Source organism: Haliotis cracherodii, unplaced genomic scaffold (assembly GCF_022045235.1).
Source record: "Haliotis cracherodii isolate W230 unplaced genomic scaffold, xgHalCrac1.p SCAF_1, whole genome shotgun sequence".
In the NCBI taxonomy this organism is placed as follows: domain Eukaryota; kingdom Metazoa; phylum Mollusca; class Gastropoda; order Lepetellida; family Haliotidae; genus Haliotis; species Haliotis cracherodii.
In genome coordinates, this window is record NW_027266264.1 from 35415446 (window position 1) to 35520716 (window position 105271).

Genomic DNA, 105271 nt, shown 5'->3' on the forward strand with positions numbered 1-105271 from the left:
TTCAATGTTCAGAGATAGAATTATGTATAGCATGGGTTATATGGATACCTCCTTTTTTTCATCGCCCTAAAACATTTCATGTAGTAAATTTTGCGTTAGGAGAGAAGCAATAAACGAAAAATAATATGTAAATTGAAAGAAAACCAAATTACAACTTGGGTAGTTTCCATTTGCAGTTTCAAATCAACAAGTAAACAAATCTCAACACGGCCACAATATATGTGACGTCATCAATGGCGTGACGTCATAATCAGTCGACTCTCCAAAATGCAAGCACGTCAAAGCTGTCCGCTCTTTATTGACGACTGCTAGCGCTATGGGCTGTAACCAGTCCGTTTTTATCAGCACCCAGCAAGGGAAGAAGGGTTGGGGTCGTAAGAAGAGGCAGACATTGGTGGAGAAGTGGGTCGCGTTCCAAGCATGGATTAGTCGCTTCAGGAAGACGAGAGTAATTCCCATCACAATCAAACCATCTTCACCTGGACCCATGTCTGTTACAGGTAAACAGGAATTTGCTGTTTCAGGATGAAGTGACAGATCGTCTTTGGTTTCTATTTGGCTTTTTAAGCTCATGTGTATAATGTGTTTAGAAATTTAGAAAAGTTGTCTTCATGTGGCAAAAACTACATTGATTGTAAGAGGCTACAAACGGGATTGGGTGGTCAGGATCGCTGACTTGGATGATGCATGTCATCGTATCCCAATTGAATAGATCGATGCTCATGGTGTCAATCACTCGATTTTTTACAGACCGCTGTCATATAGCTGGAATATTGCTAAGTGCATCAAACAGTCAAACAAACATAAACTCAAAGGTATTCTAAAGATGTGATGTCGGCGATAGTCCGTCGTTACGGTAACACTGTTAGAGTATGGACAAATCAGTGAGTGGGTATGGTTTTACGCCGCTTTGCAATATTCCAGCAGTTTGAGGGCGGGGGACACCAGAATGGGCTTCAGGCATTGTATCCATGTGGGGAATGGAACCCGGGCCATCGGCGTGACGAGCGTACGATTTAACCACAAGGCTACCCCACCGCCCGTTTGGACAAGAACAATATTACTGTTTATTATTTGTTAATTGAGAGGAATACCAAATTCAAGTTTATAGTCAACTTTTGTTTATAATATTGAGGAATATAAGTTGGAGACTTGTGTGATAATGGCTTTAAAATACCGTTTTGTAGACACGACAGTATTAAGAGCGTCAAACATGATGATGGCTATTACATGTGAGCACAATCCGAAAGGATTACGGACAGCGCTTACATATAATTTAAGGAAAAGAGTACATATTATACGTAATTTACCTTTAGATGCCTGTTCTTTTACTGTCAGATATGTAAATTATATTTGTCAATAGTTACATTTAAGGAAGATTATTTATGTACGTCAACTTCTTTGTTATGAGGAACACAAATTTCGGAGTATATATACTACTCAAAAGAAGTTAAAGAACACCTGATTCTTTCATATAACTATAGTTAATTTGTCTTGGCATGTGAGATTTACTATAGTAATATGAAAGAACTGGGCGTTCTTTAACTTCTTTTGAGTAGTATACGTAGTCCTTCATCAATTCACCAGATGAAGGTGTCTGTATATACTCCGAAACGTTGTGTTCCTCAAGCTGACATCCATAAATTCTCTTCCTGGTGTGTATGACTTCTAAATATCATTCTAAGACTTAATATTTACACATGTTACAAAACGAGACAAGTGTTGGTGTGCGGGACCTGCCAATTTGATTGTTATACGTGTCTCAGCTCCAGAATTTTAAACGAGGTGAGGTGAGGTGAGGTGAAATGGGGTTAAACGTCGCGTCCAAGGTTGCACTTATATAGCGACGTGCATGTACGTGTGTGTGTTTGTGTGGCTGCTTGTACTAGTCCGGACTAATGCCGATTTATAGTGCTAGCTCACTGAGATACCATGCCGCAGTTTAACATGGATATCCCACTCAGACACAGTATACTGACTCCGAGCCGACCAGTCCTTGTTTTAGCCCCTTAATGCCGAGCGCCAGACAGGGTAACAACAAGTACCATTTTTCAACGTCTTTTGGTATGACGCGGCCGGGTATCGAAGCCCGGACCTTCCGCTCTCCGGGCGGACGCTCTACCACAAGACCACGGAGGCGGTCGCATTTTAAACGAAAGTGACAGAATAAATGTACATTTATCAGAACATGCTATTGAGGTGTGATACACCTTCGGATTGAATATAAACAGAATTTCAGTCTATTGCCTATCTTCACTGTGACAGGACTTAGTAGAACAGTTAATTACAACTATACCAACACAACCACTATAGTCGTACCCGTAACAAATTATACCCAAGCGTAACGCTGATCAACATATATATCTGAATCTATGTCTTCTTACAGGCGAGATAGGATCTATCCATAGCATCCACCGCTCTGGGCAATGCGATGACGTTGATGAATGTTCAAGTCCGATAGCTCAGTATGACCTTCCAGTGTCGACGGTCGCTCAGTGGCTCGTGCAGCACGAGGACACCATGGAAACCAGGAGTTACTCTCCTGACCCCGGCAATCCGGACAAAAGGGTGCGTCCAAAGGCTGCCAAAGGAAGACGAACCGTCAGACCACCTCTGGAATACGAGAAGGTAACTCTCTTTGGGGCTGTTGAGGAGGTTGATGACCAACAACTCCAATTGGCGAACAACGTTCAGCGCAGACGACACATCAGCACGTCTCCAAGGAAATTAGAATCGACCAATCTGATGACAGCATCATCCAAGACACCTACGGCTCAGGAATGTTTGGAGAAATGGAAGAACAGGAAGCTGAATGAGGAGATGGGGAAGGGGGAGATCTGAACCAGTAACCAAGCGATGGGGTTGGGGAGGGGGAACTGAGCTGAGAGGAGGCAGTCAACATCCTGGAGCTCTCAATGTTTTGGAATGCAGCTAACTGGTTCTAAGATGCGATCAATGAACAGGTAGCTGATGATGTCCCAACATAGAAGTACTTCCTTCCCTATCCGAATCATGTTATAGAGCATGTGCGTATATGTAATGTATATTGAAAACAGTCATTGTGGTTTTCAGTGACATTGAGCACTTCGCCTGAAGTTTAACGAAAGCATAGACTCCAATGAATGTGTTCACAACCAAAACCGTTTCATCGCATTTATTGATATTGGACCTGGGTTACCCCTGATATCGGATGTGTTATCCCTGATATTGGACGTGGGCTACCTGTGATATCGGATGTGTGTTATCCATGATATTGGACATGGGCTACCTGTGATACCGGATGTGTTATCCATGATACTGGACATGGGTTATTTGTGATACCGGATGTGTGTTTTCCATGATATTGGACGTCTGCTACCTGTGATATCGGATGTATGTTATCCATGATTTTGGACGTGGGCTACCTGTGATATCGGATGTGTGTTACCCATGACATTGGACATGGTTTACCAGTGATACCGGATGTGTGTTATCCATGATATTGGACATGGGTTATTTGTGATAAGGGCTTGTGTGTTATCCATGATATTGGACATGGGATACCTGTAATACTGGATGTGTGTTATCCATGATATTGGACATGGATTACCTGTGATACTGGATGAGTGTTATCTATGATATTGGACGTGTTATCCATGACATTGGACATGGTTGATTTGCGATACAGGATGTGCTATCCATGATATTGGACGTGGGTTACCTGTAATACCGGATGTGTATCATCCATGATAATGGACATGGGTTACCAGTGATACCGGATGTGTGCTATCCATGCATGACACCGGATGTGTGCTATCCATGATATTGGACATTGGTTACCAGTGATAACGGATGTGTGCTATCCATGATATTGGACATGGGTTATTTGTGATACCGGATGTGTGTTATCCATGATATTGGACATGGGTTATTTGTGATACCGGATGTGTGTTATCCATGATATTGGACATGGATTATTTGTGATACCGGATGTGTGTGATCCATGATATTGGACATGGGTTATTTGTGATACCGGATGTGTGTTATCCATGATATTGGACATGGATTATTTGTGATACCGGATGTGTGTGATCCATGATATTGGACATGGGTTACCTGTGATACCGGATGTGCTATCCATGATACTGGACATATGTGATTTGCAGTACAGGATGTGTGCTATCCATGATATTAGACATGGGTTACCAGTGATAACGGATGTGTGCTATCCATGATATTGGACATTGGTTACATGTGATACCAGATGTGTGCTATCCATGATATTAAACATGGGTTACCAGTGATACCGGATGTGTGCTATCCATGATATTGGACATGGGTTACCAGTGATACCGGATGTGTGCTATTCATGATATTGGACATTGGTTATTTGTGACACCGGATGTGTGCTATCCATGATATTGGACATGGGTTATTTGTGATACCGGATGTGTGCTATCCATGATATTGGACATGGGTTATTTGTGATACCGGATGTGTGTGATCCATGATATTGGACATTGGTTATTTGTGACACCGGATGTGTGCTATCCATGATATTGGACATGGGTTATTTGTGATACCGGATGTGTGTGATCCATGATATTGGACATTGGTTATTTGTGACACCGGATGTGTGCTATCCATGATATTGGACATGGGTTATTTGTGATACCGGATGTGTGCTATCCATGATATTGGACATGGGTTATTTGTGATACCGGATGTGTGTGATCCATGATATTGGACATGGGTTACCTGTGATACCGGATGTGCTATCCATGATACTGGACATATGTGATTTGCAGTACAGGATGTGTGCTATCCATGATATTAGACATGGGTTACCAGTGATAACGGATGTGTGCTATCCATGATATTGGACATTGGTTACATGTGATACCAGATGTGTGCTATCCATGATATTAAACATGGGTTACCAGTGAAACCGGATGTGTGCTATCCATGCATGACACCGGATGTGTGCTATCCATGATATTGGACATTGGTTACCAGTGATAACGGATGTGTGCTATCCATGATATTGGACATGGGTTATTTGTGATACCGGATGTGTGTTATCCATGATATTGGACATGGGTTATTTGTGATACCGGATGTGTGCTATCCATGATATTGGACATTGGTTACATGTGATACCAGATGTGTGCTATCCATGATATTAAACATGGGTTACCAGTGAAACCGGATGTGTGCTATCCATGCATGACACCGGATGTGTGCTATCCATGATATTGGACATTGGTTACCAGTGATAACGGATGTGTGCTATCCATGATATTGGACATGGGTTATTTGTGATACCGGATGTGTGTTATCCATGATATTGGACATGGGTTATTTGTGATACCGGATGTGTGTTATCCATGATATTGGACATGGATTATTTGTGATACCGGATGTGTGTGATCCATGATATTGGACATGGGTTATTTGTGATACCGGATGTGTGTTATCCATGATATTGGACATGGATTATTTGTGATACCGGATGTGTGTGATCCATGATATTGGACATGGGTTACCTGTGATACCGGATGTGCTATCCATGATACTGGACATATGTGATTTGCAGTACAGGATGTGTGCTATCCATGATATTAGACATGGGTTACCAGTGATAACGGATGTGTGCTATCCATGATATTGGACATTGGTTACATGTGATACCAGATGTGTGCTATCCATGATATTAAACATGGGTTACCAGTGAAACCGGATGTGTGCTATCCATGATACTGGACATGTTATCCATGACATTGGACATGGTTGATTTGCAATACAGGATGTGTTATCCATGATATTGGACATGGGTTACCAGTGATACCGGATATGTGCTATCCATGATATTGGACATGGGTTACCAGTGATACCGGATGTGTGCTATTCATGATATTGGACATTGGTTATTTGTGACACCGGATGTGTGCTATCCATGATATTGGACATGGGTTATTTGTGATACCGGATGTGTGCTATCCATGATATTGGACATGGGTTATTTGTGATACCGGATGTGTGTGATCCATGATATTGGACATTGGTTATTTGTGACACCGGATGTGTGCTATCCATGATATTGGACATGGGTTATTTGTGATACCGGATGTGTGTGATCCATGATATTGGACATTGGTTATTTGTGACACCGGATGTGTGCTATCCATGATATTGGACATGGGTTATTTGTGATACCGGATGTGTGCTATCCATGATATTGGACATGGGTTATTTGTGATACCGGATGTGTGTGATCCATGATATTAGACATGGGTTACCTGTGATACCGGATGTGCTATCCATGATACTGGACATATGTGATTTGCAGTACAGGATGTGTGCTATCCATGATATTAGACATGGGTTACCAGTGATAACGGATGTGTGCTATCCATGATATTGGACATTGGTTACATGTGATACCAGATGTGTGCTATCCATGATATTAAACATGGGTTACCAGTGAAACCGGATGTGTGCTATCCATGATATTGGACATGGGTTACCAGTGATACCGGATGTGTGCTATCCATGATATTGGACATTGGTTATTTGTGACACCGGATGTGTGCTATCCATGATATTGGACATGGGTTATTTGTGATACCGGATGTGTGCTATCCATGATATTGGACATGGGTTATTTGTGATACCAGATGTGTGCTATCCATGATATTGGACATGGGTTATATGTGATACCAGATGTGTGCTATCCATGATATTAGACATAATGTTTGGTTATATAACAGACACAGCTGCTTAACATATTTCATGTGTATTTTGAAGCAGGGCTATAAGATTAGAATTTTTTATATATGTGTGTGTGTTTAATAACGAATAGAAATATTCATGTTTTTGTGTGCCAAAATGCTGACGATTGAAATAAATTCATGGAAACAAACATACCTATTTGAAGATCTATGAATAAGGTTTCTATCGAAGTACAATATGATACACTTAAAGTACACAAAACAGGGCAAAGTAAAAAAGTGTAAGTGCCTCGTATTGTTGTACAATGGAACAGATGGTCGAGGTTTCAAATATGAAAAACGCTTAAATATTGTATCGCTGAAAAATGATGGCCCTTTTCCCCAGATGTATAAAGTCTAATACAGGTATCATTTCAACACAACTTAAATGATTAAATCGTATAACCATCAATGACACACATAAATGATTAAATCATATAGCCATCAATGATACACATAAATGATTAAATTGTATTGCCATCAATGACACAAGTTATTAAACTGTATAGCCATCAATGACACAAGTTATTAAACTGTATAGCAATCAATGACACAAGTTATTAAACTGTATAGCCATCAATGACACACTCTTCAAGATCTATGATGCCCGTAATTAATGCTTCCCTGTTGGTGATGAAAGAGATTATTATCTGAAATTCTTAACATAGTGGCCAGTGAACCAGAACACACGTTCTCAATGAAGGCTGTCCTGCCAAGACCCTAGTCTTCAGCATTTGGGTCCCGTCTTTTCATTATTGTGAAAATCTTTCATTATGTCCACTATATCATTCTGGTTGAATAGTGTAAGTGTCAATGAGAATTGGTTGTAATTGATCGGAAACTGATACATCACTGTCGATGAGTTAAAATCATTGATTACTGTTGTAACGATTAGTTGTGCGGAAGCTTTTGCTACATGCTTAATTTACACTACCACCAGGACACTATGAAGCAAACGACGCTTTGCATACTGATATACCTGTACATGAAATCATATAGTCAGTTCATGTAGACACAACCTAGTGATAATAACAAGTGAATACTTTATGCTGAGTGGTGATGAGAAGTGACTGTTCACTGCAGGTCTTACAGTGGAAACGTGTTTCCAGTTTGTTTGTTTGTTTGTTTGTTGTTTAACGCCGCATTCAGCAATATTCCAGCAATATGAGTGAGTGAGTGAGTGAGTATGGTTTTACGCCGCTTTTAGCAATGTTCCAGCAACATCACGGCGGGGGACACCAGAAATGGGCTTCACACATTGTACCCATGTCGGGAATCGAACCCGGGTCTTAGGCGTGACGAGCGAACGCTTTAACCACCAGGCTACCCGACCGCCCCTCCAGCAATATGATGGCGGTCTGTAAATAATCAAGTCTGGACCAGACAATCCAGTGATTGACATCATGAGCATTGATCCACACAATTGGGATACAATGACATGCATCAATCAAGTCAAAGAGCCTGACCACCCGATCCTGTTAGTCATGTCTTATAGTTGCTTTTTACGGTAGGCATGGATTGGTGAAGACCTGTTCTACCCCATGTTCCCAGTAGGATAACAAGGGTGACTTCAGTAACACACCTACAGTCTCAAACAATGAGTGTACTTTTCCAAAAAAGTTGTAGCAGTTGCATTCTGACCTTCCCCATTCAGGTGTCACTGGATAATATCTATGAACAAGATCTATGATCCCATCATGGCTGCAGAGTGGGGTGGATTTTAGCGTCTTCCACATGGAACATGAAGACATGCTCCCATATAGTTGAAGAAAGCCTAGAACTATTAAAACAATTGAATATTGGAGGGCGCTGATGGTGATCTGGTCAATAGTGTGAAAATAAGCCTACCTGAGAGTCAATATATTAATGTGATGATATGTATGAACTAAAAGTGTTTATTTTTTTCCTTACTTGATCAAGTGGACAATATATTCTTTTTGGCAATTCTTTAGTCTGGTTAAATAAATATCTACTAAATTATCATGTAATAACTTTGTGGGGATGATAGAAGCAAGTCTGTGTTAATCTTTATTGCATCATAGTGAGTGAGTATGGTTTTACGCCGCTTTTAGCAACATTCCAGTAATATCAAGGCAGGGGACTCCAGAAATGAGCTTCACACATTGTACCCATGTGGGGAATCAAACCCGGGTGATGTGCGTGATGCGCGAACGCTTTATCCACTAGGCTACCCCACTGCCCCTTACTGCATTATACAGATATTACATATAAAATTGTAATGTTGTTTGTTTATACCATTACTTGGAATCAACTTAAACTGACAAACATATGTACTTAATCAACAACATTAGAACTCCAACAAAGAGTCATTGTTTTATACATTTATTTATCATACAAATTATTGTTTGGTAATGCATGTCTAACAGTAAATGCATTGGTTTTGTCATAAAACTCGTCACTTGTCTGAAACATCTCTTTTGCCAGACATCTTTGAAAATAAACATACATACAAACAAATTCCAACCATGACAATTTACAACACTGCGCTTGTTCCCTCTTTCCCCTGCTACAGGCACAACAACAGGCTGGTAGGATGCAACTGTGTACCATCTCACATCAGCGTCAACAGCAGCACACTCCCACTGACATACATTCCTCCACATACACACAGCTCAGCAAACCATCTTGAGGAAGAGAAACTTCACACCAGCATGATGCTGAAACACATCTTATGACCATCATTTAGCTAATCTGATAAACACACTTCCAGGTCTCTTCTGCTCTAAATAATTAGTAGTCTTTACCTTAAGTAAATAAACAATTGTATTCTGATATGATACATCATTAGTATAGGCAGAAATGTTGTCAAGGAGCAAATGAATGATCAGTTTGCCATAGCTATATCACAGTGGCCTGCAAAGTGAGTTTGGGCCAAACCAGTGGTTGATAGTGTGAGCATGAATCACATCTATTCAATGACACACTAACCAGTCTGGTCACTGCAGCAGTGTCTCTCTTAATGAGCATCCTTGGGCCATATACTCTAGCCACCCAATGCCTGCTACACAGATAAAGGAGGGATTATTCTAAGCTTTGAACACTGGCATTGTGAGAGTCGTCCCAGGGGTGTACATGAAGTACTCCAAGTACCAGAACAAGCACCAATGCCAGTACAGCAGGGTTCTTCCCTTACCAATGTAGCACAGTTCCATGCATGTCCTGGCAAATCACATAGAGAGATCCCATAGCAAGCTGGTAGCACCGTCAATAAATCAACATTCACAACACTAGCTTTCACAGATATATGTTGGCAGCCTCTCTTTACATATATCTAAGGTACATCTGCATGGTCTGATGACCATGTTCCAGGGAGGGCATATCATAAGAGTACAGATGCTAAAAGCACATCATTTCTTTTGGTATTCATCTACAAATGCTGCTGTTCCAAGAGCAGGTTTCTCATAACAAGAAATGTTCACTTCACATGATCTCCATAAAAACCTTCAGACATTGGCTGAAATGCTCTCACATCACATGGGAATGATATTTTACATCAAAAAAGAAATTAGATTTCTGAAAGACGATCTTTGTATAAACATACACCTTGATTAGTGCTTCATTCACAGGAATCAACGTCCTCATTCTACCATACACACATCACACAAATACACTCACAAGCCCTTTGACTTTTGTTATAAAACTGTATACAATCAGAACACTGAAAACATCATTAAATGCAAAGAATTCATTATGGTACTGAATATCCCCTTCGTTCTTTACAGTGACGGTATTGCTTGATCTTGAACACCCTGCTACAACCCTGGCTCAACACTGTTGTCAAGGGTCTCATATCATTTGGGCTGCAGGACAACTGAAACACACTGTGCATATAGGCATCTTTGCAAAGCCACAAACACCAACACAAATGGCTCTTCAGATCCATGTGAATTAGCAATTTGGGGAAAAGAGATTGAACAATATACATGTAAGACACAACACTGATAATTATATGCCTCTTTGCACTTAGTACAAAAGTGATAAAGCCAATATTAGACAGTCCTTGAGCTAAATCAGCTGCACTTCTGTTTTTTGTTGAAGTTGGTAGTTGTAGGGCTTCGGCGTGCATCCTTGATAGTCAGACATATCAGCGTGGTTGACGTATCTGGATCTATTCATGAAGAAGCAGTTGTTTCCTCCAGCCTCCCAGTCATTAATGCAGGGAACTTCGTTCAGGCACTTCCCAATTATTGTATTGCCCTTGTTAGACATAGACATTATAAATATGATAAAGTTTGGTCTCACCAGATTGATCAAGAGTTTGTTCCATGACTATCCATGACTTCAAACATGGCAAACCAGTTCAGTCTGTCAAGAAAATTAATATTGGCACAAATTCACAGAGTTCACCTTGCAATGACCTTGAACCATGTGATCTAGGTCACAAAATCATCCATGTTTGCAACACAAGGTTACCTCCCTTTACCATCCTCTCCTCCCCTGGAGCCATCCAAATTCCATGACAGCATTTGACATGTGTGCTTCCAGCCTTTTTAATACAGGTTTTGAAGCCACTTGCACAATCTTGTTGCTAATACACTTAGATCCAATGATCAGACGAACCCAAATGCTTTTGTCTTGATGGCCATCAGGAGCTTGGCTCTGAGAATGACTTTGGTTGAGTAGAGGGGGATATATAGCCGGGAGATGCAGGTGTTGGCTGTTGGGAGATGGTCATCATCAGCAGGTCGGATGGTGATGCTGGGCATGGGCTGGAAGCCCTCCTCACTGGCCGGCAGGGCAGGGCTGGATGTCCAGAAGTAGACCAGGTCCTGCCGCTCTTGGTTGGTCATCTTCTCCACCACTGACCACAACCACCTCTTGAAACGCTGGACCCGTTCAGCACTTTCACCTAAACAGGATGGATACTGTTAGTTTGCCTTCATCTATTGTTTACCTTCATGTTTCATTTCACATGCAAGATTGATAATGATATAAGCAACATCATCGGGGTACAATGACACACAATCAACAAATCCACCAAGTCTGACCACTTGATCCATTTAGTTGCCTCTTATAACCTGCATAGGTTGCTAGGGACCTATTCTAACCCCAGAATCCATATAGAAATTGTTATGAATTCACAACTTCCGACACAATATATTTTTCTGAGCAGTGCCAGGATTTGAAATAAACTCAAAAGCTTTACTAGTCCGGGTAATGTCCTTGTAATGTTAAAACAATGTTTTTTACCTACAGTAATTTGTACTAGCCCTGGGGTAGTGTGCTAGTGTTAAGTTCTAACCCGTAACTGTGCACAATTCTACAAGTTCACATCCATTCTTCCTTTGTTAAAGTGAAGTAACTCACCACTCTCATCGTTAAAGCTGGTGTATCCGATGAGAGTTTGTACATCGATATCACCAACACCATTGAGGAGCAGCCGTAGGTCTTCCGAAGTTAGACCTTCCAGTGAGTTCTGTGGTATCACATCAAACACGCCTGCTTTGATGTGCTAGGAAACATACAATGTACAGTTTAGTCACTCAGGCATCTAACGGTAGCAATGCCTACTACCTGGTATGATGAATTAACTAGACAAGAACCACGCAGCTACAAGGAATTAATGATTACCTGTACAGAGTGAAGGAATGTTTGACCCTTAGGTTTGGTGAGGGACAGCACTCATCCACAAGCAACAGATAATCTGTAATTCTGAGTTTAGTGTAGGTTATGCTATATATTACTCATTGTCTTTCAAAGAAAGAAAACAAAGAACAAGAGTCATCAGGAGATGACATATCCCCCCAGTCTGGTGTAGTTCGAAAATAAACTTTGGCTACTTATATGCCACTTTTGGTTCATTGACATTGAAAACCTTCCGTTCAGGGAGAAAAACAAGAGTAATTTCTATGCTTATCACTACATCAGCAGGGGGATAAACATATATCTTAGCCTCAAATCAGTCTGTAAAATTCACCACTATAAAGAATCTTCAGTGTACAGTTCAAAGAAATAAAATTTCAAGATCAACATTCTATATATACACTTCCAGAGGAAGGCAAATGGCATCTACTACTTTCTGTACTACTCACCCGAAGACTTTTCTCGGCAACTTTGACCATTCTATACTCGGCATACTTGCGAACATAGTCATGGACATTCTGTGCGTTTACTTCAATGTCAGCACCTCCTGATATCAACTCCAGTTGTTCCCCGCCCTGATCACAACAGAATCATGTTAGGGTTTTCTCTTGCATTTTCTTAGATTGGATTATAGATTCTATAACAGCTAGGAGTGAAATAACACGTTTGTTTGTTGTTTAACGCCGCATTCGGCAATATTCCAGCTTTCTGACACTGGTCTCTAAATAATCCACTTATCACTTCATACACAATTTCCCAGAAATTAATGTGAACAATATTGAATGAAATTTTGAATAAATTCATTCCAGATATACAATGAGCACTTTTTATAACCACAGTGTAATTACACGATTAATTTGCGTACTTCAGTATGGGTTTGTTGACATGGTATTTTCGGTGTCGTGTGCTTATGGTAATGTCTTTGTAGTGTGGGAAAACATCAACCCAAACTCTTCTACCCTGTGTAGTGGGCGACCCCCCTTAAAATCCCTCCAATTCTATGAACGAAAAAATTGCCTTATACACGACAAAATATGGTCTGCCTCTTCCGACAATATTTCAATCATTTTAGGCAGTCCACCCAAAGTGAGGTAGGTTGTAATTGTTGAAGACTTTGAATGAAGGTCAGGGCCATAGAAGTGACAGACTGGCACATCCTGTCAGGGACTTAACACACCTAAAAGCAGTATCTTACTACAAGTATCCTACACCCTGTAAAGTTTCCAAAATGTTAGATACAAATAACTCTTACCTCTTCAGCACAGAGCTCCACACAGAAGTTCAGGTCAAGAGTTGTGAACATGAGCGAGGCATCCTTGGTTTCTGAATCTTCCAGCAGTGTACGCAGGCTCTCGTAGATCTCAGGGTCAAAGAAGGCCAGGTCATGCCAGCCAATCTTCCTGCCTAGCACATACTTAAGGACATGGCGATTGAAAAATATGGGGCAGATCTCATTCTGTAGCAGGCACAGACCGATGACTCTGTAACAAAAAGTGATCAAATTGAAAATATACAGTGACTTTACAATATCTTTTTAGATGACTAAGAATTTTCTTATTTACATAGTGTTCTTTCTCAAGCAACATACAAGTTTGTTCATAGAGATTATGACTGAGAATTATGAAAAGAATTCCAAACATTGATGCTACCAAAATGTTTCAAAATGGGCTTACCCCACCTTGAACAGTATTTCAACCATATCAAGATGTGTCAGCTTAATAAGGGAAGGAAGCCTTTAGAGGTGCCTGTTTGCAGAAGATTACCATTTGGTGAAACCATCAGCATGGGTATGGTCCTGACATATCAAAGAACATTTTCAGGGATAATCTTGGATTCAAACAAAATACCAGCATATCCTGGCACATCTAAGGGATGCAACTCTGACTTCCAGATAACTGCACCAGAATGATGCATGAAGTAATGAAGGTCCACTTGCCTGCCAATATTCCTAAATGCATTCAGCCTCTCTGGAGTGTTCTTTCCAGGTCGAGGTGAATAATAGCCATGTTTTCCAGGTTGCCATAGCAACGGCGCATTATCCTCCAAGTCTTCCTCTTCCTCTCCATCACTCCGGCGGTCTGATCCACTTCCTCCTTTCTTTGCCTTGTCAGAGGACAAGTTGAAGATGTCCAGGTCCAGCAGCGTCTCAGCACTCATCTCCCTGTGCACCCCAAACTCATACTAACATCACTGGATACAAGCACAACCATGGAACACTTTAGTATATTCACAATTACCCAACGACACTGAGGCAATGTCTCAATTTCACATAATATCATTACGACAACTAGGTCTGGAATGGAGATGGACCATGGTGAGATGGTGACTCTACCCGCAAACACTCCTTAATCAGTCAATTAACATTGTTTTTTATGAGTAACAAATGCTGTCCGGCTTTGGACTAGGGGCTAAAGCCATAGACTAGATTCAGATTCTGATAGTTTCAACTTTCCATTTTAATCCTGTTAAAGCACAGTGACTCACCTGCCATGTGACATTATGATGTCGACAGCTTCGTCAACACGTTGCCGCAGGGACTCCTCCGACGCCAACAGCAGCAACAGCTGTGCTGGGGACAGCTCCAGCAACATGCCAGTGATCTTGGCAGCCAGTGACTGCAGGGAAGAATGTCATCATATTCACTGCTTATTTAGGCTCTCCATAGTTACTATTGTTAGATTGACACAGTCCACATTCTTTTCAACGATTAATACATCAATGAATTTATAGTGAATGATCAAATAGGTTCCCAAAAAGTTTTAAGACTCCACCAATCTGGCAACCCATCACACTTTTGGCAGTGCAGGTGACATACTCTGCCTGGAATCTATATTGGAGTCTAACCAAGTGAAAATGAACACTATGATAATCAACCATAGGATAGGACTTATGACAAGTGAAGCCCTAAGCTTGCTTTGTGGAACAACACTTTTGTAACCCTCTGAACTATATACTAAAAAAGTGATTTTCAGGTGTGCACTGTAACACTCCAAAGTGAATTGAGCTGCTGCAGATGACCCCCTCCCCTCTGTGCCCCTGCTCACCATTAGAAGTGCCTATTACTCATTAAGAGCCTTCCTGCAGCATCCTACTCACCGGTTGCAGCAACCTGACCTTGGGGTACAGCCTCTCCCCCAGCTGCCTCCTGTACTGTGAGATGGTGTCTCCACCCTCTGCCGGGGGGTCACTGCTGCCAGCACTGCCGCTGCTTCCCCCACTGGCACTGGAGCTACCCCCTCCAGCACTGCTCCCCACCCCACTTGTGCTGCCACCACCTGACCCACTGCTGGCAGCATCGGTGGGCATGTAGAAGGGCGGGGCATCGTATGACAAGGTTCTACGTGGTTCACGGTCTCTACTTCTCTGTCGCTGCATGGCCGACCTCTGTCGTTCTCTTTCACGCTCTCGGGATCTTAATCGTTGTATAAGATCTGGACAAACATCACATAAATCAGGTTATTCAAAGATTTTGTTAAAAACAAAGTTTCAAAAACAATCACTGATTCTGTTCATTAACATTAAAAATTGGCACTAGTCACATAGTCCTTGCCTAACTGCCCAATAGACTAGTATAAATTTGACCTTTTTAAGGGTTTTGCTATAAGTTATCATGACAAGGACTAGTGGACTAAAGCTGTTAGTTTCTATCGCTGATTAAGTGCCCTACTATACCATGAATGAATTTCAGGTATATCTATCAATGAAACAACAAAGTTTTACTCACTGTACTGGAAGCTCTTCCCTCCTCCAACAAGGATCCCATCCAAGGCAGGCAGCTTCTCCTGGGACAACACGGCCTGGAACATACAGTACCATCACCAGGTCACAAGCGGCCCCCTGGGAGCATCTTACTTCTATATACAGCGTCTGTGCCAAAATTGTTTTAGTCTACTCGTCCGAACATGTCCCTTGACATCATTTTCAGAGCTCTAAGTGTTAATACAAATGTACTTATATTAGCTAATTAGCCCATTTGTCTTTACCAGACCCAGGCTATGAACGAGTGACTGCATACACGGTGTCTCTTAAGATAAAAAGGTTTATGAACAAATCAAATAATCTTCCTAACGCTAATGTGTTAATCTGTAAAATACCATTTCATGTGAAAATCCAGATATGTAGGCAATATTGATTGTGCCTCAGGACCACTGCCTTCTAATACAAGCTGTCTCTGAGTTATTTCTCCTGGCACTTCTTCACTTTAGATCATACAGTTTCTATGCTGGCACAGCCCAGCGGGTCACACTTTTTTGATGCTATGGTTTTCAAATATTTTGCCAATTACCTTTGCATAGGTAAATATTCTCAAAATTTAATTTGGTATTAAATCAGTTGCCAATCCTTTTCAACATGTTTATAATGTTTTACTCTTTATATAAGATGTTGGAAATGTCCAGGGACAATATACAATGCATTTCAACAGGTACTTTTTAATTCATCAACAGTAAACTTGTTAGGTCTTTTAATAAATATAAATTCAAACAATTGTCATTTCTTTCTGATTGTGGCTTTGGTCACCATTAAAAATGTTTCCCCAGGATGAGTCCTCTTCCATGTCATTTCCACTTTGCCATACATCGGTCTCCCTTCTCAAACTGCGAGAAGACAGACATATATATGTCTTTCACCTCATCATAACACAGGTGTGTTCACTCACATGGGCTATTGCTGTATAGAAGCTCCTGGCAACCCCTGACCCTTCACCGGGCTCATCCTTGAATGTGACCTTGACCCTGTGAACAGCCAAGGGCGGCCCAGTGGTGCTGGTACGCCGGTTGAAGTGAGTATTCAGCTGTTTGAAAGTGGTCTGTAGCAAGGAGTTCCTGTCTCGCTCAACCTAGTCAAATGAAACAAGAGTCATCAGAAGATGATGACAAATCCCCTCGGCCCCAACAAATTCGTGAGAACAAATCATCTGACTGTTACTTGAAGTCCAACTTGATGAGAGAATTTCTATGAAAAATGTCTGTCTGTATACACAAAAGTAGTTATTGAGCTATCAAAACAATACATTGAAATTGGATTCAGAATTTTGTATTACTATGTCACACACCACTATGAACAGTCAAAATCAAACTCGTTGCCATGGAAACAGAAAAAATATAAATTCTAAAATTCCCTAAACAGCAAACGGCACCAGTAGACAACCTACTATTTGTGTGTGTAAAGTGTCAAGAAAGGGTACCAATTAGTTTTAGAGATATGGTCTGGACAAACACACCACTATTAACAGAGTCAAAGTCAAACTTGTTGCCATCGAAACAGGATGTATATTTTTTTTTAAATTCCTAAAAATGGCAAAAGGCACCACTTCAACCCCTGATTAATACATGTACCAAGTTTGGATGAAAAATGTTGAATAGTTTTTGAGTTCTGCTCCGGAAATGACACCAACCTCCGTTTCAGCCAAGTCTAAACTTGCTATACTTACATCTAGGGTAAGATCTCTTTGCTGGGAGTTCCTCAGTTTCTCCATCTCACGGCGGAAGCGGCTCTCCTTCACGGGGAAGCCACCAAGCTCACTGATCACAGACCCCACCTCGGCCCCAACATCCTCACAGAACACACGACCAAACAGATCTAAAGTCAGTCGCCATCGCCCCAACAACACATCATGTGACACCTGCTGTCCAATCACACTTTGTTGTCTGAAATAAACCAAAAATAACTTTGTACTTGTGCTTTTTCTTAGCCACGTAAAATCATTGGACTTTATCAGTGATTAAGAACATGTACATATTTAAGGCAGGAATCACTGTAGTAACTTCAGAGTTACATAACTATGTATAGAAGAACTATGTCTGATAACAAACTTCTGTTACCTGGCTCTGAGTGACATGGACGCTGATGTTGATGAAGTCTCAATGTCGACAGTGTTGGATACGTTCTCATTGGCCCCAACCAGATCCACCGGGCTCTCCACAGGCGGTGCTGGGTCAGCACTGAGCAACATAATGAAGATTGTACTCCAACAATACATCCACATGTCATTACACTGCTATCATCTTACAGTCATTAGACGATCAACACTTGAAAGTCACCCATCACTCTATGAAAGAGTAAACTATGATTAACAATCTCCTGGTTAATACCCCCTAAATTTCAGAAGCCAGGAAAGAGCAGACAGAACTATTCAAATAACCATAAGTATGATTAGTGCAGTTTGTATGTGGCTAAGTAGGGATGTAACTGTTCTCCGAATATTGTTGAATGGTGATATGAAGTGCCACTTTACATGTATCGTGAAGACATATACCAATACAACCCGATACATGCATATATAAGGAGTGAGTATGGTTTAATGCCACTTCACCAATGCTCCAGCTACATCACAGCTGTGGATGCCAAGAAGGGCGTCACACATGTGGGCAATCACACTCACACGAGTCAACACTTCAACCAGTAGGTTACCCCACTCCCCCATAATAATATATAATAAGGAGTTGATACAATAATATAGATGGTATGAAGAGTACTTGATGTAGTTTGTGTTGAAAACACAAATTTCCTGATTGCCTTTGTGGCAAGGAAGTTAGGCTCTAATCAAAATTAATTTATACAATATTTTCTGTCTTTTATCTTTTCAACAAACAGCACTGACAGACATTGACATGCATAACAGGACTAAGATGCCACCAGAGACAAAGATAATTCTCTTTGCATTTAAGAGATCCTTTGATTGCTTTGACCGCTTCCTATGACCCCCTTTACAACAAATGATAGGTCTAGATGATCCCAAGATTTGGAGACTGGGGTAGACTGCAGCCCAAGCACAAAACTATCAAATCTGTAAATTTACTGAGGACAACTCCATCTTGACTCACCTGAACGAAGGCAGTGTAGAGGGTTCTGTGGTTGAACTGGAGGCAACATCCATGGGCACAGGCATCATCTCCTGACTCTGTTCATCCGACATGGATCCCGCTGGAGGGGGAGGCGGCAACACCTGTGTCGATCCCGCATGTACAATCACACTCGCTTGCTGCAGGTCAGACCTCATCAGGCTCACATTGGGACTGAGAGGAGCTGGGGAGGAAGTCTCCATCGATGACACTGGTGGCATTTCCGTGGTCAAGGTAGAGGAGGTTGAAGGTATGCTGGGAATGTTAGGTCGTACAATGACCCCAGTGCTGATGGGAGCGTCTGAAGGTGCTGGTGCTGGTGTGTCGATCCGAGTGTCAGCAGTTGGACTGCTGCCACTGACCGGAGGCTGAGCAGTCTGGGTGGCAATGGAACATGTATTGGCCGAGCTGTCATCCATGGGATTAGAGAGGGAAAGATGGATTGGCAACTTCTCAAATCTGTTTGCTGTACTTGTGGAGCTTGCGTTGGCATCTACTGTGTGTTTTGGCTGTAATATTGTTGGTCTTGCCATACCAAATAAATCTTCACGACGAGAATTTGGCTGAAGTAGATGTGGCTGATCTGCCAGAGGAAGAGCCTGAATGAGGGGTGTTTTGAACGGATCTGGAGGGGGACATCCGAGGAATATAGTGGAGTCCGAGCGTTGGAAAAACGGATGCTTCCGACCTAGTTTTGAAGTGGTGTCACTGTCACCATCACAGCTCTCAGAGTCCATGGCAATGTTGCTGTTGGAGATATCGTCATCATGGTCATCATTTTCTGTTTCCTCATGGTCCTGCCATGAGTTCACAGAGATGCCATCCTTTCCTCCATCCAGGTCAGACTCGGGACCTGACCTCATGTAGTAGATCAGAGCATCAAAAACATATGCCACATGCTTGAGTGCTGACATGTCCATGACCGGCAGGTTATCAAGATGCTCATCGCTATGGGAACGCATCAGAGATAGGGCATAGTTTAGAAAGTCCCTTCTGGCCGAGTTTCCATCAGTGCCAGCTGAAACGGAACCACACTCACTCCATTAGATACATAACCCTAAAAAATGTCAACAATAAGAGAATATATATCGTTTTATGGCATGTATGGCAATGTTTCAGTTATATCATGTCAGTCTGTAAATACTTAAATCTGACCTTTCACACAAGTGCCCTGATCCACGTAGTGTTTTATGCTCTAGAAGAAACTCTACAGTTTGACATAGACAGATGCTACAAATCTTTGTGGATCGGCTCCCTTGAGTGGATAGCACAAACAATGATCACTGCCACAAGAGTTTGATGACTGGAAACCATGACCTTCATTCAAATAGATCTAATGACAAGTTTGGGGTTTGGGGTACTTATTCTACCCCGAGTACTCACAGGAAGGATGTCATCAGGTGGCTAAGAAAGACTTAATGTCAGAACTGGATCAAACAAACCAGTGACCAACAATATGAGCACAGAACTTTTGTGACATCTCAGATGGTCTGTTCAACCAGTAACATCTCTCAACAGATTTGACATAATCTTTGTCACTGGGTACTAGGTGGCAGTTTTACACCAGAATCTCAGCCTTTCCTCAAATAAAAAACATGGTGATATTTAAGCCTTCAAGATCAGTTTTATCAACCATGGGGAATCTTGGTCAAAGGATGTTCTTCACAACCTCTGTTATTCATAACAGGCACCTTCATGGATCAGGTGGTAAAGCATGGTGACTTGGTTGATTGTTGCTCATAATATCAAGCACTAGATTGTCTGGTCAAGATTATTTACAGACTGCCATCATAAAGCCGGAATATTTCTGAAATCTAGAGCTAACATTGGAGGGCGTCTTTCTCGAACTATTCTCTACATAAAACAGCTAGAAACTATAGAATCTCACCAATGACCCCGAATCTAGTCCTCCTGCGTGTGTCGATGGTCTGGATCGTGCGCTGCTCATCTCGGTTAGGCCTCTCCCTGGTGTTCCTCATGTAGTTGGAGTAGTTGGGATGGGTGGGCATGGCCGGGTCAGTGTTGTTGCTGAGGGCACTGCCGAAGCGCAGCTGTGCCTCCGTGGAGTCCATGACGGAAATGAGCCAGTCCCAGGTAAGCTTGAGGTGGCGCTCCAGGTAGGACTGCAAGGACATGGCATAGTGAAGGTGTGGCACCAGCACTGGATTGTAACTGACAGGATCATGCATTGAACAACATCCCAGGCCAGGACTAACTGTATGACGGACTACCAGTATGTGAATGTTTCCTAACACACCTCTAGTTCCTTACTTAATGATTATCTTAGCTATAAGGGCAGTCTGCACAAAAAATAGTTTGAGTCTACACGCCCAAGTCTGTCATTTGGGACCAGTTGTATTAGCTTGCAACATTAAAACATGGGAGTATTATGAGCTGAGCTTACTAGACAGAAGAAATTTTACTAGGCCCGGGCTAGTGGCTTAAGTCACAACCTACTTGGGTAAATTAATCATATAAGGTCTACACACTAAAATACCACAATGTCTTCCTATAAGTACTATTATTGTACTGTCTGAGTTATGAAGACATTTTACTCATCTCCATTTTATTTGTCAGGCCTGACCATGGAAAGCAAGGAGCACAATTCCCCCAAGCAATCTTTCATTTGGAAGCTAATGGAATGAATACACACTGTCAACACATATCTATGACCAGCTGTAAGGTGCCTTTACCTGCAAATCTGCTGCATCCTGCTCCGTCACATTGAGAACACAGGGAAGGGGTGCTGTAGCAGCGTATGTGGGCAGAGTGTTCAGCATATCAGTTATCTGACGAATGATAATACCAAATGCTCGTGCTAACTGTCCCACTGTAGTTGCCATGGTAACAGCATTATCCTGGTTTGTTGGTGTTGCCGTAGTAACAGTAGTGGTGCGACGAAGTGTGGAGGGGTCAATGTAAATCAAACCACTGCCACCTGTAGGAAACAAACACATATAAATAGGTGTAGTAGCTAGGCTCTTGTTCAGTAACAAATTCCTTTCCCCTAATTGCAAGTTTCTGAAAAATTCTGTATTAGACGTAATAAGTGCCTCGCTCTCATAAGCGCCCACGGCGATATTTACTAATGTAATGCCTAGTGAACAATCCCAATAAGCACCCCTTCCGATTGATCAATGTACACAAGACATATTTATACGTGTAAAAATACTCACTCATGTCTTATATGCACCCTTAATTACGGGCAATTTAATTCTGGAAAATATATCTGTCGTGTATAATATGCACAGACTTTTCTTTTGTATAACTTCAGGCTGTCACCATAAACTATGAAATTTACAATCTTTCAACTCTGTTTTTTTTTTGCTTCACCAAAATAATATTCTAATGAGAGCTCCCTATTTCTAATTTTTAGAGTGCACTGGGCGCTTATTACGTCGAATACGCTAAACAAATTGGATTAATTATTATTAATTCAAAATGAATATTTCAAACTACTGATATTATCATGTTTTTTATCTGTGAGTGAGGTGGGCTTCAATTTGCTATGTACGTTACTTCAGTTATATACCACTCAAAAGAAGCTAAGGACCATCCGATTCTTTCATATTATTATAGTAAATCTGTTGTGGCATGACATATATACTTGATTCTTTGATATTACAATAGTTAATCTCGCTAGACGTGGTCCTGAACCATTTTTGAGTAGTCACTACTAGTGTATCAAAACATGTCACCTTTATACAGGGAGAAATCCACAAAAGTGACGGCTGTCACTTGCAAAACCCACTAGAAGATGCATGATGCTGACAGAGCAGTATCATAATTGGGACAAACCTCACAAGACTTGGCATGTAAGGCAAAACAAGTATCACATCAAACGGTGGTGCCATAGCAACAGGGCACCCATGTCCCCTTCTCCTGGAGTGATTGGGGGGATTCACAATGGCAATACATTAACTGCATGAAGTTCCTGTATGTAGGAGTCCTACCTGAGAAGTTATCTACGGAGCTGGCTCCCACCCTCCTCGTTGTCCTGCTGGTGGAGGAGGGGATGGATGACTGAGTGAGGGATACAGCTGACCGCTGGATCAGGCGCTCTCCTTCTAGTGGGAAAATACACTCGTGTAGGCATATTTGTAAGGGTCATCATACATAGAGAATAATACACTCATTCTCGTTCGATACCATTTTTATGAAACGAGTGGACTTTCTATGGTATCTGACCGAGCGAAAGCATAGAAAGTTCACGAGTTACGTAAAAATGGTATCTAACAAGAATGAGTGTGGTATTTTATTTAATACCAGCGTTAAATATGTATAACATATAACAACATACATATCGGACCAACAGTCGGTCACTCGCACTGCCGGGGTCTGTGCATTCAAGATGGTCGGTTTCCTTGATCTATCATTTGAATTTATATCATATCCGTACCATTTTGAAAGAGGGAAATGAGAGTGTTCGCCAAAGACATTCATGTTTACTCTACCACCCTTTACTGAAGAAGTGAAAATCAACACACTAAGTCCGCTTGCATTCAGTGACAGCTTCGAACGAAGGGCAAGGTCACCACCGGAATAAGAAAAGACAACTGTGATCTTCTCAGCGTTTTACGCTAGAGATAGGGAATGTTACTGTTCACCTTTGGGATATTTTGGGCCACATAATCAGAAATCAGGCACACTTCTACAGAGCTTTCGAATGATTTGTATCGGAAATGTTCACTTTGAGTGATCTGGTTGTGCAGTCGTAAACAAACAACTCCCGAAACAGTGCCACAAAATACCCTACGAAGAGGACACTGATGGCACAACCTGATCATCCAAAGTAAGTCTAGATATCTGTCCAGATAGATTAAACTGACTTCATTTCACAACCCTTATGCTTTTACGTTAAATCAAATTGGAAGTTGCGAAAGTAGTCAGGTGCGTCACATTCATGTGGACCCTCGACCTATTGAACGGTAGTCGAACATTGTAAATGGATATAGCTCGATTATATAATGTTTGTGAAAGCTCAATGCATAACTTATGTAGTGAGTGAGTGAGCGAGTTGGGTTTAACACCGCTTTTAACATTATTCCAGTTATATCGCGGTGTATGAGCTTAATGTGGGAGGAAAGCCCGAACTGATGGAGGTCTCAGACGTTTACTACTTCAGTGACACCCACGAGCACGGGTATGGTGCTGACAAACCTAGAAATAATCGGGGCGAACCGGGATTCAAACCCACTATCATAGGTTTCTGGCGTGCCCAAGAGACGCAACTCTGCACAGCGAATCGCGGCGCCTTAGACAACTGGGCCACCCGTGCCCCCCCTAACTTATGCAAACAGAATTTGATGCGAGTGACTATCTTGTTTGGTTTAATAAAGTGTTTGTTAATATCCCTCGCTCACATGAGATTGCTTCAGTTCTGCCTTGTAGTTGCAAAATGAATGACGTCCCGGTGTGACAGAGGTCATGGTTATTCAATCAAAACGAATAAAACAAGGTCAACCTTGTACGACACACGTGTGACGTACGAATTTAGTATCTTACCACCTGTATCTTCATCAAGTGGGTAATAATTTAATATAGCTTATGCAGCTTTCAAGATATCTCAAAACACCTAGGTAGAGTCACTGCTACACATGAGACCTTGATTCCACAAGGTGCAAGAATTCAATACACTGCATAGGACTCATGTCAGAAACAAAACAGTAAAGCCTGCCCAATGGCTAATGGCTAAAACTGACAAGCGGATCTGTAACAAAAGTAACAAGAGTCATCAGAAGATGACATATCCTCTACCCCCGCCCCCCACCCCCGAGTTTGGGTACTTCAACCCCACTTTTGGTTCATTAACATTAGATGCCATCAGTTCAGTGAAGAAAAAGTAAATCTGTTCGTTTTTTTAGTTCTGCTCCAGAAACGGAAAGCAACTTGTTTTCATCATGAAAATTCATGAAAACAAAACAAAAGAAAAAAAATCCCAAATCATCAAAAGGCACCAAGTCTCCACTACACTGATCTATATAGAAAGTTTCAACAAGAAATATTTAATGGCTTTGGAAACGGAAGATGAATGGCTGATGTGCTGATCTCTATTTTTCAAACCAGGGGGGGGGGGGGGGGGGGGATGGGTTATAAAATGGGTCTGGTCTAAGATTAAAATCTATACACAATAAGCTCCAAGGTCAATCGTGAATCAAAACGAACTCCATACCAGTGCTGTTGGCTGTAGCTGTGGTTGTGGGTACCCTTGGGTTGAGACTTGGTTCACGTTGACGAATAGCCCACTGCATCGTCTGGGGGGGTTGCAGGGTGCGCTGCCCATGGGAACCTGTAGCAAAACAAGAAGGAGTAGATGATGAGATGAGGACTAAGCATTACATTATGGTAATCAGCCAGGTCATACATTGTTTGATCCTCATTTAAGTCAGTCAGCAAGAACTTCATGATTATCTGCCATAATAGTGAGTGAGTGAGTGAGTGAGTGAGTGAGTTGGGTTTAACACTGCTTTTAACAGTATTCCAGTTATATCACGGCGTGTCAGCTTAATGTAGGAGGAAAGCCCGAAGTGATGCAGGTCTCAGACGTTTACCACTTCGGTGAAACCCACGAGCACGGGTATGGTGCTGACAAACCTTGAAACATAATCGGGGTGAACCGGGTTTCAAACCCACAATCATAGGTTTCTGGCGTGTCCAGGGGACGCAACTCTGCACAGCGAATTGTGGAGCCTTACACGACTGGGCCACCCGTGCCCCCCAAGGCCCTGAAGACTGCAATATCCATTCAAATGAATGGAGAAACACATGAGAAATATCTTTAACTCACCAGGTGGATTTCGACGTTCCAACTGCTCATCAAGATAGACAAACTCATCAGTGTCATGCTCTTCACTCTCGCCTCCCTCACTCTCATAGTCGTCCTCCTGATTGGAGGATTCTCCAGAGTCCTCTGAGAAGTGAGCTAGAGATCCTAGACCTGGAACACAGACAAGGTAGTGAGTGCATGTTGTTAACGCCAGAGTATGCAATATTCCAGCCATATCACAGACCCCTGTAAGAAATTAGGCAAGCCAATGGTTGATAGACAGTGCAATAATCCATGCCATCGGTACCAACAACACACAATAAGGTAAGTTACAGTTTGTCACTATCAAATCCTCATTTTCGTAAATATGGCGTCCTTAACCAAAATTGTGCCAGAAAAGTGCTTCATGCTCAATGACTGATAAACGTTTCCTCAAAGGTTTAGATGTATACTTGTTATACAGGATGAATACTTGTTCTGGCGTAAAATTTAAACATTCCTCTCACATTTAGAGAACAGAGATACATCACTATAGTTTTCTCATTCTACTGACCATATGGGGTTTGTTTGTTTTTAAAAGTAATAAAAAAAAATGGAAAGTGACAAACATTAGATTAAAAAACAGGAAGAAATTGATTACATGAAACCACTTCAAGCAAGTCAGGTAGCTTTGATTGTCTTATCAATCCATAAGCATATCGTTTCCACAAACCTGCATCAGATCCTGCAGTGGCTGCAGTGACAGCACTGCGCTGTACGCTGGCATTGTCCTGGTTGCTACGGCTACTGTCACTGTCACTCTCAGACTCGGCCAGGAGATCCAGATCCATGTCACTCTCAGCCTGACCTGAGTAACAAAGCATTTCAAGTGACCATCTGCAACCCTGTAGCCATACTCAACAACAAAACATATCCCTTCACACCTCAACAAAACATATCCTTTTCACACCTCAACGAAACATATCCCTTCACACCTCAACGAAACATATCCCTTCACACCTCACCAAAGTGCTGGTTGTGTATCCTGCTCAATCACTAACATAACATAAATGAGAACCTCTTGAAATACAATTGTTCAAGTAAATCTGTAAAGATCCAAGGATAATAATCAGTGTGATGGTGTTATGCATAGATTCCTTTGCAATACTAAGACTTTTTACAACTTGTGGTTAAGGATGGATATTAGTATCACCTTATAATAATATGCTAAGTGAGCATTTTCTTTGCACCCTGGAACCCTAGGATCAGATATCACTGACTCATGTTTTAGTCCTAGATGCATCATCTTCTGCTGCATACCACCCACCTTCTTCCTGGTCCACTGGCTGCTGATCATGGTCGGAGTGTTCAGATTGTCTGTCCTCATGATCTGACTGGTCATCCTCCACCACTGCCATGTTGTCCACAATCTCAACCTGCACACATGACCAGGTCATACACATCTGTCAAACATGTTACTCAATCCACAATCTCAACCTGCACACATGACCAGGTCATACACATCTGTCAAACATCTTACTCTATCCACAATCTCAACCTGCACACATGACCAGGTCATACACATCTGTCACACATGTTACTCAATTCACAACCACAACATACACACACGACCACATGAAACACATCTGTCAAACATGTTAATCACTTCACAATCCAAACCTACAGGCCTACAAGGCCAGACCGTGGCAAGCTGCAAGTAATTAAATCTGGACTAGACAAATCAGTGGTCAACATACTGGGGATATATTCTTGCCTGTGGTCATTATAGGTGGTATATCATTAGAGCGACAAACTGCAAACAACTGAACCAATTTTACATAAAACAATGAACCATGTGAGTCTAATAATCAAAAGAGGATGCATAACATAATCTGAAGTAAAACATTGGAGGATGAGATCTTACGGACTATGAGGATGGAGACAACAACTGTGGTGATGTTGGTGATGGTGATGATGATGGTGATGATGATTTGTCACACAACCACATACATATCTCCCTACCTCCTCCGCCTCAGCCGACACGATCTCATCCATGTCTTGTTCCCTTACCCGTCCTGTCTGATGACTTGGGGGCAGCGGTGACTGGGAACGCGGCAGGAATGGTATCGGCGGTGCCTCGGTGTCTGCAGACGATGGTCGCGGGGGCAGTGGGTCTACACTGAATAGCTCCTCACTTCCCTGAACACAGCAAATTAGGTTCAGTATACTTCAGTGATGGAGTAATGTTAATGGAAATGCATGTCACAATTGCTTTGAACACATCTGATGTCATGTAATGTCTCTGAGAGAAAAACTAACAGTTTATAAGTATTGAGTATTGTAATGGAACATGAATAAGTGAGCTTGTTTTATGCCATTTAAGCAATATTCAAGCACTCTCAAAGAATGGATACCCAAACTGGGAGTCCCACATTGTGCTCATGTGGACAATCAAACCACCAAGCTAACCTAGCCTCAAATGGAACATGATTAATATTTTCAAATAAACCAATAAACTGCATGAAGAAAGAAGCTATGGCCTCTTGCCAGTGATCCAGTCAACAAAGCTATGAGTCCTCCAGCACCACAGCACATCTGCTGTCACACCTACCTGTACTGCCTCCACATTGGCCGACACCAGGGAGAAGGGAGCGGTGGGTCGGGCCACTCCCATCCTTACAGGGGTGATCAGGGACTCTGCTATCTTACACAGCTCTTCAACACTGATGGTCACGAGGGCTTGGAATGCCCTCTTACACCGGGGGAGGGGCTGGCAGGACGCTAGGCCTGGGCTGAATAACACAAGGTAATTGCTTTACATGCCACTTTATCAACGATTGACATACCAGAACTGGACGCATCAGAGAGTATGCTTTTACTGTACTTGAAGTAATGAAGCCCAAGAGTGGTCTTTCCACTTGGAAACCAAATTTTAATTGTGATAAATAAACACTTTAAACATTAGTTAGGACTGTAAGTTCTTACATAATGAAGCCCCAAGACTGGCCACTTCACATTGTAGTATTTGTACCAATGTGGGAATGGAAACCAGATCTTCATTGTGAGAACTACTTTAACTGCTTATTTGTAATCAACACTAGAATGGTGAAAATCATATTAAGGATAATATTCCAGACATTAATGTTATCAATATGTTTAAAGTTTTGTTTGCATGTTTGTTTGTTGTTTAATGCTGCACTCAGCATTATTCCAGCCATATGACAATGGTCTGTAAATGTTAAAAGTGGCTGTGTTGGAAATAACAGAGATGTGGACAGTATTTCAGTTTAGCACTGCATGTCCGCTTAAGACATTGAAGCTGGCAGATATTTACCACAATGATGAAACCAACAAATGTGGATATGATGCCGCTAGACCATCCCACTCATCAGACATGGCAACTGATAGATCACTCAACCTCTTGTGGCCCAAAGACCATGACTAGTATTGCCTGCTTAAGCCCTGTCCTAAGAAACCATTACTGACAATGCAGTTTGCCCCTGGCCACTTCTCAATGATAATGTGGACCCTACCTCCTCCTCTTGCTGGAGCCAGGGGTCATCTCGATGTTGAGGACTACAAAGACTCGTGCAACAGAGCGGATGAATCGCCTGGCAACTTGTTTAGCCTCCTCTTTGCGATTCGGTATTGTCTCGTTCTGCATCTCCCTGATCAGTGTCGTCAATAGGGTGTCCAACATCTGTCATGAATACATGTATCTATTAACACCATTTGGCAACCTGATAACTTGACACATGATAAAGGGACATTTAAAAATTGATTTCTGCTGATTGGAAAGTTACTTTGAGCATAATCAAAGTGGGAATGACTGACCTCAACACTGCACTTGACCAGCAGACAGTGGGTGAACTTGTCCAGTCTGGTGGTGCCACTCTGGCTCCCCAGATACATCTGGTCTTCATATACAGCATCTGGGCTGCTGTTGCTGCAGGAGAACATGGAACATCTGTATTCAGCACCAAGTGATCAAAGGAGCATGACGGTTACACACAATGTTATTCTACCATAAGTCCACTAACACCAGGATTTCTGCCACCAGATTTGATCCAATAAATCACGATTTTACAAGACCATCAATTTCTGTAGAACAACATTCTCTTTTCCCATTTGTATTAAGACTGATAAGAGAATTACATTTCAGCAATCATCTACTGAAAATTGTACTGACCATAAGTTGGAGTAATCAACATTAACATTGTGTAGGCATCTAACCTTGCGCCCTGCTGTCTGTCCCCACTGAGAATCATGCCCCTGACCGCTGTCCAGTCATTGAGGATCCGCTCCAGTGCTCTGCGGCTGAACCGTGGCGGCTCCAGGTCATGCTCAGGCATGTCCACATCTGCAAGGAACAAGACTACCTCCTGTACTACATGGAAACACCTATCCTTTGCAATGGGGGCTGTCTGCCACAATGCTCCATATGTCAACAAATTATCACTAGCTATGCATATCAAAGGATTGATTTTCAAATGTCATGAAAAGACTCTGATAGATGAAGGATTGTAATTCCTACCTAGATCTGACATGGGAGTTTTCCGGGATGTTGTGACACGTGTCCGTGATGGCCGATGCTGACGCTGTTCCACAATCTGTCTCCCAACTGTCTGTACCAGGAACAGCAGGATGTTCTCACCTCTGTAAAACATCAGAGACCTGTTACCCTGCTCATAGGGCACTCATTCTATACAAACTTAGTGATTCTTTGTCACATACAGTCAACTCATGTAAGTGTCAAATCTAGGGCTGCAGCTGAAAGTATCTACTTACCAAGATATGCACTTATCCAACAAGGCTGTTTCCTATATCTAATATCAACTTAACACACATTTATGAGTGAGTGAGTTTGGTTTAACGCCGCTTTTAACAGTATTCCAGTTATATCGCGGCGTGTCAGCTTAATGTGGGAGGAAAGCCCGAAGTGATGGAGGTCTCAGACGCTTACCACTTCGGTGAAACCCACAAGCACGGGTATGGTGCTGACAAACCTGGAAACATAATCGTGATGAACCAGGATTCGAACCCACAATCATAGGTTTCTGGCGTGCCCAAGGGACACAACTCAGCGAATCGCAGCGCCTTAGACGACTGGGTCACCCGTGCCCCCCACACATCCATGAAGTCAAACTACAACACATCAATAATTTACTTAATCACCAGTGTGTTTGCAATATTCTTGCTAGTTAAGCGATAAATCGATTCATGAGCTGTCTACAGCAACAAGTTGACATCTCTGCATGTTGTATTACCTGCTGTTGTTGAGAGTGACCAGATCTGTCTCTGTAAGGAGCCTGTTGAGGAGAGTGAGTCTGGCCCCCTGCTGTCCGGCAATCAGAGCCTTGCACTTGCACTTCTCCCAACAATCACAGTACGCTGTCGGGGACGTTTTCTTCAGTCTGGAACAGACAACAAATGTCAGCAATATCTTCACAGTTTCCGAAAACTACCATCTCGTTCAAAAATAAATAATAATTTGAGTAAGTGTGTTAGTTTTTTAGTTTTGTTTTTATGACTGTTTGAATAGTATTTCAGTTATATCATGTGGTGTTCACTTAATGTGAGGGGAAAACACTAAGTCACACATGTCTTATTCACGACGTATCAAACCCATGAGCATGCATGGCAAGGGATGGAAATTAACCTAGAACATCTACTAGCCTGAACAGTGATAACATAATTGGGTGAAGACACAATAAACAGTTGTCAGTGATCACAAAGAATCAAGCTGATGGTTCAGATTCATGCATTTTTCAATTGGGCTTGGAATTATTTCACATTGGGACCAAACTGTACAAGCAAAATATTCTATTCTCATATTGAGTTCATTCACTCACTCACTCACTCAATCTACTCACTTGCAGTCATGTCCCTTATGGCAGACCCTGGCACACTCCGTGCAGCAACACAAGGTGCCAGTCAGTCCACACGTGCGACACTCGAAGATGTCCTGGTTGATATGTTCAGCCCCGGTCCAGGTGAAGCTGCAGGTGTCGTTACAGCACACCACCTGTAGTGGGGAGTTGTCGAGGCTGGATCCCTGGGGGTAGATCATCTTCATAAGCAGAGTACGGTCCACCTCCGGCACATCCTCTGTAGCCTTTTTCTTGGCTGCATCCAGGAGAGTGAGGGCAGCAGGGTATGCCCTGCCTCGCACTGCCTGCATGAATGGGGTGCAGCCCTCGGCATTCCTGAAGTGCAAAAGGTACTCAAAAGGTTCTGACTATTTAGGGTTGTACTTACATTAACACTCGAGGGTAGTATTTAAATGTACCTTCTAGTTGTGATTTTACAAAAATATTTGTAAATTTTACAATAAATTATATATTTATAACACTTATCCCTTTCACACTATGCATTCCTTTCTTTTTTTCCAGTTTTAGTTTCAGTTGAAGTTTCCAGCTTCTAAACAATTCACCCGAACACATCCCAGCATCACCAGTCTTACCAGTCTTACCACCCAAACAAATGGGTCACACACTATAATCCCGTACATAACGACCTACACAATACGATCATGTGATTGCCTCTGCCACATCATTTTCTTTCATGAAGCAAACAGGGTATTACAAAAAATTACAAATGTTTAATCTTATAATATCTCACAATATCAGGCATTTATCCCACAGTTGGACTTTGGGGCGCAGATACCATTGCCTGTGGTAGACTACAAGCATGAGACATACAGGAGGAAGCTGGTGCTGAACAATGAAATATAAAATCTATAACACAGCCTAGACAAAATACACCATAACAGGTGATATGATCCTCATACATTAGTCAGCCATAACAGCATGAATTTGGATAGATCATTGTTAAATGTCTTCATGTATGACATCGTTACACGAACGACCACATAGCTGTAAAGAATAATTGATACAGCGTACAGCTCATAATCAATCTGGAAGGGGTTTCCAGCCTATCACAGCACTATCTCCCATGGTAGACATCTTTTTACACTTCGTCAAAAGGTATCAAAACCGCTTTGGCAACTGATGCATGCTAAGACAAGGGGAGGAACAATCGACAATATCCACAAGACGATCTTACCAAATAATACCACGCCGCACACGTATAAAGCAGAGGTGAGTTGGTTAAGGATTCAGGACAAAGTCGAAATGACCTCGACTTGCGGCGCCTCCAATGTTGTAAACTCAAGTCTATAGAGACTAGATAATCCACCCTCTCAGTCTGGGAACCCGATTCATAAAATATCTACATATCTACTATCTGTGCTGTTGTGCAGTTGGGGCTGTTTCAGGACCAAGGGGCCGAATTGATGAAGACCTCAGACGTCCGTAACAGAGATGTCCCGGAGGTTGGTTGGTTGGTTGGTTTGTTGTTCTACACCGCACTCAGCAATATTCCAGCTATATGACGGCGGTCTGTAAATAATCAAGTCTGGACCAGACAATCCAGTGATTGATATCATGAGCATCGTTCCATGCAATCGGGAACGACCCGGAGGTCGAGTCTAGTGAGGATTGGACGTGAAAGGTGGAGGTAATCCAGCAAAAAGTGTTAGCCTATTGGATGGCTGAGTGAAGCCAAAAAGAGAAGCTTTGTTGTGGCCGCCGTGGAAAGTGGAATGAAGAGTCTCTTCTGGAAGTGACCAAGTGATCATGCAGCCTCAAGGTAGATCTGAAGACATAAAGAGATATCCTCATGGTCAGCAGAGCTCAGGATAGACGCAGCGAATGGATGGTAACAAACGATCTGGCTGGCCTGGAAGCTGGTTTTTACGATAAAATCCCATAGTTGTCCCAGAAGAACCTTTCCATTCTGTAGTCTCTCAAATTGTTAACATCCGTAGCATGGATTTCTCTAAATCATGCATCAGTCACATGGGCCTGGAGGAAAATGGTCTTGAATGTGATCAACTCATAGGTCTTGCCAGCAAACAGTTCATATTCTGCCGAAGTCAAATAGCGAGGATAAGGAGGCAGCCAGAAACAAAGATGACATGGATCCCAGCAAGATAAATAACCAAAGTAGACCCTTTAAGGGTCCCTTTAAGATCGAAATGATGGAGGTAATGAGCGGTCTGTTGCGGAGAAGCGGTTGGGGGTGTGGAGATGTCACAAGCGTGACAATAGGCTTCCAACGCTTTCCACTTGTGGTCGTAGATAGTAGAGGAATAGTGAGCTTCCATGATTGTCTTTGATTCTCTCATGGAATCACCTTTTGTGACAAAGTTACCTCTGTAGATGCGCCAAAGATGGAGGCTTTTGTATGACAGGTGGAGCACTCGGGAGTGAGGCTGAATGAGAAGTTTGTTCCATAGTGGAAGTCAGCGGAACCTTCTTTCTGCGGGTTAGACCAACGTGGTGAACAAACTCCAAGTTAGCCAAAAAGGGCGCAACAGGGACGAGCTACAGGGATGGACTGTTATTGATCCAGAACAATAGGGACATTGTCAGTCAGAGAGCTATCTGATACCCTGTCTTCCGCTACCAAGAGTGTGGGCAGGGCAGAATTCGAAGGGGAAAGCCGGCTTGGATGTTTTCTTAGGCTTTTTGGCAGATGGTTGAGGCTTGTCCGAGTCTCCTGACTTTGAGCGCTGGTCTATCTCTCTCCTGTTACACTTGTGTGGATAGACATTAAAGGACTCTTCTGTGAGATGTGCGCATTCTGAGCCGTGATTGTTCAAGCACATAGGATTGGAAAAAGAATGAAGAAATGCATAGTGTGAGATAGGACAAGTTTAAAAGTATATTAATACCTAATTTTGTAATTCTGGCCAATACAACCCACCAGCTCAAAAGTGCTCTAAATTAAAGCTGATACCATTCGAACAGCTCCGAATGTGACCCCTGTTGCACTGTCACATACTCAACCATTACTTACCTATGTGACAGGAGCTCCACCAGGTGTGATAGTAAAAGGGGACAGTCACACAACATGCCCTACCACTGCTTACCTTGACGACAGGAGCTCCACCAGGTGTGACAGTAAAAGGGGACAGTCACACAACGTGCTCTACCACTGCTTACCTTGATGACAGGAGCTCCACCAGGTGTGGCTGTAAAAGGGGACAGTCACACAACGTGCTCTACCACTGCTTACCTTGACAGGAGCTCCACCAGGTGTGACAGTAAAAGGGGACAGTCACACAACGTGCTCTACCACTGCTTACCTTGATGACAGGAGCTCCACCAGGTGTGGCTGTAAAAGGGGACAGTCACACAACATGCTCTACCAGTGCTTACCTTGATGACAGGAGCTCCACCAGGTGTGACAGTAAAAGGGGACAGTCACACAACGTGCTCTACCACTGCTTACCTTGATGACAGGAGCTCCACCAGGTGTGACTGTAAAAGGGGACAGTCACACAACATGCTCTACCAGTGCTTACCTTGATGACAGGAGCTCCACCAGGTGTGGCTGTAAAAGGGGACAGTCACACAGTAGTTTCAGTATCTGGCCAGCATTGGTTCGCCTCTCCTTGTCCTCAAGACGGACTGGTGGGACACTGACAGTACTGAACTCAGGCAGATGGAGGGAGTTCAGGCTTCCTGGCAGACTGCTTGAAGATTGGCGAGACAGGCTTGGTCTCTCAGCATCTGCAAATCATGACAATATAAGTGAGGTGGAATGGGGTTAACATCACTTTGAAGATTATTGCACTTACATCGCCATGTGCATGCATGTGTGTTTGTGAGTGTGTGGCTGCTTGTACTGGTCTGGACTAATGCAGATTTTATAGTGCTAGCCCACTGAGGTACTATGCCTCATGAATGCCACACTCAGACACGGTCTACTAACTCTACTGACCAGTGCCTGTTTTAGCCTTATTGGTTGACCTACATAAATACTTCAGGCTATCCAAGGTTCAACACAACCGACACTGATAAATAAGGAATAAGACCGCAGGGACCAAGCTTTTACTTCGAGACAAGTTTGACACAACAGTGTTTGACTGTATGTCAAAATTTTCAGTTCAATACTCTTTATCAAATTGTTCTTACCAGAATGCAGGGAGTCGTAGCTAGGGGGATCTGCTGGCCAGTTAAGGGTTGGTATTGCTATCCCAGAATCCTCCCTGTCAGGGTCCCGAGCTTCCAAGCCACTCACACCCCTTGCTGCTGAAGATGCCCGACGGATCAACTCACGAACACTCATACTGAAAAAGGCATTGTCAGGCATAACTAAACATACTTGTTTACTGTCTATTATGAAATTCATGTTTGTAAACTCATTTTACATGTTCAGAAACGACAATGTCAAGGTTGTGCTGCTGTTGTCTGTTAGTTGTTTAACACCACACTCAGCAATATTCCAGCTACATGACGGCTGTCTGTAAATAAATCAGTCTGGGCCAGACAATCCAGTGATTAGACATCATGGGCATCGATCTACGCCATCGGGATATGACGACATGCATCAAACCAAGTCAGTGAGTCTGACCACCTGATTCCGTCACTTCTTACGACAAGCATAGTCGCCTCTTATGGCAAGCATGGGTTGCTGAAGACAGATTCTCTACCCACTTGCAGAAATCGACATTTAGTTCGTAGACATCTTGGCGACTGCTGTGCAGATTTTGATCGATTGCAGGATTTGCCATCGACAGATGTTTTCCAAACCTTTTCATACTTTTAATCAAGGTGATTTGAGGTTCTTTGCAAGGTAAGACCGATTTTATCACAATAAAGATATTGATTATCGATCAGATCGTCTTGACTGGTCACTAGGGCTGTTACAATTCATGCGGTGAATCGAACCGTAACCTTTCATGAATTGAATTTGTTATTCATAGCCACTAGAATCGAAATATTTATGAATATGCTATCATGTATATTTACATACCCTGTGCCTAAAAATATCCATAACAACATATTATATGCATAGATTTCTTTCAATGACAACACTCTAATAATATTCAATTTGATAGTATTGTTTTCACAGGTCATTGTCGCATTTGAGCAGATACTAGTACCTGGATACGTGCAGTATGTAAATGTATAATTTATTAATAATTAACAAACCATGTCAAATAAATTATGATGTTATTGTTTCACTGAATATAATAAGACTTTTTATTGTAATTGTGAATTAATATTCGTATTTGTGATATGAATCGTATTCGCCTCATAGTGTATTCATTGCAGCCCTACTGGTCACCACCGTTTTGTTTGAAGATAATGCAAGTGATATGAGAGGTGAAATCTGATTGGTCCAAAGGAGGGACATGGAAGGGACATAACTCGTAATGGCCACCTGTGGTGCTGCGATCTAGCTAGGAAATTCCAGCCTAGTTCGGCAAGGGTGGAAACTGGACTTTTACAGTTAGTTATCCCTTGCCTCGGGAAGAAGTCTTACTGGCAACACAAACTAACAATGAGTTAGTGAGTGAGTAGAGTTTTATGTGCTTTTTTTAAAATTGATAATTTATTATTAGAGTTACAGACAAGACCAGGCACCCAGAGTAATGCAGAAAGTAAGAAGGTTTATAAAGACAATGTAAGGAAAACACAAGAAAAGATATTAGATGAGTTTCAGAAATTATTAATATGCATCAACGAAATAAGCAAATGTTCACAAAATATCCTCACCTTCGACTTCCGGAGTCCCCTGACCGAGATTGTATAGAGGCCAGGGCGTCCACAGCGTTGCTTACAGCATTGATGGCCTCTAGGGTAGAACTGAAGCTATTGCCACCACCAGGGGGAGTATCTGTAGATAATATAAAATCAATGATAGTACATGATAGTTGAACATTGCAGTGAGCAACATTGCAGCAACATGATGGGGGCTTGTACATTAATAATCCAACTGATCCGTTAAGATGCTTGGCATAAAATAGCTCTCTGTGGACATAGACTAACCCAAATTACCAAAAGTTACTACTCAGGCTCTAAAACAAAACCTTAGGTAAGGGAGTTTATCTATATTTCAGTCATACCATAAGATTCCCTAGCGGGAAATCAAACACAGACAGTTGCTATTATGCTTCTAGAGTTCCCCCTTCTTACATGCGACTTACCTGAATCATAGTCTTTGTTGGATGTTGGCACACACATGGCAACAGTTGTGTGGAGGATATTCCGACTTCCGTCACAGTGTTCACGAATGATTTCTTGGAGTTTCTGCTCCCGGCTCGTTGAATCTGAAGATCAGAATGAAATGAGTTACAACATAAACATCAACTTGCAATGAAGATGCTGTTTACTGCAACAATACTTACCATACTTCAGTAATCAACTAGCATAGAAAACAGAAAACTGCATGACAACTGATTACCATGTCCATATTCCAACATGCCCAGTGTATTTTCCTGGCAATACTAGTGAATGAGTGAGTGATGCACTTTAACCACTAGGCTATCCGACCACCCCCATACAATACTAACCCCCAAAAGAGGTTATAGTAGCTACTCACTAGCATCTTCTTCTACAGCAGCAAGGATAGTCTTCACCTGGTCCACGTCACAGCGCAGGATATGTGGCAATAGTGTCTGGTGCTGAAAGCAACAGTTCATATCAGCTACCCCATTGAAACACCATAGTCATCATTAAGTTCAAAACTCATCACTAAACATTCAATCAGTTAAGTAAATTTGAATTGGCACATGCTTTGTAAATGTGATTTCAAAACTGGACCAGACAATCTTGTTATTGACATCATGAGCATCAATTTACACAATTGGGATACGATGATATACGTCAACCAAGTCAGCGAGTCTGACAACACGATCCCATTAGTCCCATGGTATCTTTACCAAAACCTCAGTCGCAACTTACCCTTCAGCTAACCTTGCATAAACCATGACAACAGTAAAACATGTGTACATGATATCATAATTAAGAACAATTATGCATACCATAACTAAGGATACATGATCAAACATTCTACACTGTGCGAGATGAAACAGTCTGTTTACAAAGGGGGATAACTCTTGTAGCCCTTCTTGCATACCACTAACAATATAGTAACCTCACAACAGTAGGCACCTATGGTGTGGTAACGTAGAATTCTGAAGACAGACTCTTGGCTTATAGTAAGAGAAACATCCACCTTGTCTAACAGACCCTATCTGCAGTGTATAGAAGTGAAACAACAGTTAAAGTACCTGTACTGCTAATGCTATTATTGCTGCTCTATTCTTCATGTTGGCTCCAGTGTTACTGAGTGACTGTACTCTGACGTTCAGACACCGGACTGGAGGCAGATCCAGCCACATGGGGTCCCGGATTCCTTCCAAGCAGTCCTTAGCCATAGGGTAGATGGCGCCATTTCCATCCTGTAGAGGTGATGGCACATCCTGCTGCAACATCAACATATGAACACAGATTAAAAAAACACCATAAACGTATGTCCTGCCTTCATGTCATCTAAAAAGTAAAATGTGCTTAAACTCGTTTCCACAAGTATCAGAAAAAGTTAGGTAATAATACATGTTTCATTCAGGGCTCATACATGCTTAGATTAATAGAGCGGTGAGTTTACCATTTGCTTTAAGCATTTACTAGTCAAGTTAATTTCTTCATGAATTCAATGTGTTAATGTGGCAAATTGCTGCAATACTGCATAAATTTATAGTTTTAAAGTCAGGTACGACCATGGTATGTTGACATGTACATGAGAGATAGTAAGGATTAAAGTTGCGGTCCAAAATATTCCAATGACCAGTAACTTATCAAGTCTCATCCAGGTTAACCAGTGGTAGATAGCATGAGCAACAACCCAGGATGTCAAAGTAAGTCGACAAACAAACTGCCTGGTGATGTACTGTGATCAATGATCATTGCCTCAGTCAAGAATAAGGTACTAAGTAGCTATTCCGACCCTGAAGCCTATGGTGGTTGTACATAATGACAGGGACAAGCCATACCAGCTCTGACTACTTACACTGCCACTGTTGTGCAGCTTGATGTCTGATGTCCCCAGACCCAGGAAGGAGCTGGCATCTGTTGGGAAGAGACAGTTCTGCTCCACCTTGCCGGAGCTGAGATTGTACACCAAGTAGTTGAGGCGGGACCCGGACCGGGCTATCACATGGATACCTGCAATACACAGCACAATGGAAGCTTCAAGCTAGGAAAAGCCAAATGTTATAGAGAAATACTCTAATGCTGCTTTGAGTATATGAGTAATGTCAAGTGTTGTCAGACTGATGTGTCTAGAAAGCACAAAGTGTTGCAGATCTTAATTTTTTACAACTCTTGTGAAACGTATGAGCATAGGTATGTGCTTACAAACGTAGAAACATAATCAAGCGGATTCTACTGAATCTAGGATTCAAACCCGTAACCTTGGTAGGCATAATGGATGTAACTCTACACAGAAAATTTCCTTAGAAGCCTGGGTCCCTCTATGTATCCTGACAAACTTGTTAAAAAATGGACTTCAGTGAACATACTTGCATGACACCATGGTATGAATCAGATGAATGGTGTAGTCTCAGATCTGTGACAGATCTTCCAAATGTAATGAATAATGAAGCTCAAATTTGTAAATAATCAAGTCTGGACCAGACAATCCAGTGATTAATATCATGAGCATCGATCCACGAAATTGGGATCGATGACATGCATCAAACCAAGTCAGCAAATCTGACCACCCTATCCAGTTTGTCGCCTCTTACAACAAGCATAGTTGCCTTTTACATCAAGCATGGGTTGCTGAAGACCTATTCTACCACGGATCTTCAATGTCGGGTAAAATATGAATAAACCACAAATACTGAAAAAATAGTGATCATAACAGTGTCATAGCATCAACATACATCATAGCAGGGATGACATCCTGCGAGTATGACATCATCATGGACATGACATCAGATGACAATCCGCTACAGATAAGAGTCCATCCCAATTCCTACATCTTTCAAATAAAATTTGTAAGATATTTTCTCACCATCACAGTCTACAGATACAGACAAGATGTGTGCATTCTCCACCACTGTAACTTTCTTGGGGGTCTTCTGGAAACAGTCGGGAATCCGTGGAGAACTGGAACCCTTCACCACCTGCAGCTCATCCTTACGCAGGAGACGACAGTCCTGTAGGAGGCTACTGACATCCTCGCCCCCGCCCCCTCCACTGCAGCCACTGCGCCCAGGGAGGGGTGCAGACAGATCCCCAGCATCTTTCACCTGGAACTTCACTGCAGCATAGGCGCCATCCACCTGAAGATGCATCAGTGCCCAAACACTTCATTAATAATGGCAAGAGAGCATTAAAAATAATTTCTCAACATATTACAGGCATGTGATTGAATCATGACAAAAAACTAAGAACTTTTAAAGATTTAAAGCCCCTGATGTTTTTCACCAGGTATTGAGTTAGTGAAAAGAAAAAAAAGATGGAATTCCGACATAAGATGGAAATATCACAAGCCTGATATTGATGGGAAGGTAGAAGAAGGCCTGCACAGTGTCTCAAAGTGTCACTCTCATGACCTGCATGCACCCACCTTGAGGACCTTGCCGACCGGGACTGTCTTGATGTCCTCCACAAACACAACATTTTTCAGAGCCCAGCTCTCCTCCTCCTTCTTGTCCTCCTCGCGGGACGGGGTCGGAGCCTTCTTGCGCTCTGGAAGTAGGGGAGGCAAGGCTCATGAACCATAACATACATAACATCTAAGTCACTTAAGACCACAAAGAGGTGCCTCAGACAAATCGGGATGTTGTTGTTTCGAACAGGCATTTTATGGCGTGTCAGTTTTATGTGTGAGTGAAGTCAAAAGTGATGCAGGTCAGTCCTTCATTTCTTTGGTGAAACTTATGAGCACTGCTCTGGTGGTAACAGACCAGGGATTCAAATCTGGGAATTGAATCAATAATGAGTGGCTCCGGGAAAGACTAAGAACGAACATCTGTGGTGTTGTAGATCACCCATGTCCTTCTGTACCTAATAAAGAGCTGGGCTAACTCCGCTTTGAAGAGTATTCCAGTTACACCATGGCATGTCAGCTTGATGTGGGAACTTATGCAGGTCTTAGAGACGTTTACCACTTTGGCAAAACCCTCAAGCACTGAAACAAACCTAGAAACATAATCGTGACGAACTGGGATCCGAACACACAATCATAGGTTTCTGGCATGCCCAAGGAATATAACTCTGCACAGCAAACTATGCACCTTAAGACAACTGGGCCACCTGTGCCCAATCTAATATAAAGATCAAGCCTGAGACACAGTTATTTATGCTAAGGGAGGCATTTGCATTTTCTGCAACTGTCACATCTCTGTATTTGTGGTTAAGAATCACATAACAGTTTATCATAGCTATGAGCATTTCATTCACAAGTTGTCCTTGATGCATGATTATCAACTATATGATTTATTGGATGAGTATGGCAGGCAGCTGTGACTCACTGAGAGACATGGGTGTGGTGAGGGAGGCGCTACTGTGCTCGCTGCCCACTGAAGATGCAGGTGATGGAGGCGGCATCTCCAACTTACTGTCCGGGACTTTGATCTCTGGCCGGAAATCTTGTCTTGCTTCACTAAAACCAGAAGAAACCTCAATAAACACATGTCCTACTGAGCCAGAGATAATACACATCTTATCTCCCTTCAGAAAATATAAAAAAAGCTAACTGTATAAAGCAAATGAGTATTTATTGTAGTGCCCTGCCATCAACTCTTGCATGATGATTAAACCAATTTGCTTCCCACTCACTGAACTCTGAACCTGCACTCACCTGACTTGTGTTTTCAGTCTGAACCTGCAGGTGTCTGCCAGGGACCATGCTGACTCCAGCAGCACCCCCACCTTGGGGACACCATCAACCGTGGTGAAGGCCATGGCTCCAGCATGGTACATTGGGGCACTTCGCAGACATACCTACACATACAGATAAACTTGTTATGTTCATACAGGCAAAAGTTTCTTAGGTAATGATTTTCTAAACAATTATGCATGGCTTTGTTAAATAGAAATTTGAATTGTTTTGTATATTTACATACTAATCCTATCTCACACTATGCATTTCTCCCTTCTTCCTCGATTCTGGTAAGTAAACATCCTAGAAGAAAGTTTCCATTTTAAAAAAACTCCCAAACTCAATACATCCCATTCATCACCATGGTCACTACCTTAAACAATAGGTCATGCACAATTGCAATCCCGTGCTTCCCAACTCTGACAACCTAATATTCCCTGCACCCTCATTCTCTTTCTTGAGCTTGTGGAACTGTGATGACTGGGAGGGAGTTGAGCTTGTGAGTAATTGTAAAATTTTCAAAGTTTTAAACTTATCCTATCTCACACTATGGATGGTGGGGTGCAGGTATTAGGACTTCAACCATGAGATGTTCATGAGGAACCTGGTTCTAAACCATGACTGAATAAAAAATTATAAAAAGCTTAGAATAATTTGTAAAAGAATTGTATACGGGATGCTTCACCCCTTTGGGCTACTGGGTCAAAGACAGCATGACCGCAGGTAAGTCATGAGTTTTGGGTTTTGCATAGGACGTCAATCTTATGAACGCCCACGAAACTCTTGAAGTAGGTGAAGCCTATTTAGCCACGGTTTTAACCTCACCCCGAAAGGGAGAGGTATCCTTTACAGACACCCCCACCCCGAACAGCAGGTTTTACAAGATAGACCTCACACATGGATGGATGTAAGGTGGACCAGCAACTCTTTTTATGCTTCATCAAAACTATCAACCACAGCTGCAGTGATTGAGTATGCCAAGGTTGGCCCATATGGCTCTTCAACAAACAGCTGAGACATCACGTGCACAAGACAGAGATGAGCAGGTAGAAAATTGGGACATCACTTATACGAATGGCCGCACCTTGCATGGAGACTACAGACAAGTATGTATACCCTCCCTCCAGAAACTCATCTGGGAACCTCGACGAAAAGGGTTAAACATAAACAATGAAATAGCTCCAGGTATTTATTGCTGTATGCATAAGATGTGAGACACAGGACTGCAGCACGTTGGTCTTGAAGGTAGTCGGACACCAACACCAGATCTGATCTCCAGAAGCATCACTGCATGGTGACAGATGAAGGGCAGTTGCTCTGTTGCCATGATCAAAGCAACTGTCCTCATCACATCTGGGTTGGAAGCTACAGGAGGTGGTAATCCTGCAAAGTTATAAGCTCTCAAAATAACAGAATGCATCCAAAAGGAGCCTGTGGGCAGAGATACTTCTGAATTTGCAGCTGTTGATGATGGGATAAATAAACGCTTACAGGAACGGTGCAAGGTTTCAGAAGCCTTGAAGTAGATTCTCAAGGCTCTGACAGGACACAGCAAGAGATCCAGAACTTAAATGTTTAAGGTATTCAGCAATTTGTTGAGGGGATGCAGTGGTCGGAGATGAGATATCTCGAGCTGAACAATAGCCTTCAAATGCTTTACACTTGCAGTCGTACAGAGCTTTAGAAGAAGTGTGATGAGCCGCAGTGATAGTCCGTGGTGATCCATGGAAGCAGAACAGTTGCTAGAACACTGACGATGGCAATCCTGGGGAGATTGACACTGAGATCGCACCGGGAAGTAACAGCAATCTGAAGATCCAACTCTTTATGCAGCTGATGCATAACGATCCTTTGAGTGATGGCGATCCATAGATTCTGGTCAATCATAAAGACTGTGTCAATCTGTAGAATATTCAAGATCTATCAATGCAGATCGAATCCTGAGAATAATGACTATCTTTTTATTGGAGCTTGACGCTTAAGTCAATAATGTTAATCTGGTGAGTAAAGTCGATCTTCCATATAGTGTTGAATCATATATCTGTCGATCACTCAAATATTGGCGCTCCGGCGAAGACTGTTGATCCTCTGAATAATGACGATCAGTTCAGCCATGTTGAGCTGTCAAGCTCCTGAATGGTGTCAATCCATAGACGAATGTCGAACTATCGATCTGCCAATAGCTATCGATCTCCTGAAAGGTGTCAATAGGGTAAATCATGTGGATCTATTGATCCTCCGAAAGACAGTAATCTGTCGATAGATGATGATTCTCAGAGTAGGTGAGTGATGTCAATCCTTTGAATGGTGTTGATCTATCATTAGCTGTTGATCCCACGGGACATGTCGATTGTGCGGGAAGATCCGACAAACATCAAAAAGTAGTGTTGCCATCAGCAACCTGTAGGGTGTGGCGATCTCCAGAGTTGGAGAGGAGATGCGACTCCTTGTTTAGATGAACAGTGATGCATCCGTAGATATCGATGACTGGCTGAACACAGGACGACTTTTGTCAGCGTTTGCTCAACATTACATGAACATGGCATTGTCAGGGCAGATCAGCTGTGAGAAACAAGTTGGAAAGGGCATCTTCCTAAATAGATAATGAAGTAATTGTTGCAGATTTTAAAGAAACAGATGACGAGAGTGGTACAGACACTGTGGAGAGCACTGTTCTCTTAGATTTCTTCATCGACGATGGTCCATGTTCCGAATCTTTCCCCGTAAGCTTGAATCTCCGGTCTACCAACCTCTTCTGACACTTGCGAAGGTAAGTCTTGAAATCAGTCTCATTAAGATGACAACATTGTAGACGTTTGTTGATAGAGCATGTTCCCCTGTAAAATAATCGCTTGCATTCTTTGAACAAGGGTTGTGATGGATCCATTGTTGATGTATTACGTTGATGGCAGTTGTTTTACAGAGACAGATAAAATTTGCTTGCCCCCCAAAATAAATGTATTCTCTGTTCAAGAACGTCTTATCCACCTGGCGATAAAAAAGGTAACGAGGGTGCAGGAAATGTCAAGTGATTAGATCGCACAAGGGCAGGATGCACGGGATTGCAGTGGTTCATTACCTATTGCTTATGGTAGCAACCATGGTGATGAATAGGATGTGTTGAAGTGAGGTGGTTTTTTTATGCTGGAAACTTAGTTCTGCACCAGTATTGAAGGAGAAGGGAGAAATGCATTGTGTGAGATGGAATAAATTTTATTTTATTTTACTAACAGAGGTGAAAAGGAAACCATATCTGGTGACATTTGAACAAAGATATACATTTTGGCCAAACATGATTGTGAAAACAATGTTCCTCTGTCACCAGTGTACACATGACAATCACTATGTAGTATTGTAGTGACCATGTCTATTTTAAGCAACTGAATGAAATGAGATCGTCTATAAGTCATATAACCTAGCACATGTATGGACATTCTGCTAACCCTACCACGTCCTGACCATGAGGCAATGTGGAGAACAGAGGAGTGCAAGGCTATGCCACATGCAGAAACACTCAATCCCCCTGGCACCTGCTCTTTGTTTGATTCATTAGTTAGAAACAGTGACAGCACAACTAATGTAAGTATTCACAGGTGATGGTGGAACATGGTTTATACATCATGACCATGAATTATTGGTGATGATACAGCAATGAGATCATGGTTCATACAGATATGAGACACTAAACTTCAAGGCTTTTTTTTAGACTTTTCAAGTGTCATAATCAAGGCTTTTTTAAAAGTTGGGTTTTTATCCTCAGTCAGTCAATATTTGTTTTAATCCAGCATACTGTATATTAGTCGTAACACCATACTATATATTAGTCGTAAGACCTAAAACGCAATCAACATCACAAATTTTCAAACAAGATTGATTTTCACAACTAACAAAAAAAATAAATTAAGTCTGTCAAGGAGTTGGTCAAATTGTCAAATCCATCACTGTCAGATAAATCACACTTAAACATCTTTGGTACATAACTATTAGTTTTGTGTGTTTTAATACTTTTTATTAACAAATTTGTGTCATTTTGTACAAATTCAAGGCTTTTGAAGCTATTTAGGTGATTTTCAAGGCTTTTCCAGGTTGACATTAAATTCAACGCTAAAATTCAACAGGGGCCTTAAATTCAAGGCCTTTTCAAGCCTGTACAAACCTTGGAGATTGAAGGATGTGTTGTTTTTTAGACACTCACCAGTGAACCAGTAGCAATTTCTGTGTTTCCTGAAGATTCTTTGGATTTCTTTTTCTTTGATCTTGTTTTTTCTAATAACCGCTTCCTCTGAGAAAATGGCATCACACCCCTGTGAATCAATGCAATGAAATTATTTGACTACAGCAGTAACTTTTATTGACATAGTTGATCAAGATCCACTTAACATGTTTACAATAACGGGCCATAAATGTCAATGTCACATCAAATACAAAAACAAAATATTATGAGAGCAGTAAAAAGCAGACAGTATTGACTGAGCAATATAATCTGGCATTCCTTAACTAATTTTCAACACTTTCCTTCAACCCTAAAATGAGGAAAAAAGTGTGAAAAAATAGACTGAAAAGCACAACTTTCATATTTTGCCTTGTGTAAACTTATGTGTTAACCACATAAACATTTGGCATACTGCCAAGCACTATGTTACAATAAGTATAACAGTGATACAAGACAAACTAACATGGCAAGATATTCATAACGTTTTTGAAGAACAAGAACAAAATCTGAAATGTCCCTTATATTCATATTTTTATCCTACCTACAGACCATGACATTTCAGAAACACATGGGAAAACCATGTAATTAAAACTGTCTGTCCTACGCTGTCAGTATGAAGTGTATGACTTACCACCAGTAGAGTGCTCCACTCTCCAGTCTGGCGCAGGTGTACAGGGAGCATGTATGCAAGGACACAATCTTGTCAGTCTGGAACTCACTGAACATTTGAGCCGAGTGTTCTAGCTTCACAGCCACCTGGTTGAGGGCTTCGTCCATCCATGTCGCAACCTGGTGGACAAGGAAACAGCTGCTAAAGAGCCACACTAAAATCATGGCAGGATACTTGCATGGAGTTACATTGTCTCCACAATGTTACACAGGGCAAGAATGGACCTTTTTAACTATCCCCATGTGAGAAATGGAAACCCAGTTTGGGGGCAAGATGCTAATATGTCTCCTCCTGTGCCTGTTTGGAATGAGTTGTCATTGTTCCTACCTTGCCAGATTCGGTGCACACAGAAGCTCGGACACTGCATGTTGATAGCCCGGTCACTTTCTCATTAGTCAGGCCCAGACTGGCAGTCTTAGCATGGTGGATGATAGGGTTCTGGGGGAGAAATGTACAGCATCAGCACCTTCATTTTCTGGTCACATTAGATTGTCTACCATGAGGGTAAAATCCTTAGAAGATGGTTTATCATTCATTATTCGTTAATTGTACCTACAGTTAAGTTTTCCTTTCACCAAAATCAGATTACTGATTACCTAATAATATGTAACAAAATCCTGTCAAATTCTGAAATTTAACTTTCCACATCTAAGTAGAATGTTAAACTCACATCTGGGTGTTTGTATGGGTCAGGGTCTGACCACTTCCAGCCATACAGCCGACCATTAGATCCCACAGCAACCAGTTCTGAATGCATTGCAGAGATGTGGGTAAACCTTGGATCATCTGCATCCTGGGCCTGCAGGGAGAAAAGAGGGTCAGAGAATTAACACTTGTGAATCACAGTCTCTGCTTCGAAGCGACAGGGCACTCACAAAGATGGTTAGATGTGTGCAGGACCCTGTTCATGAATCACATACACACCATAGCAGCTGACCACCACTGCAAGTCTTCTCCAAGGATGAGAGGGCTCTGTGATGGTGTTGTGGACTTCTTGCTGGATTCCCCACTCACATTGTCCGACTTGTCTCGATCTAGGGGCTTCAAGGGGTCCTCACGGAATGATGACTCTATACGGCGACGGTCCCGGATACGGAAGATAGACTCCCTCTCTCGGTCCCGGTCAAGGTCCCTGTCCCGCTCACCTGTAATTGCATGAACAAACTTGTTATAACAGTTACTTAGTAAAATCTAAATATTATTTTACATTTGTATACATATCCTGCATTACTCCTTAATGCATTCACTGCTTACCTTGCGACAAAAAACAGGACATCGTAATGGTGGGTGTAGAAATAAAAATGCTGTAATTCGTAGTCCCACTTTTCAAGACCATCGACACTGTCCTATGACCTTGATGACCTGAGGTCACCTCCTCACATCACTGCCTGTTGCCCGAGCTTTGAGAAAAACATACTTTTGAGGTTTCTGAAGCCAAAGTGGGGAGGCAAGTCTGCAACGGGTGGGCCTTAACCGTAGTAATGCAGGACAAGTACTCAAAAGTAAAAAATATCCCATTCCTCATCTGCTGATACCTTCGACGAATCAGAATGGTGGCGATGCGCTCTCCTTGTAGGTAAGCAGCTTCTGCAGTAGTGCGTAGATCTTACTCTCGAAGAGTGCTTAGATGAAGCACTGGGTGAGGTAGAGCCATGCGAAGAGAACCACATAATGACGAAGTAGGCTGGTACACAGTCGCAGGCACCTGGTACACTTGTGCTATGGACTACTGCCACATGGACTGCTTAAAGTTCTGCATCCAGGAAGTCTCCAAGTAAGGAGCTGAGCGTAAATGAGCTGCACTACCAGGTAGGTAGGTGGTACAGCGCTAAACTGACCAAGCGTAAATGACATCGCAGGAGAGGCTGAAAGCCCTGAAGATGTAGTCTTAGTCGATAGGAGGGCCTAGATAGATGCTGTGCTTGGCGCAAGCCCTTGCAATTAGACTCACGTAGGTGTTGACAGGATCAATGTGTGCGCTTGCACCAGCCAGGTAGAAGCATCGTAAGACAATTAGTGCACTGAACAAGCACAAGTTACACAAAAATTGAAACTGTAGTTGAAGTAGACTTGTACATACTGATGGTAAAACTTAAATCAGCAAAATTTACCAGTATCAAAGTTTTTGAAAAATACACACTAGATAAAGCCACAAAAGGCCAAAGGTATTTACACATACATGAAGTAATACCTAGCCAAGAAGTGCAAACTGCCTAGCATATAGGAGACAAACAATGTAACGCAATTACAAAATGGCATGAAACAATGAGCCAGGTGGCATAAAAGACAAAGTTGTTTCACGTGGAAAAACCTACATCTTAATACACATTTAAGTGAACATGACATGAAAAGGAATACACCAACCCTCGCAGACAAAATTTTATGCTAACTGGAGGGCCAAATGAACACAACTTTCCAGTAGGACGATAAGCAGGAATGAGATCAGGAATGTGACGTCACCACGAACAGTCACATGACAGAGGCGATGGGTCCTACAATAAGTAGACTGAAGATGGAAACAACTTTTTCTTCAGCTTGGACCATCGTGAGGCGCTGACTTTATTTCTTTTCGTAAGGTGAGCAGTTGATGCAGTAAGGAGTAACGCAGAAGGACAGACAGACAGACAGACAGACTTGGCCATGCAAACAACTGGTTCAGAGAAGAGCATCAATTCATTGTGGTACAGTAATAAACTATTAAGCACCTATCGTCAAAAGTCAGCTCTTATGACAAGCATAGGAACTGGGGACCTATTCTACCAAGGTATGACCATGACCATTTCAGTTGGTGCGTTAACATGAGCTGGGTACTTGGAAAGCTTAATGCGCTTGCCACCTATTTCATCTCCCCCCATTTCCAACACTGACCTAGCCTGGATCTGGTCCCTGATCCACGACTTCTCAGTGAGCTGTAGCCAAACATGTCTTCATTGAACATGGCATCTGCATCGATGATGACGCTGGGGTGGTCGGAATGCATGCCGCTGTCCAGGAGGGAGATGAGGTCATCAGGCATATAGGAGTCCTGGCTATCCTCCTCGTCCCCTTCCCCCTCATCGTCCCGGGACAGCAGGTTGTTCACAGCCATGTTCACATCAAGGTTCTGATGACAAAGCATACAATGAAGCATTTCCATAACACAACAAGCAACAAATGGCAAGTCCAAACTTCATCTTATTCAAACATAAAACAACACATTTCTAAGTCAAAGGCAAAAGTAACTGAGTATTTCTGAATTATTGTATTCTGATATATAAGATAGCTATGTGATAAATCGCAAAGAACTATGAAGAACGAAGTATGGTTTATTTCACGATAAAACCTTGTTTTATCATGACGTCATTTCTGGAGATTTGAATATGCGCTCGCAACTTGATGACATCGCATATTGGACAATGTTACTTTTTAAAGGAGAGTGTCTAATGAATTGTTCCCCATAGATGAAGCTGAGCAACGCAAATAAACACAGTGGCCAAATGATCGCATCCAAAAGTGGGAAAGATATGATAACCGGTACTGGGAGAAAAGCTGCAGATAATCAACATGACGATTGATATAATATGCGGGAAATACTCACCTGTGCACAAAATGAACTTGTCCAACATTGCAGAGGTCGGATTCCATTGAGGGAGTCATCATTATTTAAATAAGGGTTAATATTTTTTAAGCTTGTACCTGTTATCATTATCCTTAAAAAGGCTGTACATAATGTTGATATATCGTATAAGAAATAAACGACTCGTCTGTTATTTCTTAAAAAAGAAACACATAATCCATAAACAATAAACATCGTAACAATGTCAAACTCCTCTTGCCTGTATTGACAAGTGGTTCACAGAGTATGTAAAACAGCACACTCCATACAATCATAATTTGAATAAATATCTACCATCAGTTACCTTTGCCTTTGAAGAGAGATCTTAGTACCAGTCATATCCAACATTTTGGAAGACCTCCCCATTACTTTTAAGCCTTTTCTTATAAGTTTCTTGTCCCACGATTCCAGGTTCTAACTCAAGTCTTTTTGGCTATTCTTCAATATCCTACATTCTGTCATGACTGTCATAAAATTTTTACAAACCTGTAGAGGTTATGAATTCTCTGATGAAATCCCCTTGGGGCACTGATTGCATTTTCCTTGCTCAAGAAAATCTACATGACATAGTTGTAACCATTTTCCTTAATAAAAAATGTTACCACACAAAAAACTTCGTTTTTGTATGATATATGACCACCCTTACGGGGCCTAAACCCAACGGCGCCTCACGCCAGGGGGAGCAACTCTCACCCAAATCACTTTCCATATGTCAAATGTTGACGGAATGTGGGGAGGTGGGTGGCCGTGCCCCAAGGAGGATTTCATCAGAGAATTCATAACCTCTACAGGTTTGTAAAATTCTCTTTCTGATTAAATCCTCCTTGGGGCACTTATTGCATCAAGACAGACTCCCAAAGATAATCTAGGAAGTGGCATCCGTCAGCAACAGGCGTAAATACATCGTATTTGATTATTCAACAGAATAAAATATTGAGTTCAATAAATGGAACCAACCTTATCGTTAGGCACCACCGTCGAAAGGCGGGGGCTAGAGACAGGGCGTGGTCGACCATATATTATGATAAAGCCTGTTTTTGCGGCTTGTCATAAGTTGAGAACTCGAAACACCTTCCCCCCCCCCCCCCCCCCCCCCACAGTGATATATGGGCGTAGATCACGAGAGACCATAACCAGCGCTGAGCTGGGCCAGAGGGTCCCCGAGTATCGAAGGAGTGCGTGCGCATAATACGAGTATTATCGAGTAGTAAGGACTGATATTTATCGACCGCAGAAGATAAAATCCGGACCATTACTGAGCAGTATAACCGGAACACTGTCTTAAATCTCGAATGCTAAATCGGCTAGAGATTAGAACTTTGCCCAGTTCGGAGAACTGACTGACCAAACCGAGTACGTTCGCTTGAGTGTTTGTCGAGTTGGTAAGGTTTGATAAATCGTGCTCGGCTGGCTCCAAATAGCTGCGGAGCAGATCTGCTGAATGGGCAGAGCCGCGGCGTACGCTTTTTGACGCAGCCACTGCTCTAACCTAATGAGCCTTCAACCTGGTAGGGGGGTCCCTGCCTGTAAGCGTATACGCTGTACAAATGGTTGAAACTATCCACCTCGAGATAGGAGCCAACCTTCCTACCGCCGTAACAGCAAAATAGTTGGTTATCCTTACGGACACCCATATTTCTGATGATATAGGCCTTGAGAGTCGTGTGGACATCCAAGACATGAGCATGTCTTGCAGTGGTCCCCGACGAGGAAGGCTGTGAAAGAGTAGGTAGCTCAATAGGAGCCGGTCACGTGGAAGCGTGTGCGACCCTAGGACGGTATGAGTCCAGTAGTCGAAAACTGACTCTGTCCCGGTGATATTTATCGACCGCATGGAAGACAGTTATTTCGGGATCGGCTGACATAACACGAATGTCGCCTACCCGTCTGCCGGACGTTACCACCACAAGGAACGCCGTCTCCCAGCTCAACAGCTGAAGAGAGAGAGACAACAGATCCCGAAAGGAAGGACCGGACAGCCAATCGAGAATGATTGACAAGTCCCAAGGGGGACTGATCCGCCGGACTGGCGGTCGGAGCCTGTCCACACCTGCTAAAAAGCGCTGCACTAATGGGTGTGCACCCAAAAGTGCCCCGTCGACAGGGACGTGAAAAGCTGCGATAGCTGTAGAGTACCCTCGGACTGTTGATGCGGCCAGGCCATCATCTAGTCATGACTGGAGAAACTCAAACACGGATACGAGATCTGCAGAAAAAAGATCTGCAATCCCTCTATCGACACACCAGGGCGCATAGCAGGCCTATCTATCGTACTAAACGTTTGTCGAATCCCTCCGCGAAGCCAGTATTGTGTCTGCAACTCGTGCAGGAATACCGCTCTTCTGGAGGCGATTCCTGACAGTAGCCAAGCCACCCACTGAATCCTGGGATTCGGGTGGAGGGCCCCGTTCTGGGATAGGAGGTCCGGTCGTAAAGGTAATATAACAGGAGGCTGAGCCAGAAACCTGATTATTACTGGAAACCCACTCTGCGCCGACTAAGGAGGTGCCAGGAGCACAATTAGTCGCACAGTGCCTAGCTGAGACAGGACCTTGGAAATGAGAGGTACTGGGGGGAATGCCCACAGAACTGTCCGTCCAATCTAGCTTTCCTGTCCCTCGGGACCCGGTTTTGATCGCAGCTTTCATAAGAAGTGCGTCGAACTCGGCACGGAGGAATTCCGCCTTCTAACTTGTGACTGTGGGTTCACCCGGGGCTCTTCGGGCGCTAGTGGGAACCCATCGTTCCCAGCCCCGCGAAAAAGCTGTTGGCCACGGCCAGCTGTCTTGCCCCGGCCCGTGCCTCTCTTGCTCCTCCCGGCGCCCTTATACCTGAAGGAAGCGGCGGCTTCCAAGCAGGTGTGAACGTCTGACCCGTGCGTTAGCGTAGGAGCGGAAAATTGGAGAGGCCCGCTTACGCGCTTTTAACGCTTGGTACCTCCAACAAGGCCTTAGAGTCTTTGATGGACGTATACAATTGAGCGGCCTCTCGGACCACCTGCTGAGCCCCAGGGAAGAGGGTGGCACCCTCTTATACGGCAAAGCAAGTAGGTCTTGGCGTGTGTAAGTCGGCCGGCCCCTCTCCCGCTAACTCCCTCTGTACAGCCGACAGATACGCGGAGTGTACGGACACACAGAGATGTGGGCATGCATTATGATATTGCTCCTCGAGGCATATGTAAACAGCCTTCAACTCTGCACCAAACACGGGAAGGGGGGGGCAACCGCCGGCCCTGCTTGACCTTAGTCAAGTTGGGTGTCTCCGACTCTGGCATGGGCGCAGCCACCTGAGGCAGTACCTGGACAATCCTGTCCCGCACGTTCCTCTGCACCCGGCCCGAGGCCGAGTCCCGGTGCCGAGGTGCCGGAGGTTCAAGGGAACCCACCTGGCACTGGGCGAGGTTTCCACTAGTGGAAGTCTTGGCCTCGGAAGAGGCGTCTGGCTCCGATAGGGAAAATTGTGCCTCGGTAGTGCACGGGCCGGCGCCCGCCACCCCTCCGCTGGGGAGCGACCTCGAGCCAGAGCCGAAGCTCGGTCTCGTATCGTCCCTGAGACAAAGGGAACCAACCTGCCCCCGGGCTAGGTATCCACTAGTGGAAGCCTCGGCCTCAGAGGAGGCGTCTGGCTCCGCTAGGGAAAATTGTGCGTCGGTAGTGCACGGGCCGGCGCCCGCCACCACTACGCTGGGGAGCGACCTCAGGCCGGAGCCGAAGCTCAGTCTCATATACGAGACCAAGGGAACCCCCCCTGGCTCCGGGCTACGAATCCACTAGTGAAAGCCTCGGCCTCGGAAGAGGCGTCTGGCTCCGCTAGAGATAATTGCGCGTCGGTAGTGCACAGCCGGCGCCCGCAACACCTCCGCTGGGGAGCGACCTCGAGCCGGAGCCGAAGCCCGGTCTCGGATCGTCCCCGAGACCAAGTGGTCTGCCTCGGCCGATGCCGGGCATTACACAGATCTCGTGCCTGTCTTAGAACAACCTGTACACAGTTTGACGGTCTTGTAAACAAGACCGTAATTTCTGAGGTCAGTGGGAAGGGTATTAACGTGTATCAGTGCGATATAAAGATCGGAAAGATACGTGCATAAATTGTGAAACTAGAAGCAAAGGCGTAATGTAGAATGCGATTTGTAACGCGATACTAATAGCCAATGTCGTAGTATAATGCTGTATGATATAACAAAACCCCAAGACGTTTCTTAATGGCCTTGGCGTTACATGCATCAGCCCGTGGAACTACAAAATGGATGCCATTACGGCCATTTGAATTCAAAGGTACCGTGAGGGTGGTCGTATATCATACAAAAACGAAGTTTTTTGTGTGGTAACATTTTTTATTAAGGAAAATGGTTACAACTATGTCATGTAGATTTTCTTGAGCAAGGAAAATGCAATAAGTGCCCCAAGGAGGATTTAATCAGAAAGAGAATGTAAAACACTGAAAAGCAGTTTATCATCTAGAATAGTAACCAAACATGGATTATAAATCTGATACACTCACCGTTCTCTGCAGCTCTCTAATGATAAGGTTTCGTGATTTGCCTTGTAGTACTACTTGACACTGCAAAACAAACCAGTTTGCTTGTGTAACACACGCACACAGCATAACAGCCACACTTTCACTGACTGATAAATTGTACAATGATAAATGCACATATGTAATGGAACTAATTATGCTTGGCAATTTGGTAACACTTTTATGATTTCCTGTCTTAACTCAAAAAATTGTTTTACCTGATTTATGAGTTCTTCTGGTACCACTGAGGCAGGTACAAGAGGACGTGCTCCAACAATGACCCCTGACCTCCGACCTCTACTGACATGCACTGTACGTTGCATGCGGTTGTAGCCCTGCTGGTTGTTGTTGCGGGATGTGGGGTTGCTGGCGCCACCGCTGCTGCTGCCAACGCCTCCACTTCCACCTCGTGTACCTGGCCATGTTCTGTGAGAGACAGTGAATGTTAGTCAATTTGACCAAATTGCTATCACACGGGGTATTCACCCACTGCCAACCACATCAATTATGGAAAGAGTGCCATTGTTGAATTGTCTCAATAACTTTTATACTTTGAACTGTCTATCCCAACAAAATCCATTTTCAGAATTTTGTCATTAATGGCTAATAATCCCTTGATGAAATTCATCTTGCACTAAACAAAATAGTCGAACTGTACAGAATGTCTCCAGACATAAACTAATTTCCGACGGTAAATTATCATGATTATAGTTCAAAATATCCAAGTTTGTCTGTCTTTAATATACCATACATTATCATAAGTTTCTATATATATGATAAATTAATAAAATCTAAATATTTTTCCCATTTGGCTACTTATCCTGCATTACTACCTTAATGCTTCTACAGCTGTTCTTTGACTAGGAAGACAGAGCTGTGGGAGGTCCTGGTTACAGAAATTGTTTTACCAACCAGTTGTGTGGCATCCTTCATCCCACAGCTACCACGTGACCGGAAGTGTCAACGTCACATATAATCACATCACTGCTAGTAACGGACATCTGAAAAACTTCGCGGGTAGGCAGCAAAGCGATGGGAGGGCACTCTAGACGTAATAATGCAGGATAAGTATCCACATGTAAAATATATTTAGATTTTACAAAATGTTTTTATCTTATCCTGCATTACTACCTAAATGCATTTTTATCAAACAGAACGAAGTGGGGCGTACCTTTCACATGGAATTTCAGGAAAGACCCTTCCAACAGTCCGGGTAACCAGATAGCATCTTGAGCGGGAAAAGTCGGAAACCACAGACTTTCCTGTCCGATAAATACACACAAGGGAGAGAAAGAGGTGTGAAATCCAGTCTTGGAAAAGGAAAAAGTAGAAAAAGGAGGTCAAGTTCTAAATTCAGTTCAAGCAGCTGGAATAAATGAAAACATGAAACCCTCTAGTCTGGGATAAAACTACCAGAAAGATTGTAGGGTCAGTTCCGAGGTACAAAAGTCAAGACTGTCGTGGGTCACCTGTTGTGAGATGACAAAAACAACCTTCCATGATGGATTTGAAGGAACATTTTGAGAAGGACCTCTGTTGTGTCTTGGATCAATGGAGGAAAACCCTTTAGACTTGAACTGGGCACAGAAATCCAGCTCATCCTTGTCCTTGGAGTCCACTATCAATGATAAGGGAGGAACGGTGAGGATTCTTAGCAATGAAATCCTAGCACAGACCAAGATGGACAGCACCATGTGCTCTGCGCTTTAAATGTACTCAGGACATGTCAAGGGCATGTAACTTGCTGACTCAAGCTGCCAGGAGAAAATAACGTTGTTTTTGTTAAGATTGAAGAAAGACAACGAGCCAAGAGGTTTAAAGGTAGCAGTATGGAGCGACTTCAATACCATGTTCAAATCCCAGGCTGGGGGATGAAACTTGGCAAGTTGATCCTCCAGAGGAAATGATTGCAATAGTGACCGAAGTTCCAGGATCTTGGTCATTCTGCGATCCATAGGAACTGCCAGCACTGAGTTCAGCCATAAATTGCGGTGATGCAGACATAGGTTCCTGTTTCTTATTCAAAGGAACGCCACTTGTTATCATACAGAGTATGTGTTGAAGGTCTATGCAGAGCTACACATCAGCAGCGTATTTGTGTAAAATACCCCCCAAAAACCAATAACCTTCAATTAACTTGCGTACAGAATTGCATGCATTAAATGAAAAACTCAAATGTAGAAAAACAGCATGTGTTAATACCCAAAGAAGCTTTTTCAGCATGCATACAAAGGAGCTAATTTCCAAAACACAATGATGAGCTAATTTACTTTCCGGGTCAAGCCTATATATTTCGAACAGTTATATACATCTGAAACATTATTTCATTTTTTAAAAATCTTAAAATGTTCACTATTATGGGGTAAAACCGAATAGTGATAAATATGTGAGTGAAAAAATATTGGTTACCCAAGAAAAATGTAGTAACCCAATTAAAATTGAAACGCTAGAGTAAAAACTCAATTGCTCAAAATGTTACCTGGAGCTTTGTCTAGAGATCAAAAGCAGGGATAGAATTGGTGTGCAAAACCCTTGTAAGTAGTACAGGAGGCGTAAAACGTACACATTTAGGCCTTTCCAGTGAACGCTGTATGTGTCAACCATCCAAGTCAGAGCATGTAGGTCCGGAGCTGATAACTCTGACTGGTGGTGAATAGGTCAATAAGTGGCAGGACGAACTGCTGGCCACAACAGATAGAAGCATCAGGGTGGAGCATCCACTCTGTGGAGCCACTTTGTCCGGCATGCAACAACCGGGGATGTGCTGGACGATGAACCTCAGGTGCAGTCGATCAATTCTATCTGAAAGAATCAGAAGGTCTGGGACAGTAGGGATGATGAGTGAGGAGTCCCCTGGTTGCGAATATACCAGACGACTGTGATGTTGTCTGTGGATACGGCTATCTCTTTGCGCTGAAGCCAGGAATGATACTTCGACTTCCAGATTGTTGCTGTGCCAGCGAGCTTATTCTTTGACCAAAGCCTGGAGGCAGTTTGGTCCCCCCAGCCCTGGGGATCTACGAACAGGTGGAGTGTGGGCTTGAGTGCCATTAGGTTTGTTTGTTTGTTGTTTCAGGCCGCACTTAGCAATATTCCAGCCATATGACGGCGAGCCCTGTTAGGAACATGTCACCGCCGACATTCAATTTCACTGTCCACCAAGAGCGGAGGTAAACCTAGAGCGCTATGGAGGTCATTGAGGATCCATCCCAGTTCAGCATGTTGACAATACGTGAAATCCCTGTGAAGGAGGAGGGTTTCTGGGTCCTGATGACTAAGTAGACAGTAAGTGATGTAAGACTTGAACTGAACATTCTTCAGGTGCAGGTATGCTGTAATTGGCTTGGTAATCCAGGTAAATAAACAGGGGGCCGTGAGAAATGCCAAATGGGAGGACCGCCCAGTGGTAGTGGATACCCTGGAAAAAGAACCTGAGGAACTTCCTGCATCTGTGGTAGATGGGCACATGAAGAGAATCGTCCTGGAGGTCAAGACTGATCAGGAAATCGTTGGCATTGATTCTGGTCCTGCGCAGTCTAAACATAGTCAGGAGAAAGTGAGGAGGACATTCAAGGTAACGCTTGTTGAAGACAACTAGATTGTGGATCATGCGGAATTTAGATGAATCCTTCTTGGGCACCAGAAACACTAGAACAATCTCCAGCGCCTGCTTGATCACGAGAAGCGGAAAGGTGTGGAACAGGTGCCGAGTCTGACTAGGTGGGTGGGCATCCACCACTGGGTCAGAGGTAAACATCGGGTCTGCTGTCAGAGAGAGCCTGTACCCCTGACGAAGGATGCTGGTGACATACGGATCTTCAAGAATTGTCAAATTGACCCCTAACCTGCCCAATCTCCCACCTACAACGGTGTCTATGACTGGGACGACTGGGGGTAAGAGATCCCAGGAGCTTGAACGCCAAGGCCATCAGTGTCTGGCCCAGCAGTCACCATCCCTGGATTTGTGTTGGCGACGACGAGGATGGTGAAGAGGAAGCCTGGGGGAAGCCTTAACAGAGGCGCACCTGGGCTGATAATTGCCTGTTTTAGATGGTTTAAACTTGGATTGATTGAGACGTGTTCTAGTACTTTAAGTGACAGTGCTAGCAGTGATGTGATTAAATGTGACGTTGCCACTTGCGAACACGTGGTAGCTGTGGGAAGATGTATGCCACACAACTGGTTGGTACCTCTGACAGCTCTGTCTTCCTAGTCAAAGAACAGCAGTAGAAGCATAAGACAGCAATGCAGGACAAGACAAAACAATCATGTAAATTTGACAAAATATTTTTCTGCAGCATATAAGTCTTACCCTACAGCCTGTGCTGTGCCTGATCCTAGAGCATCTGACACCAACACAAGGGGGCTCTCCACGACCAGTGTTCCATTCCGAGATAGGTTCCGTTCTGGTTTCTCAGGTTTACTAGGCTTCCTGGACAGACAGATGTTAATGATAAGACATACTGGAAACTATGGCTATATCAACAGCTGTCTTGAGAGAACTAGCATCTTTCATTATGTTTATTGCATATGGTGCTCTGACCTCTCTCAATGAGACTGTTACTTCTGCTGTCAACATGGTCAGCCCTTCAGCTATTACAGATATTATTGAACACGTTGAACAGTTCGTAATGATTAATAAATGAACTGAAACATGTTAACTGCAAGTATTTACATCCACTTTTTAAAGACTTTTATGCATGAAGCTTTTTATAAAAGTAAATAGTTTTTCAGCTGACAACAACTATGTCAGGTCGAGTATGTTGACATGCAATTAACAAGTCACTCAGTCTGACAACCTGATTCATTTGGTAAGCTCTTATGACCAGCATAGGTTGCTGGGGACCAATTCTATTTCTAATCCCCATTCCTCACATAAGCATGGCAGACAAAAAATATCATTGCAGAGAAAGAAAGACTTACGTTTTGTTATCATTGTTCTTGCTGAGGTCAAGTCTGTCTGTCACCAGTGTGAAAGGCACACGGCAGATTCGGCCATTCTGAGAAAAATCACAACAACTTTGCATATATTTTTGCAAATTTAAGCGAAACAAGCAAAACATGAAATAAACCTAAAATGCCACCCTCAGCAATACTCCAGCCACATGAAAGTGGCAAACACCATCTTAAACTACATTGGGTCTAGTACATTACTGCAAATATTTGTTCAGGTAGCACAAATTTCATGACATCTAAACATGACGCCACTGTGTCTTGACGAAAGTAACAAAGGTATCTGAATGTTAACCTTTTTCATACATATTAATTTATCGTTATCAAGGTCATGTCACTACAAACCTCTAGAAGCAGAGCAATATAGTTTGGTCCAATCACACATTGTGATATAACTAGATTCTTCAGTGCAGACAGACATGTTGGGCTGGTAAATCCATGATGACTCAATTTGGCGGCAACTTCTCCTAGTCTGCAATGTAAAAAGTATTCCATATATGAGTGACTTTGATAGTGAAGTTGCCAACATGTGAACTACATCAGTCACCATAAAATCAGGCAGTCAGATCAATCAACAGTACATCTAACTCAGTAATACAAGCAGCGTCAGCACATTGTTACGCCATGTGTACACGGATGACTCGTTAGAAATATTTACTTTGTCCTACTTTTCACACCCTATCTGCCAACTTATGATTTATGCCTACCAATAATGATAATAATAAAAATATATACTTGGGTAAGTCAATGTTATTTATTTCTCCAGTCATCACTATTCAGGCTATATCATGGCGACTAGTAAATAATCAAGTTTGCACCCAGGGATTTATCTGGAAAGCTATGTTCCCTTGGCCTTCTTGGCAGACAAATTGGGAAAACAATCATTATTACTTCAATATTGTGATTTTTGTCAATGTTCTTATCTTAACATTGCATTCAATGCAACTAAGTTCTGAAGACCCTTCTATTATCTTTATTGGTTCTTTTATGAGTAAAATACAAGTCACCTCTACAAAGGCATTACTTATCATTTGATATTATTATTGCAACTTGAAGGAGGATTATTTTATTCAAATTCGGGAATTGTACTGATATTGGTTCCATACTTGGAACCGAATATCGGCCTCTGAGCGGGTCTAGATAAATCTAGTCACCTCATATGACAAGCAAGAGAGTCCTGGAGACCTGTCCCAACCCAAATTCGAACAGAGTATTATGTGTTTCATGCTGAACACATCATGTTATCAGAAATATGCACTCATGGTTAAGCCACTGAAATTACGTGTTTATCAAATGCAAATTTACAAACTCACAGAAACATTTCTTAATAAAAGGAGTGTTCATTATTAAAGTAGGACCCCCTTAATCTTCAAGTTAATACCAGTGTTTTCACAAGGACTTTCATGCTATCAAATTTAAACACTGCTTCAGTATGGTGGCGCTTTTTTGTTAGATGCATATATCATAACACTGTTTCTCCTCTGTCAGTGCAACTTGTAAACTAAGATTTGTTACCATCATGGAAATAACATAGTGAAAGGCAACAGGCATGAGAGGTCAGTACTGGGTGGATGCATTAATTTGCATGTGCATACAATGCCTTGTATTATTGAAATAGGATCTAAATATGAATAATCATGATTCATAATATTCTGCCTGCGACTTATACATGATGTACAACTTCCAGGCTCCTGTAATGTACAACATATATCCTAAAAGGACGTTATTCACGGCTTTTAGAATTATTGTGAGAAATATTACAGCTCAGTGCTACATACACATTATTATTTCCGGCAAAGTTAAATATATATGAAAAGGAACTACCATTTCTATTTCCGATACCTGACAGGGAATACTGTAACATCTAAGAAACTAGGATGAGCCAGAATCCAGATGTGTTAACCCAGCAGAATCTATTTATGGAAACGAAATACATTATAACATAATCTCATTTAACGTCTACGAAACACAATCATCATGGGGAGATAGTTTCAACAATGAATATCGTCGTTTCAGTCTCCATAATGTCCACACAAAGGACATCAAGCTTAGTATTCTTGTCGTCGACGTTACACATGCGTGCCCGAGTCTGATTTGTCTGGGGTACGATGACATCTAAAACATAGAAAAATTGCCTGGATTCATCACCTTTCGTTTAGTTGATCATCAGTTCCCGGTAGTGGTTGAACAACAAAATGAAGAGAAGTCATTTTATAAACAACTGTTTAACACAGATTGTCGTATTTTAACAAGGATCGCCCCAAGTCTTCACAAAAATTGAGAGCGACCCATCGCCATTTTGAACAGATGCTTCGGTGTAACGGGGCAGGTGCGCGCTGATTGGTCAATTTATGAGCGCGACAGAGAAACGGTATATTGTCAAAGGACGCTTTCAAATGTTTATATTAATAACAATAAAGTTCGTTGTTAACACGATACTCATTACACATAATAGGTTCGAGTTACTTGTCACATCAAATTATTGTTCTGTAGATTGCAAAACTGTCTGAATAGCTATTAATTTTCTTCGTTCCACAAGGGAGTGCATGTGTACATATTTTATCCTTCAACACGTATCAAATGTGGGAAGAAGGTTCACATGTGCTGAACGTCCTTGCGGACGATGGGGAAATAAGCCTGGTTTATGTCATGCACAACAAGAAGGTCTTTGTTTATGAACTAGCATTGTGTCATGAATTATTCATACAGTCATGCGACATCTCTTAAACACAAAACATGAAATACCCTGCAGGAAACGGAAACCTAACAACAATGAATCCAGTGCATTTACTATAATTTATCTCCCAATTCTATATTTTTCGATCTGATTATATTTTTCCAATTACTCAACAATTTACAATATTTTATCTTTTAACATTTGAGACGCAGTAGAATTACGCATGTAGGATATGTAATTTGTGGTCATTAACCTTTGAACTTCACGTACCATAAGAACCTTTTATAAGGCTATATACAACCAAAAGTCTGAAGATGCTCCGTTTTCAATAACACCCCAGATACTTATTAGTTTTGGAAACTGAAAATCCCCAGGTAAGGATGATATGTTATCTAAAATTTCCAATAAAACTTTAGACATGGCAACTATGTATACGGTCTTTACTTGACCATTTTGCCATACAACAGTCAGCCGTACATTCATGTAGCATTGAAGAACGTAATACCAATTGTCGGAGGACGTGAAATGTGAAATATGAGTTATCTTATTTCAGTTTCTTTTAATTATGGCCGCCTCCATGGCCTAGTGGCAGAGCGGCCGTCCGTAGAGTGGAAGGTCCGCGTCATACCAAAAGACGTTCAAAAGATGGAAACTTGTTGTTACCCTGCCTGACGCTCAGCAGTAAGGGGCTAAAACAAGGACTGGACGGCACGGAGTCAGTAAACTGTGTCTGAGTGGGGTATTCATGTTAAACTGCGGCATGGTATCCCAATGGGCTAGCACTATAAAATCGGCATTAGTCCGGACTAGTACAAACAGCCACGCACGCGCGCGTCGCTATAAAAATTCAATAATTTTGAACACGCTCTATATATCATTTGGAGGTGTGATCTACTGTGTTCCTGCCCCTGTGTCTCTGTCGAACATCGTCTGGCCTGGCCTCATATTTTGGCATGAGGGCGTTGGAGAAACCAAATATGTTAACTGAAATCAACCACTTAGACATTTGTCAGAGACACGGATGGCCCTGTTATCTCAGGCGCCGCAATTAGCCCCGCTTTAGCGCACCAGAGACCTATGATCATCAGTTCAAATCCAGGGTCGCCCTCATTATGTTTCTTTTGTCAGCACCATGTATACATGGGCTCGTGGGTTTCACCATAGTGGTCAACTCCATGAAGAAACAATTCCTCATCTATTTTGGGACTGTATACCCATGTCCAAACTTTTTGGAAGTTATTTCCAGACTTAAAAGAGAAGTGTACCCATGAGTGCAATTTAAACCTTAGCCTTGAACTCGTTATTTTTGTCCTCAAAAAGAATTTTGTTTCAGATGAAACCTTTGAGCTGATATTGTCTTCTCTTGACTCTCTGGACTCTGTAATGGCAAAAATTTACATTTACAAAGGCAAAGTTTCTTACACAACTCTAAGCTTGATACATTACGAAAGAGTTCTTCAGGATAGATGTGTTGTTGAGAAGAACAGGTATTATGCTGAAAGTGAACAAGTGAAGTTTTATCAGAAATGGATGCTCTACCATTCTCTTTGTGAGTGACATACTTGGACATGTATGATTTATTATTTGCTTACATTGAAATTGCGCTTCTTTGTCTAATGCTTGAACGATATATGAAGGTCCAGGGTGGAATAGGTCTTCAGCAACCAATGCTTGTTTTAAAAGGCGACTATGCTTGTAGTATGTGGCAATTAACTAACAGGATCGGGTGATCAGGTTCGCTGACTTGGTTGATGCATGTCATCGTATCCAATTTGCATTGACCGATGCTCATGACGACAATCACTGGATTATCTGGTCCAGACTCGAATATTTACAGACCTCCGTCATATAGCTGGCATATTGCTGAGTGCGGCGTTAAGCAACAGACAAACAAACACACAAGACGATGTATTATAAATCTTCTGTATCCGCATATACAGAGAGTGAACCTGTGAGTGAATGCGTTGTCCTTGTCCATTTTAAAAAATATATATAAGAAACGAAGTCCTTTCTTACACCATTTATTTTTACATGGGTCCTCTATTTGAAACAGGAATTCCTGAAATAAAAAAATAATTCTAAAAAATACCTTCGACCTGCATAACCTCGGACTTTCCACCCCAGAAAACTGACGCGCTGCGATATTATTAGAATAATGTTCAGAGAGGCGTTAAACCCAACTCATGAACTCACTCATTCACTCATGCAGTATACAGTGATGGTTGTGTACCCAGATAGTTTAGAAAAAAACCTCGTAACTATACTTTTGAAATACATTTTATCATATCAGTTTGTTTAGTGGCATGAAAGCCAAGTTAATTCACTCACTTTATTTTCATATGACTGTACATAATCTGCCATGGCTGGTTGGCATCTGAAAAAAACACCGTCTTCCAGTTGTGTCTTCTTTTGAACAGTAGATATAGTCATTAGAACGTGAAGCGTTTGACAGTAATGAACGGCACATGCGTGGAGTCTAGTCTGTCGTACAGACCCTGAAACAAATTTATCCAATACAGCCCATGCAAGTCTATAGTATTTGGCAAGTCTAGATTACTGCAGGATCTGAAAATGAAGAGAGTCTCGGGGCTCTTTTTTTATTATATTTCATAATTATAATTTAACAACAGTTTGTTTTCTGTAAAAATATGTTCATTTTAGAGACTAGATTTTAGTCTAGTGGAGTCCACCACATGGTTAATTGCCCGTTAGAGTAGCCAGCATCACTTTCTCTCGTATAGAAATCCACTTAGACATACATATTATGTACACCTTTGCTGAGATCATTGTCTATAATCTCTGAAAAATAGAAACAAGCAACTATATTTAAATTGAAAAGGAGTCCCAGTGAGAGCGAGATTCTAGACTTGCTTTATTTAGGGATATAGTATTACAATAAGGCAGGACGGAAGGGAAAATAATATGGTCCAGCGACTGTGAGACAGACTACAAGTCAATGGACACTGCTAAATATAACACGTGGAATCTTTGGAATGTATGGCTAGCTGTCGGTTGATGGAATGCATGGGCCCGTGGACGAGGTACTGATACCAGGAGGGGGAACCATGAAAGTCCCACATCATAACGGTTACTTCCAGAAAAAGACATGCTTTCATACCGTGGTGTAATCGTAATATGGTGGTGGGGATAGTTGTTCACACTCTATCGATCATTGATTGTCTGATTACTAGTATATGCAGTTCAAGGTATCCGTGCTGTGGCCGTGATGTTGCTGAATGGTTGGTTGGTTGGTTGGTTTGTTGTTCAACGCCGCACTCAGCAATATTCCAGCTATATGACGGCGGTCTGTAAATAATCGAGTCTGAACCAGACAATCCAGTGATTAATATCATGAGCATCGATCTACGCAATTGGGATCGATGACATGCATCAACCAAGTTAGCGAGCCTGATCACCCGATCCCGTCAGTCGCCTTTTACGACAAGCATAATCGCCTTTTACGGCAAGGATGGGTTGCTGAAGACCTATCCTACCCCGGATCTTCACGGGTCTGTTGCTGAATGGAGACGACGACGTAAAAGACAATTCACTCATTCGCTCGGTGAGGCGAAAATAGAAAAAGAAGACACGTAAAATTTATTAATTTGCAATAATGCAGCAGGATCTTTTCTTTTTAATGGCCAATGACCAGTTATGTGGCATATACTTTCACTACGATAGATCTCTTTGACACATATTAGAGTGAATATTCGCAACAGCACATTCAAATGTATGTGAAGATTATGTTGTGGTATTACACGTTGATATATTTGTCTTCAGAAGCCCTGATATACAGGTACATCGATATGTTCATAAAAATATTGTAATTTTAGATTACCGTAGTTTCATGAAATAAATGTATATTGTACATGCAGACATGTACATTTACATGTATATGCTAATACTTAGTCCATGAAAACATTTCTCTAAAATACTTTTCTTTTTCTTTTAAAGGAACCTATCCTCGTCTGCCGTTTATCTAAATAATGCGTCGCCTATGACTACGTTAAAGTTCCCATTACATCTGAAGAAACGTTGAGCGGCGAAAGATCTTGTGTGGATAAAGGATTTTAGACAAGCAACAAAACCTGGACTCTAGTTTAGCTTGATTTAGACCTGCCTTGGCTTTTAGTAAAAAAACTTCGTTTAAAAAAAATAAAAATTCCACAGTTATTGAGCAGGACTACTGTCGACACTTCGATCTTGACTGCCCATTTCGCCTGATATACAAAGGCCTGGGATGTGACTCTTCCCTAGAATCCGATCTGATGTCTAAACTGAACTTTCCGAACATGTTCCAAGCAAGGTTTGGACAGATTTCACTGCACTGTGACAAACAAAGTCGTCTGCTTCAATTGGACCGGTTTCCTATTTTATATGATACATATTGTTACAGAAAAATAATAAGTACGTGTTGGAGAATTAATCCCGTCACATTTAACATTCAGCGCAATATGATGGCAGATTGAGTCAAAGCCGATAAACCTGATATTCTGAAAGCCACCATTGTCATGCAGAGATAAGCCACCATTGACGGGCATGTTCACATACACGTTTATATTTGATAAGCTATACGATAGTTCAAGGGCGATGATAATTAAATGTCTCGAAGACCTAGCGTGATCGGTAATCGCTGTGGGCTGGCAATGACTTTGTACGGGGATAGACAAGCAATTTGTCAAAACTCCCCGTTTTGTTCCCCAACCGGTGCATTAATGGCGTTTCTCCACGGTGATGCTGCTGATATTACCGGTGCGTTCTTGTTTAACAATGTTGTATTATTGGTTCCCCCTCCTTGATCCTGCTGCATTATTGGTATCTCCCTCCTTGATCCTGCTGCATTATTGGTATCTCCCTCCTTGATCCTGCTGCATTATTGGTATCTCCCTCCTTGATCCTGCTGCATTATTGGTGTCTCCCTCCTTGATCCTGCTGCATTATTGGTATCTCCCTCCTTGATCCTGCTGCATTATTGGTATCTCCCCCCTTGATCCTGCTGCATTATTGGTATCTCCCTCCTTGATCCTGCTGCATTATTGGTATCTCCCTCCTTGATCCTGCTGCATTATTGGTATCTCCCTCCTTGATCCTTCTGCATTATTGGCGCCTCCTTTCTTGATCCTGCTGCATCATTGGTTTCTCCCTCCTTGATCCTTCTGCATTACTGGTATCTTCCTCCTTGATCCTCCTGCATTATTGGCGTCTCCTTTCTTCATCCTGCTGCATCATCGGCACCCCCTTCCTTGATCCTGCTGCATCATTGGTATCTACACGTTGATCCTGCTGCATTATAGGTATCTCCCTCCTTGATCCTCCTGCATTATTGGCGTCTCCTTTCTTCATCCTGCTGCATCATTGCCATCCCCTTCCTTGATCCTGCTGCATCATTGGTATCTACACGTTGATCCTGTTGCATCATTGGTATCTCCCTCCTTGATCCTGCTGCATTATTGGCGTCTCCTTTCTTGATCCTGCTGCATCATTGGTTTCTCCCTCCTTGATCCTGCTGCATTATTGGCGTCTCCTTTCTTGATCCTGCTGCATCATTGGTTTCTCCCTCCTTGATCCTTCTGCATTATTGGTATCTTCCTCCTTGATCCTTCTGCATTATTGGCGTCTCCTTTCTTCATCCTGCTGCATCATCGGCATCCCCTTCCTTGATCCTGCTGCATCATTGGTATCTACACGTTGATCCTGCTGCATTATAGGTATCTCCCTCCTTGATCCTGCTGCATTATTGGTTTTTCCTTTCTTGATCCTGCTGCATTATTGGCGTCTCCTTTCTTGATCCTGCTGCATCATTGGTATCTCCTTTCTTGATCCTGCTGCATTATTGGTGTCTCCTTTCTTGATCCTGCTGCATTATTGGTGTCTCCTTTCTTGATCCTGTTGCATTATTGGTGCCCCCCTCCGTGATCCTGCTGCATTATTGGTGTCTCTCCCTCCTTGGCCCTGCTGCATTATTGGTGTCTCCTTCCTTGATCCTGTTGCATTATTGGTATCTCCCTCCTTGATCTTGCTGCATCATTGGTATCTCCTTCCTTGATCCTGCTGCATCATTGGTATCTCCCTCCTTGATCCTGCTGCATTATTGGTGTCTCCCTCCTTGATCCTTCTGCATTATTGGCGTCTCCTTTCTTGATTCTGCTGCATCATTGGTATCTCCTTCCTTGATCCTGTTGCATTATTAGTATCTCCTTCCTTGATCCTGCTGCATTATTGGTGTCCCCCTCCGTGATCCTGCTGCATTATTGGTGTCTCCCTCCTTGACCCTGCTGCATTATTTGTGTCCCCCTCCGTGATCCTGCTGCATTATTGGTGTCTCCCTCCTTGATCCTGCTGCATTATTGGCATCTCCTTTCTTGATCCTTCTGCATTATTGGTATCTCCCTCCTTGATCCTGCTGCACCATTGGTGTCTCCTTTCTTGATCCTGTTGCATTATTGGTGTCCCCCTCCGTGATCCTGCTGCATTATTGGTGTCTCCCTCCTTGACCCTGCTGCATTATTGGTGTCTCCTTTTTGACCCTGCTGCATTATTGGTGTCTTCTCCTTTATCCTGCTGCATCATTGGTGTCTCCTTTCTTGATCCTGTTGCATTATTGGTGTCTCCCTCCTTGACCCTGCTGCATTATTGGTGTCTTCTCCTTGATCCTGTTGCATTATTGGTGCCTTCCTCCTTTATCTGGTCGGATTAGGTTTGGGAATTAAATGTTATCAAATAGCGTCGCATACATTAAAATTCATGACATTGCGATGATGCTCTCCTTTCAAACGACTTTTTCTTATGCAAGGGAGGTAAGTAGTAGCTCATCCGGGCATTTGCAACATGGATGCCCCCATGTGAAACATGCTGAGAGATTGAACAGTAAATAAATAGCATCCAAGACCATGCCGATCGACACACGGAGATTGACTGGCCCCGAAGGAACGATCAGTCCATACTCTCTGGCCAAGAATGATCCTAACACATCGGTAATTCATGAGGTCACAGGTCGTGTAAACAAACCTGACTAAACAAGTGGGACAACCCATACATATAGGCTACATATGTATATAGGTATTTGTGAAGGTGATTTTACCAGTATATTGAACATGAAGCTGGCACACTTAGTAATACAAATACTGTGTTTTCAATGTAGAGCACGATTACCTGTAGATTTAACCGCTAATTTGAATTTGGAACCAAACGTGCAGTAATTATGATTTTATTTTCTGTTGCATTTGTGATACATGTATGTGTAGCAGGACGTGGGGTCATCCCACATCCTTACCTTGTCGGCTTGCTGACGGGGTTAACCCTTTGGTCATGTGGACAAGGCGTCCGACCTGAGATCAGAAGGTCCGTGGCTTGAATCCCATCTCGGGACTCGATCATTTTATGGCCGCTACATGTGTATATATACATATATAGTTCATGTAAATAGTAAATGACAGCTCGACCAGTATTGTCCAAAATATGCTATCCAGTTGCTGTATATTTTATCAATTGGTAGTGTGAAATACTGCTGGTTTTGTTGTAATGTTCCTGGTTTATGTTTTATACGTGTTACGTTTCATGTTTCATGATCACACTTCAGAGCACTGGTCACATATTAGGTGAAGCTAAGCAACGTCAGTCTCAGAGAGAAGTTGGATGGGTGACCACATTCAGCAGCTTGACACCTGAGAATTTCTAGGGCTTTGGTGCTGCTCACACTGAAGCACATGTAGCACATGTGGTGTCTCCTTGGACAATTGACTTTGTTCGAAATGTTTCTCTGTTCAACCAGCAGTGAATGGGTACCCGGTAGGATGTGATGCTAATGTGCCTGTTAACCTTCTAGTGCCTCACAGGCAGCTTGTGTTGTATACTCCCCAATGTGATGAGAATGAAAATGGAGTACACACTGATCCATTCTCTAGGGTAATAATGTCGTGCTTTGAGCACACTTTAGGGCATGGATTTGGCGCATTATTAATATGCACATTGTTATATATCTTGCAAAATGATCATCCTGATACAGGGACATATGGGTAGCCTGGAGGTTATAGTGTTCTCTCATCACGCCAAATACCTAGGTTTAATTCCCAGATGTGTGGAGTCGATTCTTGAAGTTATCTGTCATGATGTGGCTGTACTTTTGCTATAAAGCAGCCATCTAACAAGTCTATACAGCACTGAATACAATGTGAATGGAAATCCTACTGATAAATGTAAGGACTGTTGACATATTTCTGTGACAGGTAGTGGAAGGAAGTGAGCGAGCTGATGGCAGGAAGCCTGACAAAGTTAGGCCTCTATGTAAGTACCATGATCTTCAGCAAATATCTATTGCTTGAAGTATACAACTGGAATTAGTTAATCTCTTTTCCTTTTGTATTTTCATTTCTTCCAAACTTTCATTTGTCTTTTGGCCATATCTATTAATCTAAATAGTAATGGGTATTGGCCTGAAATTCGTTTCACAATTTATTGCAATAATGATTCCTGTATTGTGATATGTAACACAAAGTATTACGTGTGTTCTTTCATCTGTAATTGGTTATGAAGTTGAATATAGAAAACTTTCCTCTCCCATTTTTGACAACGTCATATTTTGTTGGTTGTTGCTATGGTCACAACAGATGAAATAATAGACACATTATGTACAGGAAATAGGTCGCAAATAGTTTCGCATTTTTGATCACAGGAAACAGCTGCTTATTTCAAAATTTCACTTTGTCTTGTCCATTGTTGTCACGTACGTAAACTTTTCCAACCAGATGAAGATACGCATGATTATAAAAAATGCAATAGACCTGTATTTTCCAAACGTTTTGTGTTACCACCGATCCCACATACCCAATGTTTGTATAAGGACACTATGCTCCTGCAGATGGTCGCATGGACTTGGTCATATATAATGTGAAGAAACAGGAAGCAGTTGAAAGAGTAGTCAGATAACTACTGCCACGGAACAGTGACAAAACAGTATTGGATAATCACTTTTGATATATCAATATAGGACTGTCACATTGTGAACAACTAATGAGTTTAGTCAGGAAATTAATACAGGATACGAATGTAAAAGAATGGCTAGTTTATATGGAAATATACAGTTAGCAGTGCTTAACCTTTTCATGTGTTTATTAACAAGAAGACAGTGGACTGTGAAGAATGATGTGAAACAACTGATACACAAACTGGAGGAATATGATGATAAGTGTATTACATTGTATACTCTTGTTTCAGTTTTACGAGCAGGACTGATCACCCAGGCTCGAGGATCAGCCTACATTGAACAGAATGAAACAAAAGTCATTTGTGCTGTGTAAGTGTCTAGAATTAGTTCAAATAAGTTGGAGGAGCAGTTCAGAAGGTCAATGTAGGATAAAATTTTCCTTTTTTTGAGATATACCCCCAACTTCATTGTGAAGGTGTTGACATCCTCAAAGTGTCTCTTTTGTCAAGTGAATCCTACCCTGCATCTCTCAATCATGCTTTCGTTATTTCTCCTCTGGATTATTGCAATGTATGATTTGCCTGAATACCAGAGACGCAGCATGTTGAAAACGTAGCTGCCAGAGTGGTAACCGTGCTAGAATGTACGAATATTTTACACCTGTACTAATGGAACTACACTGGCTCCTGATCACAAAGCGCATCGAACTCAAAATACTTGTGTTAGTTTACAAAGCCCTTCATGACATCGGTGCACCTTACATCGGTAAATTGATACAGCAATATCAACCAGTAAGATGACTCAGGTGAGTTAACAGTCAGCTTCTGTTTGGTCCCGAACCAGAACTATGCCAGTCCAGTGCTTTGGAACAACATCTCCATCAACATCAAAAGTATCAACTAATTTAAAGGGACTGTTAGAAACCTTTGTTCCAATCTGCGAAAAGTCATTGAACATTGTCTTTGGCCACCAAACTCATGCGAGTGCCTTTGAACAGATCCAATCTGGAATTTGGCGCTATATAAATTAATTGTTATTACCCTGCAATAATGTGGAACTTCCAGTATGTCAAGTTGGAGATATGGAGATTTTTTTTTGTAATTAACATCAGAGTGATTAGTGCCGTTAATACTTGTGATGTCAAGTATTATTATCATGATTATGGATAACTTCTTTATTATAAATACGTTACAAAGAAGGACTACTTCTTGCCCCTTCATCAAATGAATGAACATGTTATATCCATACAACTCCTTCTCCTGATTACTTCAGATTCTGTTATTTTTTTTAATTCAACTGTAAACTGTGTAGCGGCCATAAAATCTCTGAGTCCTGTGATGGGATTAGAACCAGAAATAGGAAAAGATGATATGAGGAATGTAACTTGCAGTTGCCAGAGACCATGTTCAGTGCATTTGTCCAGTTATCATTTGAAAACACTTATATTGTTTCAGCTATGGTCCGCGAGAAGTAGTACGCAAAGAAGACTTCAGCATGAAAGGCCAACTGACTTGTGAGTTCAAGTTTGCCACGTTTTCGTGTCGGCTGAGACGCAAACATCAGCAGGATAGTGAGGAGAAAGACTTCTCTGTGCAGCTGCTTGAAGCACTGGAGCCAGCCGTCTGTTTGGTAAGAGTTATCTCCCTTCAATGAACAAGAACTTCATCACAAACTGGTCAGTTGTTATAGGTGAATGATACCAAAAACGTTAGAAGATGGTATTTGTTGTTACCCTGCCTGACGCTTTGCATTCAGAAGGTAAAACAAGAACTGTTTGGCTTGGAGTCAGCATACAGTGTCTGAGTCGGGTGTCCATATCAAACTGTAGCATGGAATGTCAGTGGGGTAGCCATGCGCCATGACTGTGGAATATATACATGTACTAAAAGCCTTGGCAAGTCTAGATCAAACTAAACCAAGTCAAGTGTCCTTGATTCCATGTATGAAAGAAGAGGAAAGGCTTTTTTGAAGAAAAGAAATTACAATTATTTTAAAGAAATGTTTTCATAGACTATGTGTATGAATCAGCAGAAGAGAAAAGATTGAAGGAAAAACAATACAATTCGTTTGAAGAAATGTTTTCATGGACTAGGTGTTATGAGTAGTCTATCAGTGGGGTAGCGCTGGACATTTCAACTTTTCATCAATGCATTGATATCATGTATTCAACCTCGTTAATAAAAAACTGAGTGTGTGATTAAAGGAAAGAAATTATCTTGAATATATATCCCAGGCCTCTTTTGATGTACTTATTTATATAATAATTACTGAATAATTAAAAGAATTCCAAAACATTTTCAGCACAAGTTCCCAAAGTCACAGGTGAATGTGTATGTGACAGTGCTGCAGAACGCCGGCAGTGGTATGTCCATACCTTCTTGCATAGAATTTATTAAGAATAAAATGTAAAGACAAGTGAAGGTTCTTTGATAATGTCTGCTTTGTTGAAGTAAACTGAAAATGGATCATGTGCCTTGAAAATAGATAATGTGGCTTGAAAATGAATATTGTTTCTTGACAATGCTTGTAATATTCTTACTCGAATACTACCATAATCCATATCCTAAGTATGTTACTAAAGCATCTTCGAATTTTTAGGAAAAACAGTATCCTCCCCTTATATATATACTATGATATTTCTGTTCCATGCAGCTCTGGCGGCCTCCATCACATGTGCTGCACTGGCGCTAGCTGATGCTGGCATAGAGATGTATGACCTTGTCACTGGGTGTTCTGCAGTAAGTAGGGGTTGTTATAGAGATGTATGACCTTGTCACTGGGTGTTCTGCAGTAAGTAGGGGCTGGCATAGAGATGTATGACCTTGTCACTGGGTGTTCTGCAGTAAGTAGGGGCTGGCATAGAGATGTATGACCTTGTCACTGGGTGTTCTGCAGTAAATAGGGGCTGTTATAGAGATGTATGACCTTGTCACTGGGTGTTCTGCAGTAAGTAGGTGCTGTTATAGAGATGTATGACCTTGTCACTGGGTGTTCTGCAGTAAGTAGGGGATGGCATAGAGATATATGACCTTGTCACTGGGTGTTCTGCAGTAAGTAGGGGCTGGCATAGAGATGTATGACCTTGTCACTGGGTGTTCTGCAGTAAGTAGGGGTTGTTATAGAGATGTATGACCTTGTCACTGGGTGTTCTGCAGTAAGTAGGGGCTGGCATAGAGATGTATGACCTTGTCACTGGGTGTTCTGCAGTAAGTAGGGGCTGGCATAGAGATGTATGACCTTGTCACTGGGTGTTCTGCAGTAAGTAGGGGCTGTTATAGAGATGTATGACCTTGTCACTGGGTGTTCTGCAGTAAGTAGGGGCTGTTATAGAGATGTATGACCTTGTCACTGGGTGTTCTGCAGTAAGTAGGTGCTGTTATAGAGATGTATGACCTTGTCACTGGGTGTTCTGCAGTAAGTAGGGGATGGCATAGAGATATATGACCTTGTCACTGGGTGTTCTGCAGTAAGTAGGGGCTGGCATAGAGATGTATGACCTTGTCACTGGGTGTTCTGCAGTAAGTAGGGGTTGTTATAGAGATGTATGACCTTGTCACTGGGTGTTCTGCAGTAAGTAGGGGCTGGCATAGAGATGTATGACCTTGTCACTGGGTGTTCTGCAGTAAGTAGGGGTTGTTATAGAGATGTATGACGTTGTCACTGGGTGTTCTGCAGTAAGTAGGGGTTGTTATAGAGATATATGACCTTGTCACTGGGTGTTCTGCAGTAAGTAGGGGCTGGCATAGAGATGTATGACCTTGTCACTGGGTGTTCTGCAGTAAGTAGGGGTTGTTATAGAGATGTATGACCTTGTCACTGAGTGTTCTGCAGTAAGTAGGGGTTGTTATAGAGATGTATGACCTTGTCACTGGGTGTTCTGCAGTAAGTAGGGGCTGGCATAGAGATGTATGACCTTGTCACTGGGTGTTCTGCAGTAAGTAGGGGCTGGCATAGAGATGTATGACCTTGTCACTGGGTGTTCTGCAGTAAGTAGGGGCTGGCATAGAGATGTATGACCTTGTCACTGGGTGTTCTGCAGTAAGTAGGGGCTGGCATAGAGATGTATGGCCTTGTAACTGGGTGTTCTGCAGTAAGTAGGGGCTGGCATAGAGATGTATGACCTTGTCACTGGGTGTTCTGCTGTAAGTTGGGGCTGGCATAGAGATGTATGACCTTGTCACTGGGTGTTCTGCTGTAAGTAGGGTCTGGCATAGAGATGTATGACCTTGTCACTGGGTGTTCTGCAGTAAGTAGGGGCTGGCATAGAGATGTATGACCTTGTCACTGGGTGTTCTGCTGTAAGTTGGGGCTGGCATAGAGATGTATGACCTTGTCACTGGGTGTTCTGCAGTAAGTAGGGGCTGGCATAGAGATGTGTGACCTTGTCACTGGGTGTTCTGCAATAAGTTAGGGCTGGCATAGAGATGTATGACCTTGTCACTGGGTGTTCTGCTGTAAGTAGGGGCTGGCATAGAGATGTATGATCTTGTCACTGGGTGTTCTGCAATATGTTGGGGCTGGCATAGAGATGTATGACCTTGTCACTGGGTGTTCTGCAATAAGTAGGGTCTGGCATAGAGATGTATGACCTTGTCACTGGGTGTTCTGCAGTAAGTAGGGGCTGGCATAGAGATGTATGATCTTGTCACTGGGTGTTCTGCAGTACGTTGGGGCTGGCATAGAGATGTATGACCTTGTCACTGGGTGTTCTGCAGTAAGTAGGTGATGGCATAGAGATGTATGACCTTGTCACTGGGTGTAGAGATGTATGACCTTGTCACTGGGTGTTCTACTGTAAGTAGGGTCACTGGAATTGAATTTTCTCTCATGAAGACGATAATCTTACTCTTAAAGAAGTTTAGTACAGCTGTAGTTGAATTTTTTAGACTGCAAAAGTTGACATATAGTAAACTACATTTATAACTAGCACGCTTATAACAAACTGACAGATATAACAGACTACTTCTTGGTTCAGTCCATTTGCTAAATATATCTTTTACATATGCTTATAACGAACTATGGTTATAGCGAATTAAGTTAGTGGTCCCTTTGAGTTCATTATAACCATAGTTTACTGTAGATCTCAAAACAAGTACCTGTTGTGCGACTATATATCTACATATTGTGTCTGGTGACAGCGGGTGCGAGGAGACACTATCCTACTGGATCCCACCGAGTCGGAGGAGTACAAGCCGGAGCAGACGGCCGAGAAGAACAATGGCTCTGTGACTGTGGGTCTGATGCCGTCACTCAATCAGGTGTCAGCCATCACTTCCAAGGGGGAGATCGACTTCCAGCTGGCCACCAAGGTGAGGAGGAGGAGGAGAAGGGGACACTAGGTGGGGGAGCTTCAACATGGGGAACTCTGCACATGGGGAACAGTGGACTCTGTCGGACCAAGCCTCATGAAAGGCATGTGGGTTTAGACAAAGTGCGGGTTCACGCAGAGAATGCTGATTTAACCTTGCACGCCTACCTATTCTAGACATGTTGACACTTGCCACACATCGGCAAATGGGTTAACTCTGTCACTGTTAATCCATGCTTAGATATGTACCAATACCTGCCTTCTGTGTGTCATTTTGTAGACATGCTACGACAAGTTAATTGAGTGTTTGTTTAGGGTAGAGTGATTGTTTAGTGCCAGATTAGAGAAGTATTTTCTAGGTAAATTGGTAATTGGAACTGCCAAACAGTGCCGGAGTCTGGAATAGGCAAAGGCCGGTTTACACAAAGATTATTAAATGACATTATCACTACAAGCTGCCAGGACTAACATAGAAATGCCTGTTTGGACAGAGTACAGGATGAGACAAAGGCAGGTTTGGACAGTCCACTGTATCTTGTTTGGCGAAAGAGGTGGCCCAATTGTCTATGGCACTGTCATTTACTTTGCAGAGTTATGTTCCCTAGCCATTCTTGGCTACACTGGCCTGCTAAGGCTCTCAAGTGAAGAATAAATAAACATACAGAAAAAATGGTCAAAATATATTTTTTAGTATTGGACTGTTTTTTCTATTACCTTTATAAATATAGGGCAGGTTGATAAAAAGTAGGTATGGTCTGGTCTCATTGGGTCTCTGTTTCACCCTCTAGGCTATCAAGGATTGTGTGGAGACATGCCAGCGTCTGTACCCTGTGTTACAGCAGGCCCTGGAGACAGCACTCAAACAGAGGCTAAAGGATGCTGACACAGGATGAGGCTCAAAAACCAGTCAACGTTCCCTTGTACATTATATATAAATAGCTTTTAAAACAGAGTGCATGTGTGTGTCATTATTTCCTATAGGTAGTAGATAAGGGTGAAAGGCCATACACTAATCATATGTATTGATGCTCATGCTATCAACCGCTGGTTGATGATCATGCTATCATTCAACTGTTGTAAATGAATACCTACCCAATGGAGTATGCCAGTTTGTCCTGATGTTATAAACATCTGCTCAAAAACCACTGGACCAATGATGCTGGAACTTCTCCTGCTTGTTCCCACCCATGATGACGCCCAAATTTTTTTCAACAGGTCCAAATCTGAATATATGGAAAGAGCTTTAGATGGTCATTACTCATTATTTTTGTTAAAAATACAATGAAATTTGGTATTTGTTTAGTTAGTTGTAGGATTCACACACTTTGTTCTGTATTTTGCAATGTTTTTAATTATTCCCCGCTCCAACGAAGTTGGCAGGGATATAGAAATGAGTTTCGTCCGTGTGTGCGTGTGTGTGTGTGCGTGTGTGCGTCCCGAAATCGTTTCCGGAGCATAACTCAGAAACCGTATTTCTCTACGAAACTTTGCATGTCTATCAGACTCCTGCTGAACTGGTGCCTTTTGCTATTTAGGAATTTTATAAATTTTTATTTTTTACGTTTCTATGGCATCAAGTTAGACTTAGGTTCTATAGGGTAGAATTTGTTTCCGGAGCATAACTCAAAACCCATTCAATGCTTTCCAACAAAAACTTTGTTTACCAGACACATACTGGACTGGTGCCTCTTGCTATTTAGGAAGTTTAGAAATTTTTATTTTTCACGTTTCCATGGCAATAAGTTGGACCTAGGTTCTACAGGGGTGGTGTTCGTTTCCAGAGCGTAACTCAAAAAACGTTAAATACTTTCTTACAAAACTTTGCATGTCTACCAGGCACATACTGAACTGGTGCCTTTTGATATATAGCACTTTTAGAAATTTTTATTGTTTATGTTTCCATGACAACAAGTTGGATTTAAGTTTTAATATAGGATTGGTTTACTTAAAGAGTATAACAAATAAACTGTTAAATATTTCCTTGCCAAACATTGCATGTCTATATATAAAGCGAATACTTAACTAGTGCCATTTGATATTAAGGAGTTTTAGAAATGTTTATTTTAAAATTTCCATTGCAGCTATTTTGACATGGGCTAAGAGAAGTGTTGGGTCATTTATTTGGTTTGGGAACATAACGTGTTAAAATGGGCGGGGGAAATAGATGACTTTGTCAACTATACGCTTGTTTGACGTTGTTTTGACCATGCTCTTATTTTATCTAAAAACCGGAGGGACTTATGATATTTGTTTCTCCTTAAGATGACATCATGTGTTATTTAAATCATTAGATTTTAATGTTATTTTTGTATGAAAACAATATTTTTTAAGTTGTCTTTCTTTGTAAGTGAGTGATTTGGGTTTAACGCCACTTTTAACAGTATTCCAATCTTATCAGGCATGTCAGCTTAATGTGGGAGGAAAGCCCAAAGTGATGCAGACTCTTGCTTAGTGCCTGTCTTTCTTGTACAAAATCCTAAGACTGGAACAAGCCAAACTGATCTTGTCTAGAGAATTTGATTAGTGCCATACTGATTCCAAGCTTGTTGTGACCCTGTCTGGCCTCAGCATTAAGTGTGTAAAAAAGGACTGGTCGGCTCGGAGTCAGTATACTGTGTCTGTGAGGGGTATTCATGTTAAAAATCTGTGTCATGGTATCTCAGTGAGCTAGCAATATATAATCATACCGGACCAGTTCAAGCGCACGCACGCACGCACGCACGCACGCACGCACGCACGCACGCACACACACACACACACACACACACACACACACACACCATATAAGTGCAATAATCTTGGACTGGAGGGTAAACCCCACTTCATCTCACCTCACAGACGCCTGGTATTCACATGTGACCTGCATGTGACTTGCATCAGAACAAGTTGACCCAGTGTGGGGATGGTGTGTTGTAGAGACCTCAACAATTTTTTTCAGGTACCTTTCAAACAATGTTGAAAAGGACTTGATGTAGCCTTCATTTGTAAGTAATTGTCGTTTTTATGAACAAATTCCAGTACTGGCTTGGTAATGTGGGTGGGTTTACTTTGCGTGTTTTAGTTTTACTCGGAATGTGTGTAGGCACAATGAGAAGCACACTTCACACAATGAAAACAACACAAGAATGTAAATAACCCATTCAGTTTTACCTAGTGCCCTTTTCAATTTCAGTTCATTCAGACTTTTGACATTTTTGACAACGTAAAGTGCAGAAAACATGTCCCTTCACCACGCAAGAAGGCGAGTTGAAAGTTTGTGTAGGTTGTACCGGTAAATATTCATAGATTTCTACAGGAACATGGAAGTTCGTCACTGAATGTTTCTGTTTCCCATGTAACATAATCGCATGCAGTCTAACAAGTCATTTCTTTCCTAAATAACTTTCTGTGAAGTCACACAATTCCGGAGAGATTGAAGTGATTTGAAATAACGATAGCAGAGAAATGGGGTATTTTGACACCATTCTGTTAAGAATATCAGTGAAGGTGAAACCTACATTCTGCACGTCAGTTAACCGTTGGAGGTCAAGATTCTTGATGAAGCTTTTCATGGTTTGCCATTGCCAGGTCATTTCTCAATTCGTGTAAGAAGCACTTAAATTCGTGAATGGAATATAGACGAAAACAGCGCAAATTAATGTGACTGACAAGGTAATGGATATTATGAGAGCAACGTCCATGGGCATGTTATGGTTCCGAAAAGCCAAGGATCATAATCAGGATGTATCATATGTTCGACTCCTGTCATAAAGGGACGCAACTATGCACGGTGCATGTAACAATTTCCGTGTGCGGGAACGTTTCTACCACGAACCTCGGTTAAAACTGACGAAAAGACCCAGAGATGTGCAACCACTTCAAAGCCACTGAGCGCAAATGGCGATTTTGGTTTTGCGTCAGCTTTATTTTTGACATGATTTTTAACCATAAATGTTTCGTAACATTTAATATACAACATTTAAACAATACAAAAACAAATACACAACATAGGCAATACCCGCTCAACATCACAAGCATAATGATGAGCGGAGTTTCAGCTCAGCCCCCTGGAGCTGCCTCCGAGCCGCACATCCTGCTCACTGTCTCTACGTGAAGGGGGCGGTCGGGTAGCCTAGTGGTTAAAGCGTTCGCTCGTCACGTCGAAGACCCGGATTCGATTCCCGACATGGGTACAATGTGTGAAGCCCATTTCTTGTGTCCCCCGCCGTGATATTGCTGGAATATTGCTAAAAGCGGCGTAAAACCATACTCACTCACTCACTCACTCTACGTGAAGGTAGACATGTTCTACAGTTTTACAAAACTGACAAGTCGACATCAATTCTACAATTGCTCCTGTAACGGGTGTGGTTAAGAAAATGTGGAATAAACATAATGAGAAAGGCCCTATTGACTCAAGCTATTATTCAGGGTTGGGTAACATGGGCTGATTGACAAAGAGCGAGTGACTGGTTTTACGCCGCTTTTAACAATATTCCAACAATATCGGCGAACCTCGAACCTGGTCCTTTGGCGTGACGAGCGAACGCTTAACCACTAGGCTACCAATGGGACCAATGGGCTGACTGACAATGAAGCACAAGCAGTACATGTAAAATAGTAAGATGATAGGAATCCAAATTACAATATACATGTACTATACAAATAAACCAAACGTATGGAACATTTGATTCCAACACAATCGGCTCCACAAGAGGCTACAAGGTCATGGAATTCGTCCACGTGAGTGATAGGTTTAGGAAGTGGCGCAGGACCTCAGACGACCTCAGCGAGCCATGTGCCGAGGAAAGAGGACGGTTCTAGAGTTTACACGGTGTATAACCACTTCATCAGAAACAGCTGTTTTCTTTCAAAATTTGCTGGTCACGCTAGTCTGTCTTACATACCCTGATACAAATATATCAAATACAGCCCATGCAAGTCTATAATGTTTCGCAAGTCTAGATTTCTGCAGTATCAGGAAAGAAGAGAGTCTCTTGGCTCCTTTTTATTATTTTTTTATTAAGATATTAAGATAATTTAACAACTATTTTTTCTGTACGATATTTTCATTTCAGAGATTAGATGTTAGTCTATGGTCACGCCTAAGTGTCGAGTTCGATTTTCGACGTAAACACAATGGGTGAAGTCAATTCCTTGTGATCCTCGCTATTGGAGCAATCTTTGCTAAAAATGTTGTAAAACACAACTCATTCGCCCACTATTTATGTATGACCTATTCGTTCATAAGAACAAGCGCCTATCACAATGGTTGCTGGTTCTCCGTGCAAGCATGATCATGCCACATATGTGACAGCCTTGAGTTTCCTAACGTGACACCGTGTGATGGAGTGTTGTTACCAAAGGTTATCTGTATCTTGATGCTCCCCTGACTCAGTTGTACGTGCAGAATGTAGCCAAAGAAAGCTTAGATCTTTTACTTCGTGAACAGTGTGCAGAATGCGCAGAGTTGATGCATGAGAATAGTAAAATTGTGAGCTGAGAACTCCCTGCACTCATTGTGAATGGAACGACGATGTCCAGACAGGAAGAGAGAGGCAAATTCAATATGGCGTCAGTGTCAATGTGTTCTTGCAGCAACACTGTCAGATCAAGATTTTGAATACGCTTTACGAATCGGTATTTTTATACCATACATGACAAGAATAATAAACATTTGTCAGTATGTTTGGAGATTTGTTTGGAATCTCCCCCCTCATTAGCAATATCTCACATACTGGACAATATTGCAGTTCGGCGTCACGATCATTTGACCTTTCTAGACTAACTGAATTGACAAAATAGTTTTTAAAAAAATGATCTTGTTTTTAGAGAATATTTCATTACTTTGAGTTTTGCTTGAAGAATAATAATTTGTTCCAGAATTTACCGTAAAAAATAACCTTGCCTTGAGTTCTTACACAAAACAAATGTTCTCTGGACATGCTGGGCCTCATGGAAAAATATGTTCGGGTCTCTCCTTTCAGAGAAAAAAATTGTATATTTTGTACCCGTGACTAAACACATGTTTTGCACGTCCATATCTCGCCTCCCCACCACCACGACCACCACACATACAACGCCCACAATAGACCGCCACCACCTTCTTCTTATCACGAAATGATAAATGTCGTATGTTTGACTGGAATCAAGTAAACTCTCGTATGCTTTATTTATATACACTAATTTTGCCAAGAAACCCTTTTCTTATCGTATATTTCTTCAAGTGCAGAACACAGTTTTCTCCCAGTAGTTAATCCACGTGGTTATTAAACGCTTACGTTGAAAGGGTGTTTGGGTGAAGTGAGAACCACACGCAGTCGATGCACTATTGACCCAATAACCCCCAGATTCCATGACCCAACTATTGCGAAGGAACCGCCGCACATGGTGAGGATTGGGGCACCGATACAGGCGTCTCTTATACGTCTCGACTACGTAACGCCACTGCGTTATCTTCAAGGCAACGTTTAGGGTTAGAGGTTGAAGAAATTCGACTCTCGCCATACGAGATGGGATTTATCAGAACGAGGTCTGTCATTGAACTTTGTCGAAACTTCAGTGACAGTGCCTCCAGTCTGGTCGGTGGTTCGCATGGGGTAACTTGGTTCGAAACATTCCAGGAATTCTGAACAATTCCGATTGGTTTGGCCAAAAAAGTTGGATGGTATTGTGAGCGCGAAGGGAAGTGTCGTCTGGTTGTGATTTCGCCGTCTGCTGCTATCGGAGCGAAATCAGGTGCTGAAGAAAGTACTACAGAAAACATGGATATGAGGGTCTTCCTATTCGTGTGTCTGTTGTCAGGTGAGTACGACTGGACAGGTAGGATATATATGTCTTTTGCAATAGGTGAAAAGTGTACCATCAGCCAAATACAGCGGAATAGGTGTGTTTGAACACGAATTGGTCTTGATTTTCACCATATCTATGCCAAATATTTCAGAGCGCTTTTAGGAAACACTTTAGATTTGATTTTCTTGGGATAACCGAGCCTTTAATTTATGATGTTTTTTGTTTATAGCACTAAAATCATTTTGTTGCCAGAGCTACACGCATGAGCCTAACACTGCATGACAGATCACACATGTCTGAAAGGGTTTCAGTTCGTAATACTAATTCTATGTAAAAACCATTTATTTGTAAAAGTATGTATTCCTCCCAGTAAACAAACTCAAAAAAGGAAATAAAATAATGTTCCAGTGTATCTAATTAGTCATTCACCTTTCCCGGTGTCCGCTGGTTACGCGATTCTGCCACATATGTCCTTAGTTTATCTTGATGGTTAGCGACGAAATGGGCAACATCAAAGTGTAACCAAATGTGATGGTTACCATTTGCGCGGATAACATGATTGTGTAAGCTGTTCTTGGTAAACCTGCTACATTTTGTTATATGTGATATGAAAACACATTTCTTAATACTTGCTGGACAAAGACTGGTTTGTTGATTTTGCTATTGTGATAAGATGAGCAAGTCTGAGAATATTTTATTCACTTATCTATGCAACTGCAAAATGAAAAAAGTCCAGATTTACCACAGGTTTTGAATCGTCCATCTCTCCGTCGCTCCGATTTAATTTAAATGGAGTTTTTTGTTTCTATCTAAAATATTTATTTTCTGAGACTAATCGTTATTCCACTCTAGCACACACCTAGCATTACAACCGAAAACCACAAATCACCTGATCCACATTGCAATAACACCATGTACGGTATTTTGGTTATACATGGTTACAGACGGGCGAGTCGTCTAAGGTGTCGCAATTCTCTGTGCAGAGTCGCGTTCGTTGAATGGCATCACCTGTGTTCCATAAGATACAGGTAATTTAGTATGTAAGTTTCATAAAGCCTGTTTGGGGATAATGTCAAATTCATCCACTCGGAAGTGGCCTCGTTTCTGCTTCTAAGAAAGAACCAAAAGGTGAGAAACATCAATGTTTGAATATTTGGATATTTCGAGATGTATTATCTATAGCTGTTGTTTAACGCCGCTCTCCGCAATATTCCAGCTATAAGAAGGCGGTTTGTAGACAATTGAGTCTGGACCTGACAATCCAGTGATTGACATCACGATCAATGATCTAACGTAATTGGGATAGCCTGACCACCCGATCCCGTTAGTCGCCTCTTATAACAAGCATGGGTTACTGTAGACAAGTATTATACATCTTCACGGGAGTATTATTTATAGATAAGAACATAGGAACTTCAAATGTACAATGTATATCCATAGGGGAGCCAAGTCAGCAAATGCTGAATTATGCAGACTAAAATATTCAAATTGAATCGCAGCGTTCGAATCTGCACCAGACAAACCAGTGATTGAAAACATGAGGAACACCCCACGACGACAGGGCACGATGGCATAAAAGCATCCAGGCTACATATTGGTACCACTATGTCCCCACTTTGGTCGGCTCTTATACAACCATGGGCTAAATGGGACCTAGTTCGACCCAGAATCGGCACAGCGGTCCTGCCAATAAGTGAGTGAGTGAGTTGGGGTAACGCCGTTTTGAACAGTATTCCAGTTATATCACGGCGTGGGAGGAAAGCCGAACGTAATGCAGGTCTTAGACCTTTACCACTTTAGTGAAGCCCACGAGCACGGATATGGTGCTGACAAACATAGAAACATAATTGGGGCGAACCGGGATTCGAACCCACGATCATAGGTTTCTGGCGTTCCCAAGGGATCCATCTCTGCACAGTAAATTGCGGCGCCTTAGACGACGGGGCCACCCGTAGCCCTACTAACAGTAAGTGATATTGAACTTTGCGATGTTTTTCGGGAAGACCTACTGGAGGAACATAATGCTTTCTATTTGTTTATCCTGATAGGTCGTAAACCTCTGAAGGAAGAGAGTGGGAGATTATGATAAAACTTTTGAGACTACCCCTTATCTTTGAGAGATTCAGTTGCAACAGCTTGCTTTCAGTACATGTGTCCCATTTGAGGAATCACGTGCTTTAACGTGAGAATGACGTTACCATTTTCTCATAACGCGGCCAGCTCGACATCAGCATTCCTTGCTGGTAATTGAACCTTATTTATCATGCATCCCCTAGGATGATATACCCAGTCTGGGAGACTCTTCAACATGTCCATGCTAAAACATGGCCTCTTTATTTTGGGAGGCGGCTTAAATTTTCAATCTCAGCAAAAAGTTAACTTAACCTACAGCCACGGTTTTCTATCGACTATTCACTATATGTCTAATATATAAAGACCCTTGCTTTTCATTTCCGTCGTCCGTCGTAAACATCTTCCAAACAGAAACCACTGGACCAATGAAGCCGAAACTTATTTGTTCCAATCCATGATAACACCCTTATTTGTTCAAGAGGTTTGAATCCGATTTTCAACATGGCCACTACGAGAGCCATATTGTATTATCTAGTGTGTATGTATACGCGAAGTTCAAAATGTAATTAAATTTGATATAAATGTACTTAGTAGTGGGACTATGATCCCTTTTATAGTTAGTGATCGTTATTTGATCTTTGCATTTTGTTCCTAAATAATCTCATAATGTATTTCCTCGCACTGAAAACATTGTCTCCACACAAACTATTGACCCAATGAAGCTGAAACGTCAATGCTTGTAGCACAATGATGACACCTGGTCCTGTTCAAGAGGTTCGAATTTCCAAATGGCCACCACTGCAGCCATATTGAAAAAAAGTATGGCTTGCGGTCTTTTTGTTTTAGCCGGCTCTATCTACCTCCATGCCGCTGTAAACTTTGAATTACATTGTTGGTGCATAACGTAAGGCACACATGTATCTGGTAATACACCATTTCGCCAAACATTTAATTAGAGAGCTGCCAACGCTAACCATAGCAGCAGCATATTATATTACATATGTTCACATTATCATATGTATAGCATTAGATAACGAGAAAAACTGAGGCTAGTGTAACAGGTTATCTACAACCGACACCGAGATAATTTGAATAGCCTCAGAACCATGAACGCATATATAATTCATTTCAGAACCACATTTAACGTGAGCGGTGCAACCTACACACTGACTGGGCTTAACAAACATTTCCTGTGTTATGTTTTGTAAATACACATCTATTACAAATAGAGGCGTGTGTATCGATGACATTACTTGCAGTAATTCTCACAGCGCAATGTAATTTTTGCAATAGGTTTAATGGAAAACAAATAACAATGACTCGCCCCTAGATTTGTTTATGTTTGTCTATCAAATATTGCTCCAGAATCATACACGTCTGACTTACTTAACACATGTGACCGCAGTGATTAATCCATACGCAGTGACTGCAACCACAATCGGCAAGAAGTTTCAACAATAGACTAGAGTCAGGATAGACTTTCTACAGTCATTGGAAGACTATTGCTAGCGAGAGGCGTTTGAAGCAGCACGGTTTTCCTTACTTGGGAGTTCGACACTTCATAAACACACTGCACGATCCATGTTAAATGCAAGCAACTGAATTTTTCTTAAGTTTGACTGTATGTTAACTTCCTGAATTGTACATGAGAGTTGAATGATTTCTTAAGCAAGGCATCATTGTATTCTTGCTCACTCATATCATCCCCACATCAAACATATGCTTCTATCACTATTTAATCATAATTCAGTAACGATGTAACGGGAGAATTGACGTTATGTCATTGTCATATGTGCACATTTCTTTACAGTACCCTTTCTTTACATCTCCCGTACTGCATGGTGTACTGTACAGTGTACTGCATGGTGTACTGTACACTGTACTGCATGGTGTACTGTGTGTAATACTGACAATATCAGCAAAACCCTCATCCCCAGCATCCCCGTCATGTGTTCAGTGGGTTAGATGTAGCCTAAAACTATCTTACAGTTCTCGCTGAAATCTCTCTTGGAGGGCGATATCATCGGAGTTACTCACACAGTTGGTCGAGCAGCTCTAGGAATAGCGCAATCGCCTACCACCATAAAACCCAGTCCAGCAGTTCAGAGGTCAAGTCTTCAGGTCAGAGGTTGACAGTCATAGAAGGTTAACCAATGGATGCCATCCATTAGCAAATACCTCAACATGATTATATACTTTGCTTTGCTGACACATACGACCTTTCTTTTTCAATATTTTGATGACTTTGATTTATTCCCTGTGTTACATCCATTGGGATGACTTGAATTGTTTTGTGGGTTGGCTCGGAGCCCCGAATTCTTGAGGCGCTGCTCAAGCTATCATTACTGGTTTATCAGGGCCCCGTTCCTCAAAACGGTCTTAGCATTACGGCTTTCTACCTTTAGACTAAAAAAGATACAATTTTGATGGAAACAAACAATGTCATTTAAAGTGTAAAGGGGCCCAAGAGAGATGGGAGATTCAGAACCTGAACCTGTTGAAATCTAGACTTGCCTCATTTACTTGCTATAGCATTACAGGGAGGTCTGGGACTATGAGGCAGACTAGTCTATCAAAGTATGGGAGCTACGGTTGTCTTAGCGCTACGATCGCTTTGAGGAAGGGGCCCCGATCTTGACTCTGTATCATTTACAAGACGTCGTGATTGAGCTGTGATATTGCTTACTTCGATGTTAAACAATATTATAGCTAATGTGGATACAATTATCATTAAACCGCCCTCATGTTATCAGAAATGAGCGGGTCAGTGTAACTTGATAATGCCCTCATATTGCTTGACGACAGGCTATTATCACGCCCGTTGTTAGGCGACGTCATTGGATAGGGAACGGGGACGTCACGGTCAATAGTGACGTCGTCTGGTTTGTTCTCTGGCGTTACCATATTTGTGGGTCAGTGACATTCGTGTTCATTGTAGTAAATGTTTCCAAACCAATATTGTTGTTACTTTTTATCTTATGGCAAATTCCATCCATTTTAGCTATAGTAACAGTAACGCTATTTTTCAGGGCATTATCATTTGAAAAAACCGTCGGTCTTTTCAACCGCCCTCCTTCATCGGGCAGTTAATGGAAGACCTCGGGCTTCTGTAAATGATAATGCCCTGAACAATAGCGTTACCCTTATATTCACGCGTCTACTTTCAAGAAGAAACCTTCACTAGTTTTACAAATATCTGCACCAATAATTTAAAAATGTGTAAAAACTTTTCACAATCAATCCAAAATACTAACAGTAGAAAGATTAGCCTGCATGCTAGTGCATTGTAGCTGTGAACATCATTAAGGATGTTCTAACACTATTTTCCATGTTCTAACAATATTTCTGGATGTTCTAACACATTCCTATTCAGTCGCATGGCGATTAGTACAAAAACATGGACGCAGCGGAAAAAAACGGAAAGCGGAGTCAACGCAGCAACTGGCAACTAATACCGTCATCACCAACAGCTTGCCTCCCATGATGACGTAGATGGCATGGATTAGTCTGCAGGTGGCTTAGTGTTGTTCGCCCTGGCGGTCTGTGAGTATGTATAGCTGACGTCCTATATGCCCTTGTGTTGCAGGTTCAGCTCGGGTATCTTCCGCCCAGGAAACGGTAAGTCCAGATGGGAGATGGCACTCATTTGTTGCTTAGCAACATTGCAGCAGGTATTAAAGTTGGGGGTTTGGATAGACAGGTTGTTTCCTCCAACATTTAGTTATTATACCTAAATAGCCTGACTGTTAAAACTGTGGACATGGATTTAAAGGAAGTCATCAGCTGGAATACCTATAGTAACACGCGTCCTAAATACGTCAGAGTGGATTTCCCTTTCTTCAAACGACCCCATTGTGGTATCTTCAAGTTCGGGCGAATTGACGCTAAAAATACAACGATAATGTAAGTCTCATTTTCCGATAAAGCAGCGCGTAGAGTGGGTGTTCGATGTCTACCTTCTATTCAAGGTGTTTACGCCCCGTGGTTCAGAAAGGTTCACAGTATTCCATGCTTGTCTTGACCTCCTCCGTGGTTTTGTGGTAGAGCGTCCGCCTGGAGAGCGGAAGGTCCGGGGTTCGATCCCCGGCCGTGTCATACCAAAAGACGTTAAAATATGGTACTTGTTGTTACCCTCTCTGGCCCTCGGCATTAAGGGGTTAAAACAAAGACTGGTCGGCTCGGAGTCAGTATGCTGTGTCTGAGTGGGGTATTCATGTTAAACTGCGGCATGGTATCTCGATGAGCTCGCACTATAAATCGGCATAAGTCCAGACTAGTAGCCACACACACACGTGCATGCACGTCGCTATATAAGTGCAATAATCTTGGACGCGACGTTATACCCAATATCACCTCACCTCACCATGCTTGTTGTAACAGCCGACTAAGAAGGCGCGAGTGGTCAGACTAGGTGACTTGGCCGATGTGTGCCACGATACCCCGGCGAGGATTTACAAGCCGTCGTGATATAGATGAATTTGTGGCGTATGGCGTTACAACACGTTCAGACATTCATCCATTGTGTTTATCTGCAGGCATTTAATGATGATCATTAGGTTGACAGATACATGAATACATTTTGGTATTTCCCGGAATCATTGTCTCAACGACATTGTTTTAAAAGTGTAAATAATGGTAATTAATAAAAATTAAGATCACAAATGGTAATCAAAATAACATTATTAGTATTATTGACGCTAGTATTGACAATCAACGAACAATAACAGTAACAGCCATTGCTGACAGTATTAGTGGTTGTCAGTTATTAGCATAACAGAGTCAGTGATTGTGATCACGACAACAACAGCAGTATCTGTATAACAAGCATCCCTCCTGAAAGTGGGTTATTTTCACCTCGTACATGTAATAGGAAATTCCTTTTAATACCACCAACCCTTACGTAGCATATGTCTGACTCTAACATAACTGTTGGTGAACCATACAGAAATTTGTTCAGCAGGGTGCATCTGTTTTTAATTTCACTCATCAATTTGAAAACCCGTACAGCAGACACAATCACCAGTATTATATAATAGCTTTGTGTGTAAAGTAGCCACAGTTTGTATTTACGGGTCAAATTCAGTTATGTTTTAGCCTCTGTGGATACAATATGTCTTACACGTTGAAATGTTTTGACCTACACTTGTACGTATAATCGAGGCATGACCCCATTAACACATTCGTGTCTTACTAACACTTTTTAGTTCTGAGCATTTTCTATCAACGTGACTATCGTTCCTTCTTTCAGCCTGACGAGGCTGCCCCTAAACGCCCACCCTTTCCTTCGGGAACACTCCCTCCTTTCCGATATGACAGTAACCGCCCCACCCGACCTCCTTTACGTTTGGATATTCCTGTCCCCACACGTCGTCTTTCATCGGGGAGGCGAAACCTTTCTCCTCCTTTCCCTTCTCAAGCAGACGGTTCAGTTGAATCCGACAATAAGACCCCATTTCCCGCGGCAATGGAGATGAACCAACGTCCACTCCCTCCTTTTCCTTCGGGAACCCTTCCCCCTTTTCAATATAACCCTAACCGCAGCACCCGCCCTCCTTTCCGACCGGATATTACAGCCCCAACCCGCCGTCCCCCAATAAACAGAAAACCAACCCTTCCTCCTTTTCAATATAACCCTAACCGCACCACCCGCCCTCCTTTCCGACCGGATATTACAGCCCCTACCCGCCGCCCCCCAATGAACAGAAATCAACCAACCCTTCCTCCTTTTCAATATAACCCTAACCGCACCACCCGCCCTCCTTTCCGACCGGACATTGAAGTCCCAACCCGCCGTCCCCCAATGAACAGAAATCAACCAACCCTTCCTCCTTTTCAATATAACCCTAACCGCACCACCCGCCCTCCTTTCCGACCGGATATATCAGCCCCAACCCGCCGCCCCCCAATGAACAGAAATCAACCAACCCTTCCTCCTTTTCAATACAACCCTAACCGCACCACCCGCCCTCCTTTCCGACCGGACATTGAAGTCCCAACCCGCCGTCCCCCAATGAACAGAAATCAACCAACCCTTCCTCCTTTTCAATATAACCCTAACCGCACCACCCGCCCTCCTTTCCGACCGGATATTACAGCCCCAACCCGCCGCCCCCCAATGAACAGAAATCAACCAACCCTTCCTCCTTTTCAATATAACCCTAACCGCACCACCCGCCCTCCTTTCCGACCGGACATTGAAGTCCCAACCCGCCGTCCCCCAATGAACAGAAATCAACCAACCCTTCCTCCTTTTCAATATAATCCTAACCGCACCGCCCGCCCTCCTTTTCAACCGGACATTGACGTCCCAACCCGCCGTCCCCCAATAAACAGAAATCAACCAACCCTTCCTCCTTTTCAATATAACCCTAACCGCACCACCCGCCCTCCTTTCCGACCAGACATTGACGTCCCAACCCGCCGTCCCCCAATGAACAGAAATCAACCAACCCTTCCTCCTTTTCAATATAACCCTAACCGCACCACCCGCCCTCCTTTCCGACCGGACATTGACGTCCCAACCCGCCGCCCCCCAATGAACAGAAATCAACCAACCCTTCCTCCTTTTCAATATAACCCTAACCGCACCACCCGCCCTCCTTTCCGACCGGACATTGACGTCCCAACCCGCCGCCCCCCAATGAACAGAAATCAACCAACCCTTCCTCCTTTTCAATATAACCCTAACCGCACCACCCGCCCTCCTTTCCGACCGGACATTGACGTCCCAACCCGCCGTCCCCCAATGAACAGAAATCAACCAACCCTTCCTCCTTTTCAATATAACCCTAACCGCACCACCCGCCCTCCTTTCCGACCGGACATTGAAGTCCCAACCCGCCGCCCCCCAATGAACAGAAATCAACCAACCCTTCCTCCTTTTCAATATAACCCTAACCTTTCCCCTTTCCTATATGACTTCAACCGCCCAATTCATCCTCCTTTGCGATCGTATTTTCCCTCTCTCTACCGCTATTCTCCAGTAGGTAGCCAACATCCCACCTTTCCTCCTTTACAATATGACCTCCCCGCCCAACCTCCCTTAAAGCCAAATTTGATTGCCCCAACCCATCGCCCTACAGTAGGTAGACAACAACCCACCCTTCCTCCTTTTCCTGCAGACACCCAACCCTCAGTAATTACCAATAATCCATATCTGCCTCCCTCACCTGTAGAGAACGCGGTGTCCAGTCTGCCCCCCTTCCCCATCCAGACTGACGCCGCGGTTGTATCTGTAACGCAGGCCCCCACTCAGGCCCATACAGATGTGGACACATCTTCTGGATCCTGCTCCTCATCCTCACAGTGTTTCTGCTGCAGATGGACCACGAGGTACGGCTCAGTCATGTTACAGTGAATCGGCATTCATATAAATGTATGCCACAATCATTATGTTACGTCCTGTTTGATAGGCTCTCATGGTTTGGTCATGTGATAAACGTTTGAAGGTATATCATTACATCCATTACTTCATTTAAGAAATTAAAAAGGTAGACAAAATGGTTCAAAGAACACGCTCTCGCTCGGGTATCAGAATGACTTTTTAGGTGTTCAGTCCTTGGTGTATACTAGTAACTTACTCCAAAACGTACGTCAAGATGTCATATATATTTATTGTGAGATGTGGCGGCAGCACACACAGAGGATGATGATATTATATTATCTGTCACATGGTCCATTCCTTTACAACATGGTCCATTCCTTTACAACATGGTCCATTCCTTTATATGTTTCACATTTCAGACGGACAGAGAGCATGTGCTCCTCCAACGTGTGTTTGGAGATGTCTAACGGCGTGTGTGTCAGGATGGATAGGCGGAGAAGGTAAGGGACATAGTCCGAGTGCCAAGTCTCCCAATGTACGATGTCGGGTTGTACATTTCTTTTAAAAAGATTTTGTTTAAATTCCTACGCGGGGCGATCGGGTAGACTAGTGGTTAAAGCGTTCGCTCGTCACGCCGAAGACCCAGGTTCGATTCCCGACATGGGTACAATGTGTGAAGCCCATTTCTGGTGTCCCCTGCCGTGATATTGTTGGAATATTGCAAAAAGCGGCGTTAAACCATACTTACTCACTCACTTAAATCCCTACGCATTTTATATCTGATGAATGTCAAGACTCAGGTGCCGTCTAAAACGTTAAAAGAGGGCTTAATCTCAATTCTCATTATTGCTTGTTCCTGCTCATCATTCTGCGCTTTGCATTGGAAAAATATTAAGCCAAAAATTTAGAGGATAGTAAGTATCACCAAGACACATCATCTGATAAGGGTTCTAATGGTTGGTGTGATGAGATGGTAGCGCACTCGTAGGTCGTTTAAGAGGTCGGAAGACTAAATCGAAATTTGCATTTTACAGCCAACATCACCAATATCAGATAAAACCACCTCCGATTGGCCAGACATGCACGAGTTTTTCGAGGCATGCTTCTGATGAGTTGACCAATGCCAGCTTGTTCATTGAGAGTGGTGGGTGGATTTTGACGTTGCCGTACACGTCTGTCAATGACGTCCCAGACGTGTTCAACGGGGGGAAAGGTCAGAACAGAGTGCTGGCCATAGCATGACATGGATGTTTTGCTGTTGCAAGAATTTGGTCACAATCCTGACAGGATGAATACGTGCATCATCATCTTGAATGATGAAACATTGCCCAACACGTTGTGCAAATGGCACCACGAGTGGTGCAATGATGTTTTCCCGATATCATTGACCTGTGACACTCCCATGGACAATATGGAACGAAGTTCCCTACAACATTATGGCCCAACCCCCTAACGATCAAGCTGTATGACGTATACGTCCATAAAACGCCCATCAGTACGTCGCAAAACTCGATTCCTTTGGTCATAGAAGTCGAGAGTGAACGTCGATTCGTCAGAAAACATGCCATTAGCCCAAAGTCGAATATCCCAGTGCTGATGTTCCCTCTGATTCAAATGACGTTCAGTAAGTTGTGGGATGACACGTGGACGCCGTGTGCGTAAATGCCATGTGCAGACGATTTCGCACTCATATATCAGTTGCCTATTGCAACCGGTCCCTTATCTGGGAGGCAGTTTATGACCGATTGCCATTGATCTGACTAATCTGTATTGGGCTGGAGTTGTTCGTCTTGGGCATCCAGACGTTATGTCATAGACGTTATGTATTTGTCAGTATCGGGTACCCAATGATGACAGATTGAAAAACATATAGCATTTGGGCAACAGTTTCCTGACGTGTGCCCACCTGCAACATGCCTATGACCCATAAACGTTCAGCACGCTGCAAACGTCGCATAATAAATGTTGTTGCTTCCTTAATGCTTAAATATGTTTAATAGAGTGTATTTGCGCGTTTGGCTCCAAGAAAACAATATGCGACTGCTCACAACCGAGTCTTAGGGACAATGTCAATCTGGCATCCTACCCCTTGCACATGCTGCCAGAGGTCACGTGCTTTATGACAGTCATACCGTTGTGTTTTGGAGCCTTATTTCTTTGGAAATGTTCTTGCCACATTAATAACTTTCTTTCATTGCCAGACATTGATGTATTTTCCTGTAATTTTACATCAAAACGAAATAGTCTCTACTTTTTTTCAGAGTATATAACACGTAATAACCAACCTCTAACTGTGACGCCTTCTCATCACTTATAAACATTAAAGCAATTTGGACGTCAAGTATTACCTGTTTTGGTTATGTAATATTTTATGCTGTATGTTTAGAGATTAACGTACTTATTTTGTTTTCTGTTCGTATTTCTACAGAAACAACCAGCCATGTATATCCCACAATGAGCGCGTCTGTAGCTCGTGTTGCAAACGCTCCACAACGCAAGCAAAATGTTCCGCACCTCGCCCTGCTCTTCAGCCTATTCGACGTCGTCGTAATGAGCAGTATTTTCGACCTGAAATCCCAAATTCTCAAGCCTGCTGCCAGCAGGCCCAGACCCTTCAGAGGTGGTGCTGCGTGGCTTCATCCGGCGCCCCTTGTTGTGCTGCTCTAGTCATGACAGCTTCTGATCAACTTCTTGCTCGGATGGAGGCTCAGCGGATTGCTCGTTTGAGGGCCGAGCAAGTTGTAGCTCTTGAACAACGTGAGGCAGCAAGGCTTGCTCTTCTGAGGGAGGCTGCAGCGCGACAGGCTGCAGCTCAGGAAGCTGCTCGACTCGCTCTCCAGGCCCAAAGGGTGGCTGAACAACGTGAGGCCGCAAGAATTGCTGTTCTGCGAGAGGCTGCAGCGCGTCAGGCTGAGGCTAGGCAAGCTGCTCGTCTTGCCGCTCTTCAGGTTGCCCGAGAACAAGAAATGGTGGCGGCACAGGCTCGACTGGCTGCCCTTAGAGCTCAGAGAGAGGCAGAGCTTGCTGCTCAGCACGAGGCTCTTCGCTTGGCTCAGGTGGCCGCAGAAGCTGAGACTGCACGTCTTGCTGAGCTTCAGCGCCAACAGGAGGCGGCTCGACAAGCAGAGGTTATAGCACAGGGTGAGCGGGACAACCTTGCAAGGCTTCAGGTAGAGAGTTTCAATATTACAAACAAATCTTAATCAAATGCAATGAGCTAGAAATTGAAATATTGATATTATATTCATTTCAGCACAAAGTGAAACATGTCCGTGTAATCTTTTATGATCTGACTGGTCACATTAATGAATATGTAGAGGTACCTATTCACGGGTGACACAATGGCATGGTACTGCTGATGTAAGATTGTGATAAAAGGTGCGTATTTGTGAGTTACGGTCTACGGGAGGCAACTCTATTATGCTCGCTTCAAACCATGCTTCCCGGAATTGGCCAATCTGATCTGACTGGTCACATTAGGAACGTTATTGTCACTGAAATATTTGAAATTCATCTACTTACAAATATTTCAATGTCGGATGAACTTATATTGTTTCTGTCAAAAGGCTGAACAAGCTGCAGCACTACGTGTCCAACAGGACGCTGCAGCCGCAGCTCAGCAGGAAGCCAACCGACTTGCTCTCATCGCACAAAGGGTTTGCAGTAGCTGTGGTTCCTCCATCCAACCCCTTCGGGTCCCCGAGGCACAGAGGCCAACTTGCTGTTCTTCTGCCGCCCAGCCCCGGCCCCAGCCCCGGCCCCAGCCCCAGGTCCAGGTTACAACATGTTGCTCAGGAGGCCAGTCTGTCCGCACCGCCTGCTGCTCATCCTCTGTCAGCCTCAGCCCGAGTCCTTCTTGTTGCGGGGCTTCACAGCCTCTAACTCAGACCAGCTCTTCACAAGGTCGTTCCGTTTGCTGTACCTCCTCAACAGCAGCTCGTGTCTCATGCTGCAGAACAAATGGCTGGATGGGCGTCTGCTGTTAGATCGCTAAGTTCAGGTCAATTTTGCCTAATTTTAGACCTACTAACTTAACATGCCCTTTCTGATTTGGGTTTAACACTTGTTGGGATGCATATAACTATGTTTGATATTTCGTATAAATGATGGCAATGTCAGCGTATGCAGTTGCTTGTTATCAAATGATGATTAACACAGTGAAAGGCAACGACTTTTTTGTGAACACTTATGGTATTACTGTACTTAAAACTGATTGTCCATACCCGGTGATTTTGTATCCACTTTTGTATGTCTTACAAATTTGTTACTTCTAACCTCTCCAAGTAGTTGATTAGGTTGTGCAAATCCCTGGCTTTGCTTAGCTCTCCCATGAAATGTACCTCTCTACCTGTAAATCTTGATTTCTCGTGCCTAGCCTCTTGATATCTATCGCCACCCGCAGGTGTGACGATTCCCTATGCCTTGTAGCGCCTGCAGCCTACCCTTTTGGTAACTCACGCCAACATCAGGTGTGATGACTTCCAATGGCCAGCTTCTAGCTTATCCTTATCAGTAACACAGCCTCTAGCCTATCCTCTTGGTATCGATCACCACCCGCAGATATGATGCTGTGGAATACCTTGTGGCGCGCCTCCCTACTCACAGCTTACACCTTGGTGTCTAACACCTTCTGTGTTAGATGTCCTATGCCTTGTAGCGGATCTTCTAGCCCGCCCTCTTGGTATCAAACGCCTCCTGCAGTTGGGTCGCTGTCCTTGCCTTGTAGCGCATCTTCTAGCCTACCCTTTGATATCTAAAGCCTTCGATGTCCTATGCCGTGTAGCGCGCATCTTCTAGCCTAACCACTTGGTATCTAACGCCTTCGCCCTGTAGCGCGCTTCTTGTAGCCTACCCACTTGGTATCTAACGCCTTCGATGTCCTTGCCATGTGGTGCGCATCTTCTAGTGTACCCATTTGGTAACAAACGCCTTCTGCAGGTGTGTCGATGTCCTACCCACAGCCTACCCTTAAGCAGTCATACCTCCGAAATATATGGATATAAATACCTTGTGGATATGTAGCTTGAATAAAACACATTTCCCCACGTTATCTGTGCTCATTTTGAAATTGATCTGTAGTGAGTCTGAAAGGTCACCCTACTCGTCCATTGAAATCTCAGAAACAGGGTATGTCTGACATGAGTATCAGCTTATGAAGACAGAGAAGACCGCCAGTGATCTGTGCCGTGTATGTTAAATAAGATGTTGCAGCATGGGGACATTGCCTTAATGGGATTGCTCTTTTAAGAGCAACTCCGTTGTTGCCTTGTTGGTTTTATGCCTTATAGCATTCCAGTGTTCTGGTTCGTTTCTTCGCTGCAAGTGTGCTGGTAACGTTGGTAACGTTGTTTAAAGCATTGCAATTTGTGTTGCGTGACCCAGGCGAGTCAGGATACAACGATTTGGGGTTCGAATCACAGATCCTTGGAATCTAAGCACCGGAGCCGTGTTCGTGCTCGTCTACGACCTCCGTCACTTGGGCTTACTCCGTGAAGATCTGGGTTAGAAATGGTCTTCAGCAACCCATGCTCGTTGGAAGAGGCAACTATCGGAAACGAGTGGTCAGGCTCGTATCCAAAATGACCATTATCCATCGATGACCAAGATCCAAGATCAGGAGGACCTTCAACTGGTACCACTAAGTAAAATGTTGATATAATAGATGAAATTATTATGGGTGACCGACTCACCACAAGTCACATAGCCTGTGCAGTAGCCATCTCTCGTGAGAGAGCTGAGAACATTTTGATGGATGAACTGGGCATGACAAAGGTAGAATCAGACCCAGGTGATTTTGTTCATTGATTTGTAACCATGAATGGGTCTTGGGTTAGTCACTATCAGTAACAGAGAGTGAGTGAGTTGGGGTTAACGCCGATTTTAACAGTATTCCAGTTATATCAGCTTAATGTGTGAGGACAAGACCGAAGTCATGCAGGTCTCAGACTTTTACCACTTCGGCGAAACCCACGAGCACGGGTATGGTGCTGACAAACCTAGAAACATAATCGGGGCGAACCGGATTCGAACCCACAATCATAGGTTTCCGGCGTGCCCAAGGGACGCAACTCATGAGGTGAGGTGTGGTGAAATGGGGTTTACCGCCGCATTCAAGATTATTGCACTTATATAGCGACGTCCATGCACGTGTGTGTCTGTTCGTGTGTACGCGTGCGTCCGTCCGTGTGCGTGCGTGCGTGCGTGCGTGCGTTTGGCGTGCGTGCGTGTGTTGGTGACCGCTTGTAGTAGTCCAGAATAATGCCGATTTTATAATGCTCGCCCACTGAGATACGAAGCCGCAGTTTAACATGAATACCCCACTCAGACACAGTGTACTGACTCCGAGCCGACCAGTCCTCGTTTTAGCACCTTAATGTCAGGGCAACAACAAGTACATTCTTTTAACGTATTTTTGTATGACCAGTAGACCACAGAGGCAATCAATGTCAATGTGAAGATGTCTTGTTTCAAATAACAAAACAACTGTATTTTCGAAATAGTCACAACGTCTATTGATATATTATCATGCTCCCTGTTTACCCTGACAAGAACAGTTACATCGCCGCTGTGACGTCTGTGACGCGAACGAAAACCGGACAGAAATTTTGACATTTCGTTATCTGTCTTCACTTGAGACTCGCATTCGTCACCACTCGCCACTTTCTCTAACCTGCAACAAGACTCGTCCCCCTATCGATGAATGTTATGTTCGAAAATTCGACAAACTAATCAGAATGCGCGTATGACTTCAAGTACTTCGGTCAAAAAATCCCTCAGGAATACTTTTTGATTTTACACATGTCTTGCATCTGAAAATATAACCTAGATACAGTTAAATGTATTCAGTCATACTCTATAAATACCGTAAGACCGATGTGTGTTTATAGCATCTGGAATATATATGAATTGGGAATTCTTTCAACTATGTCCGTTTGCGCTTAGACGAACCATATCGCAAAAATGACCACGAGAGGTGCCCGAGTCTCTAATCTGGATGTCGCGGAATAACACGTATGTTGAAACTAGGGGTTTATCACGTTTGTAAGCCATCAATATTTCACGAGAGTACACCAGCAACCTGATTCACACACAATTTATGTAAGCATCCTGATTAACACAAACATAATTATCCCCCTCCTGAAACAAGTTTCGTATTTATAGAGACCATGTAATATCATATGGTCCCAGGTATTTAACAAATTGGCTGTCACTACGGCAATACACACACCTCTTATGCAGGAGACAAGAGGAGTGAAGGATGAGTTTGAGTGTCGGATTTTATTCTTTTAAGTGTAGATTTTGTGTCTAATAACCATTACACCCAACCAGCTGCCACCTATAGACAAGTTTACATTAATACACTGCGTATATTACAGTTTACATTGCATCGTGAGGAAACATTGTTTCCCAATCCTGGTTTTCTGTCTACTTTCTCTTTCTGTTTCCGAGTCCCGCGACCTGGGGATGATGTGGCAATGACTAATCGACAGATGCGTTTTGGATATTTATAACTTGGTATTCTAGGGTATAAATTGGTCTATTCATATAGTCCTGTCATTAGTTATTTTCAAGAAACGCACGAATAATACCCATACGAATGCTTGCTTGCTTTATGTTTTACCCCGCACTCAGCAATAGTCCAACTATATGACGGCGGTCTGTAAATAATCGAGTCTGGACCAGACAATCCAGTGATTTACATCATGAGTATCGGTCCACGAATTTGGGGTACGATGACATGCATCAACCAAGTCAGCGAGTCTGACCACCCGATCCTGTTAGTTGCCTCTTACGACAAACATAGTCGCCTTTTATGGCAAGCATGGCTTGCTGAATACCTATTCACCCCGGATCTTCACGGTGTCACCCATACGAATACATCGTGATAGCTAAGTAAGATATCTAAAAATTCTGCCAAAATGGTTAGCTGTTTTTGTACTAGTCGGTTATTCCATTAATTTCAAGCAAAAAGAAAATATATTTTCTTGTAGTTTCTCAGAGTTCTACATGGGTGTCAGTAATGCTAATAAATTGTGTCCACGCAACACACACAATTTATGTGTTCACAATACGTATAATATATATGGCTTATATAATAAAAAAATGAAATTTAAATTCAAAAATCGTGTACTTGTAAGTTTGTCCTTGTGATTTTATATATTTCAGAAAAAAATGTTTATGTCACGTTCATTGTGCGTAATTTAATATAACTCTCTTGATACTGATTACATATCACATAAACGCGTTTCTTATTCAAACATAACGTAACGCATCAAAAACGCTGACGTGACGAACTTTAGCCATCTTTGAAGCAGTTCCAATTGTAACCCCAGGCAATATTTACACTCCTGTTCGAAACACCCGCAAGGAGGGTAGATAAGTCACGTGACTAGGGGTGCGTGGCCAGGAGCCGAGAGCATCTGTGAACGACTTCGACATGCAGTCATTACATTTTAATAGCCTTATAATGGCCACCCGGTGGCGGCACTAATAATGGGAAGATTGCTTTCTAATCGATGTTATTAAGCGTCACACGTGTAATGATATAATGAGAATGCTTGCAGCAGTAGCCACAACTTTTCTCACGCTTACCAAGCTGTGACATGGACTGTGACAGCTGAAGTTCTTGTTCAAGGATAGATCACCAGTTGATCACGTGCATTGCCATTATAACTTGATAAAAATATTGACAGTACATCCCTACGACTGTTCCACGTATCTTTGATGTTTTTTAAGAGAACGCTTGTCACTGTATCACCGACCGGACCTAAAATTGTCCCGACTAAAATTCAAATAAACGTTTTTTCATGCTTAAATTGGTTCCGGTTCCGCATTTATTTATTCATTCCTCATGTACACATTTTTATGTCACCAGCCATAACGATCTACAATTCCGTTCGTCATGCAGGCCACGCTTTAGTTGTTTATATCTTCAAGTATATTTTGCACAATTGTGAATGTAGGTGGGAGTGGTTGGGAAATCGAAATGATAAATAGAATCAAAATTCAATCTACCAACAAATTAATTTGTGAAGAAGGCATCTAAGATTTTTTTAAGTGACCCAAAGTCCGACCCAGCGTCCCTTATTACTAAACAGCGAGCAGAATTGAGCACGATAAATGTTCTAAACTGCCGGGCAAAAGAAATAAACACCCATGTTTGATGGTGGCCAAAAATGAAACAAACAAGAAATGGTTATTCGATGGTGATGCATTTGATACGGGTATCATAGTTTTATTTTGGACCTCAAGTCTGCAGTGTTTCGGCGACTGTTTTCATCCTAGTAACGTGTAAATAACATTTGTAAATTTACGTCAAATCCAATTTTCAAGTGTATACTTTCTTTTGCCGGGCAGTTTATATCCGCATGTTTGGTGAAGTACTATCTGCAGCCGTAACCAGAGGATAGTTTTACACTTTCTGATTTTATTAGTGAAAAACTTCACCGACCAGCATTGTACTTTTCGTCCAACATTCAGACTTTCAATTTATCAAGGACAGTCCAAAAACAAAGGCCATTATCTCTGAAGACAACCGCACTCCACATCAAAACATGACAGTCAGTGAAGTTACAGGGGTAATATATGAGTGCTCTATTTTGTCACAAAAGTAGACTGATGAGGAACGGGTAGTTAAACTGTGCTAACGGTGAGGTCAACATGTGGTTAACGTCGCGTTCAAGATTATTGCACTAATGCATGCTGACTCCGAGCCAACCAGACCTCGTTCTATCCCTTTAATGTCGAGCTCCAGTCAGGGTAACAAAAAGTACCATCTCTCAACGTCTTTTGGTATGACGAGGTCGGGGCTCGAATCACCGACCTTCCGCTCTGCGGACAGACGCTCTATCCATTAGAACATGGCGGCGATGTGTGCCTAGTGTGTGGATTGTTGCTCCACCGCAGGTTTGCTGGGGCAAGATTCGAATGTTAAGTTGATTAACCTTGGATGTTGCTGAAAATTGCTCGTAAAAGAACTGCACTGATGACGTCAAAACCAAGCAAAACAAGGTCGGTGAAACGATGTGAATGACAACGTGACTCAGCGTTTATTGAGCTTGATAACTCGTATACATAATCACATACATGACACAAGTTGAAGATACAGTAAACTACGGTTATAACGAACTAAAAGGGACCACTAAGTTTAGTTCGTCATATCCGCCTGTTCGTTATAAGCATGTGCGTTATAAACGTAGCTTACTGCATGTACAATGCACAATGAAATAATATCTCTTGTGAAGTAACGACGATAGAAAACAATGACGTCTTGGACCAAGGGATGATAAGCAGTTGTATCAGGAAATATGAACACGGTGTATATTTCAAAAGTTCATTGTATCCTAAAATGATTGACATTCCGAACAATATGTGATCATTACACTGACGGAGGCACAATGTACCAGACTCAGGACGTATAACTGTGACATCGACAGTCATTTTCCTTCACATACTTTACATTGAACATAAAACTGGCCGTAATTTCGATGCAGGATTGTAATCCATCCGTCAACACTCGCCCCTTTCCGTAAGCTACAAGAAGACTCGTCTCCCTATCGATGAATGTTATGTGCGAAAATACGACAAACCAATCAGAATGCGCGTATGACTTCAAGTACTTCGGTCAAAGAATCCCTCAGGAATAATTTTAGATTTAAGATAAACATTATGTCTTGCATTTAAGAATATACTCAACATACAGTTAAATGTGTTCAACTATACTGTATAATAATATAAGCCCCAATGTGTTTTCAGTAGCATCAGGAATATATGTGGTATATGTAGGAAATATACGTGAATCATTACGCAACGAGTTGACTATTCTTTTAGCGATGCCCGTTTGCGCTTAGACGGAACCCAGTCGCAAAAATGGCCACGAGGGAGGCACGAGTCGCTATTCGGCTTGTCCCGAATAACACGAGTTGGTCACGAATGGATCGTAATCGCTGTAATCAATGACTATCGCACTTGCAGCTTATGTTATATCTGACATCGAAACATGGCTAAAGTTTTCTCGATATTACTGAACATCTCCAAAACATTTACAACACTATTCATTTAAAAGTTTTGGATATTACCTTTCGTCACATTTCATAAATGTTGGCGGAATTTCTATTCCTCGTGGCATCGTTTGCATTTTAACCATGTTTCACGGTCATGTTTGTAATATTTCAACTTTAAACATATTTTGATTTCAGAAACGAAATACACTTGGGGTAATTTTAATGTTAAATAAGCATGTTTAAGTAAACACTCCATGGGATAACGGCATATCTCAACACTTCAACAATTCGTTAGGCTGAGTAAAACGCTTGGGTAAAAAGCACATAAACTATCTGTAATACTAAACATCGTTTATTCTCCGGTTACGTATTGCTATGTAGATATCCTTTGTCCGTCTATTAGACGGATACATTAGAGACTTACATCTTATTTACATATTTACATAAATGGCCGAATAATTGATCGAAAAATAACCGTAAATGATCAATCATCATAATCGTAAAACCATCATTAACCATTGTTGAGGTTTTCCTATAAAACATGTTTTACCCCAGATTTTAATACATGATTTACTATATGTCTTAAGGGCAGAATACTGTACGAATAAATACAGCAC

General features: G+C 42.4%; 3 protein-coding genes across 6 annotated transcripts; 2 read left to right on the forward strand and 1 right to left on the reverse strand.

Moving 5' to 3' along the window:
* Positions 1 to 9091: 9091 nt before the first annotated feature.
* On the reverse strand, positions 9092 to 62878 carry LOC139476989 (E3 ubiquitin-protein ligase UBR5-like). 3 transcript variants are annotated; one of them, XM_071259561.1, is made up of 50 exons: positions 62724 to 62878; positions 60921 to 61047; positions 60546 to 60622; positions 59935 to 60054; positions 55841 to 56048; positions 55608 to 55667; positions 50381 to 50615; positions 48437 to 48657; positions 48183 to 48311; positions 47840 to 47950; positions 47474 to 47631; positions 46825 to 46933; positions 42609 to 42751; positions 42280 to 42410; positions 41373 to 41494; positions 40815 to 41085; positions 39807 to 39961; positions 39028 to 39222; positions 38337 to 38418; positions 37942 to 38064; positions 37511 to 37631; positions 35924 to 36078; positions 35311 to 35518; positions 31814 to 32146; positions 31208 to 31354; positions 30475 to 30596; positions 30174 to 30300; positions 29775 to 29886; positions 29474 to 29640; positions 28552 to 28732; positions 28011 to 28139; positions 27268 to 27376; positions 26674 to 26808; positions 25983 to 26132; positions 25368 to 25484; positions 23149 to 23262; positions 21889 to 22133; positions 21084 to 21318; positions 19178 to 20213; positions 18176 to 18295; positions 17785 to 18001; positions 17011 to 17190; positions 16078 to 16150; positions 15450 to 15784; positions 14838 to 14968; positions 14290 to 14514; positions 13606 to 13834; positions 12803 to 12928; positions 12078 to 12222; positions 9092 to 11619 (listed from the first exon to the last, which is right to left on the reverse strand). In XM_071259561.1, exons 1-50 carry the CDS (start codon positions 62783 to 62785, stop codon positions 11321 to 11323), a joined length of 8862 nt encoding a protein of 2953 aa, XP_071115662.1. In that variant the 5' UTR covers positions 62786 to 62878; the 3' UTR covers positions 9092 to 11320. The 3 variants fall into 3 exon arrangements, with proteins under 3 accessions (XP_071115662.1, XP_071115654.1, XP_071115645.1); XM_071259553.1 differs by having other exon boundaries at positions 23149 to 23259; positions 27963 to 28139; XM_071259544.1 differs by having other exon boundaries at positions 27963 to 28139.
* A 7201-nt stretch (positions 62879 to 70079) lies between these two features.
* On the forward strand, positions 70080 to 78426 carry LOC139463931 (exosome complex component MTR3-like). The gene is made up of 8 exons (XM_071245379.1): positions 70080 to 70226; positions 71478 to 71535; positions 72466 to 72544; positions 73630 to 73804; positions 74477 to 74537; positions 74828 to 74913; positions 77314 to 77484; positions 78272 to 78426. The coding sequence occupies exons 1-8, from the start codon at positions 70143 to 70145 to the stop codon at positions 78374 to 78376; spliced, it is 819 nt and encodes a 272-aa protein (XP_071101480.1). The 5' UTR covers positions 70080 to 70142; the 3' UTR covers positions 78377 to 78426.
* Positions 78427 to 83988: 5562 nt separating this feature from the next.
* LOC139477009 (uncharacterized) lies at positions 83989 to 98701 on the forward strand. Of its 2 annotated transcripts, XM_071259572.1 has the most exons (7): positions 83991 to 84266; positions 88317 to 88448; positions 89914 to 89945; positions 93571 to 93659; positions 94071 to 94151; positions 96080 to 96821; positions 97218 to 98701. In XM_071259572.1, the coding sequence occupies exons 1-7, from the start codon at positions 84227 to 84229 to the stop codon at positions 97635 to 97637; spliced, it is 1536 nt and encodes a 511-aa protein (XP_071115673.1). In that variant the 5' UTR covers positions 83991 to 84226; the 3' UTR covers positions 97638 to 98701. The 2 variants fall into 2 exon arrangements, with proteins under 2 accessions (XP_071115679.1, XP_071115673.1); XM_071259578.1 differs by lacking the exon at positions 88317 to 88448 and having other exon boundaries at positions 83989 to 84266.
* The last annotated feature ends 6570 nt before the right edge of the window (positions 98702 to 105271 follow it).

What these genes read in the sequence shown, in the direction of transcription:
- LOC139477009 (XM_071259572.1), top strand. Translation starts at nt 84,227, where the DNA reads ATGGATATGAGGGTCTTCCTATTCGTGTGTCTGTTGTCAG. An exon ending in ATTCGTGTGTCTGTTGTCAG is followed by an intron (nt 84,267 to 88,316) that starts GTGAGTACGACT and finishes ACTATCTTACAG; the next exon opens with TTCTCGCTGAAATCTCTCTT. An exon ending in AGGATGGATAGGCGGAGAAG is followed by an intron (nt 94,152 to 96,079) that starts GTAAGGGACATA and finishes GTATTTCTACAG; the next exon opens with AAACAACCAGCCATGTATAT.
- LOC139463931 (XM_071245379.1), top strand. Translation starts at nt 70,143, where the DNA reads ATGCCGATCGACACACGGAGATTGACTGGCCCCGAAGGAACGATCAGT. An exon ending in TGACAAAGTTAGGCCTCTAT is followed by an intron (nt 71,536 to 72,465) that starts GTAAGTACCATG and finishes CTCTTGTTTCAG; the next exon opens with TTTTACGAGCAGGACTGATC. An exon ending in ACTTCCAGCTGGCCACCAAG is followed by an intron (nt 77,485 to 78,271) that starts GTGAGGAGGAGG and finishes TTCACCCTCTAG; the next exon opens with GCTATCAAGGATTGTGTGGA.
- LOC139476989 (XM_071259544.1), bottom strand. Translation starts at nt 62,785, where the DNA reads ATGACTTCTCTTCATTTTGTTGTTCAACCACTACCGGGAACTGATGAT. An exon ending in AGCTGCACAACAGTGGCAGT is followed by an intron (nt 39,223 to 39,806) that starts GTAAGTAGTCAG and finishes TTGATGTTGCAG; the next exon opens with CAGGATGTGCCATCACCTCT. An exon ending in GCATTTAGGAATATTGGCAG is followed by an intron (nt 13,835 to 14,289) that starts GCAAGTGGACCT and finishes TTTTTGTTACAG; the next exon opens with AGTCATCGGTCTGTGCCTGC.